Source organism: Talpa occidentalis, unplaced genomic scaffold, assembly GCF_014898055.3.
Source record: "Talpa occidentalis isolate TD23 unplaced genomic scaffold, MPIMG_talOcc4v2.1 talOcc4.16, whole genome shotgun sequence".
Taxonomy (NCBI): Eukaryota; Metazoa; Chordata; class Mammalia; order Eulipotyphla; family Talpidae; genus Talpa; species Talpa occidentalis.
In genome coordinates this window covers 55,292,748-55,436,926 of record NW_023601653.1, presented here as the reverse complement: position 1 = coordinate 55,436,926, position 144,179 = coordinate 55,292,748, and the positions used below count along the sequence as shown (strand labels likewise).

General features: G+C 37.8%; 3 protein-coding genes and 1 long non-coding RNA gene across 10 annotated transcripts in view; 3 read left to right on the top strand and 1 right to left on the bottom strand.

The window, feature by feature from the left end:
- The window catches only part of SLCO1B3 (solute carrier organic anion transporter family member 1B3), an 81,428-nt gene extending 59,592 nt beyond the window's left edge, over positions 1 to 21,836 (top strand). For 3 of the 4 annotated variants that reach the window (XM_054696406.1, XM_054696405.1, XM_037514260.2), the window contains 5 exons: positions 6,857 to 7,022; positions 9,190 to 9,374; positions 16,355 to 16,419; positions 20,380 to 20,497; positions 21,342 to 21,836. In XM_054696406.1, the coding sequence (XP_054552381.1) occupies positions 6,857 to 7,022; positions 9,190 to 9,374; positions 16,355 to 16,419; positions 20,380 to 20,497; positions 21,342 to 21,552 (745 nt within the window). In that variant the 3' untranslated portion in view covers positions 21,553 to 21,836. Of the gene's footprint in view, positions 1 to 6,856; positions 7,023 to 9,189; positions 9,375 to 11,680; positions 11,769 to 16,354; positions 16,420 to 20,379; positions 20,498 to 21,341 lie in introns of those variants that run through there. The other variant, XM_037514261.2, reaches the window with a different exon arrangement.
- A 5,350-nt stretch (positions 21,837 to 27,186) lies between these two features.
- Positions 27,187 to 123,497, bottom strand: SLCO1A2 (solute carrier organic anion transporter family member 1A2). Of its 4 annotated transcripts, none has more exons than XM_054696403.1 (16): positions 123,475 to 123,497; positions 68,558 to 68,746; positions 68,095 to 68,216; positions 62,814 to 62,955; positions 58,512 to 58,644; positions 56,123 to 56,229; positions 53,838 to 53,984; positions 51,277 to 51,375; positions 50,506 to 50,724; positions 48,065 to 48,229; positions 46,571 to 46,766; positions 39,122 to 39,287; positions 38,015 to 38,187; positions 34,911 to 34,975; positions 34,436 to 34,553; positions 27,187 to 28,893 (listed from the first exon to the last, which is right to left on the bottom strand). In XM_054696403.1, the coding sequence occupies exons 3-16, from the start codon at positions 68,152 to 68,154 to the stop codon at positions 28,674 to 28,676; spliced, it is 2,010 nt and encodes a 669-aa protein (XP_054552378.1). In that variant the 5' UTR covers positions 68,155 to 68,216; positions 68,558 to 68,746; positions 123,475 to 123,497; the 3' UTR covers positions 27,187 to 28,673. The 4 variants fall into 4 exon arrangements, with proteins under 4 accessions (XP_054552378.1, XP_037370154.1, XP_037370155.1 ...); XM_037514257.2 differs by lacking the exon at positions 123,475 to 123,497 and adding an exon at positions 69,914 to 70,057; XM_037514258.2 differs by lacking the exons at positions 68,558 to 68,746; positions 123,475 to 123,497 and adding an exon at positions 69,914 to 70,057.
- LOC129145981 (uncharacterized) lies at positions 67,667 to 94,266 on the top strand. Its single transcript, XR_008552250.1, has 3 exons — positions 67,667 to 67,754; positions 71,146 to 71,235; positions 94,126 to 94,266. It is a non-coding gene; the product is annotated as an uncharacterized LOC129145981 (long non-coding RNA).
- Positions 107,781 to 115,461, top strand: IAPP (islet amyloid polypeptide). Its single transcript, XM_037513198.2, has 3 exons — positions 107,781 to 107,900; positions 111,851 to 112,042; positions 115,355 to 115,461. The coding sequence occupies exons 1-2, from the start codon at positions 107,821 to 107,823 to the stop codon at positions 112,038 to 112,040; spliced, it is 270 nt and encodes an 89-aa protein (XP_037369095.1). The 5' UTR covers positions 107,781 to 107,820; the 3' UTR covers positions 112,041 to 112,042; positions 115,355 to 115,461.
- Positions 123,498 to 144,179: the final 20,682 nt, after the last annotated feature.

Below are 144,179 nucleotides of genomic sequence, written 5' to 3'. Positions count from 1 at the left end.
TTTTTTGAATGCTGAGTAATATTCCATGGTATATATGTACCACATCTTCTTGATCCAGTCATCTATATTTGGGCATTTGGGCTGTTTCCAAAGCTTAGCTATTGTAAATAGTGCTGCTATAAACATAGGGGTGCAGGTGTTCTTTGGAATTGATGTTTCTGTGTCCTTTGGGTAAATACCTAGGAGTGGAATTGCTGGATCATATGGAAGCTCTATGTTTAGTAGGTCCAGAAATCTCCACACAGCTCTCCACAGTGGTTGGACCAGTTTGCACTCCCACCAACAGTGCAGAAGAGTTCCTTTTTCTCCACACCCTCGCCAACATTTGTTGTTGCTAGTTTTTTTAATATGTGCCATTCTCACTGGTGTAAGATGGTATCTCATGGTAGTTTTGATCTGCATTTCCCTGATTACAAGTGATGTTGAACATTTTTTCATATGCCTGTTGGCCATTTTCATTTCCTCTTCAGAGAAGTTTCTTTTTAGCTCTTCTGCCCATTTTTTGACTGGATTATTTTCTTTGTTGTTGTTGAGTCTCATCAGCTCTTTGCAGATTTTTGTGATCAGTCCTTTATCATTAGTGTTGGGTGCAAAAATGCTCTCCCAGTTAGTGGGGTTTCTCTATGTTTTTGTTATTGTCTCTTTTGCTGTGCAGAAGCTCTTTAATTTGATGTAGTCCCAGCTGTTTATCTTTGCCTTCACTATCACTGCTTTGGGTGTTTCGCCTATATTTCCTTCTATATATTTTATGGTTTCAGATCTTATGTCTAGTTCTTTAATCCATTTTGAGTTGATTTTTGTGTATGGTGTGAGGTAGTGGTCAAGCTTCATTCTTTTGCATGTAGCGACCCAGTTTTCCCAGCACCATTTATTGAACAAACTTTCTTTGTTCCAATGCATAGTCTTTGCTCCTTTGTCAAAGATTAGTTGACCATAAATCTGTGGGTTTATTTCTGGATTTTCTATTCGATTCCATTGGTCTGTATGTCTGTTCTTATTCCAATACCATGCAGTTTTGATGATTATGGCTTTGTAGTATAGTTTGAAGTCTGGGAGTGTGATGCCTCCATTCCCTTCTTTTTTTTTCAGGAGAGCTTTGGCTATTCGGGGTTTTTTGTGATTCCATATGAATTTCATCAATAATTGTTCTATTTCTTTGGAGAATGACATTGAAATTTTGATTGGAATAGCATTGAATCTGTAGATTGCTTTTGGTAGGATGGCCATTTTAATAATGTTTATTCTTCCAATCCATGAGCAGGGGATGTCTTTCCATTTCTTTGTGTCTTCTTCTATTTCTTTTAACAGTGTTTTATAGTTTTCTTTGTATAGGTCCTTTACCTCTTTTATTTATTTATTTATAGATTTATTCCCAAATATTTGATTTTTTTGTTTCAATAATAAAAGGGATGGTTTTTTTGATTTCTTCTTCTTCTGATTTATTGTTTGCATATAGGAAGGCTACTGACTATTGCATCTTGATTTTGTATCCTGCCACTTTACTGAACTGATTGATTAGTTGAATTAGTTTTTCTGTGGAGTTTTTTGGGGTTCTCTACGTATATTATCATATCATCTGCAAATAGTGATAGTTTGACTTCTTCTTTTCCTATTTGGATTCCTTGGATGTCTTTCTCTTGTCTTATTGCTCTGGCTAGGACTTCCAGTATTATACTGAAAAGCAGTGGTGAGAGTGGACATCCTTGTCTTGTTCCAGATCTTAATGGAATTGCTTTCAGCTTTTCACCTTGAGAATGATACTGGCTGTTGGCTTGTCATAGATGGCCTTTATGATGTTGAGGTATGTTCCTTGTATCCCAAGAATTTCAAGGGCTTTTATCATGAATGGGTGTTGCACTTTGTCGAAAGCTTTCTCAGCATCTATTGATATTATCATATGGTTTTTATATTTCTTTTTGTTGATGTGTTGGATAACGTTGATTGATTTTCGGATGTTAAACCATCCTTGTGTCCCTGGAATGAATCCTACTTGGTCGTGGTGAATTATCTTATGGATACATTGTTGGATTCTGATGGCTAAAATTTTATTGAGGATTTTTGCATCAGTGTTCGTTAGGAAGATTGGCCTGTAGTTTTCCTTTTTTGTGTTGTCCTTGTTCGGTTTTGGTATTACTGTAATGTTGGCTTCATAGAACGTGTTTGGTATTGTCCCTTCCTTCTCAATTTTTTGGAAGAGTTTGTGAAGGATAGGCACTAATTCGTCTCTGAATGTTTGGTAGAATTCATTTGTAAATCCATCAGGTCCTGGGCTTTTGTTTTTGGGGAGGTTTTTGATTACCATTTCAATTTCGCTAATTGTAATTGGTCTGTTTAGGTGTTCTATTTCTTCTTTATCTAGCTTTGGGTGATTGTAGAGTTGTAGGAATTTTTCCATCTCCTCTAGATTGTTGAACTTGTTTCCATATAACTGTTCATAGTAGTTACTGATTATTCTTTTGATTTCTGCTGTGTCCGTTGTGATTTCTCCTCTTTCATTTGTGATCCTGTTTATTTGTGCTTTCTCCCTTTTTTCCATTGTGAGCCTGGCTAGGGGTTTGTCTATTTTATTGATTTTTTCAAAGAACCAGCTCTTGGTTTCATTGTTCTTTTGGATTGTTTTTTTAGTTTCAATTTCATTTATTTATGCTTTGGTTTTTATTATTTTCTTCTACTGGTTTTGGGGTTTTTTTGTTGTTCTTTTTTCTAGATCTTTGAGCTTCGAGATTAGGTTGTTTCTTTGAGTTCTTTCTTGTTTCTTGATGTGAGCTTCTATTGCTATATATTTTCCTCTTATTACTGCTTTTGCTGCATCCCATACATTTAGGATATTGGTGTCCTCCTTGTCATTCAATTCAAAGAATTTTTTAATTTCTTCTTTGATCTCCTCATTAGTCCAGTGGTCTTCCAGTAGTGTGGTTTTTAATCTCCATGAGGTAGGAAAGTTCCTTGCCTTCTTTTTATGGTTTATTTCTAGTCTGATGCCTTCATGGTCAGAAAAGATGGTTGATATGATTTCAATCTTTGTGTATCTGTTGATGTTTGTCTTGTGCCCCAGTATGTGATCGATCCTGGAGAATGATCCATATGCGCTTGAGAAAAATGGGTACTCCTTGTTTTTTGGGTTTAGTGTTCTATAGATATCTGTTAAGCCCAAATGCTCTAGGTCCTTATTTAGAGCTTTAGTTTCTTTACTTATTTTTTGTCTTGTTGATCTATCCATTGTTGATAGTGGTGTGTTGAAGTCTCCCACTACATATGTGTTTTCTCTGATGTCTGTTTTCAGACAGGACAACAGTTGTCTGATATATTTTGGTGCTCCTTCGTTTGGTGAGTATATGTTAATGAGTATTATTTCTTCTTGAAGTATTGTCCCCTTGATCATGATGTAGTGACCATTGGGGTCTCTTTTTATTTTTTTGAGTTTGAAGTCCGTTTTATCTGATATAAGTATAGCTGTTCCTGCTTTCTTTTTTGGTCCATTTGCTTGTAGGATTGTTTTCCATCCTTTAACTTTGAGCCTATTTTTATCTTTTGTAGCTAAATGTGTTTCCTGGAGACAGCAAAAGGTTGGGTTTTGTTTCTTAATCCAGGCTGCAACTCTGTGTCTTTTTATTGAAGAGTTTAGTCCATTTACATTTAGAGTTAATATTGATATGTTAACATCTGTATTTGCCATTGTGTTTGTCTTTCCTTTGATTTTATTTATTTATTCTTTTAATAACTTTTTTTTTGGCCTTCTTTCATTGTTATTCGTCCCTCTGAGGTTCTGGCTTTAGGGTTCCTTGTAGTATTTTTTTGGAGTGGGGGTTTAGTCGTAATGAAATTCCAGAGTTTCTGTTTGTCTGGGAAGGTCCTTATTCTTTCTTCATAGAGGAAGGAGAGCTCTGCGGGATAGAGTATTCTTGGTTGGCATCTGTTTTCTTGGAGTCTGTTGACTATGTCCCTCCACTCTCTCCTTGCCCGTAGTGTTTCTTCAGAGAAGTCTGATGTCAGCCTGATTGGTTTTCCTTTGAATGTTATCTGTTTCTTCCCTCTTGTCAGCTTCATTATTTTTTCCTTGTCCTGGATTCTTGGGAGCTTTACTATTATGTGTCTTGCTGTATTTTTCCTTTCGTCATGGAAGTTTGGTGTTCTTCTGTCTTCTTGTATGTCAATTTTCAGCTCCTTCTTCGCATTTGGGAAGTTCTCTTCAATTATCTCCTGGAATATTTTCTCTGTTCCTACATCTCTCTCCTCTCCTTCTGGAATTCCTATAACTCTTATATTTCCTTTCCTCATGGAGTCAGATAGTTCCCGAAGTCTTTCTTCGTTCTTTTTCCTTCGTACTTCTCTTTCCATTTCTGTTTTGGTTCTTTTTATTTCTGTGTCTTCAAGAGTACTTATTCGTTCTTCCATTTCATCTATTCTGCTTTCATTGCTTTTCCCAGAGTTCTTTAGTTCCTCCATTAATTCTTTGCTCTCCTGCGTTTCTTTTGCTTCCCTCTTTAGGGACTCAATTTCATTCTTCTGATCGTTGATTATTTTTCTCATATCATTGTTTTTCTTTATGATTTCTGTCACTTTTTTAATCATGGCAATTTTAAATTCTCTTTCTGGAAGTCTCAGAAGTTCTTCCAAGTTACTGTTGTTGCAATCTGGGGGGTGGTTTTCTTTTTGTGGTGTGCTTTTTTCCTGAGGAGTTGTTAGGTTGCGTGTGGTTCTTCTACTCCCTACTGTCTGTTTTCTAATTTGTCGTTTGCATTGGGACACTGTGTTGCTTGGTCGGCATCTTGGGTGAATTTCTCCGCTCCCCTCTGGCTCCTCCAGGAGCCATCTCTGGCTTCTGAGGGAGCTTTCTGCTGGTTTCAGGCAGTCTTTACTGAAGAAATGTCCCTGTTCTAAAATGGCGACATGGGACTCAGTCCCTGCGCATCAGTCTCAGGCACACTCTTCTGCGCGCCCAGTCTGCCCCGCCCGTGGGTGCCTGTTCCCTCTGTGGGCTCAGACTGCTGGTCGGAAGGGGCCTGGCATGGGCTAACTTCCCAGCTGGCCACTGTCTCCTCCGGGAGCCTTCTGCCCTTTTCAAGCAGTCTTAAGAAATTTCCCTGTTCTATGGGGTGTTAGTGACTTTTTTTTCTGGTCACTAGGTGGCGCCAGAGATCTCTCCTATTGTCCTTGGGGGGCTGTTTTTCGTCCCCCCACCCCACCCCGTGGGACAGGGAACAGAGCGGGAATGGTAGGGTAAACCTCAACGGCTTTGGGGTGCTGTGTCTGCCTTGTGCCCCACCGTCGTGGAGAACCCACGCCCCGAATTTCGTGCCCCGGGTCTCAGTTCCAAAGCCCTCAGTTCCAGGATGCGGGCTGTAGCCCAGTTCAGTGGAGCGGAAATGGCGCCTTTTGCACCCCACTCCCGTGCCTGGGCGCCTGGTTCCTGCTTACTCAGTGAGGGACTTTCACTTCAGTGAGGGCCTCCGCGCGTCTCCCCGCAAGCCTAGGTCGCAGGCGTGGGGACCTGGGCAGCCGCGATCCCGATCCGCGTTTGCTTTTCAAGTGGCGCGCCGCTTTTCCGCACAAGCTTACCGGCCGGCCCGGGGTGTGTGCAGGTCTCCTCCAGAGTCTCTTTGTTCTCTAATGGCGCCCGGAGCCGTTCTCTCACCGCCGCTGCGAATCCTGCAGGGTTCTCCACAGCTCCTGTTCACGGGGTGTGGTGGCTGCAATCGTTCCTTTCCACTCCCAGTCCCGCTGCATGGTTTGTTCTTGTTGGTCGTTTTAGTTTGTTGTTTTCCTCCTCTCTGCTGGTCGGAGAGTGCCGACTCTGTGGGTGGGGGAGGAGAGCAAGGTTCTGCGCTTTCCTCCCTTCTAGTCCTCTTTTATGGCCACTTTCTTCTTCAGGTAGTTTGCTGGAGTCGTCTGTTTATCTTCCGTGTCCCAGTTCTCACTGGGACCTGCCGCTTTTCCTCCCTATTAACTTTTTTTAATGGGAGATCTTACTCGCAGCGTCTCCTCGCTGCCATGTTGCTCCGCCCCCTCATAAGACAGCTTTAAATAAAATTATTGATATTAGAATTTCTGAATTTCTGAGTCCACCTTTTTCTTCATGTAAATTACTTTCCCATTTAAAACTAATTTGTCAATCCTCAGTTATTATCAAGAGTTTCACCAAAAACAAAAGAACTATTTTAGAAATGTATACGAAGAAACTTAACTCTACAAATAACCATTTTGTAATTTTAGCTATATATGATTATACTTTGTAAAAATAACCAATTTTACCATAAATTATTGTTAAATATGTTATACGTTCATATAAAAAAGAATATAGAATTTTTCTAGACCCTCATAACTGATTCTACTATTTTGAATTTTTAAAAAAAGATTGCAGGGATTCTACTTTGACCATGTCAGTTCTTTTCCTATATGGTTAAACTGTAGATTTTAAAATTCAACTTCATTATTCACAAATTCTTGAGACTTCACAGTGAACTGAGAGAGAAACCCAGTCTAAGGCTGCTTCCTAACTAAAGAGAAGCTAAATCTCAGGAAATAGGAAGCATTACATTTCTTGATAGAATCAGAGACTTCTTGTCCAAGTATTTTTTGGTTTATTTTTAATAATTTACATTGTCTCAGTCATAAACCATGTCTTGGTAAAAATGGAGGGTGAAAAAGTTAATATACACTAAATAAAAATATGGCCACACTGGCTTCATCACTTGTTATATTTCTCTAATTAAAGAATAGCCCTTTCCCCTTGTTACCATTTCTCTCCCTCCCTCTCTCCTCTCCTTTTTCACACTTCCTCCTTTCTCTCCCTCTGTCTAACTCTCTTTTTCTCTCTCATTGACTCTTTTTTGATATATGTATTATCTATTTCCAGAAATAGTCCAGTGGCCACACATAAAAACATACCACTTTCTCATTGCAACTCAGACTGCAATTGTGATGAAAGTCAATGGGAACCAGTATGTGGGAATAATGGAATAACTTACTTGTCACCTTGTCTAGCAGGATGCAAATCTTCAAGTGGCAATAAAAAACCTATAGTGAGTATGAGTTTTTACTTTCCTCTTCTTAACCAAAAGTGCAGAGTTGATTTAACAGTGGCTTATCAAATATTTCTATAATGAAGGTCTTCAGCAAAAAGATAAAAGAGAAAGACTGTCAGTGCTGTCTGTCATTGCCATAACTTGATGTTATATAAACAAAACCCTCATACAAAACCCTGCTTGACTCACAAACAGGTTTTCAAGTTGCTTGAATTCTCATTTGAGATTGCTCCTACTTTTCCCCCAAGAGTTTAGGAGAATATGAGCTTTTGGAAGACAATATAAATATAAATGCATTTAAGATCTCTAAGAAACACCGGATTGACTTTTTCCATTTAGTCGCAGATCCTTTGCCTTTCAGAAGATAGGAGAAAGTCCTGAAAAATCCTTACCATTACTACCTCCCTTTCTGAAACAACAATGTATGCAAGTAAACTTTATCTCTGGGCTCACAGCCCATGTGACTTTCCAAGAAATTAATAGGATTTCATGCTCACAGCTGTCCCATTTTGACTTCCAATTTTGATGTCCCAAAGTTGGCACTATTGCCAGGCAGAGGGTCTAAAAACTGTCTCCTACTTGGCAACATCTTCCACAGAAATAATATTTCCTTCCTCATTCAGAACATTCACTTCTGTACAAATTGAGTTCTCCTCAGTCCCCTGGGTAACTTCTCATAATTGAGGTTCAGATATGGTGTTCTATAATCCACTTCCAGTCCACTCAATATTTCATAATGTTGGCCAGCCATCCCCTAGGCCCTTTCTTGTCACCAAAATTAACAACTATAATAAGCTGTGAGCTTTACTCTCTACCACACCCATCTGTCTTTGATTGTCAAACTTTTCCCATCTTTCTTATCCCTTGTTTATTAATTATTTTATTGAATGACTCTGACAACTTTGAAAAATAAAACACCTTTGAAGCTGGGCCACAGTTTTAATGAACTTGTGGAAAAATGGCCCTTGTGTGCCACAGTGTGGACTGTACTGTACAGCTCACATCTCATTTTCATGACTCTAGGGCCTTTCACTGAACTTGCCCCCATTTAATTCATGGTGTCACTTTGCCCATCAGTGAAGGCCTGGAAAAGACATGTTGTTGGAATCCTAAGGAGAGTTCTGTCTACTATGGGGACATTTTCTTAATGCTGTCAATGATTATACCATTTAGGGGGTACTGGGAAGATCTTTTACCCAATCCTTGCTAATAAACTGTCCCTTCCAATCACTCAAACTAATGTTCTTTGTACCTAAATTTGGCTTTATTGGTCAATAGACTTTTTACATAAAGGATCTCTCCATATTATTCCTAGTGAAAAAAGTAAAGCTTGATGGTCAGGTAAGTTTGGATTCAAATTCTTTCATAATTCCTCCTTCAGTCATTAGTGTTTAACACAAATAGGTTCAAAGTAAACTTCCCTTAAACCTTAATTTTGCCTAGACTCAGAACAGAATTTATTCAAGACACTAATCTGTAAAAACTCTGCCAAATTAAATCTCTAAAATTATTTCTTTCTAAAATTCCCCCTTCTATCCTGTAACACTTAGGGCATTCTCTTATGTCCACCCTCTCTAGTAATGATAGCAACTCTCCTATAAGCTGTCATTATGCTCTTAGATGTTGTGTTTGCAGGTCATAGTAGAGTTCTAGCCCCTCTGCCCTGCCCTGTTTCCCTGTCTCTGTCCCATTTCTCTGGACTCTCTTCCATTCTGAATATCAATATCATCTCAGGTTTTGGCCTCTTCCACATTGCTGTATTTTCTTGGTTCTCTGGGTGATCCTAGCCTAGAGACGCTCTCTGCCTTTAATATAGATTGTTAAAGACAGTAAGTAGGTGTGTTAGAAGAAGTAAAAATAAGTAGGAAAGAGATATTTAAAATAATATATATTAACAACAATGTTATATACTGTTTGAGAAGATAATTTCTTCTATTCTTTCCCAGCTTTTAAATTAAAAGATGAATTAAATGTTAATAGGAATTATATTTTCTTGTCTAGAAAGAAATCTAGGAAACTATTTTGCCTTTTAACAATAAAGCAACCATCTTTTTAGAATATATTAGCTTGAATGAATGAGATTTCTTTAAATATAATGGAATATATTTAGAGTCTAGTTGTATTTTAAAACATATTCTTTAATTTTTCAAAAACTATTTTTTAGGTGTTTTATAACTGTAGTTGTATAGAAGAAACTGACTTCCAGAATAGAAGTAACTTGGCTCATTTGGGTACATGTCCAAGAGATGGTCGGTGTATGAAGAAATTCTATATTTATGTAGGAGTACAAATGTTGTCTAATTTTTTCACTTCATTGGGAAGCACCCCAACTATCATGCTGGTTTTTAAGTGAGTATGACTTTTTAAAAGTGTTTGTATGTATATTACAATAAACACATCTAATAATCTACATTTTTTTTGTAATGTGTTCAGAGCCTAAATCATATTAGTTACATTTTTATTTCTACATTTTATTTCTATTCAGGGAAGTTCTGGGTGCTGAGGTTGGAAGAAACAGTTGAGCCTTATTAGCTCAGATAGTATGCATTTTTATTTTATTTTATTTAGGCTCTATTCAGAGCCTAAATCATATTAGTTACATTTTTATTTCTATTAGTTACATTTTTATTTCATTAGGATTATCGCATACTTTTAATAATAATTTCTCTGATTCTTTTTTTTAAAAAAGATTTATTTACTTATGCATACAAGAGCTGTGGTGTAGGCCAGAGGTGAGAGAGGGCGGTGAGAGGGTTCACCAGAGACAGAGTGGGGAGCAGAACAGGCAGATTGACTGAAATACACTGCCAAGGAGAGCAGCAGGCAAGCCAGGAGAGGTCTTGCGGGTAGCTCCCTGGCTGGGGATCAAACTCGTGCTGCGGTGGCTGCGGATAGCTTCATAGGTTGCTTCTTAACCCCTTGTGCCACCAGAGAGGCCCAATTTCTCTTGATTCCTCTATTACAAAAGTAAGATTCCATGTTTTCTCCTTTTACTGAGAATTTTAAGGCATAGACTGAAAGACTGCCTAACTGAAAGAATACCTGATTGTGGGGTGCCTGACACCCTAATTGGCCTACCACAGAAAATCACTTATTGATTCAATTGAAAGAAAACATTTGGAAGCCAGACTATGTAATGTAAACTTCTTTTTATGATATTGTAAATCTTTTAATCTGCCTACAGAATGGCTTTTAACCTAGTGGCTCATAATACTCTCATAGAAAGTAGAAAAATATGTGAGCAAAATTAATTCCTTGCTCTACTTGTTGGACAAATATTTATACATGCTTGGTGTAGGATATTCTGTAATAATAATTAAAAGAGATGAAGTTTCTGTTCTCATACAACTTGGAAAATAGACACTCTTGAGACAGAAAACTAAGAGACAGCAAAGACTGACACAAGAGTAACACACTTAAAGGTAGTCACATTTTCCAAATTGTCATTAATAAGGAAAATGGGTGCTATTAAAGGTAGTAAAAGGAGAACCCTAATTTAGGATTGAGATAAAGAGCTGTGAGGAAGAGGACTCAGTACTTCTAAAAAAAAAAAAAAAACTGATATTTAATCTGAAGGGGTAGAGAATAAAAGTTGGCCAAATGAAAGAACTTTATAAGGAATGGGTGTAGATTCCAGTGCATCTAGGCAGGACAGAGCTAGCATGTTTGAGGAATGAAAGAGGCTGGTCAGTTGGAACATTGGAACATAAGTGTAAGAGAAATGTGATGCATGGTAAGATTGAAGAATTAGGAAAGAAGCTGATAATAAAAATCCATTAGATGTAGTCGTTCAATCACCTAAAACTGAAAACATATAAAGACTTGATTGTAGGTCTAAAAATATACTCATATAAGTATGGCAACCTGGTAAGTGCACTGTCAGCCAATAACATGATGTGGAAGAGAAAGAAAATAGATTTATTAACGTTGTTAAAGTGGATATAGGCCTACAAACTGAGTCCGCAGTTGTTGGAATTTAGCTGACCCCAAATCCTGTCAAATTATTTAATTTAGACCGCAGGTATAGCTCCTTCTTAATATAAAATGTTGTTTACTCCAAAGAGGAAGACTTCCATATTTGCCAAATTCAGATTCAATAACTTACAGGAAGTCATCTCCAAACTCCATATTAGCTTGCATCTCAACAATTCTTTAGCTACTTCATTTAAAGTCTTCCATGAAGATAGAGTTTCGATCACTGTTCCATCATTGATGATAATATAGTTCATCTTAGAAAGTAGTTTAAGATCAACATTATTATTTTATCAAATCATTTATTGATCCCGCTCCAGTCTTTGATTTTATTGAAAGAAAACTGCAAAGCAGAAACTAGGATAAAAATTTAAACATTTTAATGATGTTTTAACACTTATATCATAAAGCCATTGTTAAAACTAGACTAAGGAGTGATGCCATCACTCATTCATATACAATGAATATATTCAATATGTATATCAGGGAAGTTCTGGGTGCTGAGGATGGAAGAAACAGTTGAGCCTTATTAGCTCAGATAATATGCATCTGGAAGTTATTTGATAAAAGAGTCCTGAATAAAGATTAACATTATAGCCCATCTGATGTGAGGATAAGTGAGCAATTCAGACAAGATGGCAGCAAAGGAAAAAGCTGAGATGGAGTTTGCTTGACATCTACAGGGTCAGAATGAAGATGTAAGGAAGAGAGCGGTGAGAAGTATAATGAGAGAGTCCAGAAAAATATGATCCAACCTTGTGAGTAGTGGTAAAGACTTTAGAGTTTATTCTAATCGTACTAAGAAGCCAGCAAGAAGATTTGAGTATTGTAATTACACAGCTGACTTACCCAACTAGAAGATCACTCTGACTATGGTCTTTGGGAGGCACAAATGGAATCAGGAAAAACAACAAGTCCTGCTTGTTCTTTACAGGAGGAGAGACTGAGGATGAGGATGGTAAAGGAAGTGGGGAGCAATCAAAGTCTTTGTTTTGAATTTATGGCAAAGTCAGTTAGAATTTACGGAAGAATTAGATGTGGCATATAAGAGAGAAAATTTACGGATCCAGGGATCTGGCCTTGGCTCTGGAAGGGTAGTGATACATTTTATTGAACAAGCTGGGGGAGACTGGGGAAGAGTAAGGTAGAGTAAGTGAGAGGCAAGAGTTCATTCTGTCCTTGTAAGTCCTAGTGACAATGCCATATATACAATCTGACTTTCAGGACAAATATTGGAGTCAGAGATACAAATTTCAAAATCAGTCACATACAACTGGCATTTAAATCCACAGCACTGTTGAGACTTTCTGGGGACTTCATACAGATAGAAACCTGATCCTCACATGAAAAGCTGGGCACTCTAACTTCAGAAACCAAGAAAAGGAGGACACTGCAGTGAAGGAAACAGACAGTGGTCCCATGAGTTCAAAGAAAAACCAAGAGAGAGTGAGAAAATGTGTTAAGGGCTGCTGAGAGGTAAAGGAAGTTAAGGACTAGGAAATAACCACTGGATTTCATTCCATACTGGTCACTATTAGCCTTCTCGAAAGTAGTACATGAAGATGGGGGAAAATAAGGCTGCTTTGCAAAGGATCAAGAGAAAAAGCAAGAAGGGGAAGTACAGCAGAAAAAGTTCCTTTTAGGATTGGTGTTATTAAAGGAAACAGAGAAAAGTAGTAACTAGCATGGTATGGCATCAAGTGTTCTGTCTGTGCTTTTAATGTCATTTTTGGAGTTGTTGGGTTCCAAGAGTGGGGACCTTGGGTTCACTCTGGGAAGGGTTTCACCAGAGTTCCCCTTTCAGTGGAACCAGCAAGTTTCCCAAGCAAGTTTTTCCATGACACAGAGACATTAGTTATAGCCAAAAAGGCAGGTTTATTATAAAAGGGAGAAAAGAATAAAGAACACTTGCATAGACATAGCCCGCAGAAAGGGTTGCCCCCAAAGGGACAGGTTTGCTAAGAGAGAAGTCTGCTTGGTGACAGGCAGGTGGCCTCGAGGAAAGCTGCCTCTGCTGAGGGTGATCAGTGAAGAGAAGCACTGGCATAGTACCAGTCACTGGCAGGCAGGTAGGCTGCCGCCCTGTGGAGAGAGAATGTTGGCGAAGCACTTGCATAGGCACAGGTGGGCAGTAGGACTGCTGCCCCATGCCAGTGCAGAGATTGCACTGATACGATCTTCTCTTTGGGAGCAGTTGCTGTTGATTTTCGATAACCTGTAGAATTTGAAAGGAACCAAGTCTATAATGGCCTTCAATCTCCATATCTTCACCTGTAGGTCTGTGTTCCCAACACTCCCTACAGTAGTCTACCTGCTTAGGTCTTATGCTTTATGATCTGGGCATTGGCACCTAAGGATCTTAGTGCCTATAGCTGGGTTAATGGCTATGTTAATCTCTTCTACCCCACCTCCTTGTGTGAGTCAGGTCCTAGTCTGGTGATCCCTCCTTTTCAAGTTTTCTATTCTTTTCCTCCATCACTTTTGTTAGAAATTATAGCATGCTTGTGTGGGGATGAGAATTATCCAGTAGAGAAGAAGGAAGTTCTATAGGAAGTAGGGGCCACAATGATTGGGAAAGAGGACAAGGAATAAGAAACATGGACCCAGACTTTTGTTCTGTAACATAAAGGAAGGTGGTTTCTGGGAAAATGCGGGAAACTAAATGAAGTGATGTATTTCTTTTCTGTTAGCTTTTCCTTTGTCTGTTAAATAGAAAGCAAGGTAATTAGCTGAGAGAGAGAGGAGAGTAAAGGAAGAGGTTTGAAATAAGATCAGGAAATGAGAACTATTAATTTTGAGGATTGGTAGAAAAACTGAACATGAGAAGGGGATAATAAAATGCAGTAGGATTGTTCTGGAGCTCCTAGGGGCTTGCATTTGCAAATTTAAAAAAAGCCTGGTCATGTCTTGCTGTTGATTTTTTCTCCTGTCAGCTCCCTTGTGGAGAAACTATCTCCTTGACCCTCCCCTGCCCCACTGCCCCAGTGGACTGGTGCATTTCCCAGCGTGGCTGGTGGGAGTGGCAGTGGCCTGTCCATTGTAAAAACAGCCAAAACCCTTTTCATTCATTTTCTCTCTTTATCTACGATGGAGGTAAAGAGTAGAAAAGTTGGAAAGGTGGCACCACAAGACTAGAAACCTGGCTCACTCAATGCTGGGAGCTGGAGGTGGGAGGTCTAAGTGATTACCATAGTCATTAACCCAGCTATAGAAGGTAAAAATCCTTAGGCCACCAAATTGTAGAGCAATTATCAGACTACTACAGAGAGTATAGGCAGAAGGCACAGACCAGAGGGGAAATGGCAATTGAGGGCCATTATAGAGAATCACTAGTCCTTACAAATCAACCTACTAACACTCTAGAACTGATGAAAACCCCTCCCAAAGGACAGAGGAAATGGAAATTGAGGACTATTAGAGAATTTCTGGTCCTTTTCAAATTCTGCAGTTATTCAAAAGTTAACAACTCCACAAAGCAATGAGCCTCTCCCAAAGAGACTATATCAGTGGAATTTCTGCAGTGTCAAGGAGCAGCAGTTCTTCTGCCCACCTGTGACTGTGCAAGTGTTTTTCTTCACCAACCTTCTTTGGTAAAGTAGGAGCAGCAGCCCTCCTGCCTACCTGTGCCTTGTGACCATGGCAGTGCTTCTCTTCACTGACCTCCCTTGGCAAAGCAGCAGAGGCAGCTGTCCTGCCAAGGCTACCTCCTGTGACTATGCAGACCTCTCTATTAGCAAACCTGTCCCTTTGGGGGCCAGCTCTTTCTGCCTGCTTCTGTCTGGGCAAGCATTGTTTACCCTTCCCTCCCTTTTTATATAAACCTGCCCTTTTCTGTATAACTAAAGCCTCTGTCTTGTGGAACAACTTGCCTGGAAAACTCACCAGTGCTGCTGAAAGGGGAGCCCTGGTGAAACTTTTCCCAGAGTTAACCCAAGGGCCCCCACTCTCAAAAACCCAGCATCTCCAAAACCAACTTCAACGTAGGACTGAAGTTTAATTTTCACTGTGCTATGTTTACTTTAATTTTTGCCTGTTTAATCCTAAGAACTTTCTGGAATACTTTTGCCAGCTCCACTCTATGATTGCTCTTCTATATCAGGTGCAATTTTGTGTAAAGATAATTTGAGTTTGGGGCCTCCCTGGTGGCACAGGTGGTTGAGCGCCTCACTGTAAAGCTGTCCACAGAGCTGTGAGGGTTCAATCCCAGCCGGCTGGGGAGAAACCCACATGGCGAGGCAGACCTCTCCTGTCTCGCCAGCTGCTCTCCTCAGCAGTGTATTTCGTCAGTCTGCCTGTTCTGTTCCCTGCTCTGTCTCTGGTGAATCCTCTCACCCTCCCACGCATCTGGCCTGTACCCCCATTCTTATATAAATAAATCTTTTTTAAAAAAGATAATTTGAGTTTTATGGTGCTACCTTATTGCTTTAGAGTCTCACATCTAGTGAGATAAGCCAACTGTTCCTAACTGATAAGGAAACTGAGGCTAAAAGAGGTGACTAAGTCATTCAGTTGAAATGAAGCATCATTTATCTTGTTATTCTCAAGAACATTCTCAATAGCATGGAATATCTTAGGAGGCACTTAGCAAATGTGTGTTGAGTGACAAAATGAACAAATGCTGTCATCCAAATTGTTCAAGGAAGAAATAAACCCTGTATCAGTTAATTCAGTATTTGAATAAAGTATTTTTTGAGCCTCAGTCACCCTCTCCCCATCCCACCACTGTTACCAGGATTTATTTTCCTTGATATACATTAGGGAGTCATCAGTTCACTGCACACAGAAAAGTAGAATTATGGAAATAATTTTCTAAAGGCAAGAGTGAGTTAAATTCTAATAGGTAATACAAATGTGCTTGCTACCTTTAAAATGGTATTTAAGTACACTAGACACTAGATTATAGGTCCTTTTTGACTCTTCTGGTTATATTATGTAACTCACAAATTATATTAGTCAACTTTTCTATTACCAGCAACAACAGAAATAAGATGGTAAAAAGAATTTTGCTAAGACTACATACAACCTAGATAAACCTACTCAAAATACCTGTGTTCTCTGAACTGACCATATAAAATCAGTTTCTTTATACTAATAAAGTCTGTTACAACCATTGGCTCATAGGATTTCATAAGGATCAGTGTGAATGTGTTTGTTAAACTGTCCTGAAATTGCAATGCATTGAATCAATAGGGAATACTAATTATCATTATTGTTATTATTTAGATATTTGCATTTTGAAACAACTGAAAATATGTCGACTATTAGCTTGAGGGTTTTCAGTTTAACATGTTTTACTGTTAAACTCAGTTTAATATTTGAGAGATGCTTAATGTTTCTTTGCCTTTATCTTATTTCAGAAATGTTCATCCTGAACTGAAGTCCCTTGCCGTGGGTTTCCATGCACTAATCATGCGTGTCCTAGGTATGATAAACCTGTCAATTATACATTCAAGGTATCAATATTCATGTGAAAGCACAAAGACTCAGTGTAATTAATTTCCAATTATAACTATATATTCTGTTTTGGTAAATGAGAAATAAGAGACAAAGGAAAACCAAGTGACCTACAGCCAATTTGATTGCTAATTAGAGTCAATCTGGTGAAAACAAGAAATGATATTTGTATTACATTCCCTCTAACACAAAAATAAGTAATCTCCAAAGTTTTTCTAGGAATATTTCAAGACTTAGAATACTTCTTCCTAGCCACCAAGGTGGAAGACATTCCTTCTACAAAGTGGGGTGGAAAGGTGCAAATGATATCATCCCTCTCCACTTTGTGTTCTTCTCAGGCTGCACAAGTAATCAAATCAGCATCAGGCAGATTAGTAAAGGAAAACAATCAATTTTATAACATACATATGGAGAATTCACATGGTTGTCAAGTCTAAAGAATAATGAAACATACCAGGATTATTTACCCTGCATTTTAGGCCCTGAGGCATCAAGGACAGAGAAGGAAAAAACTTCATAATGCAGCAAGGAGGGGGTGATCTCATCCATACTTTGAGAGTAAAGGTGAGATTCTTAGAACATCTTTACTGATAAACTTAGAACTGGATGAGACCCCCAAACTACAGTCTTCTAGGTCATAAAAGGAAGGGTAGTGATTGCGTCTTCCATTAGGAAACAAGCTGAAGTTTAGGACTTTTTGATCTCTTCTGAGACTAGGGAGGAGCAAAGGAATGAGGCAAGAATAGAAGCTTTTCCTAACTTGCAGGGCCCTTACTGCTCTCAAAACAATATATGTTCTTTAAGTATTGGCAATAAAATAGGCTCACAGGCCTGAATTGACCTCTAGTTCCCAAACCAAGGTGACAAGAGGCCCACTCAGGGCCTATTGGGAAAAATCTGTGTAACCCTTTGGTGGGAACTGATTCCACAGAGTAGTGCCCAAAGCAACTTGGGAGGTCTGGAAACCTGGTCAGGCTGAGGTTGTTGGAGCCACAAAAATAAACATTCTTCATTGTGCCCTGGCATCATTCTCTAAGGCTAAGCAGCAAACCTTTAGCATAAATTTAAAATGCAAGAGGGAATGAAAACTAAAAGTATAGAACTAAGCATCCTGGAGTAAGGGAGTCTCTGAGCTAAAGAAAGTTGAGCAAATTGTGGTTTCTGTTGTCATAGAATAGGGGGGCTGTAGATTCCAGCGGATAAAGGCCTATATCTAAATATTCAAATGAGGTGATTAGTGTAAGATTAGGAAATCATCTTTTCTCCTGTTGCCCGTTTTACCACATATAGAGAGGCAGTTGCTAGTGTAACAACTTCTTAACTAGCCCCATGAGTTCCCCTTTGTAAGACCCATTAACATTATCTGCTTATTTCTGGGAAGTAGAAAAAGGGTATCATCCCTCCAGGACTGGAGTAGAAGGCTGACTGTGTCCTGGAGGCCACCTCTGATGGCAAAAGGAAAGCCAGTGGGATGGGGGATGGGGGGAGGCTATCCCTGCGACCCTGACAGACAAAAGAAAAAAACATAACTTTGCCCAAATAACAAAGAAGAAGTTGCTCAACAAGTTATATTTGGGGAGAAGGCCATAGATGCTCAAAGGTATAAAGAAGAAATACAAAGAGCCTGGGGGAGGAGAAGCTGGAGGAGCTGCAGGGTTCCATTCCCACATTCTTATGCCCTGAGTCAGCTAGCTGCTTCCATTCTGACAGTTCCTCCAGATCCAATGGAGGTGCCTCCCTCCTAGAATCTAAGTCATAGATACTAGTGACTGAAAAATAGAATCTGGGGAGTTGGCACTTCTGATACTCTAAAATGAGATGCAATGGAAAAACTCTACTAATATAAAAAAGGAAGAAAAGGAATTTTGCCCTCACAGTTATAAACATCCTATTTTGATATGTCCAATAGATGGCACAATGGAAGCATTATTTTTATGAGAGGAATAATACTGCATACCAAATTTCCAATTTACAGTTGTCTTGAATATAACATGTATAAATTATGAAAGTTCTGTAGAGTATATCAAATTGAAAAAGGCATTTGGAAAATAGGTTCTTTAAAGCTTAAAATTCTAGTAATGACTAAGACCAAGGTTGTTACCTATAACATTTAGTTTATTCAGTTTGATCAAACCAATGGCATTTTGTGTGGAAAATAAATTATTGTCATATATTTTTCATTTTTTAAAGAGCAGCTCTGATGTGTGGAAACCTGTAAATTTATCACCCACTTTCTCAGTACCAGTTTTTCTCAGATATCTTGTTCTCAAACACCAGTGGCTTCTCATTTTTGATTTCTGAATCTCAGAAAATTGAAAATGATTAGAAGTAAATTGAATCAATGAAATCTGGAAACATGAAAGCACCATTTGTGTAATAATGTTTGTGTAACCATATAAAACTTAAAAGTTATCAGAATATAAAAATGAGATGGTAAATTGTGGATATTTCCATTCCAATGCCTGAAGAATAGATCTCTAGCAGAATGCCCCTAAAATTTTGGTCAAACTACAAGGCTTGGGACTGGGAATCAGTCTCAAAGTTTTATAGAAGTTGAAAAGATATAGAAGTTGATAGCCAGAGAGCACTTCTGCTATAATATAGCATATGTGTTCCTGCAAAGTCTCACATCTACAAAATCATACACTACAAATAGAAATTGGGTTGGGCACAGGCCACTGAGACATATAGGGGTCCTTGTGATCAAAAGTGAACAGAAACACTCAGCGCCACAGCCCAAACTTGGACAGCCTATGATGCTTCAGAGGGTATTACAAATGCATACAATCCACAGAGAAAAGTTGTAAGATTTTGGGCTCTAATGACACAGGATGGTGGAGGTGGTGCTCTGAGCCCAGAAAGAATAAGCTGCCAGGAGCCCAGCCTTCCATTAAGCTGGGCCTGTTCTTCTCTGGGGAGGGAATGCTAATGGAGGCACTCACCTGTTAGCTCTCTTAAAAACAGAGTTGAAAAATCTTCCTTTGCAGCTGCTGAGCTGTAAGATTTTTCCTTTCCCTGTGATATTTTAATTCTCCTTGCCTAAGAAAAATTACATATGAACCAACATGACTTCCATGTTTTACTGACAGCTTTCTCTTTTTCATCAACCAGACTTAAGGTAATCGGTATTATAAAAGAGCAGAATATACAGTCTCCCTCTTTCATGTTGACAGGATGAAGGTAGAAAAAAAGATAATTATTCTGTTATATGTGGTTTGAGACTTTGAGGCCTGACAATTTTGGCTCTTGAGTAGATTTAGACCAAAACACTGAAGAATCCTTTCTCGTTACGATGTGTGGTGACTGGATGAAAATGGATTACTCAGAATCCACGTCCAGAACAACGAGAAACCTAGAGGGACTACACCAAGAAAGTGCAGCCCAGCTCCCAGGGCAGTCTTGTTTTTGTTTAGAATCAGAAAATAAAAAGATCAAACGTGCAAGCAGGCAAATGGGGAATGTACAAGTGTATGGGGGCTGGAACCAGCTGGCACCAACCAAGGAGAAATAAGGTGACAGTCAAGAAAAGTCTCAGTGTTTATGCTACTCTAGCCATAACACCTATTGCTGTTTCTGGACATGCTGTTTTCAGCATGTATAGACCCTCACACCAGGACTTTTGCCCTGGGAGGTTTCTTATCTTAAACTTTCCCTGTTTCTGCACATGCTGTTTTCAGCATTTATAGATCCTAATACCAGGACTTTTGCCCTTCAAGGTTCCCTATTTCCCTGTTTCTGCACACTGAAAGGCATAGAACAGTCAAAGCAAAGAATAATCAAGGCAAAGACACAGAATAGTTGAAGCACATAATAATACAAGCTCCCACAAGTCCTCCAACATTTTCAACTGTTACTTAATCCAATATGAATTACCAGTTAAATTTGAAATACATTCCTTGCATTGATTTCTTCTTATCTTTTGTTGCAGGAGGAATTCCTGCTCCTATATATTTTGGGGTTCTGATTGATAGAGCTTGTATGAAGTGGTCCATCAGTCACTCTGGGAAGCAAGGGTCTTGCAGGATATATGATTCCACCTTATATGGGTAAGTTCTCATAAATATATTTCATTAATTGATTTTTTCTTTTAATTATATTAATTCCCAATGAAATGTCATTTTCAGTATAATAAATGTTAATATGTTATAAAATGTTAATATGTTTCAGTATAATAAATGTTATAATACATGAAATGTCATTTTCAGTATAATAAATGTTAATAGTTATAGCCACCACTTCCTACCACACTTTAGAACTCTTAGCAATTTGTAACTCAGTTATGGCCCTTATGATTGTCCTTTTAGTCAGTTGTGTTCATTACTAGATTCTCTAAACTATGTTTTTCTAAAAAAAAGCAATGCATTTGGCAATGCGTATACAACAAAAAGTCCGATGGTCCCCTTATAGTTTTTGGATTTAATATTTGGTGATAACCAGATAATTATCCATTGATTTATGTTGCATAGACAAATAGTGAGCAGTCTCTCATCTGAGGAAATCTACATTATGACAACAATCCTAAATGGATTCTGTTGGATAATCTCATGATTTGTTCATTTCCTTTTTTATCTGTTTTTATTACACATAAACAAATCTGTCTTTAAGACAGATCACCATTCCAGAAATACTATACTAATGGAAAACCCTTGGTAGATTGCTAATGACCCTTAGTTTCTGTGATGTGATAATCCTTCTAAAATAATTTTAAAAATCCCTTATGCATCAATGAAAAGATTCCCTAGAATTGTTACCCTAATATTTTTATGTATAATTTCAAACATCTTTTTTTCCTTTTAAAATCTACCTACGAGAGAGTGACTTTGTCAAACTAAATGAAATTAGAACATTGTCAATTTAAAGTGAAAATTGTTTCTTTTTCCCTTTTCATAGAAATACCTTCATTGGCATGATGCTGGTCTTAAAATTCTTAGCACTTATTTTTTATATTGTGTTAATTACCACTATGAAGAAAAAAAATCAAAAAGATACCAAGGCATCAGAAAATGGAAGAAAAATCGTAAATGAAGCAGACTTAGAACCCTTATATAATGATGGACATTTGGTGCCTTCTGCTAGAACAAACAATGAAGCACATATTTAAGGGGAGGGTGAAAATTCTTTTGTTACTGTGTGTCAACCAATGGGTTATATTAAATCCATAGAATGTTACTTCTGAGCAGTTCTGGTCCTTGACTGACAATTCTCATACTCTTTCTACAATGGAACAATGAATCATCTCTGAATTTATAATAAAGAAATTATAAATGAAAAGGAATGAGAATACTCATTCAGGTATGACTCTGCATTTCTGGTTAAGATTAGAATATGTGATCTATACAAATTTAAAGTGAGAGGTATAATTAGTATGTATTAGATGGTAGAGTATTTGCTCAGGTATCGTAACTCTTAATAAAACCATTGAGTAGAAAGTAGGTATAAGCAAAAAGCAAAAGAGAAATTAATAGTCCCAACAAGGAAAAAAGTCTAATACCTTTTTAAAAAAATAAATTTAGACCATGTTATTCAGCCTGAAATCAGGATGAAAAAGGATGTATACTATCATGACATCAGTCACTCATGTTTCATCATATATTTAATAGACTTTATTAATTTATACTTGAAATTGTGTTTGACAGTAACTCCTGATGAATTTTCTTCCAAGCTTCTATTAAAATACTGTTGAAAAAATAGAGATAATTGAAATTTTGCAAGCTATGATTGTCAGACAACATATTACAGGATGTGTCAAGTTTTATTTGGGCCTGTGGATATGTATTAAGAAAAACTGATAATTAACTTGAAAAAGCAAAGCCCACTTAAAAATTGTGTTCTCTTCCCATCTGTCTGCTCTCTGGCAGAATTGCAATCTGTGCTAGATAATGTAGATAAATTACCAGCTGTCTCTCTTGTTGCAGGGTGTTTTGTTTTTTGTATGTTTATTTGGTTTTGGTGCACAAAGAGATATCTTTCACATCCCCACAAGTACAAGAAGAAGTAAAACATGTGAGCCAACATTTAAATGGTGAATTTCCTGGTGACAGCAGCTTTATAAAAGTAAATACTAGAAATTATAGTTTTTATTCTCAATAGAATATGGCAGTCAACAACATGAATGCTTGTTAGAATCTCGAATTGGACTATAAGTTGTATTTTTTAGCCTGTTCTCAAATTGTAGACCAGAGAAAAGATGCATATACCACAGAGTGAAATTTGGAAAAACCATTCACATTCACATCTAATTACTACTTAAAAAGTTTGATGCATTTTGTTTCATTTAAAAAATAGAGAAAATTTAGGAGCTAAATTTGAAAAAATTGCAAAAGAAAAAAACAACCTCTTGAACATTGAATAAATATTCAAGGTTCCCTTATTGAGTTTCACATGCATGTCAGTCAAAGTGATATGTAACACTAAGTATACAAAAGCAAAAAAAGGATTGTGCCTTATGAACTTAAACTTTACATGAAATAAGTACACTGACAAAATTCAATTATAAATTGTAAAATTATAGAATGCCATAAATTAAAAGAATATATTTACAAATATGACATGTACAGTGAAGGAAAGAGGCATTAAAACATATACCCCCAGATATTTGAGTTGAATCTAAGAATTCGGAATAATATTAATTATTGATTCAATGGCATTTATTAAAAAGGAATACAAATCCTAGGGAGAAAAGAGGAAAAATTTCACAGATATATGTAAGACAAAGCAAATTTGCAAGGAAGCAAAGTAATGCAAGAGCGCAATTAAAATCTGTATTAAAAAAGGTTAAGACCAAGTCAGTGATGAAGTTACCATTGAAAAATGTGCAAAAATGTAAAAGAAAAAGATAAAGAAGCAAATGGTGAAAAGAAAATAGATGATTTAGAGGACAAATTTCAAGTAACAGCCTAAGAAATGTGTGTTTTTGTGAAAAATAAAAAACGTCAGAACTGGAAAAGAAGCACAAATCAAAGATCTAATGGAGGAATGCCTTCCTGCTAGGAAGAAAGAACTGGAGCAGACAGTCTGAAGTCAGCACCATCTTCATATCCACCTCCATTTGCATGCAGTGGAGCCTTGAAGTGTGTTTCTTCTTCCCACAGTGTTCTTTTCCACACTCGGTGGACTGACTGCTTCTCAGTCAACATTCCGTCAACATCTCTGACTTCTTCACTGGTTAAAAATCTCTCAATTATGTCTATAGCCACACAGCACTTAATCTAAGTGGAGGTTTTACATTTCTTCATGATTTTTTGATGACTGTTGGTCTCTCTCATTTGTCATAGCTCCAAGACGGTTGGAATTGAGTTTTATTTTCACTCTTAACTCCCAGCATCTAACCTAGTGCCTGATACATAGCATGTGCTTTATCAATTATTTTTTAATCAATTAATGAATGAGTCAATGAATTAAAAAACTCCAAAAATGCTCATCATAAAAATGTGAATATTATAAAAAGAATCTGAAAGCAACCTGTAAAACTAAAATTAGCTGCATTTAAGTGATTGAAAAGGAAGTGATGAATTCAAATGTGTTGAAATTTTTCTTTAACATTTTAAAACAAAAAATAAAATTTTTAATATAAAGAAAGTGTTCTTTGTCATCTATGTGCTAATCACAGGAGATAGAAACATTTACAAAATATAATATTTGCCCTTTGGGAGCCCACAAATGAGGTGGAGAAAAAAGTATGTAAACATATAATAATATAAACTGTAAAAAAAAATCCTATAGTATTGATAGAATAAGAACTGTTCATGCCTTTCATTCACAAGAATCATGCTGATCTCTTTGTTTCACTCTCAACTCATATTTCTGAAGATGCTACCAAGTCTAAATTATTGACAATTGTAACAAATTTGTCAGCAGCATTTGTCACTTTCCTCTTTTTTGTCTGCTACTATGCTTGCATAGACTTACCATCTGGAAACCAAAAACCCACCTGATGAGAATCACATCAGAATCACACAAGCAGTGATATTTCAGCAACACATTCCTGACCACTAACTCATAAATACATCTCTCACTCCCAACCAGTTTCTGTTGTTAACCTTGATGTTGTCCCAAGTTCCATCATTGCAGGTTGATCTGTTTGAATTAAGACTTTGTCTCTGTTTAAACTGGAGAAATTATATATTGCCAATCACTTTATAAGATTCCAATCAGAAAACAGTAATTTGAAAAGATATGTACACCCCTATATTCATTGCAGTACTATTCACAATAGCCAAGCTGTGGAAACCACTTAAGTGGCCATTGATGAAGGGGTAGATAAAGAAGACGTTATGATGTCTGGACTACTACTCAGCTATGAAAAATGATAAAATCCTTCCATTTGCAATAACATGAGTGGAACTGGAGGGAAATATGCTAAGTGAAATCAGAAAGAAAAAGACAAAAATCAGATTATCGCATCGTGAAATAAGGAGAAACAAACAAACACAACAAAACAAAACCATACCCTGAGACCTTGACAACAGAATGCTTGTTAGCAGAGGGGAAGAAAATGGGGATGGGAGCAATAGGTAGAAGGGGTCCAGTGGATTGTGATAGAGGATTATTAAAACATTAATGGTTACAGTGGTGTGGTATACATTTGAAGAGGTGTGAAACTGTACTCCTAAAACATAGTGTTATAAACCTGTGTTATCTCAAAAAAAAAAACTAATATTTGGTCCCTGAAAAAAAAAAAAGCAAATATTTCTAAGGAGCAGAAGTGGAGGACATGAGGATATTCAGACAGCAAGAGAAAAGACCACAAAAAGTAAGTTTATAAACTCCAAAATCTCTTTGTCCACCATTATGTTTGGAACCTATCTTACCAATAGATTCCTTACTTTTTTTTTTTTTTTAAAGATTTATTATTTATTTATTTGTTTGTTTGTTTATACATACAAGCACTGGGTACAGTCAGAAGTGCGGGAAGGTGAGAGAATTCACCAGAGCCGGGAGCAGAGCAGGCAGAAGGACCGAAGTACACTGCTGAGGGGAGCAGTGGGCGGCAGGAGAGGTCTGCGCGCCATGTGGGACCCTCCTTTGGTGGCCAGGGAGCAGCCGGCGCCATGTGGGACCCTCCTTTGGTGGCCAGGGAGCAGCCGGGGATTGAACTGGTGCTGCAGAGGCTGCGGGCAGCTTCGCAACCCAGCGCTCAACCGCTGCGCCACCGGGGAGGCCCTAGATTCCTTACTTTTAAACCCTCTGCAAACAAATGTTCCTGTGAGTCATATTCATTTTAAAAGTCTTTGTTCAATAATTCTGATGCCTGTTTCATATCTGAGCTTGGTTCTGATGATGGCTTTGTTTACTGAGACTGTCTCTTAATGCCTTTTCTGTCTCATCATTTTGTGTTGAAAACAATAAATACAATATATGACAATTGATACAATATATGACAAATATTTACCTAGGTAAGTATTTTTTATACTTGAAGATGAGGCATCTTTCCTTCTACTAGCTCTATAGAGTGGGGTTGGTATCAGGAGTTGGACTAGGTTTGAAGTTTGCCTTTGCTGTGCTTACCCTCCTGCACCATGGCCTTCAAATTCCTCTAGGGAGACCTCCTATCTTTAGGGGTTACTCTCTACAAGGGTGTGGTTTTCTCTTTGCCTTGTTACAAAGTGGTCTGTCTCCTGCAGGTCTCCTAACAATAGTCCACTCATATTTTTCACTAGATGCTTATTACCATGGGAGCGAAGAAAGGGGGATCTCCGATAGGCTCTGTCACCCTGGATCTCGAGGTGACCTGCTCCTCCCCCAGAAGTGGAACCTTTCTTCCCAGGCACCAGAGATTGCACTTATTCCCTACATGTTTTTTTGCCTTTCCCCACTGGAAATGATTTTGCTCCTGAAGGGAAAAAGGGGAGACTGGTATGAGCAGAATTTGAAAAGTAGCTGCTGTTTTTCTCCCCAGCATCAACAGCACTCTATCAAGATTGTCTCTACATTCCAAGGGGCTGCCTGGTAGGACTACAAGAGGTGTAAACACACTTCTGTCCTGGGGCTTCAGGGGTTTCACTTTCTTATGCCCACACACTCTTAGGCTTTAGCAACTTGTTAAAAGTTTCTAAGTGAATCAGTTTAATGATTTATTCTGCATTAAGTGGCATCTGCCCCAAGTAATAGATGCTTCAATCCTGTTTCTCCCTGCAGGAACCCTCCTCCCTCCAGATTTCCTGTTAGCTCTTTGACCAAATAACTTCATTTCACTGGTGAGTTCAAGAAAAATTGTAATTTGCATTTTATACATCTTTTTCTTATTGTAAGGGTGTGGGGGTGACTCTTCTTTCTTGTCTGAGCAGAAGCCAAAGTCCTTTTTTGTGATGCTTCAATGTAAAGGAAAATGTGCTTCAATTAGCTTTATGAATTTTCAAGACTAATTTGAACCATTTGAGAATAATTTCTTCCTTTTCCTTGCCTAATTATAGTCACCATGCTCTCCAGTAATTAAATATTCCCCAGTAAATAAATATTTACAAACAAACTCTTAGCATACCTGTCATTCAAAATACATCTTCCCTAAAGCAACTCACTGCACAGGTCCAAATCATTAGGCAAGAAGGTTTTGATTTTATTCCTTTTATCTTCTCACTTGATATTTTTTTGAAATGGGATTTAAAAAAAAAAAAAACAGGTTTGCTTTGATTAACTCTGGATTTTTTTATCTAAAGATTTATCCCTCGCACCTGTGCTCTCTAGGACAATATCACCCATACTCAGTAAGGTCTTTTCATTAAAATGAGGCCTCTAAATAACTGATAAAGAAAGTAGCGAATAATGCCTTTTAGAATGGAGGTGAAGAAAAGGTTTAATTTTGCAAATACATCTAAAATTTTGAAAGACCACAAGAATATTTCCAGTGTGCCAAATTTGTTAAAGTTAGTTATGAGGTATCTGGGTCTGCAAATGATTTTTCTCCCAGCTCTTAAGAAACATATAAAATTATGAAAAAAAATTAGATTTTCCATGCATTTTATAGTAATCTAAATATAATTTCCTCCATGTTAAACATTCTAGGAAACTGAAACCAGTATATCTTTACTAATGCAAAGAATCCAGCTCATGCCATCAGGGAAATTTTTGTGTTTAGAAATTGACTTAAACAGGAGTTACAGAAATCCAAAGGCTAGAATAGCATTATGATTGTTTGTTTATTTTATTTTTTAGTGTTACTTAAATTTTTCTTGGGGAAAATTGCAAAAAGAAGCTTCATATTTTGCTTTTGTCATCTGCATGGCTTTATTCAATAGCATTTATTTGTAGTGGCGCTCTGAGCATTATTGGGCCATTCCTATCATTTTTCTCTCTAATGATATTTATATCTACCTAGCTATACAAATCAGGCGATAACATTGAGAAAAGTTAGAAGGAAAGTAAGTGCATTAAGAAACACAAAAATAGTCCAAATTGTTTGTTGGATCCATACATCTCTTCAGGAATAAATATGAAAAGTACAGATGGGTCATAAATTTTAAAATCACTTCTAAAATTCCCTATGAATTTCATGAATTTTCAAGACTAATATGAATCAGTTGAGAGTCTTTCTTCCTTTCCTTTGCCTAAGTCTGGTCACCATGTTCTCCAATAACTATTCTCCAGTAAATAAATATTTACTCTTAGCATACCTGTTATTCTGAAATGCATCTTCCCTAAAGTAGCTCACTGCACAGAATCTAAGCAAGTGATGGCACAGTAATGAGTAATCTATTTTAAGTCATGTCTGGAATGACTAGGAAGAGATAAAGAACAATTCCTAAATGGAGTATGAAGATACAGCTGTTTTCACATGGAAGTGATAAATTACAATAAAACTCTTAAATATTCAAGCAGTGTGAGAATTTCAGTCTAAGTAATCCAAATACCAAAGCAAAATTTTAATGGACTTAAATAGATTCTCATAACAGGAAACAATTTAAAATCATGTAGAAAAGCAGATGTGGGGAATAAAGCCCTTATTTTGCATGAGTTAAAAGAGAAATTGCTGTTTGACATAAAAATAAAACTGGTTCTAATATGCTGTTTTGAGGATTGTTATAAATGTCCCTCTGAGGGAAATCTCAAGTTCCATTGATGCTTCAGAAATATCATCAGTGAACATTTTTTTAAAACTTGAGTAAAAAAAATTTTTTTGAGGTTCTTAAAGAAAAGTTAAAGTTACCTGCAGTACCTCTATTGATTTTAGAAACAATTAAGTTGCAGTGTATTCTCCACTTCTGGAAAGCACAGCACAATAGAACATTACAGTTTAGTTTTCAGCTCTCCATCATGCAAATCTTTGGAATTTTGGTGCACATCTTTGCACTCTTTTTCCTTCCCTGTAACCTTTGTCTCCATCAGCGCAGTTCCTGAAGAGGCATTTTCACCAGGTAGCTGATACTTCCTCAAAAAAAAAAGGACCAAAAAGGCTGGAATATAGCTTGATGCTCTTAACCCTGCTGGCAGTCCAAGGTAGATGCGTCTATCAAAAATAAAATGTTAAGACTTAGTGAATCTTACATAGTGAGAGCTAACTAACTAGCTTCACATATCTTTCATTGTTGATATGATATTCACAAAAGGATGACAGCAGCTCAGGGTTTTGTCTGTCAATCGTATATTAGCAAATTTGCTGAATTTTCTTACTGATTCTAATGTTTATTAAAATGTTTTTTGAGAATATTCAGAAATTCCAAATTTACTTTCTTTTCTCTAATCTCTTACTACTGTTTTCATTTAACATTTTTATACCAACTTACCTTAATACTGACAGTGATTGCAGGATTCAGTCAGAATGCTTCCAAAGAATCACCATTAATTATAATATTTTCTCTGAAGAGGAAATGCAAATGGCCAACAGGCATATGAAAAAATGTTCAACATCACTTGTAATCAGGGAAGTGCAAATTAAAACTACAATGAGATACCATCTTACACCAGTGAGAATGGCACATATTAAAAAAACTAGCAACAACAAATGTTGGCGAGGGTGTGGAGAAAAAGGAACTCTCCTGCACTGTTGGTGGGAGTGCAAACTGGTCCAACCACTATGGAGAGCTGTGTGAAGATTTCTGGACCTACTAAACATCAAGCTTCCATATGATCCAGCAGTTCCACTCCTAGGTATTTACCCAAGGGACACAGAAACATCAGTTCCAAAGAGCACCTGCACCCCTATGTTTATAGCAGCACTATTTACAATAGCTAAGCTATGGAAACAACCCAAATGCCCAAAAATAGATGACTGGATCAAGAAGATGTGGTACATATACACCATGGAATATTACTCAGCATTCAAGAAAGATAAACACATGCAATTTGCAGCAACATGGATGGCGCTGGAAGGGATCATGCTCAGCGAAATAAGCCAGAAAGAAAAAGAAAAATACTGGATGGTCTCACTCATAGCAGGAATCTAGAAAACTTAAATAAGGAAATAAGAATAACTATAAGAAAGAAAATATCAAAATCAACAAATAACTATGAACAAGAGACACTCTATGGGGGGTGGGGGGCGGGGAAAGGAGGGCTTGGGGTATAAATAAGGGGGTTGTAATTGTATGGGGAATATAAAAATAAAATTTAAATTAAAAAATAATAATAATTATAATATTTATTTCTAGATCACCTTGATCAGGTGTAGGAAATTCCTCTCTTCTGAGTTTCTTCAGAGTTTCAATTATGAATATGTAAATATCATCAAGTCATTTTTTGGCATATGGTTAATAAAACATAAGAATTTTTCTTTTGTATTGATAGAGTGTGGAGACTTACATAAAATTTAATGTGGAATAGGTCATATTTCAACTGAAAGTGATGAACTTAGCTTTTTAACCATCAAGTTTGTTCATATGTTTTTAAATTTTAGCTTACAAGCTCTTTTTGGTGTTTTATGGGTGGTGGCTTGCTTCTCTTGCTCTCTTTCTCAGTACTTTTATCTCCACATGTGTAAATATTGCATTTGCTTTTCACAATCCCCCAGGTCCTTAGGCCAAACCTTCTTCTCATAAGGGTGATTTTTCATAATAATAGGAATAATCACAGCGGGAAAGAGCAAGTAGCTCAGTCCATTTCTTGGGCATTTCTGTTTTGTTTTATAATGTCTTTTCACAGTGAGGTTTGTACATTTCTTAGGAAGCTGTAACAAAGTAAAACATTTATTTTCTCACAGTTCTGAAGGCTAGAAGTCTAAAGTTAAGGTCTTGTCAAGGTCCTGCCTCTTCTGGAGGCCCCAAGAAAGAATCCTTCCTTGCCTCTCTCTTTCCATCTACTGGGTATTCCTGTAATCCTAAATCCTTGGATATAGATGTATCCTGCAATCTCTGCCTCTGTCATCACATGGCTTCTTTAGGGGACACTCTAATTTAGTATGACATTGTCTAAATTTAATAAATTCCATTAATAAAGAACTTATTTCCAAATAAAGTCAAATCTGAAGTTATGGATGGACATGAAATATTGAGAAGCATTACTCAATCCAATCCAAGGGTGTTCTACCACATCACTTGTATTAAAGCACTGAATGGGCATCTGGTCTCTTGGCTCCTTAGAAGTATTTTATTTTCCCTTTGAAGGCTGAACTCCCAGAAATGCTAATTCTTAGGTTTAAAGCCTTTACACTCATTCCTTTATGCTTTTGCTCAATTTCAGGAAAACTGGATGTCAAGGAATGTGTTCATATAATCTTTGAATCTAGATGTGTCTCTTTGAAATTCTGAAAACATATTTTATCTCTTGCTCCTATTTAGATAGAAAAAATGCATCAATATGTTACATAATGAATCATCAGGTTGTTCTACTTTATTTAAAGTTACTTCCTTTTCCTTTTTCTGAATCCTGGGTTCAACAAATTTCATGATAAAAATAGATACTTTTAAATTTAATCAGATATTTCTAATTTCATTGCATTTAGACAGAAAACACAGGTTACATGGTATCCACACATTGGATTTTTTTTTAATTGAGGTAATATTGGTTTACAACATTGTGTATTTGTATATGTCACCACACCACACCCAACATCAAATCACCAGTCATCCTCCACTATGGACCATTGAGTCTCCTCTCTGCTTTGTTTCCATCCCTTCTTGTAGCCTTAATTTTGCACTCAGATTTCTAGAGCTTCTTTTGGTTTAGTTTTGTCATTTCTTTCTTTCACTTCTCTCTATTCCACATACGAGTGAAATCATCCAGCTTTTATCTTTCTCTTTCTGACTTATTTCACTTAGCATCATCCCCTCCACTTTCATCCTGTTATCACAAATGGCCAGAATCTTTCTATAGCTGAGTAGTATTCTATTGTGTATATACCACATCTTCTTAATTCACTCATCTTTCCTTTGACACTTAGGTTGGTTCCATAACTTGGTACTCCAGTGAACATAAGAATGCATATCTTTCTTCAAATTTAAGGAATTTGAAGGAATTTGAATTTGTTTTTACATTCTTCCAATAGATATCTGGGAGTGGAATTGCTGGATCATGTGGTAGATCAATTTTTAGTATTTTGAGAAACCTCCGTACTGTTTTCTTAGAGACTGCATGAGTCTACATTCCCACCAACAGTCTACATTCCCACCAACAGTCTACATTCCCACCTACATTTCTCCACATGCTCACCAATGCTTGGGTTTTTTTGTTTTTTTGTTTTTTTACTTTTTTGGTACAGGCCATTCTCACAAGTGTGAGGTAATGTCTCATTATGGTTTTGATTTGCATTTCCCTGATAACAAGTCTTACTGAAAATTTTTTCATGTTCCTATGAGCATCTGTATGTCTTTTGGAGAAAGGTCTATGTAACTCTTTTTAAATAATATTCTTTGTGGGTTTTTTTGTTGAGCCATATGAGTTTCTTTTAGATCATGGCTATTAGCCCCTTATTGGATGTGTGATGTGAAAATATTTTTGTCCATTCAGTAGGATGTCTTTTCATTTTAACAATAGTTTATTTCACTGCACAAAAGGTTTTTATAGTTTGATGTAGCCCTTTTTGATTATTTTGCTTTTGTTTTCCTTCTTATTGGAGTCAAGTCCCCAAAGACAGCACTGAAGCCAATGTGGATTGTTTTACATATGCTTTCTTATATGTATTTTATGGCTTCCTGTCTTACATCCAAGTCTTTAATTCATCATGAGTTTGTGTGTGTGTGTGTGTGTGTGTGTGTGTAGTTTACCCAACACCAATTGATTTTTCAGTTTATTTTGTATTGTTTATTTTCTCATTTTTATTGTCATTGGTTTACCTTTGCCCCTATGTGGAGCATTGTCCATCCTGCACACCCTGTGTGAAGCATTGTCCATCCTGCACAGTACATTCTGCTCCAGAAGTAAACAGTATATATCTTTCAAGGCCATGTACTATTCAAACAGCCTTGAAAATATAGTCCAGAACAAAAGCTTGTGCTCACAAAATATACATAAATGCAAGGAACACAAGGAGATTTGTCTACCAGCAGTATCTGGCTCTTGTTTCTATACTGTTTTAGAGGCTATAAATTTCCTCATGAATATACTTTATCAACTACCCTAATTCATCTGAGAGACAGAGTATGGTACAAAATATAATTATTTTGCCACAAATATCATTTAACTAAGGGTGCTGTCTACAAGATTCCAGGCAGCAGGGTGAGATGAATGATCCTCATGATCAATACACTCGTGATCCTTGCGTCCTTTAGCGGTGATGCAAACCCACTGCATGCACAGTGTGTCCCTGGGATTGCCTTACACTACCCATGTGGAGTACTGATGTTTACATCAGTCTCATGCTGTCTTCTCCTGTCATAGTTCTTGACTTATGCTGATCAAGATAAAACCTTCAAATGTTTTAAACAATGCTAGATTATTTTTTTAATAAATGACGGTGTTTTCTTACTGCTTCATGAGGAGAAATTGAAAGTTTAAACAAATTTAGTTCCCCAAATGAAAAAGTACATGAAAAGAAAAAAGGGAATTTTTTTGTTCAAGTTAATATTATATGAATTTTGCTCAAAATCACATGTATATTAACAAAAATTAAATTTTAAAAAACAACACTGGGTCAACAGAATTTAATGAGGGAAACAGATACCATTTTGGAGTTCTGAGGTCCTTGGTGAAAGGAGGTAAGGATTCAGGCTAGTAAGATGCTGAAATGATGTAGGATAGAATAAATGGGCAGCTTATGCATAGCCATAATCTGCAATAGTGAATTGATTGCAACCAATTTCACAAAAAAAATTTTGAGGGCCTCCCTGTTGGCTCAAGGGGTTAAACACCGCACTATGAAGCAATCCACAGCCCCTGCAGCACAAGTTCGATCCCCTGCCTGCCAGGGAGCAACCCATATGGCCCAGTAGACCTCTCCTGACTCACCCGCTACTCCCCTCAGCGGTATATTTCAGTCAGTCTGCCTGTTCTGTTCCCTACTCTGACTCTGGTGAATCCTCTCACCCCCGCATCTCTGACCTGTACCCCAGTTCTTGTATGCATAAATAAGTCTTTTTTTTAATATATATATTTTTTAAGATTTATTTATTTATTTATATAAGCACTGGGTACAGTCAGAAGCACAGGAGGGTGAGAGAATTCACCAGAGCCAGAGCGGGGAGCAGAGCAGGCAGAAGGACCGAAGTACACTGCTGAGGGGAGCAGCGGGCATGGCAGGAGAGGTCTGCGCACCATGTGGGACCCTCGCCTGGTGGCCAATGATCAAACCGGTGCTACAGAGGCTGCGGGCAGCTTCACAACCCAGTGCTCAACCGCTGCGCCACCGGGGAGGCCCATAAATAAATCTTTTTAAAAAATTTGCAAAGATAGTCTAAGCAAGTTATCCATGCTTATATTTATTTAGTATTTTGAAAATAGTAAGGTAGTAAAATTCCAATTTATAACTAAGGAATGGAGATACAGTTATAGTATCTATTTTGGAAACAAAAATCTAAAAGTAGTCTATAAACTTAACAGAAAACATTAGATAAATGATGCCTTTTTATGCACAATGAATACTTAGAAAGCAATTCTTTTTAAAAGATTATTATCTTTACCTGAAATTGGTAGAATCATATATCCTGCATGCCCCCAATTCTCCACATTTCAAGGTTCCCCAATGTAAACATGTGGAGTCAACTAAAGCTCCAAAATATATAGGTGCAGGAATTCCAGCTACAATTAAAAGGAAGAAAGAAGAATCCATCAAAAAGGTAAGAACTGAAATATATTGTTTTGCTTATATATTTTTTATATTCGTTATAGATTTCCTGCAACATTTAATAGTTTAATTATTGAATTTCTCATTCATTTGCTTTTTAACTCTTCTAACTGATGAAAAATAGAATTATGAGCAGATCAGTCCATTTCAAGTAAACAGTATTTCTCCACCTCTTGTACTCATTCTCATGCTAATAACCAATTCACTAGCAGGGTGGATATTTGCTAAACTGTTGCTCTGGGACAGTGATTTCATTTACTAAGTATTTAATAATATTCTAATGGAATGTTGGGAAAAATAACTGTTTTTACCAAATACTCTTGTGGAAAATGCATGTAATCCCACACCAAGAGACTTCTCTTCAGGCTTGATACACCTAAAATACAAGTAAATTCACAAATAAAATAAAAATAGAGATTTAAGTACTATATAGTTCCTTAAATTGTGTATCCTAGTTACAACCTGAGAATTAGAAAACATTCTTGGTTTTTCAAGGCCTGATTATCACTAAGTGTAATTTTGCTCAAATATGCAAACACAATTCAGCCTAAAAATATCTATTATTTTATTTCACTACACTGAAAGTAATGAGTGGAAAAACTATATATAATTGTTTTCATAGATGCAAAAAAAATTGATAAATTTGAACACCTATTTTATCATTTTAAATTCAGAAATTATAGATAAAATTATATAATAAAAATCTACAGCTAGTATCATACTTAATGAAAATTTTTCATATGGTTTCCATGGGGATTATAACCAAAATATACATACATTGTACAAAAATGAAAAATTATGTAAAAAATATATATAAAATTAAAAAAATGATAATTAAAAAATAAAAATACAAAAAAAATTAGAAAAGAACAAGAATGCTCACTATCATCACCACAGTTAAACACAGTTTTGATATCCAAGTTGATGATATAAGAAAATTTTAAGTCTCAGATGTATAAGACTTAAAAGTGAAGAGAAAAAGCTTTCCATATTTAATATATTTCTACATAGTAAATATTAAAAAAAAGTTTTTAGAACAAATAGGAAAGGTTGCTGGATTAAAAATTAAACTTAAAAATAACCACAGCATTTCTGTAAACCAGCATTTCTCTAGCCAACTAGAAAATATGAGAGAAAATAGTGCCATTTTGCATTACAAAATGTGTGATCTGCATCACAAAAATATGTATATCCTTATATTCATGCATGGATATAGATACACATATATGTGGATATGTGTATTCATTATTGTCAGTTGCACCTTATATGTGTGTATAGTATTCAAAAAAGAAAAATTTTTTTAAATGAAAAGATATTCCATGTTCACAAATATTTGATCTGGATTAGATTTTCTCCAATCTATGGAATCCACACAGACTTTTTCAAAATTCATATGTAAGTATAAAGATCCATGTATGAACAGGCAAGTCAATTTGGAAAAGGGATAAAAGGAAGGGTAAAGGAGGCAGTGGTGTGTGAGTGAAAAAGATACCATATATGATATGTAACATATGTTATATCAATGTGATAAATTCAATATTGCACTGGTATGAGAACAAACAAAACTTTGAAACAGAATAGAGTGAGAATTTGTTAAAACTTGAGATATGATAAAGGGGGTACCACAAATCAGTGGAGAAAGAACCCTTTATTTAGAGTATGATGATGGGAAAATGAGTTTTTTATATGGAGAAAAAGAATACTAGCTCCCTCCCTTGCTCCACACATAAAGATAGACTTACTTGGTTTAAAGAAGTGTAATGTAAAAGGTAAAGCTGTAAACCTGGTAGGATAAAATTTAGGGGATCATTTTTATAAATTGGTAATATGGTACAACATCTTTTGTAAATTTTAATCTAACATTGATTTATAACATTATATAGATTTCAAGTGTCCAGCCTTGTGAATCAACATCTGTACATATTTATAATCAACACCAGGAGTCTAGTGTCCCTCCACCATCAGACAATCACTCCCCTTTAAATGAATTATCTATCCTCCCCTCCACCTTCTTTTAACCACTATTTTGTTTTCATAGTCTAAAAGTTTGTTTTTGTCATTTGTTTTATAGAAACATTTTTTAAATTATGTCTCCTCAAAACACAAGCACTAAGACAAGAAAGATTAGATTTCAATAAAACAAAATTTAGAATTTCATCAAAGGTACTGTGAGATACTAGGAAAAGATAATTGTATAATATAAGCAATAGTACATTAGTATCTATGATCCAAAGAGTAATCATCAAAACCACCAAGGAAAATAAAGAAAATACAAAGGAAAATGAACAAGCACCTTGTAATAGAAACCCACATGACTAGAAAAAAAGTTTTCAGAGATGCTGAAACTCACTGTATCCAGAACTAATGTAGTAAAACATCAATGAGCCTCCACTTCACACCCACTAGGAGAGTCACATTCAGAGTTATATGGCTCCAAGTGTTATGGGAACTGTAAGGAGTGGGAACTCCCACAAAGTGCTGGTGTGAGTTCTGGAAGTACTTAGTGAATTTATATGTGCATGTGCCTTGTGAAACAACACAAGACCTACACAGCACTATCTGTGTGGATATAAGCACACACACAATCTTGATACTTTACAAAGGAAAATACATGTTTAAGGACATATACTGTCATATTAATGTGGGTGCACATGGTGAGAATAAGTGGGGAATGGAATGAAAAAATTTAAAAAAGAAAATCAAGCCAGGGGGATGTTACCCCAGCTTTTGATGATAATTTGCTGTCAACTAAGAATTAAGATTAATTGATATTGCTTCTGATTTCCAAGAAAAGAGAAAAATTGTGAATTGTGTGTAAGATTCTTTACTAGTCATGAAGTAGCCTATATTTGGAAGAACACATGTTCAGTATGCCTAAGTTGGAATCTGGCTCTGCACATTCCTAGGCTTAGAAAGCCCTTCATCCTCCACATCTCATAACAGCCTTGGTAGGGAGCAGAGAACTTCTTATTATGCCTATCCTGTATTAAAGAAAAATGGAGCTCAGATATATCAAGTGACTTGCCTAATGCCCGGTAGATAACTTGGTAAACAGGTTTCTGACACCTTTGGACTCTGTTGTCCAAAGGCTGAACCATAGGAAATGAGTACTAGGCAACCCACTTCTGACCTCCCAAAATGACTATTTCATATGGTTTACCCTAAGACATACACATGTCTTCGTCTTAAACAATAAGACGTAGTAAGAAAGGGATGGTAGGGAGGAAAATGCCAACATTTATATTGCTAACTTTAAGTTTTTGTAAAATTTAACAAAGCTTAATGGGAAACTTTAATACGTGATATTTTTCAACCCTGACTTCTTAGATGCCATGGCTCCAAGTGACTTTCTTAATAAAAGTTGTCTTCATAAATGATTAGACAGGGATCTAAGTAAAGAAAGTAGTTCTTGTACCTCAGGAGAACCATGTATCCCGGTATGGCAGATAGAGAATAAATGAAACTGCTGATCGCCGACAAGATTAAAAAGTACTGAAGCATCATGGAACAGCCGTGTCCTTTGTTACACAGCCCAAGGACTGCAGATGAATTACTTGATGTTTGGATACAGCTACAATTTTGGAACACCTGCCAGGAGACAGTATGTTATCCTATAAAAAAGAAAATCTTTAACAAAATCTCAAATATTTTCTACATACTGAATTGGATCAAGATGGAGATTTTTCCCTTTTATTCTCATATCCATTATCATGTCTCTTGGGGTTATGACATGAAACAAAACATAGAAGAGTAGATGTATAAAAATGGAATTTCTTTCTAAATATATGGATTAAATTTTCAATAGGTCAGCTATCCTAAAGGTATAGTTTTGTTTTTTTTTTTTTAAAAAAAAAGTACATTCTGCTTTTGTCACAGCACTAAGTATGGCAAACAAAATTTATTTCAGAATTCTCAGTTAAAATATTCAGATGCTTACAAATAGCCAAAGCTTTGTATAGTTTATTTCAAAACAGAGTAAAGGCAACTCTTCTAGAATTGTTGTTTTCAGGTTTTAAACAGAACCAAAATTTATATTTTGCTATGATCACCCACCAGCATCATAAGTAGTGTTACATTTTTCAGGCAAGAAAACATGCCTAATTTCATCACCTTACAAAGTAGTGAGAATGCAAAGAACACAGATCACACGTGTGTATGTACAGAAAAAAAGAACAAAACCAGTAAAACAATTAGTTGGATAATACAGATCAAAACTGCCAAGTTGATCTCTGTAATCAAAATGTGTCCAAGTATTTTTCAAACAAATTTTTCTGGGTAAAAACTTAAGAAATTAAAGATCAGTGCTGAGACACTGTGAAAGTTTAAATAACATCCAGAAAATTAAAGGTAAATTAAAATGATCATATTTAAGGCAACTTATTTTTGCCACACAAAAAAAAATCAGGTTTTAAGGAATGATTGAATTTTACTTTTATCAAATGTGGGCCCAGTTCATAGTTGGAACATGCCATTGAGATGCGTCAAACAAAAGTTCTGCAGAAAAGGCAATAGGATGTGTTACCATGTTTATTCCTGTTCCAACCGATGTCACACAACCAGCAAGACAGGCTGACATATACGACAACCCATTGTCTCCACACACAGGATCCCATATTTTAGTGGGACAGTTGCAGTCCATATTGCAGTCATCAAGGATAGTATTTCCTACAGGTAAATCTTGTTGCATTCTGAAATAATTTAAAGTAATGTCATGAATATGAAAGAATATTAGAGCATTTCCCTTTTCTTCTTTTCATCTCAGTCCAGTGATATTCCCTCCCTTATCAAAAATAGCAACAGACAAGATTCTGACCTCCCAAAATGACTATTTCATATGGTTTACCCTAAGACATACATGTGTCTTTGTTTTAAACAATAAGACGTAAGAAAGGAATGGTAGGGAGGAAAATGCCAACATTTATATTGCTAATTTTAAGTTTTTGTTTATATTGCTAACATACATATTGCTAACTTTAAGTTATATTGCTAACTTTAACTTTAAGAAATCTTCCCACCATCACTGTGGCTTGGACACAGCAGCTCTGGCATAAAAAAAAAATCTGGGCGGAGCAACATGGCGGCGAGGAGACGCTGCGAGTAAGATCTCCCATTAAAAAAAGTGAATAGGGAGGAAAAGCGGCAGGTCCCAGTGAGAACTGGGACACGGAAGATAAACGGGTGACGCCAGCGAACTGCCCGAAGAAGAAAGTGGCCATAAAAGAGGACCAGAAGGGAGGGAAGCACAGAACCCTGCTCCCCTCCCCCGCCCACAGAGGCGGCACTCTCCGACCCGCAGAGAGGAGGAAACAACAAACCAAAACGGCCCACAAGAACAAACGACGCAGCAAGCGGGGCTGTGAGTGGAAAGGAACTATTGCAGCCACCACACCCCGTGAACGGGAGCTGAGGCGAACCCTGCAGGATCCGCCACGGCGGTGAGCGAACGGCTCCTGGCGCCATTAGAGAAGAACAAAGACCCCCGGGAGACTCGCACACAGCCCGGGCTGCCGGTAAGCTGGCACGGAAACGCGGCGCGCTCGGGGAGCTTGAAAAGCAAGTGCAGACCGGGATCGCGGCTGCCCAGGTCCCCGCGCCTGCGACCTAGGCTTGCGGGGAGACGCGCGGAGGTCCTCACTGAGGTGAAGGTCCCTCCCTGAGTGAGCAGGAACCAGGCGCCCAGGCACGGGAGCTGCGCAAAAGGCGCCATTCCCGCGCCACTGAACTGGGCTACAGCCCGCGTCCTGGAACTGAGGGCTTTGAACTGAGACCCGGGGCACGAAAATTCGGGGCGTGGTTTCTCCACGATGGTGGGGCACAAGGCAGACACAGCACCCCAAAGCTGTTGAGGTGTACCCTACCATTCCCGCTCTGTTCTCTGTCCCACGGGGTGGGGGGAGGAGAAAAACAGCCCCCCAAGGACAATAGGAGAGATCTCTGGCGCCACCTAGTGACCAGGAAAAAAAAAGTCACTAACACCCTATAAAACAGGACATTTCTTAAGACTGCTTGAAAAGGGCAGAAGGTTTCTGGAGGACCCGTGGCCAGCCGGGAAGTTATTCCACGCCAGGCCCCTTCCGACCAGCAGTCTGAGCCCACAGAGGGAGCAGGCACCCACGTCCGGGGCAGACCGGGTGCGCAGAAGAGTGTGCCTGAAACCGGAGGCGCAGGGACTGCATCCCGCTTCGCCATTTGAGAACAGGGACATTTCTTCAGTAAAAACTGCCTAAAACCAGCAGAAAGCTCCCCCAGAAGACAGAGATGGCTCCTGGAAGAGCAGGAGGGGAGCGGAGAAGTTCACCCAAGATGTCAGTCAGTCCGAGCAACACAGTGTCCCAACGCATACGACAAATTAGAAAACAGACAGTAGGGAGTAGAAGAACCACACGCAACCTAAAAACTCCTCAGGAAAGAAGCACACCACAAAAAGAAAACCACTCCCCAGATTGCAACGACAGCAACTTGGAAGAACTTCTGAGCCTTCCAGAAAGAGAATTTAAAATTGCCATGATTAAAAAAGTGATAGATCAGAAGAAGGAAATTGAGTCCCTAAAGAGGGAAGTAAGAGAAATGCAGGAGATCAAAGAATTAATGGAGGAACTAAAGAACTCTGGGAAAAGCAATGAAAGCAGAATAGATGAAATGGAAGAACGAATAAGTAATCTTGAAGACACAGAAATAAAAAGAACCAAAACAGAAAAGGAAAGAGAAGTACGAAGGAAAAAGAATGAAGAAAGACTTCGGGAACTATCTGACTCCATGAGGAAAGGAAATATAAGAGTTATAGGAATTCCAGAAGGAGAGGAGAGAGATGTAGGAACAGAGAAAATATTCATGGATATAATTGAAGAGAACTTCCCAAATGAGAAGAAGGAGCTGAAAATTGATATACAAGAAGCAAGAAGAACACCAAACTTCCACGACGAAAGGAAAAACACAGCAAGACACATAATAGTAAAGCTCCCAAGAATCCAGGACAAGGAAAAAATAATGAAGCTGACAAGAGGGAAGAATCAGATAACATTCAAAGGAAAACCAATCAGGCTGACATCAGACTTCTCTGAAGAAACACTACGGGCAAGGAGAGAGTGGAGGGACATAGTCAACAGACTCCAAGAAAACAGATGCCAACCAAGAATACTCTATCCCGCAAAGCTCTCTTTCCTCCATGAAGAAAGAATATGGACCTTCCCAGACAAAGAGAAACTCCGGAATTTCATTGCGACTAAACCCCCACTCCAAAAAATACTACAAGGAATCCTAAAGCCAGAACCTCAGAGGGACGAATAACAACGAAAGAAGACCAAAAAAAAAAAAAAAAGTTATTAAAAGAATAAATAAATAAAATCAAAGGAAAGACAAACATAATGGCAAATACAGATGCTAACATATCAATATTAACTCTAAATGTAAATGGACTAAACTCTTCAATAAAAAGACACAGAGTTGCAGCCTGGATTAAGAAACAAAACCCAACCTTTTGCTGTCTCCAGGAAACACATTTAGCTACAAAAGATAAAAATAGGCTCAAAGTTAAAGGATGGAAAACAATCCTACAAGCAAATGGGCCAAAAAAGAAAGCAGGAACAGCTATACTTATATCAGATAAAACAGACTTCAAACTCAAAAAAATAAAAAGAGACCCCAATGGTCACTACATTATGATTAAGGGGACAATACTTCAAGAAGAAATAACACTCATTAACATATACTCACCAAACGAAAGAGCACCAAAATATATCAGACAACTGTTGTCCTCTCTGAAAACAGACATCAGAGAAAACACATATGTAGTGGGAGACTTCAACACACCACTATCAACACTGGATAGATCAACAAGACAAAAAATAAGTAAAGAAACTAAAGCTCTAAATAAGGACCTAGAGCATTTGGGCTTAACAGACATCTATAGAACACTAAACCCAAAAAAAACGGAGTACACATTTTTCTCAAGCGCACACGGATCATTCTCCAGGATCGATCACATACTGGGGCACAAGACAAACATCAACAGATACACCAAGATTGAAATCATACCAACCATCTTTTCTGACCACGAAGGCATCAAACTAGAAATAAATCATAAAAAGAAGGCAAGGAACTATCCTACCTCATGGAGACTAAAAGCCACACTACTGGAAGACCACTGGACTAACGAGGAGATCAAAGAAGAAATTAAAAAATTCTTTGAATTGAATGACAAGGAGGACACCAATATCCTAAATGTATGGGATGCAGCAAAAGCAGTAATAAGAGGAAAATATATAGCAATAGAAGCTCACATCAAAAAACAAGAAAGAACTCAAAGAAACAACCTAATCTCGAAGCTCAAAGATCTAGAAAAAGAACAACAAAAAAACCCCAGAACCAGTAGAAGAAAAGAAATAATAAAAACCAAAGCAGAAATAAATGAAATTGAAACTAAAAAAACAATCCAAAAGATCAATGAAACCAAGAGCTGGTTCTTTGAAAAAATAAATAAAATAGACAAACCCCTAGCCAGGCTCACAAAGGAAAAAAGGGAGAAAGCACAAATACACAGGATCATAAATGAAAGAGGAGAAATCACAACGGACACAGCAGAAATCAAAAGAATAATCAGTAACTACTATGAACAGTTATATGGAAACAAGTTCAACAATCTAGAGGAGATGGACAAATTCCTACAACTCTACAATCACCCAAAGCTAGATAAAGAAGAAATAGAACACCTAAACAGACCAATTACAAGCAGCGAAATTGAAATGGTAATTAAAAACCTCCCCAAAAACAAAAGCCCAGGACCTGATGGATTTACAAATGAATTCTACCAAACATTCAGAGACGAATTAGTGCCTATCCTTCACAAACTCTTCCAAAAAATTGAGAAGGAAGGGACAATACCAAACACGTTCTATGAAGCCAATATTACACTAATACCAAAACCGAATAAGGACAACACAAAAAAGGAAAACTATAGGCCAATCTCCCTAATGAACACTGATGCAAAAATCCTCAATAAAATTTTAGCTATCAGAATCCAACAATGTATCCATAAGATAATTCACCACGACCAAGTTGGATTCATTCCAGGGGCACAAGGATGGTTTAACATCCGAAAATCAATCAACGTTATCCAACACATCAACAAAAAGAAATATAAAAACCATATGATAATATCAATAGATGCTGAGAAAGCTTTCGACAAAGTGCAACACCCATTCATGATAAAAGCCCTTGAAATTCTTGGGATACAAGGAACATACCTCAACATCATAAAGGCCATCTATGACAAGCCAACAGCCAGTATCATTCTCAATGGTGAAAAGCTGAAAGCAATTCCATTAAGATCTGGAACAAGACAAGGATGTCCACTCTCACCACTGCTTTTCAATATAATACTGGAAGTCCTAGCCAGAGCAATAAGACAAGAGAAAGACATCCAAGGAATCCAAATAGGAAAAGAAGAAGTCAAACTATCACTATTTGCAGACGATATGATAATATACATAGAGAACCCCAAAATCTCCACAGAAAAACTAATTCAACTCATCAATCAATTCAGTAAAGTGGCAGGATACAAAATCAACACGCAAAAGTCAGTAGCCTTCCTATACACAAACAATAAATCTGAAGAAGAAGAAATCAAAAAAACCACCCCTTTTATTATCGAAACAAAAAAAATCAAATATTTGGGAATAAATCTAACAAAAGAGGTAAAGGACCTATACAAAGAAAACTATAAAACACTGTTAAAAGAAATAGAAGAAGACACAAAGAAATGGAAAGACATCCCCTGCTCATGGATTGGAAGAATAAACATTATTAAAATGGCCATCCTACCAAAAGCAATATATAGATTCAATGCTATTCCAATCAAAATCTCAATGGCATTCTTCAAAGAAATAGAACAATTATTGATGAAATTCATATGGAATCACCAAAAACCCCGAATAGCCAAAGCTCTACTGAAAAAAAAAGAAGGAAATGGAGGCATCACACTCCCAGACTTCAAACTCTACTACAAAGCCATAATCATCAAAACTGCATGGTATTGGAACAAGAACAGACATACAGACCAATGGAATCGAATAGAAAATCCAGAAATAAACCCACAGATTTATGGTCAACTAATCTTTGACAAAGGAGCAAAGACTATGCATTGGAGCAAAGAAAGTTTGTTCAATAAATGGTGCTGGGAAAACTGGGTCGCTACATGCAAAAGAATGAAGCTTGACCACTACCTCACACCATACACAAAAATCAACTCAAAATGGATTAAAGAACTAGACATAAGACCTGAAACCATAAAATACATAGAAGGAAATATAGGCGAAACACTACGGGATTTGCACATCAAAGACATCTTTACAGACACATCACCCAAAGCAGTGATAGTGAAGAGAAAGATAAACAGCTGGGACTACATCAAATTAAAGAGCTTCTGCACAGCAAAAGAGACAATAACAAAAACAAAGAGAAACCCCACCAACTGGGAGAACATTTTTGCACCCAACACTAATGATAAAGGACTGATCACAAAAATCTGCAAAGAGCTGATGAGACTCAGCAACAACAAAGAAAATAATCCAGTCAAAAAATGGGCAGAAGAGCTAAAAAGAAACTTCTCTGAAGAGGAAATGCAAATGGCCAACAGACATATGAAAAAATGTTCAACATCACTTGTAATCAGGGAAATGCAAATCAAAACTACCATGAGATACCATCTCACACCAGTGAGAATGGCACATATTAAAAAACTAGCAACAACAAATGTTGGCGAGGATGTGGAGAAAAAGGAACTCTTGTGCACTGTTGGTGGGAGTGCAAACTGGTCCAACCACTATGGAGAGCTGTGTGGAGATTTCTGGACCTACTAAACATAGGGCTTCCATATGATCCAGCAATTCCACTCCTAGGTATTTACCCAAAGGACACAGAAACATCAATTCCAAAGAGCACCTGCACTCCTATGTTTATAGCAGCACTGTTTACAATAGCTAAGCTTTGGAAACAACCCAAATGCCCAAAAATAGATGACTGGATCAAGAAGATGTGGTACATATATACCATGGAATATTACTCAGCATTCAAAAAAGATAAACACATGCAATTTGCAGCAACATGGATGGCACTGGAAGGGATCATGCTCAGCGAAATAAGCCAAAAAGAAAAAGAAAAATACCGAATGGTCTCACTCATAGCAGGAATCTAGAAAACTTAAATAAGGGACCAGGAAAATGAATATAAGAAAGTGAAAATCAAAATCAACAAAAAACTATGAACCAGAGACACTTTTTGGGGGGTGGGGGCGGGAGGGGAAGGATTGGGGTCAGAATGGGGCGTTTGCAATTGTATGGGGGACTATAAAAATAAAATTTAATATTTAAAAAAAAAAAAAAACTGTAAAAAAAAAAAAGTAATTAAAAAAAAAAAAATCTGCTTCTGTAGCTACTTTTTCAATGATTTATCTCAGAGAAGCAAATAACCAATAAACAAGCATTAAATCAGTGCCTAACTGTATACAAAGTACTTTCCCAGATATTATCAGAACTCAAAAATGAAGACCTAATCTTAATGGAGTTTGCAAGACTTAAATCAGATAAATGTATGCAAAATTATTTTGTGGTTTTATATCTAAAATTATTTCAGTCAAATACTCTTGATAATTTTAAGGGCAACAATTTAAGATGCCCTTCATTTCATTTTAACTGTCCAAATGAATTTAAAAACTCATATCACCTATTCATACATACATACATACATACATATATATATGTGCACAATCATAAACTCACTAGCACTGTGATATATATCCTCAACCATTTTCATAAGCCTAGAGTTTGGATGGATTGGGTTATGACTGACAGATGGAGAAATGATGGAGAAAGACCATAAATTACTGCCACTAACTCCTACTAGCAAATGAACTGATCATGGATAACCATTGGAGAAAACAGATTTTTAATTGCAGAAAGAAATTAAAACAACATACCCTTCATAAGACGTGGTTATGCCAGCAACTGAAGAATTTTCACAAACCATGAGAAAACTTAAAAAATACAGAAGATACTCAATTAAAGAAAACCAGCATCCTATGTGAGCAGCTTGTTTGACAGTAATCTTGAACTTCTTCATAATTAAGCCACCAACTATATATCCAATGCATATTGGAGGTAAGTTATAAATACCTATAAATGCAAGTAAAATATTATTTACAAAGTGTGATTCCTAAGATCCCAGTAGGTGTGACAAGTCAAAGCACTTACCCCATTCTTTGGGGTGGGATTATACATATATATTACATATGTGTGTATATAGAGGATTTACATGATTTTGCAGTTGTTTAGTCCTACTTCTTTGTTAAGAATTTGACTTGGTGCACAAGTACTTTAGAAGGGTTACTTTGCTGAACCTGTGATAGTCAAGTGTATTTACATTTCATGTCTTGGTGCTAGTGACCAGCATTCTCCCTCCCGCTATCCTTCCCCCAAATAGCAAAAAAAAAAAAAAAAAAGGAAAAGGGAAAGACAGCCCTATGATGTGTTCTTACAATGCCAGGGTCTGCTCACTGAAGCACATTCATGAAGGAACTTGTTAAAAAATCCCTTCCAGAGTCCCATAGAGAGTCTGATTTAGTCTTTTTGAGTTGGGGCCCAGATACCTGAAAATTTAGCAAACACTCTAGCTGATATGGATGCAGGTAGTCTGGGAATTTACTTTCAAAATAATAAGGCAAAGGGGGATAAAGGGGGCCTTCCTGGTGGCAGAGGGGTGAAAGTCTCAGTGCTATCTAGCTCTAGCTAGCCACTGCTGCATGAGTTCAATCCCCGTCCAGGGAGCTAACCCACATGGTGCAGCAGACCTTTCCTGTCTCGCCCACTGCTCCCCTCAGCATATATTTCAGTAGATCCACCTGATCTGCTTTCCACTCTGTCTCTGGTGAATCATCTCATCCCCCACACCTCTGACTACACCCCAGTTCTTATATGCATAAATAAATAAAAATAAATCTTAAAAGAAAAAAAAATCCCCAGACAGGGGGTAGTGTGTTCACAGAACTATGGGGCTGCAGAGACACTTCACACCACCAAGGGACCAAAGAACCAAATTAGGAAGAATGTGGGTTTATAAATTAGAGACAAAAAGGTAAAATCTGGGAATAACACAGAGACTCCTAATGAGTGAACTCTGTCCTCCTTTTTAAATTAATGGGTTGCCCATCTGCAAATCATATCTAGTTTGTGCCTCCTACAAATATTTCATATTTGCATTCTAGCTGGAGAGAGAGAAGAAGGAAGAAAGCCAGAGTTCCTTGGCTTCTTCCCTTTCTGACCATTTCTTTATTTTCCTGGAGAAAGAAGGAAAAATGTACCAGACACAGAAGTATGCTAACATATTTCAGTTCAGGTGTTTCTTAAACCCATCACACTGTTGAGCATTTCACAGAAGGAAAGGGGACTACTAACATAAACAAAAACAAACATACCAATTAGGAAGATAGCATCCGAAGCAGATTTCCCATACTGCTGTTCCAGATATTTAGGCATGAAGGAGATCATATTAACAAATGCATTGAACTGGAGGACACTTATCAGTATGAAAAGCATGTAAATTGGGTTGCATAACAGGCTTTTCATGAATGGGAAAAAATCTGAAATGGAAGAATACTTGTCAAACTACCTCTGCACCTTGTTAACTTTCTGAAACATCAACCTCAGATCCATATTATGTGTCTCTGTTTCATCATATACTATGTTAATTCTCTTTATTTCTCGAAAGCTCATGTTAGAGCTTTGCTTTGGTAGCTTCTGCCAGTCAGTGACGCGACTTACAGCTGATAGGGCAGGGAGCTGGGCACAGTGGTTTTATCTTCACTATGTTACCAGTGTGTATTAAAGAAAAAGTATAACATGACCAAAATATAGTCTGGGTTCACATCATTTCCTTTTTATCTTTCTCTTTCCCTTCTATGAATATCATCTGTCTTCTCTAGGGATCACCTGAAAGAAAAAATGCTGTTCTGTTCTCTAAACTCTGGAAGGAAATCTATTTGACAAAACTATGTTCAAATGTTGATATTATTACTCTGGACATTTAAAATGAAGATGTATATAGGAACTCATGGAATATAAATTTTCTTTAGTATCAGGTAATTTTTTTTCTTTTTTAGAACAAGTTTGGGTGGCTGCCAATAGGATGTATATTAAAATGACCTGGTGATCTTTGAAAACACCCAGGTCCAGACTCACTCCTTGAAATCCTGATTTATTTGTCAACTATGTAACCAAAACTTTTCCCTGACTCTCTGAACAAAGTTCTGAGTCAAATTCTTAGCTCATCTCTACAGGTGTTCTGGGTAATGCTGCCTCCACTTGAGGTTAAATTCTCATTTTTACTTTCTTTTTTTCTTATTTTCATGTTCTCTATAAGAGAACTAAGATTTGTGATGGTGTATTATCCTGGTTTGCTTAATTAACTTTCCAAAATCCATTCTGGAACAAGTAACAAGTAAACTGGAAGAGGAAGAAGCATAGCCTAATGCAAAGAGGTGAGTTATATTTGTAGAATTCGCATGTATGAATAGAGAATATGGCAGGGGACAGAGAGTTGTATTCAGAGTTCACTGGAGGTTTGTAAATCATCCATGTTTGTCGATATCCCTGTGGTAATAGGTGAGTCCCTGTAGTTCCAGTGTCTTTTCTGTAGGTATTACACTCAGCTAACCTGTTTCCTAGTATTGAAAATTGATCTTGTGGTACACAAACAATATTCTATTTTGAAATCTATCAGTCTATAAAGTCCTTAGAGAAGAGTTATTTATTATAATCATGATGACGGAGATTTACAAGATCTTTTACTGACCCCTAATGATCCAAAAAGTATTATCTTAAATTGTGGTTTAGGTGAATTTTCAATTGTTGACAAAAATTCTGTGCAAATTGGTATAATTCACGGGTGATAGTAACATAGTAATAACACTAATACTAGCAGTAATAATAATAATGTGTGTATAACTACTTTTACCCTTTTACCACTCTATAATAAGTATTATTATTATTATTATTATCCCCATTTTCAGATAAACTAAGCCATTCCTACCTTCAGTCATACTAACTGAGACCTGGCAATACCACAGAATTTCCAGGCATCAGTAATTTTTAAAATTTCCTAGGTGATTCCAATGTATGATTAAGTTTGGGAATCAGTTTTCTTAAATATTAAATACCTAGATTACCTTAGCTTATTTGCCATAGAAATCCCTTCTATAAATTATGCTTTGAACTTTCATTGAGGACTTACAAAGGAAACTGTTATATGAAATAAGCTCCTGTGTTTGCTAGAAAATCACCTGTGGTTGAATACTCCTGTATCATGCATCTTATGAAAACTGTCTCTTTTTCCAATTTGCTACTTAGGCAACAGTTTCTCTGTAAGAGTGGCCATTAGTCTATCAAATATAGGGAATTATATGACAATTATATTTCTCTCTTCCACTTTAACTCCCAGGAAACTCACAGCTAAACTTACATTTTTGGTTGCAGAACTAGATACTTATTTCAATAAGTGTACTTTTTTTTCTCTCCTTTCATTCTTAGTCTGAATTTCTTTTTTTTTTTTTTTTCAGCCTATATCCTGCATAAAACAGGGTTTTTTATTGGAAAAAATAAAAAATAATGAATAAATTTATTAAATGCCCGGATTGATTTAAACATTTATGTAAATGGCAATCTGAGATAATGCAACTTGTAAATTAGATATTTCCAAGTAGTAGCCCAGAAAAAAATCAGACTAGTTAGATATTATTGAATACTGACTATTATTGACAAATTGTCTTAATACATTTTAACATAGAGTCAGGCTACAATACAGACACATCAATATAAAACAAAAAGTAAGTTGTGTAGAATTTAAAATGTTTATATTTGCCTTTAGTAAGTCCATCCTTTTCCTTCTTGACCTCTCTTTGTTTCTCCTCTTTGTCATTTTTAATGATCTCTGCATTATTCTGTAGCCCTTCCTTCGGCAGCGTTTTGGGCAAAAAGAAAAATGGAATAGAAGTGAGCACATTCACTCCTGCGCAGATCAGAAAGCCAAACCACCATGCACCGACCCAGCGACTATCAGTGGGAGTTATGGTCAGTTCATCTGTAAAGAAATGCACACATTTTTAATTAGCCAAGGTCATTCTGTCCTTAGGAACTAGAAAATTATTAAAGCTATAATTCTCAGGTCCTATCCAAATAGAAAACATGTATAAAATTTAGAAATTCATAAAATGTGACAATACTTATTATCACAAGATTGTAGCAATAAAGTGGTTAGACTATCTGCTTTGTCATCACAGGCATTTGGAAATAGGTTCTTACTAAATAGCTCTAACTACTCAGAAGTGGTTGCTTGGTTAAAAGAAATGCAAATCTATGTGCTCAAATCTTTTGAAAACAAGAAATATATGATGTCATGTAGTAGAAAGCACTGGATTTTGAGTCAGGAGATAAGCATTTTCGCTTGCTCTCCTGTTCACTGATTTGAAATACTTGAAAAATTATTTAGACTCCTCCACTTCAGTTTGCTCACCTGGAAAGTGGATATGCTCTATCTAAGTGAGGGTCAGGTAAGGCAATGATTAACTGTGCAAACTTGCCCGAAGATACCTGTGAACTCTAGACATTGGAATATTAGATTCTGTTGGATTACCTGTACTCACAGATCCAGTGTCAACATAAACATTTGCACAGAATGACGCTAACAGAAGTCCAATCAATGGACCTATGATAGCTCCTGTTTCTATAAACCCTAAAAATAAAGGAAAATACCACGTTATAATACACATAACCCACAAAAAAGAGCCCTAGTTCCATGAGGAACCCAAAGATTGAATTGTTTTGGCTTTATTTTTTCCTTAGATACTTAGTTTCTAAGAAACTTGCTGGGACCTCCCTGGTGGTGCAGTGGGTTGAGTGCAGTGCTATGAAGCTGTTCACAGCCTCTGCAGCCGGGGTTCAATTCCCAGCTGGCCAGAGAGAAACCTACATTGCAAGGCAGACCTCTCCTGTCTTGCCCGATGCTCCCCTCAGCAGTGTATTTCAGTCTGTCTGCCTGTTCTGCTCCCCACTCTGTCTCTGGTGAATCCTCTCACCCTCCCATGCTTCTGGCCTGTACTCCAGTTCTTATATAAAAATAAATAAATCTTAAAAAAAAAAAGAGACTTGATGTACATCTAAGTAACAAGATTGTTTCTATAGATGTTGAGCCTCGTAATTGAAAGCCACTTTCTCTAGGCCTGCAAATTTTCTATTTATGTGGGAGCACAGGTGTAGATTCATTCTAGCTGTGTAGGCCAGGGTGTGCTATCAACAATACCATGCTACAGAGTACAACTGTTCTTAAAAAAAAAAAAAAGAGACTTGATGTACATCTAAGTAACAAGATTGTTTCTATAGATGTTGAGCCTCGTAATTGAAAGCCACTTTCTCTAGGCCTGCAAATTTTCTATTTATGTGGGAGCACAGGTGTAGATTCATTCTAGCTGTGTAGGCCAGGGTGTGCTATCAACAATACCATGCTACAGAGTACAACTGTTCTGATGTTTCTGAAAATGATCGTATTTTTAGAGGAATTCTAAAGCCATGCCATGTTAAGATGAATTTCTTGTGACATATTCCCCAGAAAAACGTCATCCCCAGATCTCTGACTTGAAAGTTCCTCTGGCTGTGTCTTCAGTATCACTGATAATTCTCTTCACTTTTGTCATGATTCACCACATTCTTATCTTCCATTCCCATCTGTCCTCTCAAGTTCTTACTGATTAGAAACTTTATTAACAACAATCTCATGCTTTTTCTATCATTCGGATTAGATAATGAGCTCAGACATGAGCTTCTTCAGAAGGCTTTCTTCCTCTTCAAAATATGTCCACACCTGTTGTCTTTGCCTTGTCTACAGTTGTACAGTCCCAGCCCCAACACCCCCTTCCCTGCCCCCGTGTACTCCCCTGACTTCTTGGCACCAGCCTTTTCTGTCTTCTGTGAACCCTTGCTTAACCAAATACTCCCTTTCTTGTGCTTGTTCAACCTCCCTCATCCGCTGATTTCTGTATTTCAAATCCACCTTACTCTCTTTCCTTTTACTGTGCCCAGCCTCTGTTTCTCCCCCTGACCCCATTAACTCTACTCAGATTCTTTCACATTCAATTGGAAATACACTCAAGTAGCACAGCAATCTCTTTGCCACTTATCCATTGTCTTTTTCTAGTATTTATCCTCCTAACTCTCATGGTTATTTGACATTGCTGGGCAGTTGTCACCCATGAATCTTCCTTTGGCTTTCTTCTTCCTCTCCTCACTAAGTAAAGTGTTTCTGAGTATTTTACCCTCCAGCCTCTCACTGTCTATATTATCATGGCAACCTCATTTCTCCCTCTTGATTTCACTTAATGTCTCTGTATAGATGATTCTTGAACTTTATATTGAAATTTTGTATTCTCCACCAAACTCTGGACTCATATATGGGAACTGTTTTCCTGGTGCATAGTAATTGATTTATAGTTATTTAATTATACCATACATTTACCAAATTTTACAGATTTATAATCGTGTAATGACTTTTATACAAGCCTCATATATACTATGTCTTATTCATCTTGATACAGAAAGTTGTCACAGTTATTTCTATGCATTATACCCCTTAGTATTCATTGGCTAAATAAAAGCATATAATAACAAGGTATTTGTTAATTTACTATGGGTGAGGATTTTTATTCTTTCAGTATAAACATGTAAAGGGATTCAAAGCATCAGAGAAACACTGAAAAAGATTGCAAAACCAGTGAATCATCAAAAATTGCCAAAAGTTACTGGAGGCAATGATAAAATATTTTAATATGTTTTGATAATGTGCAGTTCTGTTCCTATCTCTTCTTGCCTTTGACTTCTCTGATTTTAAAAAAAATATATGTCTACTAGCAAAATGTCCCTCTACTCAAAGTTATGATTTTATAACCAATTGAACAATCCAAGCAAAAAGAACTCAAGACATGAGATTCATACTATTTCTAACAGCAAAATGCAGATTTAGCAAAATCAGTTACTTGGAGTTAGCATGTAATTCTTCCATTTAACACATTTTTACTGGTGGTCAACTGTGCCAGGCACTCTGTTCATCATTCCGAAAATCACTGAATCCAAATAAACATTTGCTACCCATCCTCAGGGTGCCTGCTGGCCTAAAATTGGGCTACAGCAGTTTTTCAAACTCACCAATATATAAAGGAGAGTTCTCTGATTTGGCAAAATCTTCTATGTAGGACAGACCCAAAGGCATGATGGGAGTTTCACCAATTCCACGTATAATATTTCCTACCAGTACGTATACCCACATTAATGATTTAACTTCCTTCACACACTCTGCGTTAAGAGAAGAAAATGACATTGCATTAATATCTTGGGAGTAAAAAGTGAGTAGCATTTAACCCTAAATTTTTGGTAAGCAATTTACAGTTCATATATGCCCAAGAAACCCCATCCATGATTTTTATTAGTAAGCCAACAGTGAATTATCAGGTCCTCCCTTTTGCATTTTCTGACAAAGTACTGAGATCTAGTTAAGTATATGAAGTAAGCTGGAGCCCATCCCTGCTCATATGTATAAAATGTATACATATGTATAACAGTACTCATCTTTGGATAGATCTTTGGGTGGATATCTTTCACTTATTAAATAACCATTTAAAAAATAGATAGGCAGTCTTAATACATATATGCAATTATAAGAGAGAGAACATTCTCTATTACTAGCCAATTCTATTCCCCTCCATGATCCCCTCCAAAATCCCTGAAAAAAAAAGTTTTTCTGTTCATTTACCTTACCATATGTATAACAGTACTCATAGGGAGATATATATACATATATATATAAATATATATATAATTATATATATATATAGTTAAATCCAAGTCTTACTGAATTTTAAATTCTCTACAGTTCTAATTACTTTATAGAAACTGAAAATATTTACCTGGGTAGTTATCTCATTTTCTCTATAGAGTCAACTATAGACTCTAAACACCAAATAACTTTTAATAAATAAAGCCTTCCCAATCCTTGAAACAGTAGCTACAAAGTAAAATAACAAAAACTAGGCCAAAGTAGAAGGGGAGGAAAATGGCAGATGTATGAAGACTTTAATCTACCTCTTTGTCACTTCCTTTCTAAGATAAAATAGCTGTCAAGCCAAGAAGACACTTGGTGGAAGTCATATGTTCAGAAAAGTGAATGACAACTTGTCCTTATTTTCTATTACCTGGCCAGGTACCACGCACAGGTATAAAGGTGCTGAGCAGAGACAGGTCTGGACATTTCTTCTGAGGTTTGTCTCTCAGCCATTCCCAGTCCAGAAAGTCATAGACTCCATTTCTGGGTATTGATTTTTTTTTTTCTGGGGATTTTTTTTTTTCCCATGGTGAGCACAGTGACTTATGTCTAGACCTCTCAGGCAAACTCTAGGCTTACTCTAGAGCAAAATTGGAAATATCAGATGATCAAAGAATTAATACACTTTCCGCAGCAATTCCACAGTGGGAAGATTTTGATCTATTACAGTGCAGATTTTTTTAATGAAAAATAGGAAATAGGACCTGAGTCACTCTTTGGCAAAAGTCACCTCACAGATCACAGACAGAACACAGGCCATTGTTGATAATGTTTTCCTTTGTCTCCTCCCCAGGGTGTTCCCTTGGCTTAGAGTTTCTGAAACAGCTATTTTTATACTCCTTGAAAGTCTTTTGGTTCCTTCTGATTGCATAATGGCAGTGGAATTTTTATCCCGGAGAAACTATAACTTCTAGTGAATCCAGCATAAAAATGTCCCCTTCACAAAAAGAGAAGTTCCAGTCTGACGTAAGCCATCTGGGTCATCTCAGGACTAAGTATCACCAGAAGATATTCTGGGTCCCTTAGCATATGAAGGGTCACAGATGTGTTTGGAACATAAGAAGGAGCAGCAACACTATTATTTCATTGAAATGTAAAGTAGTACCTCTGATAAAAGGAGAAAGGCACAAAAAGACAAATTCCTACTTGGGAAGAAAGAAAATTGAGTAAATCAGAATGATAGCATACGTGCCTGCTTTCTCTGCTATAGAAGATCAGTGAGATAGCACACACCTCTTGGAGTTTGTTACTATTTCTATTTCCTATTTACATAATTGTATAGCCCAAGCTAATAGTAGAAATCCATCCTTCTAAGATGTTTCCTTCATATAGTTAACTCTACAGTGATCTTTGGATAGATGTCTTTGACTTATTAAATAACCATTTGAAAAAATAGACAGGCATTCTTAATACTTATATCCAACTATAAGAGAGAGAGCATTTTCTATTATTAGCCAATTCTATTCCCCTCCATGATCCCCTCCAAAATCCCTGAAAAAAAAGTTTTTGTGTTCATTTACCTTACCAAACCAATAACTCATTCAAAACCCTCAGCAGAAAATGTCCAGTTACAGAGTCACTGAACAGAAAGCAATAAAGTGAGGTAGACAACCTGATGGTTCTTCTGTTGGTCTGAAAATCTGGGTGTCGTTTTCCATACACAAGAAATTATTTGAGGACAAATTTCCTGAAACTGAAACTGTTGATTCATATTCATATCTGTATGAACACAGGGAAAACATGTTTTTGTTAAGGAGCCAAGAAGGACAACATAAGCACTGTACAAAGAAAGACCCAACGTCCAGATCCAGTAAAGACAATGTCTTTTCTTCTAGACAATGTAATCATCATAAATTAAAACCATCAAAAAGAACTTGCCACTCACTGTAAATGTGCACTACCTTTACAGCTAGTTTTCAATTCTGTGCATGTGGATGGTCTACCTTTTGGATGAGCTAATGTCAGCTTTCTGTGGTTTTTAGGTGATTATTTCCTGGAAATAATGATAAGGAACTGTAGATAAGGAACTGAAACTAAGGGAAATAATAGACTCAATAAAGCATAATTAATAAGATAAAAGCTTTGGGGAAAAAACACAAGAGAAGTCTCCAATTTCAGATTCTCTGAGGTTTGCTTATAAGAAATATACTCCCACTTTCCGAGAATCAAAACAATAATACTTTCTTGTGTATGTTAACTCCTAAGAAAAACAAACCATTTGCCATCATAAAGAGTGACCTGAAGGGAATCTAAAATACTATAACAACACAATGTAGTGAATTTTTCTGTTCTCATAAGAACAAAGACTGGGACCATTTACCTTAGGCACCTGCCCTTCCTCAGAAAGTAAATGACACACTATAATTATGGAGGAAAATATGTCCAATTGCGTCTCTGTTTCTTAGAAATTATGTTGGATGTTTTCTATATTTCTCTTAGATAAGAGAAAGCCAAAGAAAACTTGTCCTTCTGCGTTCCAAGGAGTATTATGCTTGGATGTCACTAGTAATCCTAATTGCTACGCTATGTAGCATATTAAAAAGGGTCAAAATAGCAATAGATTAACCTTAGAACAATTGCTCAGTCATGCCCAGGGAGTTTGACTGTGAACCACAGGCAAAGCTTCTGTCTTCATGCCCATTGATTCTATGAAACATGCCAGCCTCAGACAAAGAAATAACACATTTCAGAGGGTAGAGGGGATAAAAATGTAAATAAAAACTAAATGCTACTTAATGTTGTCTTGGATAGGGTAAAAGGATGTAAAGGGACGGTGAAAACACTTTATCTGGAAACTTCAAATTCCTTCAGAGATGCCTCAGAAGATGAGTTATCCTTTCATTCAACTTACCCATTAAAACCTAGTAACTCATTTGAAGTCCACTCATCCCCAAAACATGAACAAAATGACAGTAAGTGGATTTTGAAATGAAAAGGAAAATGTATCATGTCACAAGGATAAAGAGAATGAAAGATTTGACTAGATGAGAGTTTGATGAGATTTTGAAAATGAGAAAGCAGATAAGCAAGTGGTCACTGAATCAGTAGATGAAAGAAATACAACCCTAAGTAAATGCTTTGAGGGAAACAATGAAATTTGTGACTCATATATGTGAAGAGAGAAGGAGGCAAAGCAAATTCCCAAAGATAACTGGACAACATCAAAGCAGTGATACAGCATGTCTAAACAGTTCCCAGTACATACTGTACATGGAGAAGTAATGGTGACAGAAGAGGGGCCCCCAAGATAAAAATGACACCCTCTGGTATGTGAGAGTCTATTGAGAAGACACTGCTCCACCAGGTGAGAATGTGATAACAAATATTTAGCGAGAAAAAGAAAATCAAACTTAAAAGTGGCAGTTATTCAATCCAAGGAAACTAAAAAAGATAACCCTATGGTGCATCAGGGAAAACAGTGTTCACAGACATATGGAAATACCGAATATGAGCTTGTCAGTATGACTACATAAACACAGAAGTATCAAAAATGCAAAGAATAAGCATTTACTTGGAAATATGGAAGCAAATAGCAGGAAAAAAGAGCTAAAAGAATTGTAAGGGGCTGCCTCTGGGCTATATCTAAGGGGCAGGGGGCAGATCTTTTTCATTATAAGCCTTTTGATATAATTTCATCTTCACAATTTTGTATACATATTACTTTGGTAAAAAAATTAAAATAAAATTCAACCACTTGGTGACCTACAATTAAAAAGAACATCATTATAATCAGAAGTATCTCGATAGCCCCAAGAAAGGGGTAATCCCAAATTTTTGCCAGGTCTTAAGACTCTTCATATAAGACTCGACTCTACAAAAGAGGTGTCTCAAATCTGTATGTGGGAGCCAGACAGTCAAGAACACACACAGACTTGTGGAACACGATCTTCCCATTGAATCTCCCAGCACAGTGCTCCATGCTCTTAGAAAGGAAATTCCAAGCTTCATTTCCTGCAGCTGAAATTTGAACATAAAACATCATGAGAGACTGGAATACTTGCCTGTTCATGAGGAAATGAGGCAGCGATTGCAAGAAACACCCTAGGCCCATGACCATGCATCCAACACCAATCATGATAGGCCTGTGCAGTTTGGTTCCAAAATAACTCACAAATATGATCAATAAAAGATTTCCTAGGGGAAAAATGAGATACAAACAGAATATTTCAGTAAGTATGAGTGAAGTCTTAAGAACCTCAGACACGACCCTGAAGGAGAGCTCTCTTTCACGATGTCAGTAGATAAACAGAACTGTAGAATACCAGCATTTAGAGGGCAGAAGAAGAGCCTGTGAAAGGGACTGTTCATGGTTCTGGGAAATATAATGGCTGTATATATCATTATCATATATCATTATCTGATCTTAGGGAATTGGATGCAAAGGTAGGTGTCAGCCTGCAGGTCCCCTCTGTCCTCTCCCTCCATGCCTTCTCCATAGAAGGTTGTCATGTTTTGCTAAGCTTGAAAAGAGTAGCAAAAGTCAAATCCAGATAAATATGTTTTATAGCTCATGATTCAAGTATAACTTTGTTTTAACCACTGAACCAAGCCAAAGAACTGTTTTTATTTAGAAGTAAACTGCACCTTAAAAGTAAGTCTGGATTTGAAGCACAAATCACTCAAGGAAAAATGTATTCCCAAGACATAGGGTAAAGAAACCAATTATAGAGATCCTGTTCTGACACACAGGCTCATAAGTAAACTAAGAGCATCTGGAATACATGGTTGAGAGCGCCAAGCAGATGAGTAAGTTCTCAAATCACACATTTTTTAAGTCAATAATCAGTATTTACCCTGATCCTACTATGTATAAGAAAAGCCTCTGCGATGAACTCTTATAAACATAAACTCTTCTTCAAGGCACTAATAATTTTCTAAGGTGTGTATTTTGAAGGCTTTTTTTCCATTTGTTTCTCTCATTTGGCCTGTCAACCCCTCCATTATTTGATATGGGGAATGCTCCATCTCTGTAGACATGGCAGCTGCATTGGACTCACTAGGTTTCTAAAATCCCCATGTTAAAGCCACCCATATTTTTTTTTCATTAAACAATTATTTATTGTGCTTGTGTGCCAAGCACTAGTTAAGTGCTAGATTCTTATTTTTTTAATAATAAATTTTATTTTTATATTCCCCATACAATTGCAACCCCCCATTTTGACCCCAATCCCTCCCCTTCCGCCCCCCAACCCCCAAAAAGTGTCTCTGGTTCATAGTTTTTTGTTGATTTTGATTTTCACTTTCTTATAGTTATTCATTTTCCTGGTCCCTTATTTAAGTTTTCTAGATTCCTGTTATGAGTGAGACCATCCGGTATTTTTCTTTTTCTTTCTGGCTTATTTCGCTGAGCATGATCCCTTCCAGTGCCATCCATGTTGCTGCAAATTGCATGTGTTTATCTTTTTTGAATGCTGAGTAATATTCCATGGTGTATATGTACCACATCTTCTTGATCCAGTCATCTATTTTTGGGCATTTGGGTAAAGCCACCCATATTGAAGGCAGTATGTTCTCAAGCTGCTACTGGAGATCCACATCAGTTTTGAAAGGGAAACGAAGGAGATTTCACTTCTCGAGTTCATCTTTCCCATTGCCTTGTCTTATTACCAGAATAACTACCATGAGAGGGGGCTGGGAGGGACAGATAAGTTTTTGTCAAGGCTATGGAAAGCACTGTCTGGTAAGAATTACCAAGGAAAGGTAAGCAAAGGGATACTTGGAGCACATCTATAAATTACTTCTCTTTCACTCTCAGGTCATCACTCCTCACACTACCTGTTATCACTCACTTTCCGCAGTCAATTTTTTCTACTTCTCAAAAAGCTGAGGAGAATCTGACTTGAAAGTATCTGAGCTCCCCACCAGATGGCCTTAGCCATCCATCTTTCAGGGTCATGGCCCATCTGACCATGCAAGGTCTAGGACACCACCCGGGCATTCCCCTTCCTTCTCTCAAGATATTTACTCCAGTAATTAAAATCTCTCTCATGTATTGTGTGTCCCCTTCTATACTGCCTTTTAGTTACAGATATTCTCTACTTTCTCTCTAAATGTCAAGAACATTCCTCCTCACCCCCTCTCATTCTCTTCTGAAAGCAGTGGCCTCTCACTGTTTTCTAGCTTCTAAATCTCCTCTTCAGCTGATATCATCAATTATCTCCACATTATAAAACCCAGAGAACAGTTTTCCATCCTTCTTTAGAATTTCTAATGTTTGTGATACACTGACAAGTTCCTTTCCTTTGAAAATGTCTGTCTTTTGACATCCATCATGCCCTTCTTCCCTGTTTCTCATCTTAATGCTCTGACTATTCCTACCCTTAACACTCTCAAAGGCTCCTTTTCTTTTACCTGTCCCTGAAACACTGGTGCACCTCAGGGATCCATTCTTTGTATATTGTACTTCCCACCCTATATCCTCGCCATGAACTGCAGCATCTCTTTTCTAGTTTTAACAAGCACCCATTTACTTGCTATTCAACAGTTCAAATTCAAATATCTGCAGCATGGACACCTACTACAGAAACAGAACTCACTCTTCATGGTCCCCATAGCCACCACCAAACTCGTGTTCCTCTTCCCCACTTCCTCCTCAGTAGCACTGTCTACTTCCCTGGTCCAGCTGTAAAGCTGCGGTCTCCCTCTTTCCTTTTTAATGCCTGCCACATTCAACTTTTCACTAAATTTACTGGAACTTAACTCCTTAGGTCATGTTCTTCCATCCATTCCTACTAGAGTGATCTTGACTCAGGTCCTGAGAGCCTGGGCTTGGACTTTTGCATGGACCTTCTGATATGCTGTTTGCCCCAGTCTACTTGAACATCTTCAAACCAGTCCTCAACACAACTACAAGTGTGGCCAGTCTAAAAAGCAAAATATGAGCCTTGCTTGAAGCAGGAGTTCTTATCCTGCATTCTACAAACTCCAGAGTCCAATGATAGAGATCAGGGGTTCCATGAACTTGAGTGAGAAAAAAAACAGCATCTTTATTTTCACTAGCTTTTAACTAAATGTTAGCATTTCCGATGATAGTGAGAGTAAGCACAGACTATAGTATTTATTAACAGTACTCCCAATTTTGTCATTAATTTGTCACCAGTAGAAGTTAGATGTTTGCACTTGGCATTGAAGATACCTCAAATTACTAATGACAGTAATCACCACTTCCAAATTAGTGTAGATAGTGTTATTTAATGTGTTAAAATGCACAAAATGTTTTGATATTTTGATAATTTCACTTCAATATAATTGACTGTCTTTGTACCCATATGGCTTTTATCTTATACAATTAAAAGCATTCTGAGCTCCTGTAGCTAGAGATTGCCAAAGAAGTCCTTGGCACAAGAAATATCAATAACCCTATCAATCTCTGAGTAACTCTCCCTTATCCTCGAGGATAAAAGGTAAGTTCTACAACAGCATGCAAGTCTCTGCATAGTCCATTTCTTACCCCATGGGCAGCCAGTAATTGTAGGCTGGTGGTGTTCCCCACACAAGTTAACTATGCTTCATCAATTGGAATCCTCTTCACACTTATATAACCCCATTTCTTCATCTGGATAAAATCTGGTTGGCTTTCAAGAGCCTAACTAAGTGAGATTGCATCTCCTCCTCTGTGTTCCTATAATACCTTGCATATACCTATGTCACCAAACTGTTTATTATTTTGCACCTCTGTCCCCCATTAGATGGTAAGCTAAGAACTATTTAAATGTAATTTTTTTTAATTCCATTAAAAATTTCCATTTTTTAAATTCCATTAATTCCATTCTAGGATTTAGCACATAGAGATGGTAGTCAGAGAAAGATCTAAAGGAGTTGAACACTAAGAGGTAAGATCACACATCACCTGCTTCAGTTTTTCCTCTCCTAAACCTGATTTGTATTTCAGATATTGATTAAATATATTAACAGCAGCTTTCACCTTGAAGGACATGAAAGCTATTATTATAGCATATTTCAATGTAGCTTTGTTCACAGGAGAAATCTTTCTTTCCCTTATTGTTACTGTCTGTCCTCTCATCTTCCCAGTCATCCACAAAAACCACAGCCTAAGAATAAACTTTATTTTTCCCTAGAGACTGTTTCTTATATAAATTCAGGGACAAGTGAAAGCAATTTCTTCCCTCTTTACTTAGGAAGGAGAATTCTCAACCTCCTAGACACAATAGGGGGGAAATAGAATGAATATTATTCAGAAAGATTAAGTGGCCTAAAAAGCAACAAATAAAAAGAATAAAATTCAATCTAGTCCACAGATAAAATAAAATATAAAAAGAAGTAATACAAAAATAATTCATTACCAATCTCAAAGCTCCCATTTATAAATCCAACTAAAGATGTCGGGATGTTGAACTGTCTTTCTATTTGTGTGAGCATGGAATTCATATAAGATCCAGATAGTGTTTTGGCTATATATGCACATGTTATTGCCACCAGAAACATCTAGGAGAAAAGAATATAAGAAAACATATAAAAATTTTATTTTTAAATTGTGTATTTGCTACCTGTTAACAAAAAATCTTCTACAAGACAACATAAACTCTTCTCCAAGACTGACTCAAACTTAAATAATCCTTGAACTTGTGAGAAACTTTTGTTATGATCTGTTCTTCTGGCCTTTCATATCAAGTTCTCACTTTGAAAATTCAGAGTAGGACTAATTGATTATTGATATTGAAAAAGAGGAATGTAGCATTACAGAGACATTATTTCTGTAGCAAATTCCCTTAAGGTCTCTCTTATCTAAAGTAATATGCAAATTTACAATATTAGATTGCTGTTCAATGACCATTAATTTATTTAAAACATTATTTTAATTATAGACCACTACAAAAATATTTCAAAATTGAACAGTATTTGCTATGATAAACAAATATGAATACCATAAAATTCCATCTATTGACTCATGTTTCCTATGTATTGAGATAGTTCCAAAGAGGAGTCATGTTTGACATGACCCATAATAAATACCAAGGACAACTTAGTATGGTTTTAAAGAAAATGTGAAAAGTTAAAAGCTTGAGTTTCATTAACAGAAAAAGACTTTGATTTTAGTAGGGGATTTGAAAAAGGTGCATTTTATACTGGGTAGTAGTATAATTAATTGGGTAGATTAATTATTTCTTCAAAAACATCAAAGTCTAGATAAGTAAATTTATGCCAACCTGAATGGTGGGTCTCCAATATTAGACCATAGGAGTTTTATCTTGACCCTATGTAAGTATTTTTCCTGATGACACCTCCATCCCTGGAGACCATTTGATCTGCTGCTCTTAGCCAACATTCTCAAATCCCTGAAATCCTCACCTCTCCACCTTCTATACACACAATCTTCTTTTTAAAATAGTATCATTTGTTATTAAGGAAACACTGCTTTACAATACTGTATATGACTTAAGGAGTACAGGGTCACACCTCTTAGATATATGTTACCACACACACCACCAAAACACCCTAGTCCTCCACCGTAGCCCTTCATGGCCCCAATCTTGAACCAACCCCATAATTTATATTGCACCCTGTACATTCCCTTTAAGATTTTCACAGTCTTTTTGGTTTCCTCATCTCCAAACCAGCCATGTGTAATTCATAACCAACAAATAATCTCAAACTTAATCCATCTCTACCTTTATCACTTTAGGATAGGTATACCTTCTCCTGTCTAATAAAATCCCTTTCCCATTCTTCCTGTTTCTGAGATCCTGATCCATGAATTATTGCCCCCCCTTCCCAATACTCTTTACTGCCTTTCTTCCTGCTAATTTTTAAATACATTTAAGATAATTCTGTGTATCTACAAAAATATAGCTACATGTAAACCTATATATAAAGTCTTCATTCACCCATGAGGGTAGTTACTCCAGCTACCATCAAGCTGTTTGGAAGAATAATCTAGATTCATTGCATATGCAATTTAATCTTTGACTCAATCTTTAACCTGCTACAGTTTAGCCTCTCCTGAAACTATCATAAATAAAAGGTCATTAAAAAAAAACCTCCCTGATTTCCAAAATCAAGAGCTAATTCTCAGTCCTTAGCTGAGAACTTGATATCTGAGTCATTTGACACCATTAATCTCTTTTCTTCCTGAAATTCCCTCCCAACATGCATAGCTATATATCTGCCTACCTGCTAGACCTTTTATTCAATCTTCTCTTTTTTTGGCCAACCCCTCCAGGCTTTAATCAAGTATGCTTTTCACTTTTCACTACACCAGCTCTCCCTAGGAAGTCTTACTTGTTCCCAAGATTTCAGCTACCACCCACATGCTGAAATCTCTCAAATGTGTACCTAGTTTAGCTTAGACAAGTACAATCATTTTTTTTCCAGTGGCCTCTTGTCTTATCCACCTTCAATTTCCCTTCTGCTTGCCACCACCACTAATGATCTGTCAAATGAATTTATAATATCACTAATTATCTGTCAAGTGAATTTTTAAAAATGCATGCTTAACATGTGATTCCACTTCCTAAAACTTTTTAGTTACTGCCATGGATAAAAATCCCTACCTTTTTGGATGGCAGTCAGAGCCTCATCTATATCTCCATCTCATCTCCTGATACTTATGCAGAGATATAATATTCTACTTATGGTTACTTTAATTCACCATGCCATTCTACATCTCAATTTCCTCCACTTATAATGTTTTTCTTCCCCTTATTTATCTGATATATATTCATTTTTTTTAAGATTTATTTATTTATGCATACAAGAGCTGAAGTATAGGCCACATGTGAAGGAGGGTGAGAGTGTTCACCAGAGACAGAGTGGGAAACAGAACAGGCAGATTGGCTTAAATACATTGCTAAGGGGAGCAGCAGGTGAGACAAGAGACGTGTTCTGTGCCATGTGGGTTAGCTCCCTGGCCAGGGATCAAACTCTTGCTGCAGTGGCTGCAGTGACTATGGATTGCTTCATAGTGCTGAGACTCAACCCCTTGCGCCACCAGGGAGGCCCTGATATATACTCATTTTTTAAAAACTCAACTCTATTATCATTTCTGTTGTGGAGCCTTCCTTCTCTCTTTGCTTCCTAGGTAGCCTTAATCTCTCATTCACCTTCCTACCCTGCTATGTGCCTGCCTCCATAGCAGCTCTTATCACACTTAACTGTTTGGATGCTTATAACTTCCTCTTTCACTGTACTGTGTACAGTTCAAAGTCAGGAGCCAGTCTTATTCACCTTTGTATCTTTGGTGTCTGCTAAATGCCTCATGGATATGCTAGGCACACAGTATAAGTTAATTGAGTTAATTATAGATAGACTAAGTTTTTAAAAAAAATCTTGAGGGCCTCCCCGGTGGCACAGCGGTTGAGCACTGGGTTGCGAAGCTGCCCGCAGCCTCTGCAGCGCCGGTTCGATCCCCGGCTGCTCCCTGGCCACCGGCGGAGGGTCCCACATGGTGTGCAGACCTCTCCTGCCGCCCGCTGCTCCCCTTAGCAGTGTACTTCGGTCCTTCTGCCTGCTCTGCTCCCCACTCTGGCTCTGGTGAACTCTCTCACCCTCCCGCGCTTCTGACTGTACCCAGTGCTTGTATAAATAAATAAATAAATATTTAAAAAAAAAAGAAATAAGGTATTAAAAAAATAAATAAATAAATAAATCTTGAAAAACTGGTCAGAACTGAAAATAAGCTGAATTTAAGATGAAATATAATAGGATTAAATCACTTAAACCAAGCACTATCTGTACCAATTTATTTGGGAAAATCTGAACAGAAATTTATGTGGAAAAGACCTGAGAAGTTTAAATATCAAGCTTAATATGAATCACAACTATTACATGGCTGGTAAGATACTATAACTATCTTTTTTATTAAATATTTATCCTTTATATTAAATGTAATTTAATATTATCCTTTTAAATATTATAGAAACTGTTTCATCACACTATAAATCTTTGTAGAATACATTGCAAGTAAACAATTTTGCACATAATTTTATAATTAAACATATTGGTTTACATTAAAAACATGCTTTACAAAATAAAATACTAATCCTAACTGGGAAACAACTTTATTTTAGCGTTTTAAGAAATGAGACTGGGTGAATCTAGATGGGCTTCCTAACTGGTTCTGTTGACAAAGTAAAGGCAAAGCAATGCCTATTATGTATGACTCATGTCTAGTACAAAATACTCTCTATGTATAAAGCTAGTCCTAACATTCTTTCACAATAGTGTGCCAGAGTTTGGGAGTAAATTTGTTGAGGACACTCCTTTGACCCTTTTGTAAAACATTTTGGTTAAAGAGTATATTTCTTATTTCAGAGAAGCAGAAAAACCTGATTACTAAGCAAATGCCTCTCACTTTTACCAGATAAACTTATGCTCGTAATAGTGTAACACTCAGACTAATATCTAATCTTGATCATCTAAATGCCAAACTCCAAAGAAATCAAAAATTAGATTTAAGACCAATTGTTAAAAAGTAACACCTGACTTGTTTTCTCCACAGTGCTACTTTTAACAATAGTTAATATTTATTAAATGTTCACAATATCCCCGTCATTGTTCCAAGTATGTAAATAGAAAAGAATCCTGTAAGATAGAACTATTGTTATTACCCTTTCAGGGGAGAAAACTGAAGCACAAAGAGGGTCAATACTTGTCCAATATCACACAATAAGTAAGTAGTTTAACTCAGATTTAAATCCAGAGAGACTGGGCCTTGATCTTTATTTTTTATCCATCCAGTTTTAGAAGAAGGACCTATGCACTGAGGAATGATTTAAGGGAAATTTTTAAAATATCGTTTACATTGCACTTCAGGTAAAAACACTTTTCTCAGTCTATGTCATTATAGAGTTCACGTACATGTATAAATTTCATGTGCATGTGTAAATTTTCCTTACACAGGTATAAAGGGAAAAGAAACTTTTGATAGAGAGAAAATTAGGAGCAGTGTCTCAGTTTGGAAACTACTTGTAGACACTAGCTGTAGAACCAAGACAAATACCCAGATCTCATAGTTTAAAATAAATTTGAATTTTATTTGAAGGCAAAGTGACTTTGAAGCTATGCAAAAAGTTTGCTCTGAAATAGTCAAAAATTCCAGAAAAGATAACAAAGTGGGCATTTTTCTTACAGAGAAGGCTTGTTCTGTTGCCAAAGCTTGAAGTAAACATTTGTTTTACTGGGTCATTGTGAAGAGACCATTGCCTACAGAGTCACAAAGACTTTCTCTTCAGTGAGCCATTTTCCAGGAGAGACCCCACACTCGTCTGCCTAGAAGTCCCAGAACGGTGAGCATAAATTGACTTTTGATCCAGAAAAATACTTCCTGCTACAAATACTGGGTGCCTGGAAAATTGTTAAGACTCTGTCTTTTATTTAAATCCTTCAAAATAATTTCTGATTAAGATGCCTGAATTAGTAAACTTACTTATATATAGACCCTCAGTTACAAAACCAATTTCTCAAAGCAAAAAAATCATTAATGTATCAGGCACTTATGACAATAATATTAGATCTAGATCACTCCATAAAAATATTAACAACTTTACAAAGTAAGATTTTAAAACACACACATACACACACACACACACACACACACACACACACACACACACACATGTTCCATACCTTTAGCTTGGAAAGACATCTTACTCTATGGGTTTCAGTTCTTTTCTTAGTTTCTCCCATGTTGTTCTTCTGAGTGTTCCAAGTTATTTATGTTTTAAATCTTGATATTTCTTAGTTCTATCCTTTTAAGAAGACAAAAAAAAATCCATTAAATTACTGACAAAATCATAAGTTGTCATTGTTTTGAAGAAAACACTGAGTAAAATAATCAGAATCTATTGTATTCCAAAAATACTTGGGAAACTTTGATTCAGATCTAGAAAATAATGACGTTAGAGAAGATCTAGCTGTTAATTTTCCATTGAAAAGTTACATCAAATAACTGTATTTACTCCTTAGTGAGATTAAAGCTACTAGATTAATATGTTATGGTTCCCTTGCAAAATAATGATCTCGTGGTTAAAACAAGCTTTTCATTTCTTTAGCCAAAACAAATAGAACCAAGTGAGCTCCTTGGACTTACATGAAAATGCTGCTTTTAAGAGCACACAGACTTTGATTTGCGTTTGTGCTAAAAATCTGCTTCAGAGCCTAGCACAGCTCAAAAATCTCTATTTGGCCAGGCTCCCTCTTCAAGTTCTTTGCGTTCCAAGACTTCCCTGGAGTCTCAGGAAGGGAAACGCTTTCTGGGGCACTGCTGATTCACAGAAACCTGGGGAGACATGGAATTTTAATCATGGAAATTGCCTAAGTAAAAATAACAAATAATCTATGATCTGGAAAAAGAATCCTTTAATTGCAAAGCAAGATGTGAGGTTTAGGAGAAGGCAAACATATGAGGGCAGATCTATATGTGTACTTACCTGTAGAGTATTTAGGCACACATTTTTATTTGTAAGCCTGAAAGAAGCCCTTAACTTTATTAAATTCTACTAACCCCATGTCAAAGATTGTGTCTGTGTCTTGAAACTAGTACAATATTTTGTATTAAAACTGAAGTATTTCACTCTAAGTGTTATAATCATCTACTTAAGACTGATATCTTAACAATAAGCTTGACATTAATTTTTTAAAATCCTGTGAATGCTATCCATTTAACAATTCATCCTGATTGACACTAATTTTTAAAGACCTAAGTGCTGTACCTCTATAAATGTGTTGAATCACACTCCCCCTATAAACATTAAGGCAATAGTCACTGAACAATTATGTATAAGATCTGTTCTCTTTATTCATTCTCTCACAGGTGCAATAGAATTTTTTTGAAAGTCTATTATTTACTAGTCATTGTACTATGTACTATAATTCATCAGTAAATGAGGCAGACAAACTGTCCTAAAGACTGTTGTACCTGGCTGGAGGAACATTATGCTCTGTGGAAGGTACTTGGACCAGACCACAGAGAAGTTATAATTTTACTGGGAAAGGTAAAACTTTTCAATAAAACAAACTGGAGTAGAATTAGTGTGTCATCTAATACAAATTGGCATGTAAGTGGTGAAAAGATTCATATATCATAGAAGAAAATTATGAGAGATACACTTGTCAATTCTGAGTGGCCATACAAATGAACTCATGCTAAATCCTCACACAAAATTCCAAATCACCTTAACTGTAATACAAGTACATGGCACTTGTTTGGGGGAAAACTAACAGACTAGGATAATTTTTTTAGAAGAATAGGAACTGCTGTTATTTGGGCCTCCTCTGTCTCACAGCTCCTTTTATCATACACCTCTTGACTGCCCTCATTCCTACTTTTTCATGCATTTAGAACCCAACCTTGCTTCCCTGTCTTTTTTGCTTCTATTCTCTCCTTCCCTACATCTGAACCCAAGGTAGTCACCCAATTATACAATAGGAGAGGGAGAGAACTTACCCCTCTTCTTTGGCAAAACTGTCTTCACTCTCTCTAGTAGGTAAAAGACATAACTATTCTAAATGCTGGTGTTTCCTGTGTTGTTGATGGATATACAAAGTTAGTGCGACAGAAAATTGCTGTGTAGAGGAATTCTGCAGATCCTTCTATGCCTGGTGACACTGTGTAGCAATCTAGAGCTGGTTTTATTTCTTTCAGAGCTTTGTTTCAAAATGTTTTTACTTCCTTGAAAGAAGTTTTATAAGCAATTCCCTGGACTAAGGCTTGAAGCTTGGAAACAATTAAATGTGATTAAATGAACACTAACCTTTCCTTCATTTGCCAATTTGCTTAGTGAAAATGTCTAGCTTTTCAGACACAGTTTAACATTTAATGGCGGAAAACAATAAAATGAAGAAATAAAAACACCTATTTTGTTAATTTAACAAAATACACGAAATCCAAAGTAATATCACAATCACAGTCAAGCACTTTGGCCCCAAATCAGGGAATGCACACTTTGTTTCTTCATATCTTCTCTGCCTGGTGAGTGACAGCCCTGTGGACAGGCCCCTTTTGTTAGCACAGAATTGTTTAGACGGGGACTTCTGCTCCTGGGACCACAGCATCAGGGACAAATCCCCTTCAGTCATCACTGCTAATGAAAACAACTTGCTCCAGTTTAAGGAAGTGGTGAAGCTTTACTTTGTCTAACTCTGAACTTTCAGCAGCAGCCAGATATTCGTCAGTGCTCATTCTCAAAGAAACATGCTTGAGTTTCTTCCATGTCTACCGGTGGTTTTTGCTTTTCATGCGCATTTATTTCTAAATGTGGTAAAAGCATTTGACAAAACTGTTAACTACATGCAGTTACTAAAACTTTCACTTTGCTTGTCAGAAACGTTAAGCCCATTGAACAATTCCACTCCCGGGCTGCTGCCTGCCAGTTGCCAGCCCCTAATGACATGTCTCAATCATAAGAGGATATGTCTTTTTGTTTTGTTGTTTTACAAAACAAATAATCTTGTGCTCTTCGCCCAGCATTAAGTATATAAACATGGTGTTTTATCGCTGTAAACCACCTGGGGAAAAGGCATACATTAAATGCTATACTATTGAATTAACAAAATAAAGATTTTATCATGGCAAAACTAGTAGTACATACATGAAGAAGACTTAGAAGAACGTCCTTTCCCTGGGACAAAAGAGAGGGTCATGCCAGCAAAAATCTTAAGAAAATTTTTTATTTCCAGAATCTCCAAATGGCTTCTACTTCTGCAAGAGAGGACAGCTTTCGGGGTGGTTCCCTGCTGAAATAATTTCAACCAATACTAATCCAAGAAGTATGTGCCAATGAAGGGTTTGTAGTATCAACAATGACATTTTGTGTGATGCCTACCAAATTCTGTTACTTATATTAGTTCCCACTCATCAGAAGCAAAGAATAAGATTAGATTCTGTATATCAGTCTTACAAATACCAGTATCTGTTTATTTCTATGTCCAGAGGAGGTACCAGAAATGCATCACTCTATGCAAAACTAGAGAAACTTAGCTGACCATAGACTATTAACTGTATGCATGATTTCACTATGCAAAGCAAAGAGTGCAAAGCACAGAACACAGGTAAAAACCTTCACCAGCAAACCAGCAATAGGAAGACCTACCCCATTACTTTTTCTAACATTCTAATCTAACTTTGATTATAGACCAAAGCCATAAAGTTGAAACCTGACTCGATTTAGAATCGGTTGTGAAGATCATCATTGCGCCTTCTCAGGCCAAGTAATTCTAGAGAATGATCAGAGAATTATAGAAGCAGCCAAGGTTTTTACACTTGCAGTTTAAACTGTTTCATTTCTTTCCATGTTTATCGCACTTCTCTTTTTTTGCTTACATAGACATAGTTTGGGGTACAAAAACATGTTCCTTCATTTAACTGTAGCAAATAAACACTGATCTGATCTTTTTTCTTATAAAGATTTTCATCTGTTTATAAAGCTCCCAAAATAACTGAAAATCCACTAACACATTTAGATTTTTACCAAATCCATTTATTTATAAATTTGTGCATACACATTTATAAATACATGAAGGCAGCTGGATATGGTCAAAATGTCAAACCTTGAAGTCCAGTTAGATAGGGTTTAATTCTAGTTTAGTTGTGAGTTGGCAGCTGGATATGGTCAAAATGTCAAACCTTGAAGTCCAGTTAGATAGGGTTTAATTCTAGTTTAGTTGTGAGTTGTTTAAACTCTGTGAGCCTGTTTTTCCTTCTCTGTATGTGGGAATATTTATGCCTACCTTGCAAAAATGTTATAAAAAATGAGTCTAAAAATTTATATAAGACCCCCAGCAAGACTGCTGAAATAAAAAATAGTCACTCTGTAAATGGTAATGATTATTATTCACTCATTCCACAAATATTTATTAAGGCTCTATTACATTCCAAACACAGTAGTTGGTGCTAGGGATACAAAGATGAATACAGACATGCTTGCACTAGAAAGGTCTCACAAGCTGTTGAAAAAGATAGATAATTAAATTATGACAATAGTTACTAACATAATGGCAGACATATAGATAATTAAATTATGACAATAGTAACATAATGGCAGACATTTTGAGCTAAGTAACAGGAAGAGACAATTAATGAAAACTATTCATTTAGATGGGATATAGTAGTTCTAGTACATGAGCTTTGAAATGAGACACAACTACTTTGAAAAACTTTAAACTACCTTTGTGATTTTGAATAAATCTCTATCTACACATTGAAGAATGTCTCTATATCTGTCAGGGTCCAAACAGGAAGATAGACACTGGTAGGTAGAGCAGTAGAGAAATTTAATATGAGGAACTGTTACAAAGGTGTCTGAAGAGACAAAAAGCCATTCTGAGGATAGTGGACAATCCAGAGATTTACACCAGTGGGCAGTCACTCAAACTCCCAAGACTGTGGGGCTGAGTGCAGGTACTTGGGCCGTAAAGACTCACAGCCACTGCCAGAGGCACTGCTTAAAGTGAGGAGCAGGAGAAACACCCTGGCTTTAGATTTTTTTCCCAGCCCACTTATATATTTGTTCATTCACATCACAGATATAAGCAAGCAGCTAGACATAGTCAAAATGTCACATCTTGAAGCCCAGTTAGTCTGGGTTTATTTATTGAATGATCTCAAAGTCTTCAAAATACAGAATATGAAGAAGCAAATTTTCCTAAAGTGGCTATATCACCAGATTGGAAACCCAAGCTCTAATATGATATATGCAGTGTGATACCATATTTGTAAAACTGTAATTGAAGATAATAATAAAAATGTAAGCATTTTTATAGTACTTTCTGTATTCCAGGCACTGTTTAATGAACTTTGTAGATGTCAATTTTAATTCTTATAAAACCCACCCCTATGTTTATAGCACCACTATTTACAATAGCTAAGCTATGGAAACAACCCAAATGCCCAAAAATAGATGACTGGATCAAGAAGATGTGGTACATATACACAATGGAATATTACTCAGCATTCAAAAAAGATAAACTCATGCAGTTTGCAGCAACATGGATGGAGCTAAAAGGGATCATGCTCAGCACAATAAGTCAGAAAGAAAAAGAAAAATACCAGATGGTCTCATTCATAGCAGGAATTTAGAAAACCTAAATAAGGGGCCAGGAAAAAGACTAACTGATACAAAGTAAAAATCAAAATCAATAAGCAACTATAAACCAGAGACACACTGGGAGGGGAGAGGCAGGGAGAGGAAGGACTAGGGTCAAAATAAGGGGGGGTGCAATTGTATGGGGAATATAACCAAAATGAAAATGCATACATTGTGCAAAAATGAAAAATGATGTAAGAATTATATAAAATAAAATTTTTTAAAAGTTGGAAAAAAAAACAACCCTATAACATAGGTAATTGATCCCAACTTTTAAAAGTAGGGAATTACATGTAGCAACCCAGTTTTCCCAGCACCATTTATTGAACAAACTTTCTTTGCTCCAATGCATAGTCTTTGCTCCTTTGTCAAAGTTTAGTGGACCATAAATCTGTGGGTTTATTTCTGGATTTTCTATTCGATTCCATTGGTCTGTATGTCTGTTCTTGTTCCAATACCATGCAGTTTTGATGACTATGGCTTTGTAGTATAGTTTGAAGTCTGGGAGTGTGATGCCTCCATTTCCTTCTTTTTTTTTCAGTAGAGCTTTGGCTATTCGGGGTTTTTGGTGATTCCATATGAATTTCATCAATAATTGTTCTATTTCTTTGAAGAATGACATTGAAATTTTGATTGGAATAGCATTGAATCGGTATATTGCTTTTGGTAGGATGGCCATTTTAATAATGTTTATTCTTCCAATCCATGAGCAGGGGATGTCTTTCCATTTCTTTGTGTCTTCTTCTATTTCTTTTAACAGTGTTTTATAATTTTCTTTGTATAGGTCCTTTACCTCTTTTGTTAGATTTATTCCCAAATATTTGATTTTTTTTGTTTCGATAATAAAAGGGATGGTTTTTTTTATTTCTTCTTCTTCAGATTTATTGTTTGTGTATAGGAAGACTACTGACTTTTGCATGTTGATTTTGTATCCTGCCACTTTACTGAATTGATCAACTCAAAATGGATGAAAGAACTAGACATAAGACCTGAAACCATAAAATACATAGAAGGAAATATAGGTAAAACACTATGTGATTTGCATATCAAAGACATCTTTACAGACACATCACCCAAAGCAGTGATAGTGAAGGCAAAGATAAACAGCTGGGACTACATCAAATTAAAGAGCTTCTGCACAGCAAAAGAGACAATAACAAAAACAAAGAGAAACCCCACCAACTGGGAGAACATTTTTGCACCCAACACTAATGATAAAGGACTGATCACAAAAATCTGCAAAGAGCTGATGAGACTCAACAACAACAAAGAAAATAACCCAGTCAAAAAATGGGCAGAAGAGCTAAAAAGAAACTTCTCTGAAGAGGAAATGCAAATGGCCAACAGACATATGAAAAAATGTTCAACATCACTTGTAATCAGAGAAATGCAAATCAAAACTACCATGAGATACCATCTTACACCAGTGAGAATGGCACATATTAAAAAAACTAGCAACAACAAATGTTGGCGAGGTTGTGGAGAAAAAGGAACTCTCCTGCACTGTTGGTGGGAGTGCAAACTGGACAAGTCACTATGGAGAGCTGTGTGGAGATTTCTTGACCTACTAAAGATAGAGCTTCCATATGATCCAGCAATTCCACTCCTAGGTATTTACCCAAAGGACACAGAAACATCAATTCCAAAGAACACCTGCACCCTATGTTTATAGCAGCACTATTTACAATAGCTAAGCTTTGGAAACAGCCCAAATGCCCAAAAATAGATGACTGGATCAAGAAGATGTGGTACATATATACCATGGAATATTACTCAGCATTCAAAAAAGATAAACACATGCAATTTGCAGCAACATGGATGGCGCTGGAAGGGATCATGCTCAGCGAAATAAGCAAAAAAGAAAAAGAAAAATACCGGATGGTCTCACTCATAGCAGGAATCTAGAAAACTTAAATAAGGGACCAGGAAAATGAATAACTATAAGAAAGTGAAAATCAAAATCAACAAAAAACTATGAACCAGAGACCCTTTTTGGGGGGTGGGGGCCGGGAGGGGAGGGATTGGGGTCAGAATGGGGGGGCTGCAATTGTATGGGGAATATAACAATAAAATTTATTATTTAAATAAAAAAAAAGTAGGGAATTAAAGGACAGAGAGGTCAAGTAACTCGTACAAGTTCACACAGCTTTGAAGTGATTGAACCAGAATTCAAATCTAGGTAGTGTCGTAGACTCTACCCACTTAACTGTCACCACCACCGGTGGTGGTGGTGGTGGGGATGTTGCATATGTTTACTGGTGTATTTACTTATAGGAAATACTAAGGATAATATTGATCTTTTATCAATTAATTTTTGTATTGAGGTAATTTTGGTTTACAACAATGTATATGACTTAAGGATATAGGTTGAAACCTCTTCAAATATGTTATCACACCACATCCACCACTAAAGCACCAGTAATCTTCCATCCTTTCTTCCCCCACCAACTTCACTTCTGCAGTCAGATTGCTAGGATTTGTTTGGACTTGCTTTTGTCTGTTTCTTTGCTTTGTTTTTTTATATTCAACAGATGAATGAAATCATCCAGAACTTATTTATTTTGCCTATCATCAGCTCCAGTTCCAGTCATGTTTTTGCAAATGGCGAGATTTCATCTTTTTTTTTAATATAGCTAAGTACTATTCCACTGTGTATACAGGCCACAACTTCAACTCTTAGCTATTGTAAATAGTGCTGCAATGAACATAGAAGTGCATATGTCCATTCCAATCAATGTGTTTATATTCTTCGGATAAATACCTAGGAATGGAATTGCTGGATCATATGGTGTATTGATATTTATTTGTAATTGTAGTGCCAGCAAGGCAAGGGGTAGTTTCTCTGTGGATCTGGGCAGGTGGTTGAAGGAGAGTACTGGAGCCCTCAGTAACTCTTTCAGGCTTTTAATGGTCTTTCTACACCATTTGTAGTGAGGCAACCAGATGCAGGGCAAGCAGGGGCCCAGGGAGCCAGGAGACTGGCAGACCTCCCAGCCCCCGCTGAATCTTTACTATCTTGCTGGGCTATCTCTGGCTGTCTCTCGTAGCTATGCCACCACCATTCTCCACTGCACACCGTCCTCTGTAACGCAGCCCTTATAGGCTCAGTCTCTCAGGTCAGTTGTGCCCACTTACACAAACCCTTGCTCCTAAGCAGCTCCCGCATTCAAAGCCATTGTCCAATGGTGTAAAAGCCTGATCATCACTTACCCTACAGTAATGTTTTGAGAAACCCTGGCATTTCACAGGGGCTGGGCCATACTACATTCCTATTAACAGTATATGAGGTTTTCTTTTTCCCCACACCCTGGCCAACACTTCTTATTTCTAGTCTTTTTGATATAGGCCATTCTCACAGGTATGAGATGATGTCTCATTATAGCTAAAGAAGAATCTTGAAAATGGTTATCTGGATGGGATTATGGTTATTTTGTTTTGTTTCTCCTTTGAAAATTTCTGTGCTTTTTTTTTTTTTTTTTTTTGGTGGGACCCTTGCCGGCGGCCGGGGAACAAACTGGCACTGCAGAAGCTGCAGGCAGCCTCGCAGCCCAGCACTCAACCGCTGCGCCACCAGGGGAGGCCCTGTGCTATTTTTTATAATGATGGTAGGCATCATTATATTTTCTCCAATTTAAAAAAAAATAAGAAAGAATGTGCATTATTGGAATTGATTCTTTAAAAATATAGTTAGATTGCAGCACATTTCTAATCCATGTGATTGCTGTGTTTTTTCACTATTGTTGCCTTTTTTCCTTGTTTCTCTGTTCATTTTGCTTTCATGGAGAACTGTGGGCCTCCACATTTCTCTTTCTTCTCTCCGATTATTTGGGCTATAATTCAACAAAATGGCCTGGGAATTAGAACTGGAAGGTGCTAGAGTCACTAAGAACTTCCCAACTGGCTGCATGTGGTTATAAGTCACAATGGTATCCATTCCTATGTCTACTTTGGCGGTAGTAAACAAAACAGTTGTTTAGGTTATATGAGGAGAACAGTTTGGAGTGCTGGATAAATATTAAGTGAGATGCTCAGGGACTTAAATTAATCAAATGAGTGTGTGCATGACTCGCCTTGCCTTCCGATTACCTCTCAGCTGAATACCACTTGTAAGCATGGTGCTTCACATCACCAGATAATCTTAAACTTGCTTATTTAAGCAAGTTTATTTATTTAAACCTCTGATGGACCACTGGATAAAAAGAGGAAACATGAAGAGTTTGGGTGTTAAAATATAATCTGATGGAAAGCATGAAAAACATTAGAAATTTCCCTCAAGATTGCCTTCATCTGGGCCTCCCCGGTGGCGCAGCAATTGAGCGCTGGGTTGTGAAGCTGCCCGCAGCCTCTGCAGCACCGGTTCCATCCCCAGCTGCTCCCTGGCCACCGGAGGAGGGTCCCACATGGCGCACAGACCTCTCCTGCCGCCTGCTGCTCCCCTCAGCAGTGTACTTCGGGCCTTCTGCCTGCTCTGCTCCCCGCTCTGGCTCTGGTGAATTCTCTCACCCTCCCGCGCTTCTGACTGTACCCAGTGCTTGTATAAATAAATAAATAAATCTTAAAAAAAAAAAAAAAAGATTGCCTTCATCTGAGTGATGCTTCATCTACCTATCCAAAATTTTGACCTACTATTTTATGGTAGCCTGGTTCCAAAACCAATTTTTGGAAAGAATGGTAAATTATATCTAGATGAGCTTTGTTGTGTTCAGAGAAATACTTGCAAATAATGACATGAAACCCATTCTCCTGTTTCCTCAATTTTAAAGAAAGTGTAAAAATTCCAAACATTATGATGCCAACTTTTTTCTTATTTAATACATTAATACCTGTAGTAATTGAGTACTAATCCACGTTATAAAATATTTACTCATTGTAGCCAAATACAACATGTCATCTTTGAATTTCTTTCTTAACAGGTTATGCTTTTGCTCACATCAATTTAAAATAAGGATATATCAAATGTTATCATATGTTAAATAATATAAGGTGACAAGAAAAATTTTCATACTTAATGTTATAAAATATAAAGTTTCTAATTATCTATAAAGTATTGATATAAAAGAAAACATTTTGGATAAAATCACATATTTTTAAAAAATTTTAATTTGTGCAAATTTTTTTAAAATCCTACATAATTGTAAAAAAGAATCATAAGTGAAAAGAGATAGATAACTGAAGGCTCCACCATTGACTGAGGGAGAGATCAATCCTCCAAAAGGAGGGACACATGCTATCTTGACAAGTGTATATGGTTTCCCTTGTCCTGTGCAAGATGTGGTGTCTTTTCTTGCAAAGATTAAATTGATCTCAGGTGTCTGGTATGCATGTTTGTGCGTTAATTATTCAGTCATTGACATGTAAAATGTATTCTTTTCTATCTTCATCAGAAAAATAAAGTACCAGAAGTTGCTTATATTTCATTTACAGAGATGACTGTGATAGGGGAAAGAGAGTGTGTGAAGGTTATGGCAGCCCCCAAAGGAGAATCACAATAGTGAAAAATCAGGAGATTTCTAAAGTAAGGCCATGCTGTCTATTGCTAGACTGGAGTGACTGCTAATCTAAGTTCAAATTATTCCTGTAAATTAGTGTGAACCACGTGTTTTTTGGAGATCAGGATACATACATCAAATAAGCTGTCACAGAATTTCTTAACTGTGACATTAATACATTAAAAAAATATAGTTGTGGAAAGTATGTAAAAATCACATGTTCTAATAACATGTTGAGAGGCACTATTGGTTAACTATTTTCTTTCTTGAGTGTAATCAAGTAAGCACAGCCAATGTGAATATGTCAGACGGTAAATAGAAGTTTTGCCTGAGAGAATCTGTTAAAGAGGCACCTCTCCTGCCTTCCTGTGACTATGCAGGTGCCTCTCCTTTTCTGTCTCTTTTTCCTCATAAACCTGTCCTTTTAAAATGGGGGGTGGGGGGAAGAGAGAGAGAGAGAGAGTGTTGTTCAACTTATTTCTTCCTGTCAGGAGATAATCATATTGCCTTGGGACTGATAAAAAACATGCCAAGTTGAGCTATGATGCAAACTAATGCCTGTATGTGCATTTCATCTGCATCTGAATCTTGAGTGACCTGATTCTCCCTCTGACAAAGATGGAAGTCCAAAAAATATGAAAGCTAAGGAATAGTCAATGCCTCATTTCCTATATTTGGTACTAGGGTGCTGTCCCTGTATCTTATTTTGTCTTTGTGACATCATACCAATACATAAGAGGTGGATAAAATACAGGTACAGGGCCTCCTTGGTGGTGTAGGGGTTAAGTCTTAGTGCTATCACGCTATCACCACTGCAGCCTGAGTTTGATCCCCGGCCAGGGAGCTTACCCACATATGGCACAGCAGACCTCTCTTGTCTCACCCACTGTTCCCCTCAGTAGTGTATTTCAGTAAATCTGCCTGTTCTGTTCCCCACTCTGTCTCTGGTGAATCCTCTCACCACCACCCCATACCTCTAGTCGACACCCCAGTTCTTCTATGCATTAATTAATTAATTAATTAATTTTTAAAAATACAGGTACATCCTTTTGCATAAAGATATGGAACCAAGGGGAGATGAGCTCATTTAAAAGCTTTAGGAGTGATCCTGTACACCTAATGTCTGTTCTACCTCCTAAGTAGTTGTTGAATCAACTCATTCTTCTTTCATCTCCTTTACCATCACCCTAGTCTAATTTGCCATCCTGTCTCATGTGGTCTCAATATTATCTCTTTTATTTAGTAGGGGAAAACAGTTCCTTCTCCTTTATTTGATTGTATACTTTCCCCCATTCTGTGTCTGTGAGTCATATTTGCTCAATAAACATGTATTATATGTCTGATATACACAGAACCATCTTCTAGATGCTTGAAGGTTAGGTAGCTTTAGAAAGCATGGCATCTGCCTATGGCTTAATAAGAACTCTATATAAATATCTTTAAATGCTGTGCCAGTGCATGAGTTAAGGGTGACAGTACAGGTCCTGGGGCCAGATTACCTTGATTTGGATTCTGATAAACACTGTCCAGCTATGTGCCCTGAGGAAATTGTCCAAAGTGATTTTCCTTATCAGTAAAATCTAACAACAAACCACTTCAGGTTTGTTGTAAGAGTCAAATAGTTAGCATGTGAAACATACCTGGAATATAGAAAGTACTCAATAAACATTAGCTACTAATGTGAATGGAGGAAAAGATCATTTTTGACTTAGATACTCAGAGAAGGTTTCATGAAGTAGCACAAGTTGAACTCAAAAGGTAGAATTTAGACAAAAAGAGTGAAGGAAGATGGAGCCATTCGGGCAGGAAAGTGAAAGAGAAGTTTCAGAAGCTCTGCATTTCCACCACAAGTAAATAGGATACAGGTCAAAACTTTATGGTGGGGTGACTGGTAATGAGCAAGACCACAAAAATGCCTGTTGATTTCTTTCTCCTCTTGGTCGCTCTCTCATCCTCACCTCTCCTGCTATTTCTAAGCTATTTTTCTCTGTGTGTAAAAAGACAGGGCTGGATTAGATGGTGACATTATTTTCCAGGTGGGGAAACTAAACCATCACCATTAAAAGGGTCACTTAAGGTCACATACAGGATATTTGCAGGAGCGAATCATCCTCTTCCTGACTCCCAAAGCAGTTCTCTCCTTTGCATTCTCTTTATTCTCTCCTTACCAAACCCAACACGTGCATGCATACACACACACACACACACACACCCCTGCACATTATTTTGCATCTGTTTATAGGTAAACAAATGTGCATCCTAAAGTGAACAACTAGGAGTAATGATCCCACTTTTGTCTAGATGAACCCAAAGGAGTGATGGGTGTCAGGCCAAAGAGATGACAGTGATCCTGTAACCTACTATTTGGAGCATTTTTTTTTTTTTAATTTGGCACAACCACAAAGAATTCCTCATGCAACCCAGTTGTGACAAATGCTACTAAATGACAAAAAGGAAGGAGAGCTGATCAAAGTCCTGTATGGGCTGGTCCAAAACTAGTGATTTTTCTCACTTGGTTGTTCAGTCAGTTATATATTGAACTTCTTGTCTTCCTCCGCCCTCACCTTCTTCAATGATGTTATCATTTAGAATAGATACATGAGAAAAAAAACTGAGGAAAGGGGGCGGAGCAACATGGCGGCGAGGAGACGCTGCGAGTAAGATCTCCCATTAAAAAAAGTGAATAGGGAGGAAAAGCGGCAGGTCCCAGTGAGAAGTGGGACACGGAAGATAAACGGGTGACGCCAGCGAACTGCCCGAAGAAGAAAGTGGCCATAAAAGAGGACCAGAAGGGAGGGAAGCGCAGAACCCTGCTCCCTCCCCCGCCCACAGAGGCGGCACTCTCCGACCGGCAGAGAGGAGGAAACAACAAACCAAAACGGCCAACAAGAACAAACGACGCAGCAAGCGGAACTGTGAGTGGACAGGAACTATTGCAGCCACCACACCCCGTGAACGGGAGCTGAGGCGAACCCTGCAGGATCCGCCGCAGCGGTGAGCGAACGGCTCCTGGCGCCATTAGAGAAGAACAAAGACCCCGGGAGACTCGCACACAGCCCGGGCTGCCAGTAAGCTGGCGCGGAAACGCGGCGCGCTCGGGGAACTTGAAAAGCAAGTGCAGACCAGGATCGCGGCTGCCCAGGTCCCCGCGCCTGCGACCTAGGCTTGCGGGGAGACGACCTAGGCTTGCGGGGAGACGCGCGGAGGTCCTCACTGAGGTGAAGGTCCCTCCCTGAGTGAGCAGGAACCAGGCGCCCAGGCACGGGAGCTGTGCAAAAGGCGCCATTCCCGCGCCACTGAACTGGGCTACAGCCCGCATCCTGGAACTGAGGGCTTTGAACTGAGACCCGGGGCACGAAAATTCGGGGCGTGGGTTCTCCACGACGGTGGGGCACAAGGCAGACACAGCACCCCAAAGCTGTTGAGGTGTACCCTACCATTCCCGCTCTGTTCTCTATCCCACGGGGTGGGGGGAGGCGAAAAACAGCCCCCCAAGGCCAATAGGAGAGATCTCTGGCGCCACCTAGCGACCAGGAAAAAAAAAAGTCACTAACACCCTATAAAACAGGACATTTCTTAAGACTGCTTGAAAAGGGCAGAAGGTTTCTGGAGGACCCAGTGGCCAGCCGGGAAGTTATTCCACGCCAGGCCCCTTCCGACCAGCAGTCTGAGCCCACAGAGGGAGCAGGCACCCACGTCCGGGGCAGACCGGGGACGCAGAAGAGTGTGCCTGAAACCGGAGGCGCAGGGACTGCATCCCGCTTCGCCATTTGAGAACAGGGACATTTCTTCAGTAAAAACTGCCTAAAACCAGCAGAAAGCTCCCCCAGAAGACAGAGATGGCTCCTGGAAGAGCCAGAGGGGAGCGGAGAAGTTCACCCAAGATGTCAGTCAGTCCGAGCAACACAGTGTCCCAACGCATACGACAAATTAGAAAACAGACAGTAGGGAGTAGAAGAACCACACGCAACCTAACAACTCCTCAGGAAAGAAGCACACCACAAAAAGAAAACCACTCCCCAGATTGCAACGACAGCAACTTGGAAGAACTTCTGAGCCTTCCAGAAAGAGAATTTAAAATTGCCATGATTAAAAAGTGATAGATCAGAAGAAGGAAATTGAGTCCCTAAAGAGGGAAGTAAGAGAAATGCAGGAGATCAAAGAATTAATGGAGGAACTAAAGAACTCTGGGAAAAGCAATGAAAGCAGAATAGATGAAATGGAAGAACGAATAAGTAATCTTGAAGACACAGAAATAAAAAGAACCAAAACAGAAAAGGAAAGAGAAGTACGAAGGAAAAAGAATGAAGAAAGACTTCGGGAACTATCTGACTCCATGAGGAAAGGAAATATAAGAGTTATAGGAATTCCAGAAGGAGAGGAGAGAGATGTAGGAACAGAGAAAATATTCATGGATATAATTGAAGAGAACTTCCCAAATGAGAAGAAGGAGCTGAAAATTGATATACAAGAAGCAAGAAGAACACCAAACTTCCACGACGAAAGGAAAAACACAGCAAGACACATAATAGTAAAGCTCCCAAGAATCCAGGACAAGGAAAAAATAATGAAGCTGACAAGAGGGAAGAATCAGATAACATTCAAAGGAAAACCAATCAGGCTGACATCAGACTTCTCTGAAGAAACACTACGGGCAAGGAGAGAGTGGAGGGACATAGTCAACAGACTCCAAGAAAACAGATGCCAACCAAGAATACTCTATCCCGCAAAGCTCTCTTTCCTCCATGAAGAAAGAATATGGACCTTCCCAGACAAAGAGAAACTCCGGAATTTCATTGCGACTAAACCCCCACTCCAAAAAATACTACAAGGAATCCTAAAGCCAGAACCTCAGAGGGACGAATAACAACGAAAGAAGACCAAAAAAAAAAAAAAAGTTATTAAAAGAATAAATAAATAAAATCAAAGGAAAGACAAACATAATGGCAAATACAGATGCTAACATATCAATATTAACTCTAAATGTAAATGGACTAAACTCTTCAATAAAAAGACACAGAGTTGCAGCCTGGATTAAGAAACAAAACCCAACCTTTTGCTGTCTCCAGGAAACACATTTAGCTACAAAAGATAAAAATAGGCTCAAAGTCAAAGGATGGAAAACAATCCTACAAGCAAATGGGCCAAAAAAGAAAGCAGGAACAGCTATACTTATATCAGATAAAACAGACTTCAAACTCAAAAAAATAAAAAGAGACCCCAATGGTCACTACATTATGATTAAGGGGACAATACTTCAAGAAGAAATAACACTCATTAACATATACTCACCAAACGAAAGAGCACCAAAATATATCAGACAACTGTTGTCCTGTCTGAAAACAGACATCAGAGAAAACACATATGTAGTGGGAGACTTCAACACACCACTATCAACAATGGATAGATCAACAAGACAAAAAATAAGTAAAGAAACTAAAGCTCTAAATAAGGACCTAGAGCATTTGGGCTTAACAGACATCTATAGAACACTAAACCCAAAAAAAACGGAGTACACATTTTTCTCAAGCGCACACGGATCATTCTCCAGGATAGATCACATACTGGGGCACAAGACAAACATCAACAGATACACCAAGATTGAAATCATACCAATCATCTTTTCTGACCACGAAGGCATCAAACTAGAAATAAATCATAAAAAGAAGGCAAGGAACTATCCTACCTCATGGAGATTAAAAGCCACACTACTGGAAGACCACTGGACTAACGAGGAGATCAAAGAAGAAATTAAAAAATTCTTTGAATTGAATGACAAGGAGGACACCAATATCCTAAATGTATGGGATGCAGCAAAAGCAGTAATAAGAGGAAAATATATAGCAATAGAAGCTCACATCAAAAAACAAGAAAGAACTCAAAGAAACAACCTAATCTCGAAGCTCAAAGATCTAGAAAAAGAACAACAAAAAAACCCCAGAACCAGTAGAAGAAAAGAAATAATAAAAACAACGCAGAAATAAATGAAATTGAAACTAAAAAAACAATCCAAAAGATCAATGAAACCAAGAGCTGGTTCTTTGAAAAAATAAATAAAATAGACAAACCCCTAGCCAGGCTCACAAAGGAAAAAAGGGAGAAAGCACAAATAAACAGGATCATCAATGAAAGAGGAGAAATCACAACGGACACAGCAGAAATCAAAAGAATAATCAGTAACTACTATGAACAGTTATATGGAAACAAGTTCAACAATCTAGAGGAGATGGACAAATTCCTACAACTCTACAATCACCCAAAGCTAGATAAAGAAGAAATAGAACACCTAAACAGACCAATTACAAGCAGCGAAATTGAAATGGTAATTAAAAACCTCCCCAAAAACAAAAGCCCAGGACCTGATGGATTTACAAATGAATTCTACCAAACATTCAGAGACGAATTAGTGCCTATCCTTCACAAACTCTTCCAAAAAATTGAGAAGGAAGGGACAATACCAAACACGTTCTATGAAGCCAATATTACACTAATACCAAAACCGAATAAGGACAACACAAAAAAGGAAAACTATAGGCCAATCTCCCTAATGAACACTGATGCAAAAATCCTCAATAAAATTTAGCTATCAGAATCCAACAATGTATCCATAAGATAATTCACCACGACCAAGTTGGATTCATTCCAGGGGCACAAGGATGGTTTAACATCCGAAAATCAATCAACGTTATCCAACACATCAACAAAAAGAAATATAAAAACCATATGATAATATCAATAGATGCTGAGAAAGCTTTCGACAAAGTGCAACACCCATTCATGATAAAAGCCCTTGAAATTCTTGGGATACAAGGAACATACCTCAACATCATAAAGGCCATCTATGACAAGCCAACAGCCAGTATCATTCTCAATGGTGAAAAGCTGAAAGCAATTCCATTAAGATCTGGAACAAGATAAGGATGTCCACTCTCACCACTGCTTTTCAATATAATACTGGAAGTCCTAGCCAGAGCAATAAGACAAGAGAAAGACATCCAAGGAATCCAAATAGGAAAAGAAGAAGTCAAACTATCACTATTTGCAGATGATATGATAATATACATAGAGAACCCCAAAATCTCCACAGAAAAACTAATTCAACTCATCAATCAATTCAGTAAAGTGGCAGGATACAAAATCAACACGCAAAAGTCAGTAGCCTTCCTATACATAAACAATAAATCTGAAGAAGAAGAAATCAAAAAAACCACCCCTTTTATTATCGAAACAAAAAAAATCAAATATTTGGGAATAAATCTAACAAAAGAGGTAAAGGACCTATACAAAGAAAACTATAAAACACTGTTAAAAGAAATAGAAGAAGACACAAAGAAATGGAAAGACATCCCCTGCTCATGGATTGGAAGAATAAACATTATTAAAATGGCCATCCTACCAAAAGCAATATACAGATTCAATGCTATTCCAATCAAAATCTCAATGGCATTCTTCAAAGAAATAGAACAATTATTGATGAAATTCATATGGAATCACCAAAAACCCCGAATAGCCAAAGCTCTACTGAAAAAAAAAGAAGGAAATGGAGGCATCACACTCCCAGACTTCAAACTATACTACAAAGCCATAATCATCAAAACTGCATGGTATTGGAACAAGAACAGACATACAGACCAATGGAATCGAATAGAAAATCCAGAAATAAACCCACAGATTTATGGTCAACTAATCTTTGACAAAGGAGCAAAGACTATGCATTGGAGCAAAGAAAGTTTGTTCAATAAATGGTGCTGGGAAAACTGGGTCGCTACATGCAAAAGAATGAAGCTTGACCACTACCTCACACCATACACAAAAATCAACTCAAAATGGATTAAAGAACTAGACATAAGACCTGAAACCATAAAATACATAGAAGGAAATATAGGCGAAACACTACGGGATTTGCACATCAAAGACATCTTTACAGACACATCACCCAAAGCAGTGATAGTGAAGAGAAAGATAAACAGCTGGGATTACATCAAATTAAAGAGCTTCTGCACAGCAAAAGAGACAATAACAAAAACAAAGAGAAACCCCACCAACTGGGAGAACATTTTTGCACCCAACACTAATGATAAAGGACTGATCACAAAAATCTGCAAAGAGCTGATGAGACTCAGCAACAACAAAGAAAATAATCCAGTCAAAAAATGGGCAGAAGAGCTAAAAAGAAACTTCTCTGAAGAGGAAATGCAAATGGCCAACAGACATATGAAAAAATGTTCAACATCACTTGTAATCAGGGAAATGCAAATCAAAACTACCATGAGATACCATCTCACACCAGTGAGAATGGCACATATTAAAAAAACTAGCAACAACAAATGTTGGCGAGGATGTGGAGAAAAAGGAACTCTTGTGCACTGTTGGTGGGAGTGCAAACTGGTCCAACCACTATGGAGAGCTGTGTGGAGATTTCTGGACCTACTAAACATAGAGCTTCCATATGATCCAGCAATTCCACTCCTAGGTATTTACCCAAAGGACACAGAAACATCAATTCCAAAAGCACCTGCACTCCTATGTTTATAGCAGCACTGTTTACAATAGCTAAGCTTTGGAAACAACCCAAATGCCCAAAAATAGATGACTGGATCAAGAAGATGTGGTACATATATACCATGGAATATTACTCAGCATTCAAAAAAGATAAACACATGCAATTTGCAGCAACATGGATGGCACTGGAAGGGATCATGCTCAGCGAAATAAGCCAAAAAGAAAAGAAAAATACCGGATGGTCTCACTCATAGCAGGAATCTAGAAAACTTAAATAAGGGACCAGGAAAATGAATATAAGAAAGTGAAAATCAAAATCAACAAAAAACTATGAACCAGAGACACTTTTTGGGGGGGTGGGGGCGGGAGGGGAAGGATTGGGGTCAGAATGGGGCGTTTGCAATTGTATGGGGGAATATAAAAATAAAATTTAATATTTAAAAAAAAAAAATAAAAAAAAAAACTGAGAAAAAAAAAAAATAGAATAGATACATGAAATCTTTTTGAATTTATTATTCTGAGTAGGTCGCAAATTAGCTGTTACACAAAAGGGCTTTGATTAATACAACTTAAAGAAAGAAATAAAATATAGATTGATTCAAAGACTTTATTTTTTTCAAACTTTTCACAAAAGGTCATTAATAATTATGATTCATCAATCACTAACTGAAGTAACTAAATAACATTTTACTTATATTACTCATCAGGCCTTAATTCTCAGTTTGTGGAAATGTACCTTTCTTCTGATGCATCATACAGTGACAGAAAAGTTCTTGATTATTAAAAAAAGCTGTAATTGTAAAAAATAAATGTAATTTCCTAACTTTTTTTTGAAAAATCATTGGCCCTGCCAACATCCAGAGAATTAATTCAGCATCTATTGGTAATCTATTAACTCTTTCCTGTCAGCTGGACTAGAATAAATGGAACTACCTGATGGGACTAATTCCAAAGTATTGGAATTAGTATACTAATTCCAAACTAATTCCAAAGTATCATTCTCAAAAGGTTTGTCGTTTCCTACATTCCTTCATAATAAGGTAATAAGGGAGAGCCTGTTTTAAATGTACTTTCATATATTGAGAAAGCTCAATAACTATGTGCAGGTTTACTGCTACTACATCAGCCATTTAACAGATTGCCTTATTCTTAGGAGGTATTTAATCAAGAGATAGAGTGGACAGTTTGTAAATTTGCACCACAAGCCTCCAATCAGGCTAAAACACTTAAGCAAACCATGTTAAACATACACATGATAAGCACTTGCCATCTTGAAAGACTCAAATAGTCCTTGTTATTTACCTTTTTTCTCTTTATTTTATATGAGAGAGAACAGGTTAAATCAAAGACTAACTTCTATGAAAACATATCCCTTATCTCCATTTTATCGTCTCTCTTTCCCCCAACTCTTCAGACATATCCCTTGAGGGCTGCGTGCTGCAACCTTTTTAATGCAAGGGAGAAATGTCAATAATGGGCATTTCTATTGGCAGGGACATAGGCCAGAATTGCACAAGATTTTGCAATACCTTTCAAATCACATCTGTTAGGAAGCCATTTATACTGTCTACATGTACAATGTGAATATTAGCCAAAAAAGGCCAAGGAATAAAGTCAAACATCTTTTTTTTTTATCTGATTGCTAATGTTCTTTATCTGATAAAAATTACTGCTGAAAAGCAAAACCACAATGAGATACCATCTTGCATCTCTGAGAATGGCCCATATCAAAGAGACCAGAAACAACAAGTGCTAGCAAGGGTATGGGAAAAAAGGAAACATCTTACAGGGTGGGTAGGAATGTAGACTGGCCCAGCCCCTACGAAAAGTAGTATGGAGGTTTCTTGAAATATTAAAAATAGATCTACCATATGATCCAACAATTCCACTCCTAGGTATAACAGAAGAATACAAAACACAAATGCAAAGGGATTTATGCACTCCTGTGTTCTTTGCAGCTTTATTTATAATAACCGAGTTATAGAAACAACCAAAGGACCCAAAGACAGATGAGTGGGTTATGAAGCTGTGGTATATATATATATATATATATATATATATATATATATATATATATATATGAGAATGGAATGCTACTCAGCTATAAAAAAGAGATAAACTTGCCATTTGCAGCAGCACAGATGGAACTGGAGGGGATTATGCTAAGCACAGTAAGTCAAAAGAAGAAAGACAAATATCTCATGGTTTCACTTATATGTGGAATATAGAAACATAAAACAAAGGGTTAGACAAAACCAAACCAATAACTAACCCCAGAAATCTAGTATAGAATTGAGGCTACCAGAGAGGGAGAAAGTGGAGGGAGGACACAGGGGAAGTGGCACAGTGGACTGTGGTGAAGGGCTCTGGGTGACTTGGTAGTGGGTTTGGTGTGGTGACAAACACCTGAAAGGTATGATCCTCTACTTCTGAATTCTATACAGTGTCGTAAACCAATAGTAACTCAGCAAAAAAATCTTACTGTTGAGCATTGAAAATCGTAATGTTTATAATGAATTCATATTTTTTTAAATTAGGTAATGCCATTTATTCAATGACCATTTGTATATAGCATTGATATTAGGAGTTAAACAATTGCACGTGCTGCCTTTCAGAGTTTCTAGAATAGGAGTCATACAAAGAATCCCAAGGGAATACATAATCCAAGGAATACTCTTCTCCCTTCATCCCTCCAAGTCATAAACCCAGTGTCCCCAACACCTGGCCTCAAGGAAGCCTAAGGTATAGCTCCACCTGACTTACTTTCCATGGAGCTCTACACCTGGTTCTATTCTTTCCTAGCTGCTATGAAAGAAATCTAGTTAATAAATTCATAATAATATATTGCTACACTCTAGTTTTTAATTTAATATGCTCCTCCCAGGCAGACACATATTTTCAGAAAGATCTTTTGTTAGAGTTTTTATAATTAAAATTACTGGCTCACATTAGGAATTTCATCACACAAGAAATCAATGAAGAAAATATATTTGATTTGTAAAACCTTTTAAGATCCTTCATATTTTATTTTAACTTAAATGAATATAGCAAAAATTATATGCATAATACATTATATGTATTACATTAAATACATTATATGCCAATGTATTTCAACTCCTCAAGTTATATATAAATAAGATCTTTTTTTAAGAAAGGTAGCAGTTTGAGCTTTGAGATTCTGCACTAGTCTTTCTGTGTACTGAATCTAGATGCTAGTTACTCTAGCCCTCATCTCTTTAATGACTAAATGCAGTACTGCTTCTAACTTTTCTTCATGAAGTCAGTGTTGAGAATAAATCCCTTTCTTCAAAATCCCTAGTTCACTTATGTGGAAAAAAATTTTCTGATCCATATTCATAAAAAACAAATTAATCACCCCATAGAAGTGAGTAAATGGTACTTTAGCTCAAAAAAAACCCTAACAACTATAACCACACATTTAAAAATAAGGTTAATTTTCAGTCTGCAGTTATTTGAAGCTCTCTTTGATTTTAGTCTGTGTGTGTTTTGTTAAGTATAATGGCAGAATTTTCTGAGGTCATGACTTTTCATAGTCCAAATTCAGTTCATTCTTCATGTATATTCATATACATATGTATGTGTGTATATGTATATATATTTAGGCTAAATGTATGTGGAAGTACCATATTCAGATGAACCCTACCTCTTTCTTGCTTTATAATTTATTATGCATCTGTTAGAGCAGTGTTTCTGATATAATTATAGTAGGTTAGAGATAGATATTGGTCTGAACTATTCTAAAATTATATAGCCAGACAAAGAATAAGGGGTTTATCTGCAAAGAGACCACAGATTCTTTTTTTCTTTGATCTCAGACAATAATAACTCTACTCATTCATTTTAAGGACATAGCTAATCCTGAAAATTTCAAAATCATTATCAATATGTGACAATGGATTCATAGTATCACATTAAGAACAATAGTTTATTTTAAATCAGTTGTTGCTATATCATCACAAAAGCCAAGTAAACAAGGCAGAATGAAAAGCATATAACTAAAATGTATTTTTTCATTCTAATTCTTGAATCACAATTTATGCTTTCTTAAGTAAATTAATTGATAATATAATTTAACCTGCTGTTAGCTAAAATGTGAATTTACCAAGTAACAAATAGAAATAGTATTATTTTAAATATACAAATATTCTCATTAAATACACTTTATGGAATGTAAAATTTATAAATATTGAGTCCTGGGCTTATTTGGATTTTTATTACCACTTCCTAATAAATGTACAGAATATATTAAAATGTGAATACATTTTTAATGTATTCTGGAATTGAAATATATTAATAAAGACCAAATTCCAATGATAAAGTAGTATTACCTTATAATTATACAGTATAACTCAATACAATTGCCTTAGAATAGAGATTAACAAATCTATGAAATATGTTTTATAATTGTGAAAAATATATTCATGAAGAATACAATAAGGGGAATGTTTGTAAACATTTGTATAAAATATATTCAAGAAGAAAATATTTATATTCACTTAATGCTATTGATAAATTGTGTTTATAGAAAATCATATACAGAAATAAGCTCATGCAAATTAATCCTTAAAACAATATTTTTGATAAGCTAGTACATTTAGAAATAGGCTAATCCACACATGGTTTCCAGTGATTTGACCTTTGAAAAATTTGCTTGTCCATAATACTGTGGTGAAAGAGTAGAGTAGTATGTATTGAAGAACAGCCAAATACAGACACATTTTTATTGACCATAGGCAGTTGACCAAGTTGTTGACCAAGTTGCACATTGACAGTGGATTATTGTGCCTAAAAGAATTGGCATTTGACAATATGTACAGTCAATTCAAAGCATAATTGCCAACTATGTGACTTTGTAATGAAAAGATATGATCCCCCAAAGAAAACATATGTGGAACAATGGCTGTATTTTATCCTCGTTTCAGCAAAAGCCACAGGTATCTTCCCAGCACTGGTAAGTACCTAGTCATAGAGTTTAAAGCAATTTTCCCTTCACTGGAATTTGCCTTATATGTGATCCAGCCTGCAACATCATCAGATACTGTATATCCTGAATTTTGCAAAGATGTAACTGAGGCTACCTGCTCTACTCCACTGTGAAAGCAACATCCACATTTCCCAATGTACTTCATTTGGAAACATAATGAGCTAAGAAGTCATTGGCCATTGTGCCATTAATAATAGCTTCATTGTATTTCATGACAATGACCGATGTTAAACCACCCGCAAAAGGCAGAGCATTTCCTTTACCCCTTGGGGAGGCTTTTAGTACTATGACTGATTTCATGTTCAGACTTATTTTAAACCACAGGGTAAAGGTCACTATGTAGAGCCCATTTGTCAAGACTGTATCATCAAGAATGGTTTAAAATACAGAGGAATTGTCATTGTTTTAGTGACTTGAATTGGAAAAAACTTGATTGTTCAAAGTGAAGCAACCAAAGAAAACTTGATTGTTGTCAACGATGCACAAATTAGCCTGTTTATCACCTTCCCTAGTGCAATTTACTTGGTACCTACATGGGGCAAACCATTGGGTAGTTGGAGTAAAGAGACTGACTTGGGTTATTTCATCAGCTTGTCTATCTCCATTGGCAGTCACTGTCTGTGCTGCACTATTAGTGCGCCTTATAGCCCATCAGACACACGTACTGTTCATGTGCCTATGGTTGAATAATAGTTGTTCCCCTGGGCCTCCCTGGTAGCACAGGGGGTTAAATGTCAGCACTATGAGGGAGCTAATCCACATGGTGCAGCAGACCTCTCCTGACTCGCCCGCTGCTCCCCTCAGCAGTGTATTTCAGTCAGTCTGCCTGTTCTGTTCTCCACTCTGTCTCTGGTGAATCCTCTCATCCCCCACACCTCTGGCCTGTTCCCCAGTTCTTGTATGCATAAATAAACAAATCTTTAAAAAAATAATAAGTTGTTCCCCTGAAACCCAGCACTATGGTTTTACCTTAATTTTACCCCCAAAAATCCTAGTTAGGGCTGAGATTAGATGTTTGCTAATGTACACACTGCTAGGCAGTACACCATGTAGATTCAAGAAATTCGTGCAAAATAAAATATGACTGAAGGCTGGTCTTGCTTCTCTGTATCCTGTTTTCAGATTGCCAGAATAAGTAGTAATTTTCACATGTCATCCCCCATTCTATTACCACATGTGATGAGTTGCTGAGTTTTGTTGATTTTACTTTATAATATCTGCTGAATCCATCCACTTATCCTTAAATTAATGGTCATCTATTGTTTTGATTTTCTAGCACCCTTTATACTTCCTTCTGTTTTCAGAAGCTTTCTACTGAATTTTTAAAAACTCATTAATATATGAGTCTGTCCCTTTCTAGATGGGGAAGCAGTAAGACTTGCATTTTAAGAGACACTGTGACCTAGTTTTTATCCAATGGAGGAAACTAGTCTGACAGAATTAGTCTGAAAAGTAGAGATCAGAGAAAAAAGATGGATAAAGGGAAATATCAGGAGTTAAAGTTATAAATTAGAGTTTAGGGATTCTGTTGTTACTAAGGCCTGTATGAAATTTTCACTACTTTATGTTTCTGTTACAGAAGTCAACAAATTCTCCCTTTACTGTGACCTGGTTTGAGTTACACGCCTATCACCTGTAACTAGAGTTGTGAGTAATACATAGTGCAAGCCAACGTGGTACACAGCGTTCCTTCCAGCTTGTCTCCCCAGATGGACCTGGCTCTCGGTGAGTCATTCCCCAAAATGTGAAAAATAAAGTCCTCAATCTTATCATGCTTCTAAGGCCTTATGTGATCTGACCCCAAGCTACCTCTCACGTTTCATCTCAAATCATTCTATTGTCCATGCATAAACCACTGCATTTTCTTCACTTCCTCAAGTATCAGCCAGTCTGGAAAGCTCTTACTTCCTTGTTGCCCTGCCACCCTTCCCATCTCCCTAACTTCTGCTCATCCATGCATGTTACTTCAGGAGGTCTAATCTAACAACCTGGGCTGCATTCCAATTCCTGTAATATATTCCTGGTCACCACATGCTTAATGTAAATAGATTTAAATTGACCATACCTTTCCTATGTTTAAGTCTGCTCAAGTTTAAGTTCCATCAAAGGAAAGATTCATTTGTCTCCCTCACCTTTGAATCACCTCTCCCCTCCCCTACTTCCCTACCTTCATCCCTAGAACAGAAGAGATGCTATTAGTACTGGCTGAATTGAAAATGAATTTTAAAATTCAAATGAGGTGTTTTTTACATGTCAAATTTTCAAAGCTCTATTTTATACTCTATACTGGTAAATATTTTTCATTCCCTGATGATGGATGTGTAAATAGATAGTATTTTAGTGACAATTCATTGGTAGGTAGGAAATCTTTAAAAATCTATATAGCTTTTGACATGGTCACTTCTAAAAAAGATTAACCTAAGAAACAAATTATAGACTAAAGAATGTGCAAAGGAATATTTATCTGCTTTGTTTCAGTAATTATTTAGTACTGTATTTCAGTTAAATACAAAAAGAATCATAGAATAAAAACCAATGCTCAACAACAGGAGTTGTTTGTTTTATACATAGTACACAGTAGAATAAAACATGGCTAATTTAAAATTATAATGTCATTACTGATATAGAAAAATGTTCAGAGCAGGTTATCAATAACAAAAGGTGGGGTACAGAAAGGTTGTGAATGATATAGGGGGTCACTTTGAATCTATATGAAAATCTGTGTTGGAGGCTTTTCATCAAAATGTTGCGTTTTATTATCTCTGAGAGATGAGATTGGTTGGGTTTTAATATTTTTGCTTATGTATATTTTCTGTTTCTTTATTGAGTATATACTAGATGATTTAAAATTTTTCTTTATAAAATTACTGACATATATGGAAAGTTTATAGTGTTCAGGCACTGTGCAAGATGCTATATCTGCATCATCATTTAATAATCACATAATCAAACAAGAAAGCTGTTGTTATGTAGTGTTACAAGCAAGGGATAGAGAGTCAGAGAGAGATTCATTTGCTCAAAACCACATAACCTGGATTTCAAGCCAAAATGGTCAGCCTTCAAAGCCCTTGCATTTAATCATCAACCTATAGTAAGAAGGTACCTAACCAGGCCTCCCCTGGTGGCGCAGCGGTTGAGCGCTGGATTGTGAAGCTGCCCGCAGCCTCTGCAGCGTTGGTTAGATCCCCGCCCGCCCTGGCGACGGTCCCACATGGCGACGGTCCCACATGGCGCGCAGACCTCTCCTGCCACCCGCTGCTCCCCTCAGCAGTGTACTTCAACAATCTGCCTGCTCTGCTCTCCCCTCTGGCTCTAGTGAATTCTCTCACCCTCCCGCGCTTCTGACTGTACCCAGTGCTTATATAAATAAATAAATAAATCTTTTTTAAAAATTAAAAAAAAAAGGTACCTAACTGTGTCCAAGGCACGAGGCTGAAAGGCAGTGAATTAGCCCTCACTTTCAAGCAACTTAGAAATCAGTAGAGAAGACTTGTAGACAATAGTTTTTGACCTAATTGAATCTTGGGGCAAAATCCAATGGTAGTATGAGAGGGACTCAAGGTAACTTCTGATGCCCACAATCTTATGGAAGATGTCAGGTCCCCAACTGTGTTTGTCTCTTAAGTATGACCTTGAGAGGTCTACTTGATTGTATTGTTTTGTCTTGTTTTTAATGTCCTGTTGGCTTTTTTTTTTAATTTTGTTGTATTTTTTACTGTGGTAAGAACACACAAGATCTGTCCTCTCAAATTTCTAAGCACACAATACAGTATTGTTAACTATAGGCACAGTTTTGTAAAGCAGATCTCTATAACTTATCCATCTTGTATAATAGAAACTTTACACCTGCTTAAGGGCAACTCCCCATTTCCCCCTCCTCCCAGCCCCTGGGATGGGGTTCAAGTATTTTAGACCCCTCTTAAAGGGGAGTCACGCAATATTTGTTGTTCTGTGACTGGCTTATTTCATGTAGCATAATTTCCTTCAGGTTCATGCTGTAACATATGGAGCTATAAGACTAAGTCCTTTAATGCCTTTATTTTTTTAAAGATTTATTTATTTATGCATACAAGAACTGGGGTGTAGGCTAGAGGTGCAGGGGTGGGGGTGTGTGTGAGCAGATTCACCAAAGAGAGTGGGGAGCAGAACAGACAGATCAACTGAAATACACTGCTGAGAGAAGCAGTGGGCGAGACAGGAGAGGTCTGCTGCACCATGTGGGTTAGGTTGCAGGTAGGCCAGGGATGGAACTCGAGCTGTAGTGGCTGGAAATAGCTTGATAGTGCTTTGTCTTTAACCCATGGGCCACCAGGGAGGCCCAAAGTCCTTTAATGCTTTTAAAGCTCAAAACTATTAGAATTTTGTCTAATTGCTAGGAACCACCACCACTGCCTCCCCTGCCCTGATGTCTTTCTTCCCTTTACATAAGGACAACCTTAAAAAAGGAAGATCCCCCATTGTGTTTCATAGATTGTAGATCACGTTGCACACCTCCCCAAGCCTGTTCAGTCCAGACCTATGTTCTCCGAATGTACCTCTGGAAATGCAAAGACATAAAAAGGCTAAGAGGGATGGATAATAGCAAGTAGATAAAATTCCAAAAAATTTCAGCTGCTGAGTCCTCCTAAAGCCCATAGTAACTCCCTCTGGTAATTGCAATTCCAGTGTCAGTAAAATCTCAATTAATCCTACTCTGTTTTTTTTTTTTTTTTTCAGTATCTAAATTATCGCCATATTTCTCTCCCTTACCCTGATTTCAGTAAGGTCATCTGATGAAAGGACTCTCTCAGTTGAACATTTTATTTGAGCCTTCCAGTTAAGGGTATTTCCGTGACTGGGTGGAGTGAGTGGGGACAGTATCCAAAAACACCAGTAGACAACAGTGGTCCTTGAAAAGCTGCCCTTGTGTGAACATGCCTCTCTGCCTGTCACCTGCTATTTATAGATAATACAGTTATTGCCTTGAGCATCTGAAACACATATGCATTTGTTCAGATGGGTAGTTATTGACTCTTACACCCACAACTTAAAACATAATGTAGCACATATCTTTAATTCTTTTATTTTAAAATACATTAAAGCATAAATACTCTTACCCTAGGCCTCCCCTGAAGGCTTAGCGGTTGCGCTGGGCTGAGAAGCTACCCACAGCCTCTGCAGCACCGGTTCGATCCCCGGCCCCTGGTGAGGGTCCCACATGGCACACAGACCTCTCCTGTCTCGCCTGCTGCTCCCCTCAGCAGTGTATTTCGTCAGTCTGCCTGTTCTGTTCCCCGCTCTGGCTCTGTTGAATTCTCTCACCCTCCCATGCTTCTGACTGTACCCAGTGCTTGTATAAATAAATAAATAAATCTTTTTAAATAAATAAATAAATAAATAAATACTCTTACCCTGTTTCTCTCCCTGCTGATGGGTCCATTGCTTGGTTGGCTGTTCCTCTAGGAAAGGCAGTAGGAGGAGTATAGGTGGATGCAGACAAAAATGTCTCAGTTGGAGTGTGGCAGTTTTGTCATCAACATGCACAAAGTGAAATCATTAATCTTTAAAGGAATTTTTGGCATAAATGATTAAACTTTTTCACAGTGGTTATGAAATAACTAGATTTCAACTTTAATTATATGTTTCTTCTGTGAGTAATACTGCAGCACAGCCAAGGGGTAACCCTATTAAATTATGATAGGATCTGTTGAAGTAATCAAATCCTTATCAGAGATTTTCTGGCTATATACATTATTATTTAAAACTCCTCTCTAGTGTCAGTTTGGACCCCAGTATTCATAACCAAAAGAAATATTTTTTTGGAGCCAGTTACATTGTCATGGCTTAGGTTGGAGATTCCTTAGCATGAAATCAAATGGCAATAAAATTCAAATATAGTAGCCCTATGTATAAAGTCTTCCTAAATACAAAACGAAAGCAATATAGACAGGATTTTAAAAAACTAACAGGCTTCTGAACCATCACTGGGCAGTAATATTATATAGGGGGAAAACTTTAGTCCTAAGGCAGATTCTACAGCATTCTCTTCAGCTCCAGCTCTGCGTGCAACCGGCCCGCAGCTGCCTGCTCCCCGCCATGGCTACCATTCCGCAGAAGAAGTCGCCCTCTGTCCCTAAGCCCCCCACTCCCAAGTCGCCCCCCCCACTCCCGTCCCGGAAGAAAGATGACTCCTTCTTGGGGAAACTCGGAGGGATGGATGCTGGCCTGGAGGAAGAAAGTCAAGGAGGTCTCCGAGCTCCAGGAAGAGGGCATGAATGCCATTAACCTGCCCCTCAACTTGATCCCATTCAAGTTGGACCCTCAGGACATGATGCTGGAGGAGAATGAAGTTCGAACAATGGTGGCTCCAAACTTACTCAGTGACCCCAAACCCCAAGAACTGATGAAGGTATTAATTGACTGGATTAATGATGCTCCACGAAATAAGCCAAAAGGAAAAGAAAAATACCAGATGGTCTCATAACAGGAATTTAGAAAACCTAAATAAGGACCAGGAAAAAGACTAATTATAATAAAGTAAAAATCAAAACCAACAAGCAACTATAAACCAGAGACACACTGGGGGGTGTGGGAAGGAGGGAGTAGGGTCAAAGGAAAATGGAACTGTTAATTGATCCCACCATGGGGGTTCCCCGAAGACACCCAGTAAACTGGCAGTCCCCTCATGGGTGCAAGTCTGTTGATCTCTGAACAAGGTGTGCCCTTAGAGAACTCACACATATACACCACTGGGAAAAGTAACAACATGTCAGAATCCAGTGTGCTATTCTGTAAGACTTTGTGTGCAAACCTCACATGAGATTGGATGGGAAAGAAAACTTCCATTTATTGAGCTAGTTTTGAGTCCCAATACATTTTCAGACAGCTGTGGTCTCCAGTTTGGAGAGTCCTAGGATGGTGGGGATCCCCAGGTGCATACAAGTAAGAAGCAAGGAGCAAGGCCTTGACTCTGTTCCAAACACCATGCCCTACCTCTCATCTCATTTTCCGGAAGAAGCAGAGATATGACTCAGATTGTAGGCAAGGAACAGAATTTAAAATTCAGGTTTCACATCCAGTATAACCCAGATCTCAGAAAGTATAAACCGTTCATTCTTTTACTGTTTCAAGGGCCTAAGTGTCTAATACAGACTTAACAAGTCCATATCAGAATAAACATGAAATCAGCAGGTCAGGTGAATCCAGTACCAATAGCATATTTTCTATTGGGAGGTCAAGATGGTTTCATTCTTTGTAATAGATAAAAATGACCTAAACACTATGCCTATGACATCCACCTTAGACAACTTACATCAATAGGCACCCTGCCATTAAAAACACATACCTCTCAAACTTGGGAAAGAAAAAGTAATCTTCACCTCTCAACTTAGAGACTCGGCAGCTGCCAGTCACACCCTCTTCAGCATATTTCTAACATCTGACTTGGGAAGCATGTGGCCAAGTATCCCCTTCAGCACGATTACACCTTTGCTTGCAGAGTAAAGTTAGTTGCCCTGCACGGTGGCCAGCTCTTGGAATGGGCCCCAATGCCAAGCACAGGGAGATTCCTGAGGCAGGAAGAGGGGCCCTAGGTGCTCTTCTGCTATTCTGTGTGCCAGGAATGCTGAGAAGTCGTCAGTGGGGAAGGAGGATATGGCTAACCCACTAATTTGGGAAATGCATCTGTATTTTGGAAATTCATATTAGTCATAAGCATTAAAATCCTCTGATAATGACCCCTGCTTGATTTCCTGTGGTCCTAATTCCTACTTGTTTGAATGTGACTGTTTCCACAAATCCCTCTAAACAAAACACCTTTTAACTGATCAGGGAACCCAGTTTGGGAAGGCTGAGATCACAAAGTGAAATGTTTTAAAGTCGCATCAGAGCCAGTATCTTCTGTGGCTTTGATGACTTGTTTGGTTCACATTTACTTTCCCTTCTTACAGGACATGCATAAAATCATCACTCATAATACCACTCGACTATTTTCATTTTTTGCCCATTTTTGCTGTCCATATCAATGCATATTGTTACTTGATGAAGGCATATACACTCTTTTTTTGTTGCTTTTTCTTGTATCATACCTATTCTCTGAAGTCCCTGGGGTCTTTGGTGTTATGATTTTTGTTCACTGCTTCTATTTTGTGAGGTAGATTATCCCAGAGGTAACTTAGCCCTGTGTTGATGGTGATTCTTTTTAAGATCTTTTACAGCCTGTTGCTAATCTCAGATAGTGCCAACTTGAAGGTCCTACCTCGGTTGTGTCTCTTTTTGCTTCTCTTAAATTACTTCTAGAACCGAGATGAATTACTATGTTAGAGGGAATTATTATCTCGGTAGCTAGCTCCCTGCAGCCTGTTTACAAGCTCCAGTGGTTTCTTCCACAAGGAATGTGGCAGGCACAACTCCTGGGACGAAACGGCCCCTCCTCTCTGCTATCTTTCCTGGCTGTTTCTGAGACTGTTGTATTGTCTTTCCACTCAGGATAAAGGTGGCAGGGACAGTTGCTGAATTACCAGGACTTAGGGAGTTCTGTTCCTTTTTCAAAAGTCACAATAATTTGTATTATTGAAAATTTAGAAAATAAATGAAATTATTAATATCAAAAAAAAACATGCTTTTTACATTTTTGTAAAATTTTACATTTTTCCTCAGGCTATTTGTGTATTTTCTGAAGGATCCATAGGAAAATAAATACATAACAACGACCAGAGTTTGGTGGCTTTGGTAGGAGATAATATGTAATTTTTCTAGTAGACCTGGTGATACACTTTTTTCTTTTCTCTCTTTTCATTTAGCTCATATTTGAAAATGTCTGGCTCTTCTCCAGAGGTTCAGTCCAATCCCAAGATTAAGTTCAAGAACATGACCTTGTAAACACAAATCAAGCCTCTGCCGCTTAGAGTTAGAGAAAACATAGATTAAATTTGCAAGAAATTGTCTGCTGAAATTATCAGTTTGCAATATTAACTGACCAATATAAAATGATTTTTGGAGTGGATTATTTCACTGAGGTAACCTTACAACTTTATATAGGCTTCAGCTGTACAGTTTCTTATCTTAGCAACTGAAATATATCATCCCACACCCACTACTTTATACCCTGCTATCACCCTTCACCAATCCATGGGCTCCCCCTACCCACTCCTTACTCCTTCCTTTCCCTCTGGTTACCACCATTCTGTTGTCTGTCTAAGGGTTTATTTTTCTTTGGTTTGATAATGTCTCCCCCTCCCATTTTATATTCTACAGGTAAGTGAAATCATATGGTTTTTGTCTTTCTCCTCCTGATTTATTTCACTTAGCATAATCCCCTCAAGTTCCATCCATATTGTCACAAATGGCAAGATTTCATCTTTCTTTTTTTTTTTTTGTTTTGGTGTGACCCTTACCAGTGGCCAGGGAATGAACCGGCGCTGCAGAAGCTGCTGACAGCCTCTCAGCCTAGCGCCCAACTGCTGCGCCACCATGGGAGGCCAGATTTCATCTTTCTTTATGGCTGAGGAGAGAGAGAACACACCTTCTTTATCCATTCAAAAAATGAATTTTTTTTATTATTGCACTAACATTGGGATAGGGATCTCCCCCTTCAAGTGTAGTTACCACAGTGTACCCACTACCGAAATCCACATAGTCCTTGGTGCTGCCTTCCAATTTTGTTCTCATCCCATTCCCTTCCCTTTCTAGTAGCCTCAGTTCTATAGTTAGCTTTCTGGGGCTACTTCTTAGTTTGCCTTTGTTTGGTTTCTTTGTTTGGTTTCTCTATATTCCACATACAATTGACACCATCTGGTATTTATGTCTCCTTCTGGATTTTTTTTTTTTTTTTTTCGGTGGGACCCTCGCCAGCGGCCAGGGAACGAACCTGCGCTGCAAAGGCTGCAGGCAGCCTCGCAGCCCAGTGCTCAACCGCTGCGCCACCAGAGGAGGCCCTCCTTCTGGATTTTATCTTACTTAGCATAATCCCTTCCAGCTCAATCCATGTTGCTGCAAGTGGTATGAGTTTACATTTTTTGATCACTGATTAGTTTTCCATGGGGTATATATACCACTCATTTTGATCCACTCATTTGTTTTGGGGTACTTAGGTTGTTTCTTTAGCTTGGCTGTTGTAAATGGTACTGCAGTAAGCATACAAGTGCAGGTTTCTTTTCAAATTAGTGGCTTTGTATCTTTTGGGTAGATACATAGGAGTGGAATTGCTGGGTCATATGGTAAAACTGTTTTTAGGCTTTTGAGAAACCTCCACAAAGCTTTCCAATAGTCTGGGCCAGTCTACAGTCTCACTACCAGTCTAAGAGGGTTCCTTTTTCTCCATACCCTCACCAGCACTTGTTTCTGGTGTTTTTAATATGAGCCATTCTCACAGGTGTGAAGTGGGTATCTCATTGCGGTTTTTATTTGCATTTCCCTGATGATAATAAGTGATGGTGAACATATTTTCATGTGCCTACTGGCCTTTCTTATGTATTTCTTTAGAGAAGTGCCTATTTAGCTCTTCTGCCCCCTTTTTTGATTGGGTTCCTTGTTTTCTTTTTGTTGAGTTGCATGAGCTTCCTATAGTTTTGATATCAGTCTATCAGTCTATTGTCAGACATATAATATGCAAATATTTTCTCCCATTCAGCAGGGTGTCTCTTTGTTTTCATTATTATCTGTTGATTAGGTGAGAGCTTTATATGCACATGTACATATGTGAGAACCAATCATATTGTACACTTTAAATATGTACATTTTATTCCAGCTGTACAAATGAAGTTGTAAAACAACAGCACCTGACAAGAATAGAAGACACAAAAAAATGGAAAGGAATTCCTTGCTCATTGATTTGAAGAAATAACATTGTCAAGATGGCCATCTTACTCAAGCATACAGGTCAATGCAGTCCCTATCAAAATCCCCAGTATTCACAGAATTGGGAAACAATATGAAATTTATCTGAAATTACAAATAGCCCCAAATAGCAAAAATACTCCTAAGAAAAAAGAGTAAAAATGGAGATATTATGCTCCCCACTTTCAAACTACAGTACTAAGTGATAGTATTTAAAACAATATGATATTGATAAATAAAAACACAGAGATAAATGGAACAGAATTGAGAGCCAGAAATAAAACTACATATAAATAGACAACTAATTTACAACAAAGGTGCCAAGAACTTATAATGAAGTCAGGAGAGTCTGACTTCATAGTATGGGGAAAACTGGAAATCCACATGCAAAAAAATAAAATTAGAGTATTATGTAACCCTATACACAAATATTGGTTCAAACTGGATTAAATATTTGATTATAAGATACAACCATATAATACATAGAAGAAAACATCGGCAATAAGTTCGTTGACATCATCAGACTTAGAGACATTTGGGAGTACAACACCAATGGCAAGGGAAATACAAGCAAATGGGACCACATCAAACTAAAAGGATTCTGAACAGCCAAAACACTTGCATCAAAATGAAAACACATCCTACTGAAGGGGAGAAGATATTTATACATCTGTGTCAGACAAGGGGTTAATATTTAAAATATATGAAGAGCTCATAAACTCAACAATGAAAACAAATAACCCAATTGAAAATGGACAGAGGAAAAGGGGGTGGGTAAATTAGGAAAAGGGGGACAATTTTACAGTGAAGGATAGATTTGGATTTTTATTGGTGAACTCAGTGTAGTGTATACGCATGTTGATTTTCAATGATGCACAAGTAAAATTTGTAAATGTAGAAGGAATGATAGACTTGAATTAGCACTCCTAGCAACCTATAATAAAACATGATTACAGGAAATTATTACCAATTATTGCTAAAACTAATAAGTAAAAGGCTGATGGAGAACAAGAATAGACATTGACTGACAAATCTGACCTTGCTGATCAATCTGAACATCACAGAGGAGACTGAACCCCATATCATGCCCCCTGATGCAATTCATAGAACATAAATAGCACATGACTATTCTTAACAAAATACACCTGAATTGGATCAAGCCTGTAGACCAAACTACCTGCAGAAAAGAATGCAGATGGGAAAGGTACACGTTGAGTGATAGCACACATATGCCATTCAAAAACTCCAGGATGTGGGGAGTTCTGCACACTGTGTGGCCTCATTCCTTCAATAGATCAAGTGTACAAAAAAGAAAGGAGGAAAAGTTATATGTTAAAAAAAGTCCTAAGAGAGCAAGCAAATACTATTTTTTTAGATTCTATATCCAATAAACCAATTAAAAAATTTAGCTATATAAATTGAAAAATATGCAACTACTGAATGGACTATTTAATGATACCAAGGAATTACTATAAACTTTATTTTAAGTTATAATATAGTGGTATTCTACCTGTGTTGTTTAAAATGTCTTTATCTTTTATATGTATAACACAAAAAAATTACATATAAAATTATAAGGTGTCTAGTATTTGGTCTAATCTAGTGTGCAGTGGGAGGAAAGTAGGCAGTTATACAGAGGAAATATGACAGAGATCTGCTGATCACTTGCAATTCTATATACATTTGAAAATTTCCATAAAAAATTTAAGTACATAAAAGTATACAGGTAATATTGATACATTACAAATGTTCATTAAAATATTTTAGGAGGGTGGTAGAGAAGAGAGATGAAAGTGTCAGAGAAGTAATTACTTATGCTCTCTGAATCTCAGTTTCATCACCATCAAGTGGGACCAAAAATGTCAGGCCCTCCTTTTCTTTACTCAGGTAAAACATTTCCTTATAACATTTAATTTCCCCAGGGATGAGAGAGAATCAATTTTTGAATATTATATTTAGCACCTTTAACATCTCATAGAAAAAAAAATGTTATGAAAACAGAGTAACTATATACCGTAAAAGCAGGCATTTGGGTCTAAAATGAACTGTGGTCCAGATACCAACGCGGACTAGATGTGTGACTGTAGGCAAGTTATTTGGCATCTCTGGGCCTCTGTATCACACAATCATGGAATAATTAGAACTACTAAACATCCTCAAACTGTATCCCTCAGCTTTGAAGAAGAATATGAAGTAAGGAAACTTAAGTTTTTTGAACTTTGAGAACTCCCCACTTTTTATATTAAACTGACAAGCACATTTCACTGACTGTTGGATTTTTTTGTTGCTTTATATGATAATAATTTGTCACAACTTAGAAGATTAACTTAAATACAACTTAGAAATACAAGGAAAAAAACACTTTGAGAAAATCAAATTTGTTCCTTCAAAATAATTGTGATGTTTCTTGGGTTGGAGTGAAAACAAAGTGTGGAGACCCAAAAGTGTATGGTACAGAAGAACTATAGGTGTTTTGGTGGTGGGTGTGGTGACATACATCAAGATGTGAGCCTCTAAATCATATACAGTGTTGTAAACCAGTGTTATTGCAATAGAAAATACATTGATTTTTCTATATAATAAGAGGAAATGTCAGTGAAAACATGTTAGAGTACATAGTAATGTAGTTATGTACCATGTCTCTCTATAGACAGACAAATTAATTTGTGGATTGAAAATTACTGTTTCGGGCCTCCCCGATGACGCAGCAGTTGAGCGCTGGGTTGCAAAGCTGCTCGCAGCCTCTGCAACGCTGGTTCGATCCCCGGCTGCACCCCGGCCACTGGAGGAGGGTCCCACGTGGCACGCAGACCTCTCCCGCGGCCCACTGCTCCCCTCAGCAGTGTACTTCGGTCCTTCTGCCTGCTCTGCTCCCCGCTCTGGCTCTGGTGAATTCTCTCACCCTCCCACACTTCTGACTGTACCCAGTACTTGTATAAATAAATAAATAAATCTTTTTATAAAAAAAGAGAGAGAGATTTAAAAAAAAGAAAATTACTATTTCTTTTAAGTTCCTGTGTTTATTGCAGCACTATTTACAATAACTAAGATGTGGAAACAACCTAAATGCCCCAAAAAAGAATGGATCAAGAAGCTGTGGTATATACACACAATAGAATATTACTCAGTGATCAAAAAAGATAAACTCATGCCATTTTTAGTAATATGGATGGAGCTGGAAGGGATGATGCTAAGCAAAAGGAGTCAGAAGGAAAAAGAAAAATATCAGATCGTCTCACTTATAGGGGGAATACATGGAAACCAAACAAAGGATCAGGAGAAAAGACAAAACTTGCAGGTAAACCATAGATATGATGCATACAGCAGGGGAGGGAGACAGAAAGGGGTCAAAATAGGTGATGGAAGAGCACAAGGGACCATGGTGATGGTTCACGGGTACCATGGCGGTTGGAGAATTATGGGGACTACACCTGAGAGGAGAAATCAAGTATGGTACAAAAATCAACAACAATGTAAGAAAATAAATTAATAAAAAAGAAAGAAAAGAAAATTACTGTTTCTATGCTTTTAATACTCCCTTCTCCACCTCATTAAAAATGTGTTTCGATTCTCTTAAATGTCCTTTTTTATACACCTTGCTCTTACATGTCCATTTACTCCTGAATGTTTGGGGATTAAGCCAGTGGAGTCCTTTAAATTAAACTCAACATCTTGGTATCCCTGTCTTCAGTCTTTGCATAGAAACATACTTGTTGATAAACTTAATCATTTCTTTTTATCAATTCTTTCAGAGAGCCTATTACTTAATCCTTGAAAATCCACCCTGGCGTTTTCCAAAGATGACAAGTTCAACCTTTGTTGTGTGACATACAACTAACTGCACTGAGAATCTGTACCAGCTTCATTAATATTTGCTTATGTGTGAATGTAATGATGACCCATCTGCCTCTGCCATCTGCAGGCACTTTCTATCTAGAGGGATGGAAATGAATGCCAGAGCCTCGCTGGGCTGATGTCAGAACTGGGAAAGGTGTGAACGGTGTATAAGAGCTGGACTTCTGAGTAGCAAGTGGAGAAGTAAATGCTCCAGTGCATGCAAGCTTGGTATTTTTCAAGAAGTTTTGTTGCTGTCACAGGCATTTTCTGATACTGCTGACTCTGAAACACTAAAAGGTAAAGAATTTCCTTTTTTCTGAAAAAGTATTATTTATTTAGGGAAGTTAAAAATTTGCATTAAACATATGACTTATTTTAAAGAAGGGCTAGGGAGATAATATAGGGCAAGAGTAGAGGAGGGAAACAGGAAAGAACATTTTGAAAATATTTGAAAATTGCTGGAATAGGATTAAGGGACTCTATCAATAAAATTATGATCCTTGGAGATTATGTTTCTAAGAAATATTTTTAAGTAGACTCTAGTTTAAAATACCCTAAATCAGAACTAAGAAATGTCTTCATTTCAGTGCTGAATTATTCTTTTCAAGAAATTAGAGAAGCAATGTGCATCCTGAAACTGTCGGTCATTCTCATTGTACTTTACATTGCATTAAATCATCTGAAAGCTATGCCCATGGAAAGGTTAGTAATTTAAAATTTTTCTGTGTAAAATGAGGGAAAACTAGAATTAAATACTTGCTGACTTAAGAGCAATACCTTAAGCTGTTCAACTATTCCTTGTGTTCTGTGTTTTCTAAGAATAGTGTCAGTGGCTGAAGAATATCTCTCATGAAACTTCTAGCAGACAGGAATGTAAAGTTCCAGTACTGTCAAAAATTAGCTGTTGGAATTTAAGAGGGTCACAGCCAGACCACCAAACAGGAAAAACCAAAAAGATAGTCATTTCTACTACATTAACCTGATTCTCAGACTTGAGAAATTTGATGAAGCCATATTTTTTCTGGCAGGTGAGATCTTTTTCCTTGGAGGGTTCTGGCACTGTCCCAAACTTTTTACATATCCTTCTGGAAGTTGAAATAGAAAAAAAAAAAATCAGGGGGAAATGAAAATTTTTGTGAAGTTAAATTTAGAAGATTTAGTTAAATCATATTTACTCTTAGGGGAGTCCTTTCTATATTGTTAGCTGTTGTGTTAATTAAACAATCATGATAAAATATATTCTTCTGAGCTGAGATTACTTCTGAGCTGCTCTAACTGTAATTTAAAACCTGAAAACATTTTCAGTGGATACCCTCCACATCAGGATTTCCTACGGAGGGTTATTTTGGAAAGTGTCATTTCAGGGAGAATTTTAAGTAAATCTAAAATCTGTCAAGTGAAAATGTGAGCAGTAATTGCAACTTTCAAATGGAAAGCCTTTAAAATGGAATTCTCCTTTTATTTAACACCCTTAAATCCAAATTCATTCATATGTCATGAATACTATTAGAATTTGTTGGTGCCTAAATCAGTTTTGATACACCTATACTTAGGGACTGAAATGGCTATTTAGACAAAAACAAAAACAAAAAATAAATAAATTTACTTTTGAAAAGAATTTGCTTTGGTTCATATTATAGCTCTCTCATTATCAGTATCTTATCTTTTTTCCTTTGGGTGTTTTCAGTAAAGGAGGAAGTCTCTCACAATATGTAAAGATTTTTAAAACACCTACATATAATAAATGGCAAGAATCATCATAAGATTTCCTTTGTCATTTCAGGGCTTATCTAGTTTAGAGGTTGTTCTCAGAATTGAGGGTAATTTTCAATTGGTTTTTGTGGCTAAAAATAACTTTTAAACTGGCATGTAGTTTTTTTCTAGTAAACTCACAGAAAGATTGAATGACGACAAGAAAATTAGCAGTTACCTATTTCTTTCATTAAAAATAGACATTTGCTCTGGACCTTCACCCCCAAAATAAATTAGTATTTATGGAATTCATCAGAAATAGAATAGTATATGACATTATTATCAAATTATTTTAACACTGGTCTAACTATCTCTTATTATTAGAAATATCAGTTTCACTTGAAAATGTCTCAAACTGCTTTTTAACAAGTTTCCTGAAATCAGTATGTTTGGTCTTTCTTGTGAGGGAGAGAGAAATTGATCATTCTGATCTGTTCCACTCTGTAATATTCTATAATTCTCATAAAAAGCTGAGAAGTCTTAGTGAAAAATATCTCAAACTTTAAACATCTTTAAAAAGAGGAAGCTGAGTAGATTTATTATTCAGTGTCACTTTTCTCATAAACTTCAGTCATCTCATTTGTGATATTTTCAACTTTTATACATGTCTAGAAGGGACTAAAGAGATCATTGACTTTACAAGTCACACCAAAAATACAGCTGTTATTTTATATTTATGACTGAGTCTTAAAGTTTGCCCACCTATCTTTCAAGAATCAGTTGGAAACACCTGCCTAGCAGATAACTGAATAGCAGGTTAAGAGTTAGGAGATAGAACCCATTTGAAAACTTTTTACAAAGCCTCTGAAATTGGCATGCTTTTAAAGAGGGGCAATTTAAGAGTTCTTCTTTGTCTAGAGTCATCGCTGTTAAACTCTTAGAGTCAAGAATTTTCTTGTGCCCCCAAGTGTGCAAATGGTCAACAGCTTTAAACTAATGTTGGTCACTAGCTGGCAGGCAGGCCAGCCAACAGCACAGTTCTTGGTAGTCATCAAGGAAAAGCACCTCGAAGTCGAGTGAGAAGCTTTTTACCAACCATGTCAACCCTCTGTTTCCATACTAATGACTGTTTTTGGATAGAAACTTGTATGTCCTTGTATGTCCTGACAAAACTACTTACAAAAAAGTGTTATTTAGGAGTGTAGTTTCACAATTATGAAACCAACAAACATCAAGCTCTTAAATTATTTTAAGCAGAATGATGACCCCACTAGGTAACTCTAACTTCCATTAAAATCATTTAAAAGCCTATCACACTCTTAACACCAATTATCATGTAGACATTTCACATATAGAATATTTCACCCAATGTGCCAGACATTTGCCAAACACACTGGGACATATATCCATTTGAGTATCCCTATTTTGACCCATAATTGCATTTATCACTTTAAATTTATTAGTTTATAGTGTCTGAGTCAAATTCCACTCCCTACTGCTTTTTCAGGAAAAGCTTATCATCATTTAGAATGTGGTGTCCCGTGTATGAATTACTGTTTCAGACCTTAAAAGTATTAAATCATTTTTCAGAAAACATATTGACCATGTTCATTACACATGCAAAGAGAAATGATTCAACCAGTGACATGAATAAGATTGAAAGGCCTGTGATTGAGTTCCAAAGTGGGTTTCCTTTGTCTGAATTTGGTTTGTCAATGTAAACTTACACCTTACACTCAACAGGTACCCTTTCCCTTAATGCTGTAAGAAAAATTTTCTGTATTGGGGAGGAAATCTGAGAGAAAAAATCCACAAGTGTCACTGAGATTTTACAATATTTTCCCTTAGGCAATCTTTGTACAGAAATGCAGATAATGAAGTACTCTCCACACAAAGTAAACACACTGAGATAAAATCCATTGCATTTACCGCAAATTATGAATATCTGCTGGCTTCTGGACATAGCCACATATCTGTATCGCTTTCCCTCTACACTTCAGTTTCCCCGTTATTATTTCCCTACCTTTCCTTATAATCAGCTGAAAGGAAGCAATGATATTATTCTGTACCTATTTCCAATATCATTTGAGAGCATATTGCAACCAATAGAGATTTGGTATAAACTGTAAATAGAAACAAGTTAAAGTTCAAATGAATTATTAAATCATGGTTATCATTTCTGACTGGTTTATAATATTATCATGCAATTTGTCCAGCTGACTGAAAGAATGTGGTGGATATTAATCCTGTTGACATAGAAAGTCTTTTGATTTAACATTTTACCTGGCTTTTTCATTAAAAGTGTTGAAGCATGGCAGTGAAGTTGGTGGCAGGAAGATGGTAGTATTTGTGTATTTTGCTGAAAGTGATAGAACTCCCACATACAGAGTCACAGTGCCTGACCAGGTGAAGAATTTGATTCCTGCTCAGACCACTTAACACTCCTGATTCAGTGATCTCAGGGAACTTAGCATAAATTAATTAACACTGCTTGATTCTTGCTGGGAAGATGTGGGAAATGAATATAAATACATGTGTGTATATAGAGAGATGAATGGCATTCCATACCATCCAGGTTACATACAATTTTACTTCTACATCTTTTTTGTATATTTAAAAATAGATTCATCAGCAAGACTTAGAAGAATGTAAAGCACTATTATTATTACTATTAGAAGCATATTCTGAACTTCCAGAGAAAGATTAATGTTGATAAATTCCACATTGACTATCCTGGAAGGTTTATGACTCTAATTTTCTAGTCAAAAATTGATTCTACTGTGTCTTGGATCTGTCCAAAATACCTAAATCAGTCACCCAGCATGTTTGCATACCAAAATATTGAGCCTCTTTTGAAAAACTGTTCCTTTAGTTTTCCAATATGAGCTACTTGGGGTCACATAGCTATCTTTAATCCCTAACCTAAGTCTCTAACCTTTCATATTTGTTTGGTGTTACAGTCACCAGATGGAAAAACAGAAGTGCAACACGGCCACATGTGCCACTCAACGCTTGGCAAACTTTTTAATTCATTTCAGCAACAGTTTTGGTACCATTCACTCACCTACCAACGTGGGACCCAACATGTATGGCAAGCACAACACAGCGGAGGTTTTAAACAGAGTATCCCTGACCGACTTTCCCTTCTAGAGGTCAGCATACCTCTCAGCTTACTGTTTTACATATAAGTACTCTAGTGAGTTCCTGAATATCTCAATGATGTATTTTTCATGCCTAGAGTGAATACATGAATCTGTGCTTGCTCTTCTTGTTCTAGAATATATGAATTGTCACATTATGAATTGTTTTAAATTTAAATTCAATTGTGATCCCATCATAAATAGTCAGTGTCTTTAAAAATGAAATACCTTTCCCCTAGATTTTATTTTTAAAACATTTTAAAAAGTCACTTCCTGTGTTTTGATGGCCTGAGTTTGAGAACAAAGGACTAAAGAGAAGTTAGGAAGTTGGTGAATTACATACAGCAAAGAGAAAAATTATGATTCTGAACATTAGAAAACCAGCAGTTGTTAATACCACTATTAAGCAATTGCTTTTGCATTAGATATATGAAATATATCAGAATGCTATTTCTAAAAGCATAAATGAAATCCTGCACCTGAATCAGTCAAAATGTTTTTAAAAGCTGTGTTCTTTGTTGTATTACCAGATATTAAGAGGCTATTTAAAAATATAAAAGCAACTTGTGTTCGTGGTGAGGTTGTGTGAACATTGTGTGTGTTATCTCTAGTGAGCTTTATTAAGTGTGATGCTTTTTGTTTTACTGAAGTGGCATTCAGCAAACCATAGTCATATTCTTATGCAGGATATTATGAACACAACTTGTATTCTCATTAATCATGTCTTCGATTAAAAGACCCCAGACTTTGGGAACTATATGCTATCTGGTAATTTCTTTGTTGAACTTCTGTTTCTGTGATGTGCATTTTTTGAAGGTATCTGCAATCTTAGACAAGACATAAAATGTTTGCAGGAAGTCAAATCCTTACTGGGTGTCTGATTTCCCTGACAGTGAGGCACCTACAGTTAAGGTTTGGAAATGACATTAACTCCTATAAACTACTATCATGCTACATCATGCCATTTCTAAAGACTCTCAACTTGTATTTTTAAAAAATAGTAAAAAGGAGCACCTTATTCTTGGTGAAAATCTTGGTGAAATTCTTGGTGAAAATCTAACTTATTGACTTGTTTTTACATTAAAATTTCCCCTATGACATGTACCCGAGATTACCAAATTATAGAGTTGGTTTTTTATGTAGCTGTGTAGAGGTAAGAGGTTACACACACACACACACACACAGAGTGATTTTCTGTGATGAACTGCATATTGAAATAAAGAAATCAGTATATAAATTTCTGTTTATGATGTTCAACTTTCTTTTAGAGTAGATTTGAGTCCAACACTTTAAATTGAAAAGGTACAATTAAACTGCAATCTCTTAAACTTCCTTATTTTAAAATATTCCCACAATAGTCTACTATAAATAAAACTTAATGGCATATCACATCTCTGTCAACTCTCCAGTCTAACTTTCAAAAGTTAATGAAATTTCAATGAGTGTATATGATAATTAAGGATTTTGTACATAGTAACATTCAATTACCAAGAATGAAATAAGAATTATGTAAACAGGCACATATCAGACATATTCTGGGTTCAGATCCAGACCACCCCAATAAAGCAAATACTGCAATAAAGTGAGTCACATGATTGCTGGTACCCAAAGCAAATAAAACTTGTGTGTATATATATGGTATATACTTGTGTATATACCATAGTTATTAACTGTACAATAACATTGCCTAAAAAAATTAACATACCTTATTAAAAAATACTTTATTGCTAATAAATGCTAACCATGACCTGAGCCTTCAAAAACTAGTAATCTTTTTGCCGATGGAGGTTTTTGCCTTGGCTTTGACGGCTGCTTATTGAAGAACAATGGCTGCTGACTTATGGGGTGACCATAGTGATTTCTTAAAATTAGACAACAGTGAAGTTTGCCACATCTATTTACTTTTTCCTCATGAAAAATGTTGTTTGATATCATTTAACTATCAGTAGAAGTCTTTATAAAGTGGAGTCAATCCTCTCTCAAATTCTGCCATTGCTTTATCAATTAAGATTATCTAATATTTTAAATCCTTTGTGGTTTCTTCAACAAAGTTCATAACTTCTCCAGGAATAGATTCCATCTCAAGAAACCACTTTTTTTGCTAATATGTAAGAAGCAACTCTTTATCCATTCAAGTTTTATCATGAGGCGACAGAAATTCAGTCACATTTTCAGGCCCCACTTCTAATTCTCTAGCTATTTCTACCATATGTAATTTTCTTCCTCCACTGAAGTCGTGCACTCCTCAAAATACAAAGTGTAACCCTTGATGAGCGTTGAAATTGACTTCTTCCAAATTGCTATGTTAGTATTTTTACCTCCTCCCATGAATCATACACAAATGATTTTAGTGGCCTCTAGAATAGTGAGGCCTTTACAGAAGATTCCTAACTAACTTTGTGCAGAGGAATCAATATCCATAGCATGTATAGTCTTATGAAATATATTTCTAAAATAACAAGATTTGAAAGTTGACATGACTCCTTGATCCATGGGGTGCAGAGAGGATGTTGTGTTTAAACACACCTGAGAATAACATCCACTTCCTTGGATGTTGCCACCAGAGCTCTTGAGTTACTAATGTTGGGGATGCTTTAAGTTCACCCAAAACTTTCCATGGTTTCTCATAATCACTAGATGAAAATAATTATGAGCATAATTTCAGTGATATATTTGGAGATACCACATTAAGTTTGGTGACAAATTTATCCCAACTTCCAATACTTACATACTTCATACATAGGAGATTTTAATGACAATTTAGAAGTGCAAATGATTCCTCTATTTTCTGTGTTGTGACAGAGTTAAAACAAAATATTTATTTAACCATATTTAAAACTTCTAGAAAGTCTCTTGAACATTCTGAGAGGACACTATGCAAAGAACCTCTTACTTCTCTGAAAGCTTAAGAGTAGTATCTATCAATATTATGCCTAAATTAGAGAATGTCTTTTTGGTTAAGATTAGAAAAGTCTGTGAGTTCGAAGGTCCTTTGGGTGAATGCAAGATCGGACTTTTGATTTAAAGTTGGAGAAAGGATTCATTTTTTCCTATTCATTGTGCTCCCTTTCACATACACACTACCCACAGCTGTGGAAAGGTTCATCTCACTCAGCACATCTGTAATAGAGGGGATTAGTACTCATAAATAGCCTCTCCTTCCTGGGCATACAAGAAAGTATAGTCCTCAGTCCCTTCACATTCAAGTGGGGCTATATTTCTAATTCTAGACAATAAAATATTAGTAGAAATGATGTCACTTCTAAGCTGATTCAGTAAACAACGTCAGTGTAAGATTTTGCCTCTCTCTTTCCTCTACTGCAGCAGATCCCACTGAGGAGCTCCCCATCATGCTGGGTCCCTGAGTGACTTCGTGGAGAAGAATGATCCCACCAGTCTGTTTTGGATGTTGAGTGTAACCAAGAAATAAACCTTTGTGTCTTGTATCTACAGTCTGCCATCACACAATAAGCAAGGTCAGACTTTTCATTCTACCTATAGCAAACCTGCTGCTACCATTATATTTAATAGTAGTGCAACCTTTCTTCCTCTATGATTCAGCCTTGATATCTTGGAATTATCACAGAATTCTCACAATTCTTGCTCCAAACATCCAAATCAGTTGCCAGGACATATGTCTTGTAAAACCTCCATGATATGTCTCCTTTTTTGCTCCCATTGTCAAAACACCATTTTATTGTAGCCAGGACCCCTACAACACTCCTGATTGTTCTCCAACCTCCCATACAGAATCAGTTTCTAAACGCACATTTTTACCACATCCGTTTTTTATGCTTCGTGTTCACTACTAAACACATCAGTGTCTTTAGTCTGATCCGCAAGCCCTCTGTAAGTCAACTCCCTCCTCTCTTTGAATTGATCTCATACTATTTCACTTCATCTGCTTACACTCTGACAAACTCCTTGGTTGTTTCAGTTGTTTCTGTTTAACTGATATTATGATAGTTTCTATAGTTTCTCTTATTTTCTACCTTCTTTCTCTTCTCTAGAGCCTCTAAGCCTTTCAAAATTTGTCATCAAGAGTCTTTTCTCAAGGTGGCTATCTACAATCCCCAAAGAGAGATCTTCCCAGAAACCCAACTGGCTGACACCCAATCCTGATCTTCCTGGCTTGTCAAAAGAAACATTTCTGTGTTTAAGGCAAAAAAAAAAAAAAAAAAAGCCTTTTATCAGAGTTTTTGATCATTGAATATTTCTCCACCCACTGAGCTCTTGATCATACTTTGAGAACATCTTTTAGATTCAAAATTTTAGCTTCAAAAGTAATATGGTATTGGAGTATTATAGTACTACTATCTTATTTGTATTAAAAACACTGTATTATATATAAAATTATATTATTACTATATGATTTGTACAATTGATACATTTCCCTTCAATAATGCTGGTTTTCCTAGGGCAGACACTAAGATTCATCATTCACCATTCCATAAATTGCTCAGTGTATGCTCAAGGAGCTTAAGCTTATCTACACATTCTGGGAAAAGTTAGGGTACTTGAGCAGTTTCTATTATCTCTCTTAGATATTGTGCTGGCATAGAGCTTACCAGCACTCATCTTCTAGAATGACTTGGCATTTACCACCACCATCTTCAGGTTTATGGAGACATCAGTTGTGCTATCTAAACCTATCATACAGATTGTGGAGGAAGCAAACACCTAACATTCTCTCCCAGGGTTGTTTTGTCATGTAACTAATATAATTGATGTATTGTCAGGATATTAGAACATATTAATTATGTGTTTCTTCATATGAGTCACTAGAACCACCAGGAAATGAATTATTCCATACTCAATACACTAAACATAGCATTACACAATTAACTATTTAAATCCCATAATATAATTATTCAAAGAAAAAAATCCTAAATTTCTGTAGTAAGTAGGATTAAGTAAATTCCATAAAATGGGTGTTCTGATGGAGTGCTACAGTAGCAAAAATTCCTGTTTCTCAAATTATTGGAAGAAAGATGCTCTCTCATTTAAAAAATGATAAATCATGCTAGCATATCCCCTTATTATTATTACCTCCATTTTACAGATAAAGAAACTGAGGCTATTTGACAGTGGATAAGTTGCTTTACCTTCTTCTACCTAAGTCTGTACAAAGTCCAAACCAAGTCCATAGCAGAATCAAGATATTAACCCAAATATTCATTCCATGTTTATTGTGTACTTACTATATGCCAGACACTCTTCAAAGTATATGGGATGCCTCAATAAACCAGACAGAAAATCCCCCATCCTAGTGTTGGTGTGGTGTGTGCGCTCAGTCATGATATTGCACTGCTTCCCCCAAACTAAGGGACTTGTAAAATCTCTCATCATCCTTTCACAGCCAGGTAGATGAAATCACAAACACTTAGAACTCACAAGAAGTCAGGACAGTATTAGAAGAAAAATAATTCCTATTACCTGCACTTTTTTTTGCTGTAAATCTTCACACAACCCTGGGATAGATCTCATTCCATCACTTATTGATAGAAACCAAGGAATAAAAAAAGATATGATTTACAAAAATTCCATTCTGTAAAAATAGACATAAGCAAGGAGATTTCTTTGCTTTCTGAAAACAGTCACATTTATATATTAAAAATTAAAAAAAGAAGGAAAATGAGCTGACTTGTCTAAGATCATACAGTTAATAAGGTCAACCAAGATTGGAAACCAGGTTTATTAGACCCAAAGGCCAGAAAATTCTCTGCATCATGTCCAACCAAATATTTCTCTTCTACTTCCCCACTATGGTTTATTTTAGGTAAGACCCTGCCAAATCACTTTGTCATGAAACTGGACAAACAGGCCAGGCAAAAGAATAATGGGACGAAAATGTTTTTTCAGAATATGGAGAACTTGTTTGATGTTGAGAATAACAATCTTTACCCAGTATTAGAGTTTTGCCTTGTTTATTTCACTGGGTTTTTTTTTTTTTTTGAGTTCTACTGAAAGTTTGAAAAATGTAATGAACATATTAAATATTTCCAATACTGAAACATCCCTGGTAGCACCCTAATCCAACTGAGATTTTCATCTTGAATTATCTATAAAACTTTGTTACTGCTCTTTATATAACTATGAAAATTCCCTTTTACAGTTAAATGAACTCTCTGCTGAGTGAATAGTCTTTCCCTTATGACTTGGGGCTCTATTTTTTACCTGCATTGCTTCTGCTCCCATACATTAACCTCTGTCCATTTTACACATCAGCTTCCCCCACCTCCACACACTTCCTCATACTATTCCACTCACCCATGCAGTAGCCTCCCTTTACCCTCTGGGCATCTACCCTCACCTTCTGCTCAAATGCCATCTTCTCAAGGAAACTGCTATCGGTCCTTTCAGCTCTTCTCTAAATTTACAAAGACTTTATTGTATTCCTCTTCTAGTATCAGTATATTCAAACATTTATTCAGCCACTCCACTGATGTTTATTGAACTCCCTTTGTCTTTGATACCATTTCAGTGCCTAGGGTTTGGAAAGTACTTGAAGAAGTTCAGGTTCTACTTCAAATTGTTGTCATGTCTGCAGAGGTGTGCACAGATGATTCCTTACTTAACCTGTAAACTACCTGAGGACAAGGATATTTGAGTCATCTCTGCACCACCCCCCCACCACGATATTCAGGCTCACTGCTTGCACACAACAGGTGCTCAATATATAGGTTGAATAAATGCAGTCTATGAATAATGGAATATCAATGAATACATTAATTTAATAAGGCGTGATGCAATGATAAATGATCGCATCTTCTACTACCATAGTGAACCAAGTGTAATCATGGCAAGCATTTGTTAAAGATGAGCAATAAAAGGCTGCAGCTTTTCAAACAACATCACTTCACTGAACATCATTTTGTTATGATGTTGCTGAGGAAACAACCAGGATTTGGGTTGGGACCACTGTGTGTGAGGAGTTGCACCTTCTCCCCTTGTCCTAATGGGTTTTCTCTGAGGACCCACTTCCTCTCGCCTCCCAAAGAGGTACACACGAGTTTTGTGGGTGTGTCTCCATTGCCCCAGTTGCAGTGAGTGTGATGTACCCTGAGATGGAAGGGCGGCCTGTCCAGAGTGAGGCCTCGCTTTTCCCCGAGCTATGGGAGCTGCCTTTGGGCACCCATGACCCTGAACTGGAATAAGCAGTTAGCAAACGAAGGAAAGAAGGAAAGAAGGGAGAGATAGAGAAAGGAGGGGAAGAAGACAGGAAGGGATGAAGGATACAAATGATTGTTTCATATTGGACCTGCTGTGGGTCTTTACTGAGAACTTAGGTGATGTTTTTGTGATATTACAGAACTGTGCCTTAGGAACTGAAATTCTTGTTTATATGAATCAGCCTCTGTTCAAATTAATTTTTGATTCATTGATTCACTTAGAGTTGCAGTTTCCAGGAACCTGTCCACCACATTAAGTGAGGACTTGCATGCAAAACTGCAGCACATCTTTGCTGTTCGGCTAGTGCTGGCTGCTATAGTCATGGTGTACACGAGCAAGGTAATGAGTTGGCATTACAGGGGTCTTTTCCTTGTTGAAGCAAGCCAGAAGAATTTTTTAAAAGAGGAAGGGAGTACAAGGTAGGTAACAAAAGTGGGCAAAAAGCAAAGCGGAAAGGTTCAAAGGAACAAAGGGAAATAGGATAATGAAAATAATCTACCCCCATGCTAAATAGGATTTGTTTCATGAGATACCTCTCCAGCTCCTACAAGCCAGAAGTACTTGCCACAGAATTGCATCTAGAATTACAAATTTTGAATGATACAAAATGTAGGTTTTGAAAGCCCACCCTATTCCCTGTGAGAATATTCCTTTTGTTCTTTAGATGATGATGTAAGAAGCAGCACACAAGTCCTAAAAAAGAAATAGCAGACAGTACAGCAATTGCACATCTGGTACAGCTTATCTGAGTTGTAAATAGATTAGAAGAGTGAGAGGAAATTCTAAAATTCTACAAGGAGAGAATTGAAGTAGCCAGAGATGTCACCATATAGATAACAAATTACATGTTAAAAACACTTTTAAAAGCAAAATCACCAACAGTGATAATTAGGAAATTATAAAAGGAGAATTTTGATCCTAGGACTGCTGAGTAGAAAATAAGAAAGAAACTCATAGGTCAAGAGTTTATGAGATGCTAGTATCTGCAAATGGTAAAATGTTGCAAACATACGATTATCCTCTACACCCTCTTCAAATACAGAAAAGACCTTTTTGTGCTCCATCACTGGAAACACAATAACAATCATGTACTGAAAGCTGAACTATGTTAAGGCATAATGTGCTGAGACTCTGGTACACACTGCTCTTTTGGTATCTTTGCACACAGGAACTGAATCACCTAAAATGAATAAAGCTCTTCTTTAAAAAAAAAAAAAAAAAAAAAAAAAAAGATTTATTTATTTATTTATACTGTCAGAAGTGCGGGAGGGTGAGAGAACTCACCAGAGCCAGAGCGGGGAACAGAAAAAGCAGACTGATGAAGTACACTGCTGAGGGGAGCAGCGGGTGCCACAGGAGAGGTCTGTGTGCCATGTGGGACCCCCACCAGAGGCGGGGGATCTAACCAGCACTGCAGAGGCTGCGGGCAGCTTTGTAGCCCAGCGCTCAACCGCTGCGCCACCGGGGAGGCCCTAAAGCCCTGCTTTTCCTCCTAAACCAAGCCTGGTCACTGTGACCAATAATCTCAGATAAATTGCTTTTCCCTCTGTAATACAGAAAGACATCAGCATACAATGTTTACACATTTTAAAAAGAGTTACAGTCATTAAAGTTACCTTTACCTATAAATTTCTATTGGAAATTTTATGTCAGAAAAGTCTAGGTATTATTACCACCTACATACTTCTCATTCTAGCCTCCTCTAGGATTACATGTTTAAAACTTAATTTGACTTATAGAAATACCCACACAGGTAACCATAATATCTAGATACAGGTGAGAGTTATTAAAGGTGAGAGACAATATCAGCTTAAGAGGTGAACAAATTATCAGTGTTCCTACAGGAAGAAAGAAACTGAGAACAGTCGAACCCCTGCTCCCCTCTTTTTGTAATGAGTAATTTTCTTCATGAACATAACTACAGACTTAATTAATATCAAAACCAAAAATGTGTTCACTCATCGAGTGCCTATTTCTGACACTGCAGTTCGTGCTGAATTTAGATATTAGGTAGTCCTGCCAATGAGTCCATGTTGCATAGATTAAACCCAGATTTACTGCATAAAGAATAGGAGTATATAAAGCACAAATAACACAAGTGTCACTAAGAAATGAGGAAAGAAATTACACCCACACAGTGCATTGGTGAAGGAAATTCTATGGGGACTACACCTGAGGGGGTGGGGGGAAGCAAACATTGTTAAAAATGAACAGTGATGTAGAAAATATATTTTTAAAAAATTTTAAGCAAAAAAAAAAAAAAAAAGAAATTACACCCACACAGAGATAAAAGAAAGAAAATGGACGGAAAAGAAACCAGGATTTCTTTGAGATCAGGTGCCTCCTGTGGGTTTTCCTTAACCCTTTTTCAACGGAAAAAAAAAAAGGTTTTCCATTTCACAATGCAAATAAAATTTAAAGTTTTTCACTGGGTCACCACATCATATTCTCAAAAAAAAGGAGATGATGAAATCTACTAAAAAAAAAGTAGGTGATGAAAAGTATATGAAATTGCACGGGGCTGCTGTCAAAACATTGCTAATTTGTAAGACAGAAATGTGGGCTCGCTTTGTTCAGATTCCAACCTGGGTTGTGAGGGTTTGTTTCATTAAAAAAAAAATTCATCCGGTAAAGAACTCTCAGTGTCAGGCTGTAGACTTCTACAAGCACACGACAAGATAAACGGGCACCTCGGGCTGTGCCATACACTTGATTTATTCCACACACTTGGGAAGAGAAGGATATACTGGTGAGAGAAAGCTTTTAACATTTTTAAATACAATACACAAGTAGTTCTAATAATAACAGGTTTCACAACATGCAGTGCAGGCGGCTGTGGAAGAAGATACTATTCCTTTGTCCTCAAGCTAAATCTCCAGCCAGCCTCCCTCTCTGGTCCTTTGCTGCTTGACCAGCATTTACGTAGGTTCTTGGTGACGCTGGAAACACAGTAGCTGCTGCGTCCACATCTGAATGTGACCTAAGAATCTCTGGAGCTGCAGGAACAGCCAAGGGGCCAACCAGGGTGACTGTGTCAGACTTTCTAAAGTGCACTTTAATAGGAAATGTCTAAATCTTCTCTTGCTGGATTCTAAAAAGATTACACATCACCTGCCTTGTACGAAAAAATGAGGAAAATATGTCAAGTGCCTGTCGAACAGGTGGAAGGCGGTGTGCTCCCTTCTTTAGGAGTTCCTGATGCAACTCTTGATAGACACATTCACTGGAGGGTCCCAAGCCTGAGTCCCAGCCTCTCATTACTTAATGGAAATTAAGTAATTCCCAAGACAGCTGCTGTCTGTCCTCCTTTCCAATATGGAATGTGTAATTCTATTTATTCCCTGTCTTATATGAAATAAATGGCTATTTTTGGAGATCACAAATGCTATATAAATGATGTCTACTTAAAAAAAAAAAAAACTTCTTTAAAAAGTGGCCCAAGGGCCTCCCCTGTGGCGCAGCGGTTGAGCTCTGGGTTGCGAAGCTGCCCGCAGCCTCTGCAGCGCCGGTTCGATCCCCCGCTGCTCCCCGGCCACCGGAGGAGGGTCCCACATGGCGCGCAGACCTCTCCTGCCGCCCGCTGCTCCCCTCAGCAGTGTACTTTGGTCCTTCTGCCTGTTCTGCTCCTCGCTCTGGCTCTGGTGAATTCTCTCACCCTCCCACGCTTCTGACTCTACCCAGTGCTTGCATAAATAAATAAATAAACAAATCTTTAAAAAAAAAAAAAAAGTGGCCCAAATTTGAGACAGAAGTAACATTGATGATCCTTATCAATGCCCATTCTGCGGAAAGGGTGTCACGCTTCTAAGCTAACTGCACTCCCAGGATCCACATAACTAACTATCTCTGGGTTAAATGGCAAAATAGTCGTGTGTAAGTAGAAAAACAAGCAACAGTATCCCCAAGTGAAGGGAGGGTTGTGGGAAGGTAAAATTACAACACTGGTGTCATTCCTGATGGGGATGTTATTAAATAACTCTTTAAAAATGAAATAATCCCCCCTTTTGCTCCCAAGCAATATTTACATTGGAAAGGGATTGCACCTTGAACAAATGGGATTTATAGGATGATTTCAGAAAATAGCATTACCCTCCTCCCTCTGCTGCCTGTCAAATTCATTTCATGAAATCAGTTCTTTCCCTCACTCACAAGGAAATCTTAGCCTGGTCACGCTACTTTCTGTTGACCTGTGAAAGAGGAAAATGCAAAGCCCTGTGATCACTTATAGTCCCCCCAACAGGCTCAGTAGAAGGTGGGTAGAACAAGTTTACCTCGCACTTCCTTTCAATTCCAGCTTCTTTCCTTCCAGAGCAACATACCCGACACCTCTAGTTGGGAAAGAAAGTCCCAGAGAGGACTTTTCTGTTTTCTATCCCAGCTTCTTCCGTCCTCCCCCACATTCACACACCCATTTCCTCCCCCAGGGTAGAACAAGACTGCCTCTGTCTCCTGCCGTTTGAGATTTGAAGGAGAGGAGTTAATGAAGCATGGAATGTCAGCCTTGCCTCCTGGACCAGGACAAATATTTACCCTGACCTTCTCTTGTGGCCACTTTTGTGGGTCTTTGGAGACACCCTCCCCACTTCATTGGTGATCTCTTACCTGCAGCGTCTTGGCAGGGTGAATGCTTCTCTAACTAACCACACACCATTTCTCCTCCAAATTCAGATATGCAAGCCATGCTTCAAGCCTTTCTGCTGTGGTCTCACCAACGCTCCATGGAATCTAATCAAGTCAGCCCCAAACTGTCTGGAGCAAGAACCTTTATAAAGATAACACTCTTTTCTTCCCACCTCCTGGCAAGTGGGTCCACCCTCCGACCTTTTATCTTGCATACATCCCAAGCATGAGTCAACACCCATCCATGCGTTGTGTCTGCAAGTGCAGAGGACAAATATGAAATACCGTTAGTGACTTTCTTAAAGCGTTTACTGGAATTGAGGTCAGGAGAGAGACTGCCCCACCCTGCCTTCATGGGAGTAGGAGTGAGACACAGGAGCAGCTCTTTCCATAGAAGCCCTCCTCTAATCTCCAGATCATTTGTCTGCTTCTCAACCTGTTAGACACGCTGACCATTAGTGGTCAGCTCAGAGTTTCCATAAAACCCACTTTAGCTGTGTCCTGGCAGGTACTGGAGCCCTGTCCCACACATCAGGAAAACAATACTTAGAAAACATGCACACCTTCCCAAGCTGCCTGGCGTGAGTGGTATTGAGACCATCCCTTTCCAATTCTTCAGTTTCTATTTAGACTCTGGTAAACTAATCTACCTAAAATTGTTCCCCATTTTCAGTGATGGCTTTGAGCTAGTTCTCCATTCCCACCTGCACAATCTCCTTTTCTCACAGGACAAAACAAAAGGTTTGCTCTCCTATCCTGAATCTCGCTGTGGCACATTCCATTTCCCTGTTTAGGAAAGAGCTCACTCCCAGACGCAGATGCCCAGGGGAACAGGCCTCACTACAGCTCCTACTCACTAGTAGTCCTAACGCCCTCTGCTTTCACACTTGATTTTCAGAAAGGATATATTTGTTCTCTCTTCACATCAAGACATCTATTGTACTTACATACAAGTGAAGGGCAACACATTCCCAAAGAGAAATCTAGCTAATGATGCCCTAAACCTTAGGAAACCCCTTTCCCTTAGTAGGATCAGATTATTCCTGTTCAAGAGGATAACACACTCTTTCATTCTAGCCATTTTACCATTAGAAACACCTGCATCTTCAATAATGAAATTGCACTTTCTGATCAATTTGATGTATATTTTTCAAATATCCATTTCTCTGTCCATCTGTCAAGATTCTTGAAACTTCTTAGAGCTTAGAAAATTAAACTTTGGAGGACTCCCAGGTGGCCTAGGTGTTAGATCTCTGCACTATCACCATTAAGGCCTGAGTTCCATCCCCAGCCAGGAGCTGACCCACATGGCACAGCAGACCTCTCCTGCCTCACCTGCTGCTCCCCTCAGCAATGTATCTGAGTAGATCTGCCTGTTCTGCTCCCCACTCTGTCTTTGGTGAATCCTCTCAACCCCCTGCACCTCTGGCCTACTGTTGTGTCAGGTAACACCACATTGTCACAGACACGGAAGTCATGGAGCAACCTGTTTCTGACAGGATGCTGCTAAGAAGGCAGAAGCTGGCCTTTTTATTGAGTGAGTGATTTTACAGAGTCAATTACTCAGGGCAGGAGGCCAGAGAGAAAAAAGTTAGGAGGAAGTAATGCATGTTTAGGTTATCTTGACTTTATGGGGAGAGGAGTCTGCGAATCTGAATTAGATTTCTGATGATTCTGCTGATGTCTGTCTGGATGCAAAGTTATATATCAGTCAGTGGCTCCCAGGCATTCCTGGTCATGCCTTATGATGTATACTCATTGTCCCAGGAAATTAAGCACCCTGATCTTGTTTAATTTAAGAAGCACCTCTGCAGGGCCAATAGTTAATTGATTGGCTGGGCCAAATGTAGTTTGTACTGATAAGGCTGAACTGCATAACCAAAATGGTGGCTTAAGCAGCCCTTTAATTCTAGCAGACCCACAGCCTATACCCCAGTTATATGCAAAAATAAATAAAATAAATAAATAAGAAAAGAAAGAAAATTAAAATTTGACAAAGAAAAATATGTCTCTTCCTAGCCTATGAGTAAAAAAAATTCAGAAATAGTGGCCAACTTAATGTGTATGTTTTTTGAGCCAGTTTCATCTCAGTGTAGCTTCATTAGTTCTTTCACATTGAGGTTTCATTGGCCCTAAGTGGAGTTGTAAATGCAAGCCACTTTTAAATGAAAGAGAAACAGGTATAACTGGGAAATTCTTTTATAAGTCTCAGTAAAATCACTTGGAATTTTTCTCAGAAATTGAGAAAGTGAATGATTCCAATGACTCAGTAGCAGATCCTCCTGTAAGAATTTCCTTTGCTTTCAATGAACTTGAAGGAAAGCCAATTGGTAGTAACTTATGATGCTAGACCACTGCTTGATTGTTGACATATAACTATAAGGAGTTTAACAATGGCATGACGTTACCACAATAAAATTTCCTTATTCAACTACATCTTCAAGTAAATAATATTTCCTTGTGCCTTCATCTATAAGATGGTAAAATCAGGGCCTCCCCTGTTGGCATAGGTGGTTGAGTGCCATGCTGTGAAGCTCTCTGCAGCCTCTGCAGCACCGGTTTGATCCTGGCCGGCTGGCCAGCGAGGGTCCCACACGGTACAGCAGACCTCCCCTGTCTCGCCCACTGCTCCCCTCAGCAGTGTATTTCAGTCAGTCTGCCTGTTCTGTTCCCCGCTCTGTCTCTGGTGAATCCTCTCACCGTCCCTCGCATCTGGCCTGTACCCTGGTTCTTGTATAAAATAAATAAATCAATATTTAAAAAAAAAAGATGGTAAAAGCAGCTTAGATAACAAATGCTGTAGCAATGTAGCAATAAATACAATACAGAGATCCTGCTACTCAGCATCTCTTCCTCACAGAGAAGCATACATGTGGTGTTTCTGAGAGGCAGCCTTCTTCTCAGGGCAGGTGGTAGGAGATTTCAAGGGGAAGAGTGACCCCATGCACCAGACAAGGCTTCAGAAGTCAGCACAGCAACCCTTAGGATCTTTGGAAACAGTTCCATTTATGTGATGGTGTCTATTGTAACTTTCCCATTCTGATCAACTTGCCATAGTGATGCCACAGAAATATGGACTGTCCCACCTTACTTCAGGGGGACAGCTACAACCTAGAATGAGTTGCCCCTGAACAGGTGATAATACCTGTATTGATACCTGGGCAAATTCGACTCTGTGCCCAAGAGAAAGGTGCTTCAAATGTGGTCCCTGGGGGGGCCTCCCCTGGTGGCGCAAGGTTGAGCGCTGGGCTGTGAAGCTGCAGGCAGCCTCTGCAGCGCTACACCCTCTGCTCCCCTCAGCAGTGTGTTTAGTTGGTCTGCCTGTTCTGTTCTCCACTCTGGCTCTGGTGAATTCTCTCACCCTCCCGTGCTTCTGACTGTACCCAGTGCTTGTATAAATAAATAAATAAATCTTTAAAAAAATAAAATGTGGTCCCTGGGGATAGTGAATTATCCCAGGAAGAGACATATATATAACGCAATATTTTCCTCTTCAGATATGTAAACATTTCTAAATATGGAACAAAGGACATAGATAGGACACCCAAGATCTGTATTTTCAGTAGCTTAGAAGACTGATTGACATGAAAGAGCGGATATTTCCATAATGTTGTTCTAGCAATTTCTTACCATCTTGTGGGAAGATGTTAGCAATGTACTTTACTTAGCTCTATAATGTGCTATGAAATAACTAAGTAAAATTAAGAAGAATAAAAGTCTGCCTGCTTATGATCATGATTCAACCATTTTTGATTATGCAAAATGATACTAAAAGACAAGAAAATGAAAAACATAAATGCGATAAATTTAAAATGTTTTCTTTAACTGCAGATAATTATTAATAACTGTAAGACACAAAAATATTACTAAAATGTTATAATTAATCTAAGGCATGATACATGAAGAATATACAAAACTGAAGGCTTTTCTTTATACTGGCAGTGCCACCTGAATTAAGTTAAAATATATATAAAATCCTATTTAAAATGACAAACTAAGACTGCCTTGGGAAAACCTGAACAAAATGATGTAGAAGCTCTGTGAAGAAGACTGCACTATTTTATATTGAAGGACATAATGAAAAAATTTAAGAAAAAAATTGATGAGGCTTACTCCACAAGAAAACATAAAATCTTTTCTCTTTCCTACATGAATGCTAGTGTTGATCCAGTCAACTGATAAGGGACTGATCACAAAGATATACAAAGAACTCACACGACTCAACAAAAACAAAATGAACAATCCAGTCAAGAAATGGGCAGAAGAACTTAAAAGACATTTCTCCAAAGAGGAAATGCAAATGGCCAACAGGCATGTGAAAAATGTTCAATATCCCTGATAATCAGGGAAATGCAAATCAAAACCACATTGAGATAACCACCTTATACCAGTAAGAATGGCACATATTAAATAAACAAGCAACAACAAATGTTGGCAAGGATGTGGTGAAAAAGGAACTCTCCTACATTGCTGGTGGAAGTGTAAACTGGTCCAACCACTATGGAAAGCTGTGTGGAGGTTCCTCAGTCTACTAAAAATGGAGCTACCATAGGACCCAGCAATTCCACTACTAGGGATCTACCCAAAGAACACAAAAACATTGATTCAAATGACCACCTGTACACTTATGTTTATGGCAGCACTATTTACAATAGGTATAACCTGGAAACAACCCAAATGCCCAAAAATAGATGACTGGATCAAGAAGATGTGGCATATATATACATTATGGAATATTATTCAGCAATCAAAAAGATAAACTGATAAACTCATGCCATTTGCAGCAACATGGTTGGAACTAAAAGGAATTGCACTCAGTGAAAGAAGCCAGAAGGAAAAAAAAAAAAATATCGGATGGTTTCACTTATAGCAGGAATATAGGGAAATCAAATAAGACATCAGTGTAAAAAAAATAATAACAGTACAAAACACAACAAAGCAAAAACGGACAATTATAAATCAGAGACATGCTGCAGGGGAGGAGGAGGGAGAGGGATCAGAGGGAGGGAGGGAGGAGCACAGGGGACTGAGGTGATGGTGCACGGGTGCGTTGGTGAAGGAAACTCTATGGGGACTACACCTGAGGGGGTGAGGGGGAAACAAATATTGTTTAAAAATTGATTAAAATAAAATAAAATAGAGAAACATATATAATAATAAATGAATAAATAAATGCAGTGTTGAGTTACCATGATCTATGTCATTTCACTGAGGAATACTGTGCTGTGTTTTCCTTTAGAATGATTTTTAAATTTGTAAGGAGAATAAATGTATAAGATTTACTAAAAAATATTGAGAAAAAATGGTAGGCAGCTGCCAGAGGAGGGACTAAAACTTTCTATGACCCTAATCTAATCAAAACAGCAAAGCATGACAAAAACACAAATAACCCACTAATATAAGACTGTGTTCCTCCCTAAATCCTGTGAATGAAAATGTAATAGATGATAAATACCTGATAAATAATAGTTCCCCCCAAAATGCAGTGTATTTAATAAATGTTCTTGATAGCATAACTAGATCTCTATTTGGCAGGAAAACAGTATTAGCCCTGCCTAATGTCATGTTCAAAAATAAAAATAACAATGGATTAAAGGTTATGTTATAAAAATTAAAGCTACCTGAAAAAAACAGGAAAATGTTGGAAGGAGAAAAATTTCTTCCAACAAACAGGATACTATAATGAAAAAGTGTCCAAGTTGATTTTATGATAATTCAAATTGTATAAAAGCAAAAGGACTATAAATAAGATTTTAAAAAAGATATGGAGAGTGTGAGATAAATATAAGAGAAAGAGTTTATATCTCTAGTGTAAAAGAATCCTAAATATTGATAAGAAAAATAATGGGTATGAACTAGAGTTTGTAAAAGAGGAAATGCAAATAGACAAAAAAAATTGGAAAACTTTCTATAAAAGATGCTATGTCTCACAAGTCGCCAAGGAAATACAATTCAAGATAGCATAATACTCATTTTTTTTCATATAATGTCAACTAGAGTACTCAAAACCTTAGAGAACCATACTCTTTAAAAGATTTATATACCATTCAATGGAATGGGGAAGAGAAATGGTGATTTTGTGGGCTGCAGTACACATTATTTCTGCAATTTCACTTTGTAATATACCCTAGAAATGGATATAGTTCTTTCTAAAGATATGTGGGCCAGAATGATTTAGTGCTGACTTTGTAGCCTAGTACATGGTTAAATGAATACAGTAGTGAAAGAATGTATATATAAAATGATATCCTACTCTTGCAAATAAAAGAGCAGCATACATATATGTAATATCTAATATATAAATACATAGAATTGCAAATGCCTATATATATATTTTACATGAGCATAGAGAGAAATGTAAAAAGATATGCACCAAATTGACTTTCTTTTTACACTTTCATGTTATTTAGATTTTTTAAAAGTAACTTTTCCATATTTGAATTGTGAAAGAAAACTCCAATGAATTGTGTGTGTGTGTGTGTGTGTGTGTGTGTGTAAGTATAGACAACAAATATTCCAGCATTTCAGGGGAGAAAGAGGGCCATGAAGAACATGGGACTTGAATAGAACTTAAAGGATAGATTTGGAGGGACTAAATAAATCAGGAGGGACCTTTTAAACTGCGGACAAAGTAGTAAGCAAACGTCACCCCAAATCGGTTATTTCAAGGACTCCAATCCACTTGTAACTACATATTTGAAGGAAAATCAAAGTTCACAACCATATGTTTATGTGTGCATGTTTGTGAACACACCATATTATTACTATCACACAAACCTGCATTCATAAAATTATCGCCACTACTAACAAATTATAGACAAGGTTGTTAGAAAATCCATAACATATTGTATTTCTGAGTATTTAATCTGCCTTATAATTTTTTCACAGCTAAAGGGATTGAAGTGCCACCCACAACAAGCCAAATAAATGAACTCTTTTTACCTTAGCATTCACCAATCCTCTCCATTCACTGCAGCTTCCATAAGGTGAGAGCATCAGATGTTTTAAAAAATTCCATGTTGAGTAAGGAATATGCATAAGGCTCCCTGCACGGGGGATCTAGACCTTCCTGCTCTCCAGAGAATCAAAGTGGTAAATAAAAGGATCTTTGTTTACATAAGTTTTAATCCTTTGATAAAATTTCTTGGACTCTGTGGGTTGCATAAAACAGGTTATAGAGATTAGTCACTTGGAACCAGAAGCTCCTCCTCGCTGTTGTTATTTTCTTTAACAGTTAACCCTTATATTGCTCTATAAGTTATTTCAATAAGGAACCCAGAAATTCAGATAACAAGTTAATGTTACTTGACTTGCTAAGCTTCCATTCGCTCAAGTCTTTTTCCCTCGTGTTTAAGAAGTCTTTAGCAAATCTTGGAAATCAGAGAATCACTTGCTGGTTTCCTCACTTAAGAATGTTTATCTATTGGAGCCTGAGTTCAATTTTCTGTGTACCTGGATCACCTAAGAAAAGGTGACGCCAAAATAGGAATAATCTTGAAAGCATGGAGTTGCTGTAGATCAGAATATTCACTTCTTTAGGCTGAAGTTCACCAACATGAACAGAAGGCCCAGTGAACGAAACAATGCTTTTGTCAATTACTTCGCTAGTGGCTTGCTAGGTTGTTTAGATGAGAGAAAGATCAGAGATTGAATTGGGTACTGAAATATCCACGTGGAATTTGGGGTGAACTGGCAAGTGTTGATATTTTAAAGAAAGAAATGATAGAAGATTACTATAGAATGCTCAAAACCACTGCTCAACCCAGTTCCAGCAATGGCTGATTGTGAGCGTGGGCAAATTCATTTGCCTCAGCGTTCTAATCTGTACAATATATCTTCGTTGCTTCTACTTTTAGTGCACACCAATATAACCAGCTTCATAAAATTGCTGAGTTTCTTGGTCTCTCATTCAACAGTTATTTGTTGCATGCTTATTCTATGGCAAAAACTCTTCTCAATCCTAGGGAGATGATAACAAGCTTCGCAGCCTAGATCTCTATTGCTTCGTTGTTTGTTTATTCTGATTAAAGGAAGAAAATAAACAAGTCAGGATAATAACATTAAGAGGGAATCTTTTCTCCAGATCTATTTCATAAATATATTTTAAGCACTCTGTGTGTATATTATGCCAAATCAGCTAGAACATTTTTTTTTTGCCATTGCTTTCCCACCCTCCCCATACCACACCCCCTCCCCCCAAGTCTAGAACATTATTTTGACCCAAGATGATATTTAGTTATCCTCAGTTAGTACTTGTATTGCTCTTCAGTGTCTGAGGGTGTCTTTATAGTTCTCTATGGTTGAAGTAGCTAGAGAAGAATGTGCATGACAGGTCTGTCCATCCTGAAGCTCTGTGGACAAAATATGGGAAATGTTTCAAAAGCAGGACTGGGGAGAAACTCTGTTTCCACCTGTCACTTCATCCAGAGCTGAAATGAAATTTTCAACATGTCATTTCTCTTAAGAAGCCCAAGAGGCAGGAGGCAGGGCTGTGTTTCTTCTCTGGTGATAATGACAGTTAACACTTACCCGATGTTTATTAGTGCTCCAGGCCGTTGTAAGGACAAAGGTGTATGGGCTCACTTAATCCCCTCAGATCTCACAGCTCAGGAACTGAAGAGAAAGGATTTAAACCCTGGTAGTCCAGACTCAGAGCATTGTTCCACCCTGCCTCACAACAGGTCAGCAAGAACATGAAAATAAGTTGGTAGGAATTGCATGTTCTTTTTCTTCTTTTGCTGCAATCTGTATGAATGATCTCTTAAAGTATTCAAAGACTTGGAGAACCACACTGCTGAAAACAATATGGCAGTTTCTATATTTTATCAAAAGAAAACATCATCCATCCCTGACATCCAGAAGCACCCAGGCTACCTCCCTTCCTCACTTCCCGAGCCCCTGGCAGAGTCATCCAAAGCTCTTATGAAACATTTCCTGGAGGCATATGTGCCAGAAGACGATCAAAGAGAGTGATGGATACACGGGAGGAGGGTGCCCTTGGGTATATGGTTTGGGGGGTTTATCTGGGAACCCCCCTGAAAAGATACTGCTTGAATGAAATGCAGTCTAAATAGGAGCAACTATATGAAGCTCTACAGACAAAGGCCCCAGAATGAAAGGCCAAGAGTGGAAGAAAACATTCTCACTGTGTTTGAAGATTGACAAGGAGGCGGTGTGGAGCTGGGAGATCCCCACTCGCTGAGGGAATGGAGGACAAGATGAAGCTGGGCATGCCACAGAGGCCAGCTCAGGACAGAGCTGGTTGGCAGCAGGGTGGTAAGATGGTATTCTACCCAAAATGGGAAGCCCATAGAGGTGGTGACCAGTGAAATTGCCTGCTTTTAAAAACTATCACTTTGGGGGCCTCCTTGGTGGCCTCGGGGTTAAGTCTCAGCACTACCATTGTGATGGCCCTCTGTGGCAGCCTGAGTTCAATCCCCAGCCAGGGAGCTAACCCACATGGCGCAGCAGATCTTGCCTTTCTCCCCGGCTGCTCCCCTCAGCAGTGTATTTCAGTCAATCTGCCTGTTCTGCTCCCCACTCTGTCTCTGGCGAATCCTCTCACCCACACTTCTGACCTACATTCCAGTTCTTCTATGCAAAAATAAATAAATAAAATATTATTTTAAATAAATAAATACTAAAAAAATATCACTTTGGCTGTTGTGTAGCCAAAGGACTGAACATGAGAAGAAGCAAGATTGGAGCCAGAAAACCATCAAGAGAGTTCAGGCACCAGGTCGTGTGTGGCTCGAGTAATGGGGAAGCAGGCAATGGTGAGATTTATCAGGGTATCATTTAGTAGGATTGAAACTTAGCCTCTGCACTTTGCTCCGCTGAACAATCCTGGGAGACAAAGTCAATAAAAAGGGGGCGCCATTCAGTTGCCATAGAAACCAAGCTTTGGGTCCAAAAGAGGTAATGATCAAAAGAGACAATTGGGAGTTTCTAGGAATGCAGAAGCAGGCCAGGGGCATGTTCTGGGTCACAGGCCAGAGCCCAGACCACACACCCCAGCAGACACCTGGTGTAAACAGGCTCCCTGAGTATGAAAGCCATGGAAACAGGTTATAAAAGAGACACAAACCTTCTTTGGGCACAGACAACCTCTTCCATCTTGCCCACAGCTCCCTTAGCAGGGTTTGCAATAAATCTGCCTTTTCTGCCCCTCATTCTGTCTCTGATGAATTCTTTCACCCCACACCTCCAGCCAACACCTCAAACTCCCCCCATCCTCCCAAATAAGGTTGGCACACATTCAGAATATGCTTGAGAGATAGCCTGAAAAACTTACTGGTGAAGATTTCTTGCAGCCTCCCAGAAGGGAAAGGTTCAGAAACTCCTCCAGAAGGGAGTCCCAGATGCTAAGGTACCAGAAAATTTTCTCCAGTACTGGTCAGTTTTTACACCAAATAATACCTCCATGACTCAGATGGGCCTGCATCGTACACAGAAATAGCTGTTATTAAGATTTATTTATTTATTTATTTATTTATTTAATTTATTTATACATGCACTGGGTACAGTCAGAAGCGCGGGAGGGTGAGCGAACTCACCAGAGCCAGAGCAGGGAGCAGAGCAGGCAGAAGGACCAAAGTACACTGCTGAGGGGAGCAGCGGGCGGCAGGAGAGGTCTGCGCGCCATGCGGGACCCTCCTCCGGTGGCCGGGGAGCAGCCGGGGATCGAACCAGCACTGAAGAGGCTGCGGGCAGCTTCGCAACCCAGCGCTCAACCGCTGCGCCACCGGGGAGGCCCAGAAATAGCTGTTATACATCAAATTGTTACAGGGTGGACACCAGAAAAGGGGAGGCTCCAGTTTCCCTGCCCCACGCAAGGAAGAGTGGAGCGGAGCAGGGAGAAGCTGGAGAGAAGACAGGGAGAAGGAAGGAAGAAAGATGGGGAGCCAGAAGGAGACCTCCAGGAGGAACATGTTGCAGAGAAACGTGAAGAAGCTGCTTTTGGTTCTTCCCCCACCCCCGTGGAATTTTATATTTTTGTTTGCTTTTAATTTTTTAATTTTATATATATTTTTTACATCACTTTTCATTTTATGTATTTTTACATCATTTTTCATTTTTGCACAATGTATGCATTGTCATCTTGGTTATATTCCCCATACAATTCCCATCCCCTTATTTTGACCCTAATCCCTCCTCCCCTCCCCTGCCCCAGTATGTTCCTGGTTTATAGTTACTTGTTGATTTTGATTTTTACTTTATCATCATTAGTCTTTTTCCTGGTCCCTTATTTAAGTTTTCTAAATTCCTGCTATGTGAGACCATCCAGTATTTTTCTTTTGCTTCTTGGTCTTGGACTCGTTGAAACAGATGTGGGTGAGAGAACTGTGGGGAGGTTAAAAATGGCAGCTTTTTTTTTTTTAAGATTTATTTATTTTTATACAAGAACTGGGGTACAAGCCAGAGGCTCAGGAGGGTGAGAAAATTCACCAGAGAGAGCAGGGAGCAGAACAGGCAGACTAACCGAAAGCATTGCTGAGGGGAACAGCTGGCGAGACAGGAGAGGTCTGCCACAACATGTGGGAATCTCCCTGGCCATCCAGTAATTGAACCAGCGCTGCAGAATCGAACCTGCGCTGCAGAGGCTGAAGAGGCTGCGGACAGCTTCACAGCGCTGCCCTCAACCCTCTGTGCCACCAGGGAGGCCCCAACAATGGCAGCTTTTATCTTGATTTTAATTTTGCTCTTTTCCATCCAGACTTGTCTACCTGTTTCTGCCCCTTTTCTATGGGTAGGGCAGAGAACCTGGAACCCCCATTTTCCTGGTGGCCACCCTGTTACAAAATGGACTTAGGAGCCAAAGGGATAGTGATTTTTAAACACTGGACATTGCTTCTTGGTTATAACGAGACACTCTTCTCACACTTGTCATCTTTATTCAGAAACAGTTATTCTTCTTTGAAGAAATATCTACTGAAGGCCATCATCTTTCCCCAGCAGCAGTGAAACAAAGCAGTGGGCTGGCACTGCTGAGCCTGCTATGGTCCTGGCATTTAATGTCATTTCTCTGCTGTCAGCACTGTCTTACCACGTGAACGCCCACAGACCCGCATGAGTGCCTTGGCATTAGCTGGCGAATCCACCAGAAACCTAAACTGAAGAAATCCTTTTTCTGTCCACAAGACCCAGTGTGGTCTGTAGCCTGTGGGAGATACTGTTCTTAGAAGTTCTCGAATCTTAGCTGTAGGCAGGCCTGTGACTCAGGAAGGCAAGCTTTGAAAATCTCAGCGACCCCTCTCTTGTGTGGGGTTTCTTTTCCAGACAAGCCAGGTCACTGCTGCTGCAAAAAGGTGAGCTTGTCTCTTCTAGTCCAAAAATAGGACAGGAGAGCTATGTCCAAAGATCCCCAAAACAATCCTGAAACATTTCCTGGAAAACTAGTAAAATAAAGCTTACTTTCATTTTCAAGAAGCTTCAAACTTGTAAATAATACACAGGCATTGAAATTGTAGACAGACAAATTGGCAAATCAACCTCAGAAAGACACCCTGGGTTCTGAAAGCATAGAAGGCTGGCCCTCCCCTCATCTTCATCACCGCCCCCCCCCAAAAAAAAACCCCTTTGAAATATTTTTCCTATTTGCTTTGCCTCAAATCCTCCATCTCAAATCTGCAACTCGGGATACTGTTATTTGATGATAATCCATTGTGACCATCCCTATACCCTGGTCAAAGCTTTCTTCTGTTCCTTCTGACATTGAAATATGTGGCATCCTTGGAGGGTAACTCAGTGAACCCTAAGACATGACCTAAACACCATGGCTCCATACTGGAAAGTGTGTTGTATGACACCCCCACTATGATGCAATGTAGAGACTATTCTTTTGATAGATCGTATAGAACAGGGTTCGGCAAACTATGCTTTTGACCCAGAACTGGACTTTCTTTTGTTTTTTGAATTAAAGTCTTACCCGAACACAGCCACATTCAACCACTCCATTTCATCCATGGCTGTTCTCCTAAGTTCCAACACCCATTGTATAAACTGCAATGCCTCATACATTTACTCATTAGCCCTTTAAACCAAAACGTGTGCTACCTGGGGCTAATAAATGCTTCTGGTAGTGGTAGTGCCAGTTTGGGGTAGTGTCAACAGAAGATCTGATAAAAACAGGACTTAAAGCTAAACAGAAACTAAATCTGACCTTGAAACTATCCTTTGAGATATCTGAGTGGTACAGCACAGAACCTTCCTTCAGGCACTGCACACCCACTTCTGTCTCTCTGAACGTAAAACACATTATGTGTGTTCTCTGCAACCCATTACACAATTTCTTTCCTCTCAGTGAGCACACTGATTAGTCAAGAATGGTTGCTCATTTTTTTTTTCCTGCTCTCTATTTTTAAAATAATCAGAGTAACCCTTTTAGGAAATCCTTCATTTGGAAAAAAGTTTTTATTTCGTGGACTTCCGGAACACTAAATTAGATTAATTATACTTCTTGGTTTACAAATTGTTCTCATCATTATTGATGCATGAATATGCTTTTATTTATGAAACCTAGAACTTTGCCAATCAACTATTTCTAACCATCTGATTTCCTTCCACCAACCCACTACTGGTCTGATCCAGCCCAAGGCAATTTGCGCCAAGATTCAGATGAAACTTGAAGTTCATCGTTCACTTGCTTGCTGTGTAGTTTTGTATGTGTATGTATGCTTGTATGCATTTAATTGTTATAAATTTTATAGAGAGTTTCAGGCTGTATGTAACTGGGAGGAGCTCAATTTTTTCACTTCTTGCTCTGATTTGACTACTCTTCTGCACACTATGCCTTTGCAGTTAATTTGGTATTGTGTCTGCATAAAGCTCCATTGGGTAAATGCACCATGATAACTTATGAAGTCTCGCCTTCATGAGCACATAGGTTTGTGGGACAACAGAAAATAATATTGGCCTAGGCTCCTCATGCCTGACATAGAGCCCCTCATGCCTGACATAGAGCTCCCAAAACCTTGTAATTTCTTAAGTGTCTCTTATCCTAACATTTGTGTTTGACCCCATGTGGACACGGGACTTCTGAAACCATTGTTGTACATTTCTAAGTGCTAAGAACATCAGGAGCATCTTTGTTCTTCAGAGGCAACTCTGGGTGGGTTCCTGGATGGGGGCAGGTCACCAGAGAGACCAAGCCATGCTTAGAATCCTACAATCCTTACAATTATCAATTCTATACCTCAGCCTCCGGAAAGGAAGTTAAGTGATCATGACTATTCAAGGAAACCTCCCAGAATCCCCATAGTGCAGGGTTGGGTTTGCTTCCAGGTAGAGGAACACATCCCAGTACCAGGGGGTTTCCACTCCTACTAAATCAGCTTAAATACAGGACTTAACTATTGGCACATACAACAACCTGAATGAGACTCCAGAGACTTATGCTGAATGAAAAAGGTTACTAATTATCTGATTCCATTTATACACTGTTCTTTAAGTAACCAAGTTAAAGAAATGGAGAACAGATTAGTAGATACTAATAGCAAATGGGTGTAGTTATAGAAGGGAAACAGGAGGAATCCTTGTGGTGATGGAGATGTTCCATGTGGTACATTTGTGCAATAGTGACATTGTGCTTTAGTTTTTCAAGATAGCACCATTGAAAGAAAACTGAACCCAGGGTATGTGGGTTGGTCTTTCTGTATTATTTCTTACAACTGCATGTGAATCTTCAATGATGTCAATACAAAAGGTCTAATTTTTAAGTCATGCAAACATTATATGAAATTCAAATTTCAGTGTCCATAAGTAAAGGAGTGTGGTGTGTGTATCAAGCGTGTGTAAATGGTTGCTTTCATGCTTCAGTGAGAGAGCCTCTGAGTAGTTATAAGAGAGATCGTCTGGTCTGCAAAGCCAAGAATATTTATCATCGGCCCCTTTGTTTATTTTTTTAAAGATTTATTTATTTATGTGTACAAGATTGATTTATTTATGCATACTGCTGCAGTGTAGACCAGCAGTACAGAAGGTGAGAGGATTCACCAGACAGAGTGGGGAGCAGAGCAGGTGGATCTACTAAAATACGCTGCTGAGCAGAGCAGTGAGCGAAGCAGGAGAAGTTTTGCTGCCCCATGTGGGTTAGCTCCCTGGCCAGGGATAGAACTTGTGCTGCAGTGGCTGCCAACAGCTTGACAGCACTGTGTCTTTAATCCCTGCGCCACCAAGGAAGCCCCTCATACACCCCTTTATAAGAAAAATTTGGTGACTCTTGATCTAGATAAATCAGACTAACTTTCTAACATTGAAATACATGAAAAGCATATACATAAACAATTGCAAAACTGATCAACTTCTATGGATTCTGGCAACAAAAGCCTGACTAGAGTGGATTTAAGAAAAGAAATATTTTTGCAAATGGGTCACTCCTACCAAGAGTGACCTTATGTCTAGTCTCCTTCAAGTCACTTCTGACTTATGCCTACAGTTTCATACAGTCTTAGAAAATCGGGTCTGGATGATAACTTATGAAGTCCATCTACCATTGCCGTGTCCATTGTTAAACCCAAGAGACATTCCTCTTGCTATCTTATTTATCAGTGTAGTGGTTGACAATCTTTTATGCCTTCTCCTCCCAACTGGACTCCCAGGACCCCACATTCTCTTGTTTTCACCCCCTTCTGGTGACTTTTCAGTCTCCTTTGGTGGACTCCTCTCTCTGTGTGATCTTCTAACACTGGGACTTGGTGGCTAAGTCCTTTGTCCCACCCTGCACCTATAGTTAACATCCTCAGGGATCTCACTAGTCTGATGACTTTTAAATATATTCTGCAGGTTGAGCGCTCCCAGACAGGTATATCCAGTGCCCACATTACTACCAAACTTCAGCTGTATCTCACTATTTCTACAGGATTGCTAATGGACATAGCAACCTTAACATACGCAAAACAAAACTGACCTCCCCATGACCACTTCTTCCCATCCAAAAAACAACAAAATCAAAACTATTCCATAAGCAGGTTTCCTTTCTCTGTGGCTAGCAGGTCATCCTATCATCCTTCTGGCTACTTGAGCCAGAGATTTTTCCACAGTACTTGTTTCTCTTTCTCTCCCAGCATTCAATGTTGATATTGTCCAGAGGATGTTTTTCTGACCTATGATAAACAATTGCTAGGATAAATAAAATCAATTGCTGTAGAATATAGGAACAAAGTCTGGCTGGAGTGGGTTTAAGAGAAAAAGAGAAAAGAAGTTGTTCTGCAAAGGGGAAAGATACTCTTTACAAGATCACTAATGAGTCTAATCTCACATCCAGTTTTGTCCATGACACTTCTCGTTTGTGTCTTCCCTCGTGCTGCTTAATAGCCTCCCTTTTCAGTTTTAGAAGTGTCTGGATGATAAAAATGTTACGTTCAACGTCCCCAAGCCCTGTTGATTCTTCCTTCAAGATATTGATATATCCAGGATCCAAATGCTTTTGCAGACACAGCCACCATCTCCGCTCACCTGCTGTACTTTGTCTCTGACAGTTGCACCCTCAAGCTGGTGAGGGCAGCGAGGTCTGATTCGCGATCCTGCTGACACAGGCCTGCCTCTATGAAGAAAGGAAAAGAAGAAAGTGAGGAGTGAGGTCACCGTTCCTTCTCTCTTTCTGCGTTTCGCTTCCTTTTCCAGCCTCTCCTTCATCTACACCTGGTCCCTCTCTTTTTGCCGCCTGAAAATATCAGATTCCTTCTGCCAGTCGCAATTGTCAAACCAAAACATAAAGGACAGGGATTGAATCTTTAATACATTATTTAATTAATACATTATTAATACATTATTTAATTAATACATTATTTAATAAGCAAGCTAATCTGAGAACAGCAGAGCATCAAGCTCCAAAGTAAACCATCCTGATACCCCATCTCGAACAGGCTGCTTTATACGAGTGAAAGACAGTTAATTATCAGTGAATGGTCTTCACCCCAGGCAATTAACTACTTCTGAGAGTTTTATGGTGCCCTGTCCCCCTGGCAGCCTGCCCCTCCACTGGCATCTAGAGCACTTCACTCCCTTTGGGATGGCTCAGTCTCTGACAGAAATGGTGTCCATCACTCTTCTAGGAACCTCTGGCACTGGAAAGTTAACTCAGCACAAACAGGTCACAGGTCAGATATATGTGTCCATGCAGGTTCATAAGCTAGGCATGCTAACTTTCTCATCCCTCTTCTGGCCCCTGTCACTTTTCCTCTGGGAACTCAAGGGCCAGTATCTTCTCTTAGGTCTCCTTCAAGGGGAAATAGCTGTCATTATACACAGGATAATCTTGATCTTGGGCAGCGAGGCCAATAAGTCTTTAGAGAACTGGGGGGTAGCCTCATACTCCATCCACTTCCTAAATCATTCAGTATGTTTACATGGAATTCTTGCTACCAACTGAAGATGGGCAATACTACGGTAGACCATAAATAACCCTGAGATTAAGGCGTTTATGGTGAGGAAGGAAGGGAGAGATGGGTAATAAATAGTTAAGTGACATAAGTCAGGGGATGACCAGGTGCAATTATTGAGGGGGTTGTGATGAGAGTTGGTGTTCAATGAGCAGGGTCCTTGGGTTACCTCTGAGAAAACTTTCATCAGAGCTCCCTTTTCAGTGGCATAGGGAAAGTCTACTAAGGAAAAGATGTATGCATAGATACAAATAGGCAAAGGCTTTTTTATATTTTAAAAGGATGGGTTTATTAGGAAAAGGAGAAAGAAAAAGAGGCACCTGCATAGACACAGGCGGGCAGTCTAGGAAAGAAAGCTTCATTTTGCTGGACTAGGAGTTGTTCATATATAGAGTTGTTTTGAGGAATTCATTCCTTTGTGGACTGACAATCTCCATTTTCATAGGATTTCCTCTAGCAGTCCTGCATAAAGACTTTGCATTACCATAGCTGGTTTAATGACTATGTTAATCATTTTTATCTCCACCTCCACTTTCTGGTCTTGTGAAGCCTTCCAAATTCTCTCCTTCAGCCTCCATCACTAGTGAACCACAAAGAAGACACTGCTCAGGCTTAAAGACATTAAAGAAAGCTTTGGAGGTGAAACAGTCGCAGTTGCGCTGTTTCAAATCTGAAGTGGGTGTTGTAGTGGGCAGGAAAGGACACTGAGCAAGTTTTCTGATCCAGCAGAACGGGTAAAGGAAGAGTCCTGGAGCCCTCAGTGGCTTTTGCAGGCTTTTATTGAGATTTACCAGGTACATGGCAGGCAGGGGTGCTGCGGGGCTGGGAGGCTGACAGGCCTCCCAGCCCCCAGCAAGTCTTCACTTTATCTGGGCTCTCCAGCCTTCTCTGGTGGTCTCTGCTTCTCTGCTTCTCTCTTGGCTTCTGTCTGCTACTCTGCTTCTGCTGGCGTCCCTGTGATGCTGCCGTTAAAAGCCCAGTCTTTGCCCAGGTGAACCCCATCTACATATGCCCACACCCTATTTAGGCATGCATTCGGGACTGCAGGGTTCCATCATCTATCCTAATGGCGGGAGGTCAGAAAAGCCTGATGCTTTTACCTTACCCTACAAGTGTGGACTTAACTAAGGAAAAGTAGTTGGGGAAGAGCATTGTAGGAAAACTTGTGTGCAAATATTCAGGGGGAAAAAATGGTGTATCCTGGGAGTGTGGAACCAAGCTTAGCCGAGGTTTCGCCATTTTGTATATCCTCCAACTTGATATGTTAGTTCTTGTCCAGCCACATTCCGGAGATAGTTTCAGCAGTCACAACCCTCACTCCACTTGGTGACGAAAAAGCAGACCACCCCAGCTGCCAATGAGGGCAGTCCTGTCCATAAATGGGACAACATCTCTAACCTTCCAATCAGTTTGAAACTGTAAGCGCACGCGCCAAAATGCCTTTGTAGTAGCCAATGAGTAATTGCCAGCTTCTTTCAAAATTCGCGCCGCCTGTGACCCTATAATTGACCCCTGCCTCCTCTGTTCGGGGCTCTCGAACTCTGCGGTTGCATCGGTGCGTGTCGGGGGCCCGGACTCGAGCCCGTAATAAACTCCCTTTTGCATTTGCATCAGCTGTCTTTGGATTCTTGGAGGCTATGCTAGCTGAGTCTGCTGATCTTGGGCACAACTGGAGCTGCAAGTGTGGTTCAAATTCCATGGAGCACAGTGTGAGTGTGCTCTCCAGAACGTAAGCTGGAGAAGTAGGCAAGTATACATGGGCTTACAGACTATCTCCTCCTCTAGACCCGCTTTGTTTAGTTCCCTCACCTGGTAATAGGAATTAGAATCACTGAACTGCTTACTATTTAACTAATTAAACTAAAACCACAATGATATCAGCAAGTCTCTGTAAAATTAGATGTGGTAGGTGTTTGTACAGAAGGGCTATTTCCAGAAGGGCTATTTAAAGAATTAAAAGGGAGTTGGTAATTACCAGTTTTAGGGTGAACCACTAAGAAAATGACTCCTTTTTTTAAATTGTAATACAAGCCCTAAGGAATGTATTACATAATATAGCAAAAGTAATATTAAATAATAAAATAATGTAAATAGTGGCCACTGTAATGTGATATGATAAAAGTGGTTTAAAAAAAAATAGCCTTTCCTCCAAAGAAATGAATACCACCCAAAAATAGCATCAGCAGTAAAAATTTAGCTGGCAGTATTTCTTTCAGCCTGCACATGCTGCTATTTACTGGAAACTCGAGTGTGTGAAATTGAATGAAGAATTCAAAATTGAGTCCATCAGGGGTAGGGCCACATGCACCTGCACTGGTTGAGCTTACAGCAAGCTGCCCAGCCCAGCCGCAATCAGGGCCAATGAGAAATTGTCATCACCTCCAAATCACAATGAACTTTGCTTCAAAACAGGCTTTTCCTACTTCCTCTTAAGCCTAGTAAAAGTTGACTTCCCTTTTGCTTCCTTGGATGGCCTGTGGTTGCCAGAGTGCTGGTCTCTAGTTGCAATCCCTTTGATATCCCCAAACACACTGGGTTTAACAAGATCTTGTTATTTCAATTCATAGTTCACTGTGGGAATGCTCCCGTGTTTTCACTACTGGAAATTTAAGTCACGTTCAAGTTTTATTATTCCATATACTATTGGAATAGAAGCCAAGCTCAAAATCATATGTGAAATGACAACTTCTTTGAGAACAACTCCTTAGTATTTGTAGGGTAAATGACTGTCAGGCTTTTCTGCCCTCCTGCCATTAGGATTGATGATGGATCCCTAGGGTCCTGCATGCATGCCTGATGGCGGGCACCTGGAGTGGGCTGTGGGCATATGTAGGTGGGTACACCTGGGCTGAAACTGGGCTCATAAAAGCTGCGTCATAAGATGGGCTCCTAAGATCCCAGAGGAATAGAACCATCAGAAGGAGAAACAAGCAAGAGAGCAGATTGAAAGAGGAGCAGAAGAAAAAGAACGAGAC

Bases quoted from the DNA above. Each gene is read 5' to 3' on its own strand.
- IAPP (XM_037513198.2), top strand. From the start codon at position 107,821: ATGTGCATCCTGAAACTGTCGGTCATTCTCATTGTACTTTACATTGCA. The intron at 107,901-111,850 runs GTTAGTAATTTA...TTGGTGTTACAG, and splicing joins AAAGCTATGCCCATGGAAAG to TCACCAGATGGAAAAACAGA.
- SLCO1A2 (XM_054696403.1), bottom strand. From the start codon at position 68,154: ATGGGAGAAACTAAGAAAAGAACTGAAACCCATAGAGTAAGATGTCTT. The intron at 62,956-68,094 runs GTATGGAACATG...CTTTTCTCCTAG, and splicing joins GATGTCTTTCCAAGCTAAAG to ATGTTTCTGGTGGCAATAAC. The intron at 50,725-51,276 runs GTAATCCAACAG...ATTTCTTTACAG, and splicing joins CACTGGATCTGTGAGTACAG to ATGAACTGACCATAACTCCC.